Consider the following 122,037-nt stretch of genomic DNA (forward strand, 5'->3'; position numbering starts at 1 on the left):
CAACACCAGCACATCTCAAAGTGTCAACTGCCACAGTGAAGAAGGTGCATACTTGGTGCCTCGTGCTACAGCCATGGATAGCATGGACATTATGTCTGTGCTGCCTCAGCAGCTGGCAGAATGGCCAGTGGAATACAGGGGACACTTGTTGGCATTGTAGACTGTGCCCTGAAACGAAAACCAACTGCTCTGCCATAGGTGGCCATAGTTGTGGAGAATTATGTCACAGCCTCTCTGTGAGACACTGGCTCAAAACTCTGGACTCTGCACGTGTCTGCAAATTGGGGCTTAAATTACTGTGATCCCAGAACAATGGTGATTAGTAAGTCAACCCAGGAACATCAGTGTGGTCTGCAGAGGCCTGGTGTCAGAATGCATCATGGTCTCCCTATCAACAGACAAAGATGAGGCAGCAGCAGCTCTCAGCAGCATTGTCCATCAGATCTAGTTGGCGGTTTCATCTCAGATTATAGTCATCTCAGTAGACCACCTTGGTACTATTTAGCTGCAACACTGAGCTACAACTGAGATCTAAGCTGTGGAAATTAGGATATATGTGATTGTCGGACTAAACTGGTGACATTACCCTTCTGTGGGGATGACCGAATTTACCCTAGTTTCCTGAGCTCATCAGCATTCTTGGTCACTTCAGGATGTCACAACTATGCTTTTCATACAATTTTTTTTTCCACTGTCTCCATAACTGAATAGTTACTCTTGCATCTGCTCTGAGTTTTTTTGTGACATTTTGCACAGTCACTGTTAGGATGACATCCCTCTTTCACCAAGATATCATTTTGCTATGGTGCTTGCTTGAGCACTCAGCCTGTCCAGGCTATGCAACTTCTGTGTTTGCTACTATTCCATCAGCATTTCTCTTTAGTTGCCATTCTGCATGGCCATTGACCAATTCTGCTCTGCCTCTGGTGTTGCCAGGGAACAAATTTTTAATAGCCACCTGGAGTATCATTCCAGGGCACAACAAACTATCTGAGTATTACCTGATTCAATAGATAAAAAATCTACTCACCAAGCAGTGGCCGAACACACATGTAAAAGACGGTTGTAATTGCCAAGCTTTCAGAACCAGTGGGTCCTTCTTCAGGCAGAAGTGTTGAAGGGGAAGGAAGAGGGGTGAAGGAAAAGGACTGGAGAAATCTAGGAAGAGGGGTAGATTTTGGGAAAGCCACCCAGAACCACGGGTCAGGGGAGACTTACCATATGGGATGAGATAGAAAGACCTTTCCTTTCCAGGGTGTATACGTGGACAAGGAAAAAAAAAATTATCGTATTTCCCAGTTAAGAATACACTTTCTCCCAGGTGAAAACACACTTTTTCCATGTCAAGTGACAGTGTATTTTCCCTCGAAACTGCAAAACTTACCAATCCTTTGAATAATTATGGTTTTATACACAGGCATAGAATTTTCCGGAACTTTAGAAAACGAAACTCAGAGAAAAAGACATGTTTTGGAAATATCTTTAATGTGCAGCAACATGTACACTGCGTATTTTCGTATTACGAAAGTATACATTGGAATTCCACCAAACATTGCATGTTACTTTGCGAAATATTGAAATCGAGATTGCGATGTGCTTTTGTAAGCCAGTCATAGCTCATGTCATGTGATCTCGCCAGCTGATGACAGCGGATATTCAGAGCATAGGATACGTGATGTAGTCAGCCATAAGCAACATCACTGTTACCGGTAAGTAGCACAAACACACAAACAGGGAAAGTTAATAGTTTGAATTAGTATATATAGTGTTGCTACAAGAAAAGCAAGGTTTTCACATAAAATTTTGGACTCTAAGATTAATAAGCTGCAAGAGAAGCTAAGCTTTCGCATACAATTTTGATCTTTTCTACACGTGTTACATCTTCAGGGTTCAAAACTCTTCCAAATGGCTCGTCATCAAAGAGTTGAATTTTAAATGAGAGTCAAACGCTCTGTGATTTAAGAAATTCATGGTAGATTCTCACACATAGTTCAACTTAGGTAAAAGGATATCTACTTTGAAAGTAACGCTTTTCAAACTACCATTCACAATATTTTCCTGCGACTTGTTAGAAACAGGTTCGTTTTAGCAGTTGACAGAGAGCGCAGATAATAGGCAACACTGCGCTTGCGCAGCTACCACGACGTAGGAAGCCTGTATGTACATACATGTAAAACATTGAAAAATCATACATTATGTCATAACATCGGATGATATTCCAAGAGCATCAGAATTTCGTGAACCGTACTAAAATGCGCACATTTAAAGTGCATACTTAAAGTGCACATCCCCAATGAAGTAGACCTCAACCTGATATTAAGCTTTTCGGTGTGGTTTTTGGGATGTAAATTTTCCTGGAGCACCAGTACTGTATTATATCATGTTTGGTTCTTTATTATGGCATAATGCCATATGTGCTAGAAGATGAAAATATGCACCTGAAATGCAGCAAACAGTTGAAATTAGCCAGTACTGTGGAACTAACCATTTTGTTTCAAATACATTGACTGCCTCTGCGGAAAAGGTTAATAAAAGTCAAATTTCTTTAGCAAACAGACAAAAATAACTTCATTGTTCTGCAAGGTGATTAATGCTTGACTGTCAGAAAGGTGGAAATAAAAATAAAATCTGAAACTAATAACATATTTTAGCCCTCCGTAATTATGTGAATGTATTTTAATTCACTCGATAGCTCCCGGCCACAGATATACATTTTGTTTTCATTTGACATGAGAGTAAATGAAGAGGAAGCAGCAAAAATCACTAAATGTAAACATGGGTCACCTGGAGACTACCCACTATAACTCAGACCGCTCTGCGCATCAGCCCTGGATCTACGATATTTGCTAACTGGGTCAATATGAAAAAACAATCAAATTTTCAAAAATATGTTCATCTTGTAGCACACATCTTTCTGAAAAGTCTGAAACATAAAACATATGTGTTTGAGGAAATGTAAGACTTGTTATTTGGTCTTAAGTGTGCCAAAGGGCAGAGCCACACATCTTCATACAGCATTCTTCTATCTCACATCACTGTATTTCGCTCTGTGGAATTGAAATGTGTATATTTTGTAATGGATGCAATCAAACTATATTCAGGACAGTGGAAATTGAAATGTCCTGAGGTGCCTCTCCTGCTCCTAGTCAGCTGGTTTGACAGCCTGCCCATCTTAAAAAATATCTCGCAATTATTAGCGGATGGGATTATTTGTAATCGGGAGAACAAGAACTCTTCAGAAAGTTTGCACTCTTTATTGCCTATTAGCTAATAACTTGCTGTTTTGTGTGACATAAAATTAAATATAGGATACATAAAACATATAAAGACAAGAAACAACCAAGAAAGTAAACATTTCTATAATCCTTAGCTCCTAGCATTTTTTTTCCTCTCTAATCTTGCTACAGCTTTACATGGCATGCTTTCCTTTCTGTAAAAGAATCTATTACCTCATCAAAGTTCGTCAAACGTTTTGCTACATGAAAAATCGAAATGTCATTATCTAACACTGAAAAAGCTGTTAATACAAATAATACCCAAGGCTGGTGTGGTTTTCCGATCTGATTATGTCCATTTCTTCACTGTCTGCTAGATAAAACAAAATAGGCCTTTCTAATATTGCAGCAGTTTTGTAACACACACCGGAAGTCGTTCTTCCCGATCCATACACGAGTGGAACAGGAAAGGGAGGTAATGACAGCGGCACATAAAGTGCCCTCCGCCACACAGCGTTGGGTGGCTTGCGGAGTATAAATGTAGATGTAGATGAAATAAACAAGACTGTTTTGGCACAAATGGTCATTTTTATAACGCGACAGAATATAATTCATGAAGTACCAATATCAAATGCCTATAAGGCCTACTACAAGCAAAAAGCTTTATGTTAGAAAATAGTTTCACATTTCATTCTTATGCACGAGTTTCTCAAGCACTAGATCGAAAAGTAGCATTATGAAATTTTTATATAAATTTGGATTCGTCTTACTCTTCCATAATTTGTGTGATGTCTCCATTTCTTCTCCTGTCTCGTTCTAACATTACATGTTCGTACAACACATTTTCCGCATTAATTCCAGAATAGAACTTATGCAGCTGCTAGCTGAGGACTGTACAACTGGTCCTTACTAGAATAGTGATCTGGCCTAAAATTTACTGTCAAAATGCCATTTTCTTGAATACACCGGAAAGATAATACGTAATCTTTCTCACCTGTTATTCCTGTTAGTTGTTTATTTCCATTATGGTAGTCTGACTCTGTGTATTTTACTAGCAATTATAACAATGCCAATCATTTGCAAACCCAATCAACCACATAATCAGACAGCGATTGGCATTCATCCGTTCGGCTTTACTCCACTCAGCTCGTATAGCCCCATCCCCTTTTGTCTGTGGAAAGTTTATTTCGAGATGCAACGAGGATTCTCCTGACAGAGACAGCACATTCAAAAATCAACTTATGATTCATTCAGAAATCAACTTAAAAGGTGATCAAAAATGTTCAAAAACCAACAGGAATGCTTTTCAAAATCATATGAATAATCGATAGACCAACATGCACTGGATGCTAGGCGCTTTGTGAAACAAGTTTTTTTTTTTTTCCTCAAGAACATGAATTTGGTGCCCCCTTTCCCGGTAGCATCTAGCTGCTTCCTGCGACTGCTTGCACAGCCAACAGCCACATTCCTGTAGCCAGAAGCGGGAGAATCTACTACCATATTTACTCGAATCTAAGCCGCACTTTTTTCCGGTTTTTGTAATCCAAAAAACCGCTTGCGGCTTAGAATCGAGTGCAAAGCGTGCGGGAATTCTGAAAAATGTTGGTAGGTGCCGCCACAACGAACTTCTGCCGTCGAATATATGTAGCGCTACACAGGCATGGTATGTAGGCACAAAGATAAATACTGGCGCCAAAACCTCTGCGTCAGTAAATAAATTTAAAAAAAAGGTGGAAGACGAGCTTTTTTTCTCCGCCCCGAGTTTCGACCACTGCATTTTCATATATTATCCAACGAAGTAAATACAAACTCCGTATTGTTCATCTTCGAATGTTGCACAATTTCAATGTACTAAGAAAATCCGACTGGCAAGACTGTTCGGGATGTTTGTCAATATGGCCAACTCTACGTTCTGAAATTTTTCCTACCTGTGACAAGAGATGGTTGCTAATAGGAACTTTTATGAATTGTGAATCACATGCAGTATTCTCTTCACCATAAGAATAATACGAATATAAACATTTTGCCATGTTTTCTTTCGTGTTTGCTGCTATCTCATTTAAATCCTGCCTGCCTAATAAACTACGAAACTAGAGTGAGACAACAGCAAACGCGGAAGAATATATGTATCGTGTCATGTTTATATCAATATAATAGAAGGAAACATTCCACGTGGGAAAAATTATATATAAAAACAAAGATGAGGTGACTTACCGAACGAAAGCGCTGGCAGGTCGATAGACACACAAACACAAACATACACACAAAATTCAAGCTTTCGCAACAAACTGTTGCCTCATCAGGAAAGAGGGAAGGAGAGGGGAAGATGAAAGGAAGTGGGTTTTAAGGGAGAGGGTAAGGAGTCATTCCAATCTCGGGAGCGGAAAGACTTACCTTAGGGGGAAAAAAGGACAGGTATACACTCGCACACACGCACATATCCATCCACACATACAGACACAAGCAGACATATATTTTCTGCTTGTGTCTGTATGTGTGGATGGATATGTGCGTGTGTGCGAGTGTATACCTGTCCTTTTTTCCCCCTAAGGTAAGTCTTTCCGCTCCCGGGATTGGAATGACTCCTTACCCTCTCCCTTAAAACCCACTTCCTTTCGTCTTCCCCTCTCCTTCCCTCTTTCCTGATGAGGCAACAGTTTGTTGTGAAAGCTTGAATTTTGTGTGTATGTTTGTATTTGTTTGTGTGTCTATCGACCTGCCAGCGCTTTCGTTCGGTAAGTCACCTCATCTTTGTTTTGATATATAATTTTTCCCACGTGTCATGTTTATATTCGTATTAAGTGATACAGTCAGAAATGAAGCACGGCAAATGACTTGATTTTCAAACCTAATTCTAATTTCTGTGCAGAATTTGATGTACTAAAGAAGCGGCTGCAAAGAGTTTCAAACGGAGAAAAATTTTCGCCTAACTCTCGTTCAGAACATGTTCTATCATACGCAGTCTATTATTTGGTTCTTGTTGATCATTATCAAAGAAAGCAGCAGTGTAAGTAACAACAAATAGCAGTCTCTTGCCATTGTTTCACTAATGAGACGATTCCTCTCTCTTTTTTTTTATTGTTAGCGGGAGTAGCGCGCACAAAAGCAAGCCATGCCACAAGCGGCGACAGTCCGTAAACACGCACTATCAGAATGCGACAAACAATGCACGACACAGTTCAGTAATGCATTTTCAGCTTAGAGTGACGTAAACACCTATAACAAAGAAAACGGCACTTATCAGATCGAAGCAAAATTAGCAATAGATTCAAAGCAGACGAAGCACGTGAAAAAGGAAGGGTACCCGTATAAATACGGACGGAGCGTCTGACACGTAGCAACGGCTACCTGGTAAAGCTTAACTGCTAAACTTACGACTCGAACCAAACTACTGTAGCTGTATCGTCATTCATTAGACCTAAATTGTGTCTCATATTACAATGGACCAACTTTGATTCGATTTGGAGGTGCGGCCTAAAACTTTTCTCTCCCCTTGAATTTCGAGACTCAAATTTCAGGTGCGGCTTAGATTCGGGAATCTTTTTTCCTTTATTTCGAGTCTCATTTTTCAGGTGCGGCTTAGATTCGAGTGCGGCTTAGATTCGAGTAAATACGGTACTCAAATGTGACTCAACTGGACATGCACATGAGCCCACTCGTAACTGCTGAAACGAGTCTAATGTAAACGGTTGTGATTTCACACTCATCAGACGCAATTTGTTGTTATGAAGCATTACATAGTCTTCCTAAAGCCTTTGACACATTTTGCTGTTGGCAGATACTTGCATGAGCAGTGTGTGTCATTGTTGTATACAGCAAGTTTCCTTTGCAATTTAAGTTATTTTCAATTGTTTCTCTCGTTTATGTTTTATTGTTTAAGTATTATTCTGCAGTAGTGGGTTACAGTAATACCTTTAGTTAGAGTATTGGTTCTTACCAGTCAAAATTACAAAAATTTAACAGGAAAATAAAACAATGCAAAATTCCCAGGTTTTTCCCAGTTTTCTCCCAGATGAAAAAATCCACGGGTTTTTCCCAGATCTCCCGGTTGTCCCGGGTCATATACACCCTGCTTTCTTTCCCTCTCACCCATATGGTAAGTCTCCCCTGATCCGCAGTTATGGATCACATTCCCAAAATCTACTCCTTTTCCTAGACCTCTCCAGTCCTTTTCCTTCACCCCTCTTCCTTCCCCTTCAACGCTTCTGCCTGAAGAAGGAAGTACTGGTTCTGAAAGCTTGCCAGTTGTAACCATCTGTTATGTGTGTGTTCTGACATCACTTGGTGAGTAGATTTTTTTATCTATCCAGTGAAATAACTTTGTCAATAATTGACTGTTTTTGTGAGTATTACCTGAGGTAAAGCAGACAAGACAGGCATGGAAATGATAAAGGAAGGAGCATGACATGTTGCTCTTGGGACACAGTTGGGGATGGGTATAGGTACATGCTTCTAAATTTAAAAAAATAAGTTAGGTATAAAATCAAATTAACAATTGATATTCTTACAGATGGAGCACTAGATCAAATCTCCAAGGATAAGGGAAAGAAATAACTTTGGTATTTTTAAGGAATTAATATTATATTCATTGGAAATAATTTAGGGAAACTATGGGAACTGTTTTGAGACACATCAACATGGAAGTGAGTAGAAGAAACATATTAGAAGGATGTAAAAAGGACATATGTCTACACTGAGACTACAAATATAGAGCATGGAACAGGGAAAAATATGGAGCTGATGGACAAGGGAGGGAGTAGAAGGAGAAGAAAGAAAAACAGGGAGGGAAAAGAAGAATAGAAAGGAAACTGGGAAGCAGGCAGAAGTAGGTGGAGCACAGGAACTATTTTAGATTGAAACCATGAGGGACATGGGATCAAAAGCTTTATTGGCAAAGCAGATCCAGTCTGTGCAATTCAGGATTTGGCAAACATGTGCATACAGCTGACACATATTATAAGCAGCTGTTGATGTTGAACATACTCTGCTGATATCACACTCTGTAACCGTGTGGTTAAGCATGTCCTTGGCCACAGTCTGGTGGTGATCAATCATTTTTGTGGACAGTTGTACCATATTTATCAAACATAGGTGGCAGCAGTAAAGTTAATTATCGCATAGCTGCTTTCGTAAGTGGACTTTCCTTTCCTGGGACAGGATACTCCAGCAGCAGCATTGGAATATGATGTGCTGCTGGGAGCACGAAACAAATATTGCAACTGGATCTTCAACAAGACTTTTAACAGAGTAGTTTTTGTTAAAAATTAATTTGCTTTTGACTTCCAAATTCAATTGACTTACATGAATTTGAAGTAAAGCACTTTATTATGGCATTACTTGTCGAAGACTCAATACATCTGTAGGTGAACAATAATGCTTTTATTTGTTTACAAATTGTATTACTACAGTATCTTCAAAATAAAAATGATATCAGCAAACTTTTGTAAGTCTTCTTCTTTTTTAAGAAATCTGCAGTTCATAATTCACTATATTTCCAGGACTGCTGCTTTTCCCAGTTTCCCTTTATATTTTTCAAGAACTGGTTGAACTTCCTCCTCAAGAAACTCAGTAACCTGAAACAAACAAGACAGTATTGACAAAAGAAAAAGGTGTATATATTATAAATAGCATTTAAAATATGGATAACAACAGCACAAGTAGTAAGGGTGTTTTTCAATAAATGATTTGACATGGCAAGACAAACCTGACACATGACTACATCTACTATGTAAATGTTCAAATTGAAACATATGTTGTTAAAGCTGTGAGCTGTAGCATTGTGCAATATCTCTAGCAGAGCATTTCTGATCAGTATCAAACAACTGAAAGTCCAGGATGGAATAACACCAACAGATAAAAGATACACTGCTACCCACCACATAGACAATGTGTTGAGTCAGAGGCAGGCACAAGGAGAAAGACTGCTAAAATATTTAAGCTTTTGGACAAAGTCCTTCTTCCAACTAAAAAACACATACACACAAAACACACACACACACACACACACACACACACACACACACACTCACGCACACGGCCACTGTCTCCAGGCACTGAGGCATTGTAGTACATCAGCAAGGATAACATTATTTACTCCACAAACATTATATGTTTTGTTGCAAAAACTGCTTCTGCACACAACAAGGAACTAGCAATTATTTGGATGTATCACATGAGGTGTGATAAAAAAGTAACATGATTTTTTTTTAATTTTGTGGGTTTTATACTTCTTTTCAATTTCTTTTATCTTGTTGGTACACATGTTCCTGACATATGTTTCCATTTTCGGCTGTTCTGAATATGTTGTTTATTGTTTACAGTCAAAAAGCTTATAAGTGATTTTGAGTGCTCAGCGGATTTTTACCTTCAAAAAAGATGGATCAAAGAATTTGCATCAAATTTTGCTTGAAAAATGTAATAAAGTGTAGTAGTACATTTAAAATGTTGACTGTGACTTTTGGTGACTCTACTATGAGGAAGACAGAAATTTACAAGTGGAATAAACATACTGACAACAACGTGCAAGAAGTAAAGAAAATGGTTCTGGAAAGTCACCTAATCACCGTCTGAGATATTGCCAATGATGTCAGCGTATCCTTTGGCTCACACCAAGCAATTTTTCTGGATGGATTGGGAATGAAACATGTAGCAGCGAAGTTTGTTCTGAAATTGTCAAATTTTGACCAAAAACAAAGCCTCGCAAACATCACTCAGGAATTGCTGAATGAAGTCAACAACAATCCAGAACTTCTAAATAAGTTTACAACAGGTGTTCAAATATGGGTATTAAGTATGATGTCAAAATCAAGCCTAATTCTCCCAATGGAAACTGCATGAAGAGCCAAACCAAAAAAAATTGAACAGGTTCATCAAATGTATACATTCTTCTCACTGTTTACTTCAATTACAATGGGATAGTGCATCTTGAGTTCTTGCCATCTGGTCATACAGTCAACAAGTAATACTATCTGAAAGTTATGCACTATTCATGTGAAACAATCTGAAGAAAATAACCAGAATTGTTGCAAAACCACTCGTGAAAACTGCACCACGATAATGCTCCTGCTCATACCTCAATGTTTGCTCTTGATTTTTTTGGCAAAAAATAAAACTGTTACGTGTCCTCAGCCACCATATTGCTTGGACATGGCCTCCTGTGACTTCCTTCTATTCCTGAGGCTGAAAATAACCATGAAAGGTTGTCATTTTGCCACCACTGATGAGATAAGAACAGAATCGCTGAAAGAGCTGAACATCATAATGAAAAGTGAGCTCCATAAGTGCTTACAAGATTGGAAACAGTGCTGGCGCACATATTTACTATATATGACAGGGATTACATTGAAGGGGACAAAGTTGATATTGAACAAATAAAGATTCTTCGGAGGGGGGGAAAAATTTACTTTTGATCAAACCTCTTACAAACACGTCTCTTTCATTTGAGAGCCCACTGGATGTAAAAGGTGTATGAGATTCTTAGAGTCCATATACAGGAGTGTATGGAAGAAAGGAGTGTCCTTGGATTGACTAGACAATCCATTATACAGTAGTTATCACAATGAGTGGGGAAACTGGAGCCTGGAGCTTCACAACTTGTCAAAACAAAATTTATTGTGAATGAGAGTGGCCATGACAGTTCACTGCAATTTACTCCCACAAATTAGATCAGGCTGAATATCAAATAAGCACAATCAATATGTAAATTTGATTTCAAAGTACACAAAAAATTCAGATCACATGTTCTTTCATTCAATAATTTGAAACAGCTTGAGCTGTTTCATACAGTTACCTCACTGGGTTCCAATACTGCTGATTCAGAAGCCTGCACAATTTTAAAATTGCTCACACATTCAGAAAGAGACTAGATGGGAAGGTGTATAGTATCTTGCTTGCTGACAGCCATGGAAGAAAGCTGGCTGAGATTCTACAAAGTGTTAATCAAAATATCCAAGTAAGTAGTGTGGTGAAGCCAGGTGTGAAAACAAATAACATTGTAATAAACACATCTTTAGATGGCAAAATGTCACATGACAATGACTATGTTGCATGTATAGCAGGTTCAAATGATGTGGCTTGTAATGAAGCTGATTCGTGTATTGGGAGGTTTGTCTAAATTTCTGGAATGAAACAAATCAAAAAACACTATTGTTGCTACCATCCCGCACTGACACGACTTAATGTACAACTCTTGTGTAAACAAAGAGATTATAAACACAAATGCCAGGATTAAATTATTGTGTCCAAGCTATGAAAAATGTTTAATTCTAGATGTAAGCAACCTACGTAAGGGCATGCATACTAAACACGGACTGCATCTAAACTATGAGGGTAAGCGTTTTCTTTGTGAAAAAGTAAGCATATTGATCACTGAAAAGATAGAACTCAGTAGCTGAATATATAAAAATAGTTTGCTTTGGAGTGAAACTGACATTCCTTTTTTAGTGCAAATTGGCCTTCAGTGTGCACACACGAAGGCGAAAGCTTTACTGACTGCATCAAGAAAGACGAAAAATGTAAGATAATGTTTCAGAATGTTCAGTACATTACTAACAAAATAGAGCAAATTGACGAAATTCTAGGAGAATGTAAACCACACATATATATTGGGAATGAATGCAAGTCTGAAGAGGCTCGTAGTTTTAAGTTAAACAATTACAAAATTTTGAGCGCATACTACAGAAAGAATCTCCAAAATAGAAGACACTGCACGAAACTAAATTATAAGAATGAAAGTAAGATCCAAACAGTAAAGTCAGCAAACAGAACTCTCAATTGTGGAATTCCCCAAGGAAGTATACTTGGACTATTCTTGTTTATAGTATATATTAATGATATATCACAGCCACAAAACTCCAAACTAGTGAACTATGCTGATGATACATCTATTATTAGCTGGGGCTGTACAGAGCAGACAGCAGTCCAAAGCAACAAAGAGAACTTTGAAATGATCACAGAATATCTAACAGTTACACTGAATAAGGACAAGACTGTAGTAATAAAGTTCTTGCTACATTTTAATAATACTCATATACAATCACTTTCTACAGTTGAAATATCTGACAAACATCAGTTTTTAGGCATACTGATTGATGAACATCTCACTTGGAAAGAGCATATCGGCTCCACCTGTAAAAAGGTTTCTAGTAATATTTACTTACTAAAATGTCTTGCAAATATAATAGCTCCCCTTGTCCTTAAACAAGTGTATTATGGGTTAAAACACTCACATCTGCAATATGGGATTGAGGTCTGGGGTTGGGCACCCACTGTCCATATGGATCGCATTTTCAGGCTTCAAAAGAGAGCAGTTAGGATAATTGCTAATATAAGCAAATGCCAGTCCTGTAGGAACTATTTCAAAAATTATAAATTACAGACTGTGTACTCATCGTATGTATTTAAGGCCACAATGTTTGTAAAAGAGAATGAGGAAAATAGTGTAAAGCACAGTGACACCCGTAATTACAATACTTGAGCCAAAAGTGACTATCATAGGGTATGGACTGACAAGAAAGCTACAGACCACAGTCCATATGTAACTGGGAGACAATTCTATAATAAGTTGCCAAAAAATATAAAGCAACTCCAAGGCAATCTTTTCAAGAGCAAGTTGAAAAATTTGTTAATAGAAAGATGTTTATACTCATTAAAAGAATTTTGAACTGCAGTACTGTTAGTTTATTCTTTTACATACTGCAGTATATTAGTGGTGGAATTATTACAATTGGATAATTGATGTATATAATCATTATATGTATGGAGTGATATATAATGTGCTAATTTGTTTGTAACATTATTGCATGGAATGATATACAATGTGCTACTTGACGTATATATTCATTCTTGGAATGACATGATATCGATATAATTGTACAAAAAAATTATGATGTCCAAGACTGTAAAGTTAACATGGACAAACAAATATTATTATTATTATTATTATTATTTTATTATTATTATTATCTCATTAAAAGGTTAATCATAAGCCTCTGGAGCCAATCACATCATTTAAATATCCGGAACTAATACCAAACAACAATACAAAATGGGATAAATATGTATAATCAGTAGTAGGGAGATTATCAGAGACTTGTTAGGAGGGTTCTGAGAGATTACAGTGAATCTGTAAATGAAACTGCATTCAAAGCAATAATGAGATCAATCACAGAGACCTCCCCCACTGTTTGGAGTCCTTATCAAGTAGGAACAACTGGAGACATCAAACCAATTTGGCTACATGCTACTAGGGTCACAGAATGTCAATACAAACCATTACATCAGTGTTACTGAGGTGTTAAGGGAATCTGAAAAATAATCTTCAGAGAACCAGTGTTGAGAAAAAGTGTGTGACAGTTGCACTATATTGCTTTACATCTTGCATAGAGACCATGCAAATAAGATAAAGGTGGTCTGGGTTCATGTGGAAACATATAAACAGTCATTTTCCCTTGCTCACTGCATTAATGGAATAAATCACTAATATTGACATGGTATGTCCACCAGCATGCATTGTACAGCAGCTTAAGGAGCACAAATGTAAATATAAATGTCGTCACAAGGAAATTTTTCACTACTATTAACATCATACCAAACGTTTCAAAAAAATTAATAATAAACATACACAAACCAATATGTTTCAACTGCCGTGCTATTATCAAGACAAAAAAATTACAGTACAGCTTAAAGATTGGGCGTGCACATGCACAGACATAAACACACACTTGCACTAATAAGCTGTTTTAGTCTGCTATATTGTGCCAGCTCTGCAACTTGACTCAGTCTTCAGTTCTTACTCCTGTTCATGTATCTATCAATGTCTCAGCTATATGGCAAGTTGTTACTTTCACTCCTTTCATTATTAATTAACATTAATTACAATGTCATTACATGCTGGACCAATTCATAACACTATAATTTCACCAAGCCTGCACATAAATGCTTAATATCAAAGAGAAGTGTTTGTAGTTTTTATGCCAATCATGAATGTACATGATGTGCATCCTCTCCCTACATCCCTGCCATATGTAATATGGCAGAGATCCAGAAGGTAATCTCATTCTAATCAAGCGCTTGAAGGTAATCTCATTCTAATCAAGTGCTTGTGTAATAAAGTCCTATCTTGTTGGGAAATGATCATCAGTCGTACTTCCTCCTTTGTGAGTTGGTGGACATGGGCTATGATAGTTCACTTCACTGAGAAAAATTAGCCTTAGTCTCTTCATATCACAAATATATTTACTTCTGCTCTATAACATTTGATTTGGTGACTGAAGGAAGTTTTCCTGAGCCTGTCTGTACTTTTGATTCCTTTCACAAGTGCAGACGAAATAAATCTGCTTCACAATCATAAAGGCTGCTTCTGAAAAGCCTTAATTCCATGTCAGTAATAATTTAATATTGTTACAAAATGCCTGCCTTTGTATGAGATCATTAGCTGTAGTCTGCATGGAATGAATTGCAACCATTTCCATAGAACTACATCATCACTTGGCTACTCTGTGCATCCCATTATGTAATTCTAAACATATTCATCCTCTGCTGTGAAACTGGCACAACAAGCTTTCATCTGTCAAACAGTAAGAGCATGTAATCAAAATTACCATGTGCTGTTCACAAAACAGGTATTCAATACACACACTAGGCATGTCAACCAACAAGCTGTCTGTCCACATGAATGGCCATTGTCAAACTGTGGCCAAAAAACAAGTGGACCACCTTGTTGCTCAACACGCTGCCAAACATGATATCCCTCATCTCAATGACTGCTTCACAGCCTTGCCATATGGAGCCTTCCCACCAACATGAGCTTTTCTGAACTGTGCAGGTGGGAACTTTTCCTGCAATACATCCTACGTTCCCATAACCCTCCTGGCCTCAACCTTTGTTAGTCACTGTCCTCACCCATCCAGACCCCTCCCTGTTCCTATTCCAGCACTACATTTACATCTACATCTACATTTATACTCCGCAAGCCACCCAACGGTGTGCCATCATTTCACCACCACACCCAGTCTTTTAATTTCTTTATTTTTATTTCTTTTTATTTCTCTCCTTTCCGCTACATACCCCTCCCCCCTCCGCACCTTCCCTCCTGCCCTCCATCTAAACTGCAACATTTGACTGTCTGCCACTCCCACCATACTATCCTACCCCCTCCCCGCCCCAGCCTCCTCCTTACCCCCACCCAGTCGCCACTCCAATCATGCACTTGTGCTGCTGTTCGCAGTGTGGTTTCAGCTCTCAGACTGCAGACAAGTGTGCAAGTTGCAATAATGTGTGTGTGTGTGTGTGTTTGTGTGTGTGTGTGTGTGTGTGTGTGTGTGTCTACTGCTGACAAAGGCCTTAATGGCCAAAAGCTTTAATTGTGTGAATCTTTTTGTTGTACTTGTCGTGACTCAGCATCTCTGCTATGTGATGAGTAGCAACTTTCCCTCTCTGGTATTGTTACATTCCATCCTGGATTTCACATTGTTTCGTGTAGAAAAGATCATCAGAGAGGTGAAAATCCAAGTAAAGGACTAAGAAAGTTGTTCTTTCTTGTTTGCTTTTAACCACCTTACTTAAAGGTAAGAGACAAGGCAAGCTTACTTTTAACAAGAAGGGCATTTTATTACCTGCAAGCCCATTGCGGAATCATTATGTTAGTCATGAATAATAACTTTAAAAAATCACATGAATCATACATTTCTTGGCAATGAAAACAGGTTTTGAATGTGTTTCATGCAAAATACTACAGTTCAGTGTCACGCTACCAAGGTATTCTCTGTAATAATTGACCATCTGGTTCATTATAAAAGAGAAAATTACGGGAAATCTATAGAAGAGATGTGCCTCAATATTGTACTAACAAATGTAGTATCAAAATTTGATAGAGATAATTTAATTTATAATCACAACACTCTTAAAGCTACTTGTACACCTGAATGGTGTATTATGAGCATCATGTTTCAAACTTCCTGGCAGATTAAAACGGTGTGCCAGACCAAGCCTTGAACTCGAGACCTTTGCCTTTCGCGGGCAAGTGCTCTACCATCTGAGCAACCCAAGCACGACTCACGACCCATCCCCACAGCTTCAATTCTGCCAGTACCTCGTCTCCTACCATTCAAACTTCACTGAAGCTCTTCTGCAAACTTGTCTAAACACGTAATAAACATTGAATGATACATTCCCAGCCTAAAATAATGCAGGAATTACCTTAAACAAAGAAAATGGAGGAAAATATATTGTATAGTGCATCTCCGATATGTGTGGCTTTGTCTTCTTATTCTTTGAAATGATCTGTTCTGCTCTGGTGGTCACAGTATGAAACAAAACAGATGCCAAATGCATGCCAGGAACTCACAGAATCATTGCATTCCGGAGAAAAATGACGTGGTTGAGCCATGGCAAATTCAAAACAAAACCCACATGATCACACCAGCCAGGGTGGAAGGGATTATTGGTTGCAGTTCATTCTTGGTACATAAATGCCTGTAATTGATTACCCCACTGCTTCTCTATTACACTCTTCCATTTGTAAATGAACCAGCTGTGCACTCAAACAACAAAATGCTCATCTTATTCAACTGTCGTCTGACTCTCCGTTTGTTATTGCCAGTGTTATACCTGTTTCAGCTGATACTATCTCCAAAACTCTTAGTATTTTTGTCTTTGGCCATTACCTCACAATACAAGATATTAAATTCAGTCTTCCTAACTGATATGTCATTAACATGACAAATTGCATACAACTATTTTTCTTTGAAGGTCATATTCTAAAACAAGCCCCTGAAACAAGTATGTCATCTTCCTGTGAAAGAAAGGAAGACAATACTTCAAAGTTCCATCAATAACAATTTCCTGATAATATGCTCAAGTGTGCTGATGAATACAATAACAAAATGAAAAATATATGAATATTTTCAAAATAAAAAGCTGGGTTTGTAACAGATGTAAAGAACACTGTGAAGTTCTTAGAAGATATTTCATTATCTGTATACACTGAAGTTGTATCACCTTCAGTAGCATAATTGTGCTGTGACTTGCCATTCTTTATAAGCAACAATAAATAACAAGTAAATTATTGTTCTAAAATCATTTTTACTATTTCTGTGCAAGTAAATATAGAATCGAATCCATTAGAGACAAACAAGGTGTTTGGTTTACTAACAGTAAAGTAAAGCTTTATACCTGTTCTGGAGCTCTTCCAATGAATGTTGATGGATTGAGGAGATCATCCAGCTGAGACAAAATTGGAGAAAAGTATGGGTCACGACGTATTCTCTCCAGCAAATCATTGTCAAGACCCTTTTGTTTCACTTGTGCTCCAGCTTCATGCGAGAGAACACGAATTTTTTCATGGCACACCTATAAATCAAATATCCACAAATTAAATTCAGATTACTAAATGCATGGTTAAATGATGATTATGCAGCTGTGACTATCTAACACAGACTTCAGTGCACAGCAACATATACCTGAAAGAAGTATGGCTTACACATTACACAGTGCCACTACTCGCAACTCTCCCTTTCTCTAAAAAAAAACACACACACACACACACACACACACACACACACACACACAGAGAGAGAGAGAGAGAGAGAGAGAGAGAGAGAGAGAGACTGCAGATTTAAAAACATATTAAGAAGGAAGGAAGAAAGAAAGAAGACTGGAAAGTCAGTTGAAAGAGTGTATATTTAAGAGAAAAGCTTCTTGTAATAGACATTTATCTTACATATATTTAGGATTCCTAATGTCAGCTTCTCTTGTTATGCTCTCTATCCTAACCAACAAACACATGCACACAGCAAACTCACCCCTTACTCCCTACTCATGCCAAGCTTACTAAGCTATTAAAACATTCTATACACTGTTATTACAGGTTAGTTTTCTTAAGTTATTTGGATATTTCAGGGATGATATCTGCAATATCTCACAATGATACTGAATGTGTCAATCACATACACTGATCAGCCAGAACATCATGACCATTTACCTAATAGCACAGACACCAGCAGCGACATGGCACAGCATGCAAGCAATGAGGCCATGGTAGGTCACCAGAGGGAACTGGCACCACATCTGCACACACAAGTCGCCTAATTCCCGTAAATTCAAGGGAAGGGGTAATGAGCTGTGATGCCATGTTCAATTACATCCCAGATGTGTGCAATCAGGTTCATGCCTGGCGAGCTGTGGGGCGGCACATGAATTGGAACTCCACACTGTGTTCCTCAAACCACTCCACCAACTCGTGCCCTTGTGACATGGCGCAATATCTTGTTGGGAAATACCACTGCCATCAAGAAACATGATGATCATGAAGGTGTGTACGTGGTCTTCAACCAGTGTACAATATTCCTTGGCTATCATTGTGCCTTGCATGAGCTCCACTAGACCCACGGATGCCCACATGAATGTTCCCCAGAGCACAATGGAGCCACCTTCAGTTTGTCTCCATCCTGCAGTACAGTTGTCAAGAAGCTGTTCCCCTGAAAGACAATGGATTTGTGCTTTCCCATAAGCATGATGGAGAAGGTATTGGATTCGTGCTTTCCCATAAGCATGATGGAGAAGGTACCAGGATTCATTATACCATGCAATGCTCTGCCACTGCACCAACATCCAGTGCCAACATCGCATGTCCATTTCAGTCATAGTGGCCGATGTAGTGGTGTTAACATTGGCATACGCCTGGGTCGTTGGCTGCAGAGGCCCATCGTTAGGAGTGTTCAGGGCACTGCATGTTCAGACGCATTTGTATTGGCCCAGTATTAAATACTGATGTTAGTTCCACCACAGATTGCTGCCTGTCCTGTTTTATCAGTCTGCCCTGTCTACAACGTCTGACATCTGTAATGAGGGGTGGCTGCCCAACCCCACGACACCTGCATGTGGTTTCACCTTGGTTTTTCCATGGGATGAAGACACTTACCACAGTACTCCTTCAACACCCAACAAGTTGTGCAATTTTTGAAATGTTCATGCTGAGCCTCTGGGCCATCACAATCTGCCCTCAGTCAAACTCAGTTTGGTCACACGCCTTCCCCATTCTACACAGGGACAGCATGCTCACAGATACTACATGGACTCTCTGTGTGTGTGTGTGTGTGTGTGTGTGTGTGTGTGTGTGTGTGTGTGTGTGTGTCTAACAGTCATTACTTGCCAAGTGATGCTACTATTACCTGGACGGGTTTATATTGGCATTAGGTTGGTGGTGATAATTTTACTGCTGATAAGAATATACACATATGAGCCAAAACATTATGACTACCTACTGTATTTAATAGCATGTTGGTCCAGCTTTGGAGCACAACGTGAGTGATTCTGTATGGCATGGATCTGACAAGTTCTTGGTAGGTTTTTGGAGGTATGTGGGAACAAATGTTTTTGCACGGGTCACACAGTTCCTGTCATTACATACGTGGGGTTTATGGGCACAGAACTGATGCCCAATAATGTCCCAGGTCTGTCCTTCAGAATTCAGATCAGGAGAATTTGGAGGCCCACACATCACACTGAGTTAATTACAGTGCTCTGCAGACCACTCTAGAATGCTTCTGGACTTGTTACAGGGACAGTTATCCTGTTTGAAGATGTCATCACCATCAGGGAACACATCAAGCCTGAATGGATCCAGGTGATCTGCAATAATGTTCTCATAGTCCACAGCTTTTGATTACTACTACTAGTCCCATGAAAGCCTAGGTGAATGTCCCCTATAATATAACACTGCCACCACAGGCCAGCACCCATGGCACATTCATGTCTCAAGTAGCTTTTCATCTGGATGAACCTGCAGCTCTGAGCAGTAACATCCAGGAGGATGCTGTCATCATTAAAAACTGCACTTTCCTTTGCTGTTACAACCGTGCTGTACACTGCACTTTACTGCACTTTATGTTGCTGCTACACGAACTGGCAGATTATGGGAATTGTATAGTGTAGCAGTGGAGTTAGATATTAGTGTAGAGAGGGGAGGTGAGTGGTGCAGCAGTACAGGCACTCAAATGATTTTTGTGTGTGTGTGTGTGTGTGTGTGTGTGTGTGTGTGTGTGTGTGTGTGTTTATACTGCAGTTTTTGGCTTCCCACTAATTAATAAAACTGGCAATTTATTGCAATTTAGCAGCAAAATGTTTCAGGATTACCCTAGGAAAGGCTTAGTGACAATTACTGGTCTGATGAAATCTTCTCAGGCTTCCATCCGGGTAGCTGCGTCAAAAATCTGCGACATTTCGATGAGTGTCATTCTCATCATCTTCTGGTGAAGATGATGAGAATGATACTCTCCGGAAACATCGCGGATTTTCGACGCAGCTACCCAGATGGAAGCCCGAGAAGATTTCATCTGCAGTGTACACCAGGAAAGCCTACATTCACATATAATTACTGGTCTGGTTACCCAGATGTGCTCTGAATATTAGTTGAGTGAGTAACCATTTCCTGGAAGCATCCTGTGTGTGGTATGACTTTATGATGGGTGATCCATCAGTCACGCCCATGTGTAATTGCCCCAACATGTTGATCAACCCTTCAAGCTCTGTATTTATATATTTGGCAGAATGCATTATCTAGACCTTTACATATTGCTCACAGAATGGCGAAAACTTCACACCGCATTCCCAGCAATGTGTCTAATGTTAGCATCAACATATTTTGTGATCTCTCAAAGCCTTTTGATAGTGTGAATCATGAAATTCTTCTAGATAAGCTTAAGTATTGTGGTATGAGTGGGACAGTACACAAATAGGTTAATTCATACTTAACTGGGAGAATGCAGAAGGTTGAAATTAACAGTACAGATAGTCTGCAAAAACCAGCACAGTCCTCAAATTGGGGAGGTATCAAGAATGGTGTCCCACAGGGTTCAGCCTTGGGTCCCTTATTGTTCTGAATATATAGTAACGACGTGTAACTCTATATTCATGAAGATGCAAAGCTAGTTCTTTTTGCTGATGATACAAGTATAGTAATCACACCCAAGAACCAAGAATCAGCTGAGGAAATTGCAAATAAAGTCTTTCAGAAAATTATTAAGTGGTTCCCTGCAATTGGACTCTCATAGTTTATACAATTCTGTACAGTAAATGGCATAACACTATTGATAAATATAAACTATGAACAGAAGTCTGTTGCTAAGGCAGAACACTCAAAATTTCTGAGTGTGTGCATTGATGAGAAATTGAATTGGAAGAAACACATTGATGATCTGCTGAAATGGTTAGGTTCAGCTACTTATGCTAATACGGTTATTGCAAATTTTCGTGATAAACATATCAATAAATTAGCCTACTATGCCTATTTTCATTAACTGCTTTCATATGGCATCATACTTTGGGGCAATTTGCCATTAAGAGAGAAAGTATTCATTGCACAAAAGCGTGTAATCAGAATAATAGCTGGAGCCCACCCAAGACCACCTTGCAGACATTTATTTAAGGAACTTGGGATATTCACAGTACTTTCATAATACTTATATTCATTGATCATTACTCTGTGGTGGTTTCCACATTTGTCCACACTGAAAAATACCTGGTTACTAAACATTCCTTAGTGGAAGATGATGTTTGCCATAGGTGATATAGCTGGCAATACAACAGAGACTGAGATTAGGTTAATCTGCATTTGCTACACAAGTATATAGGGCCCAAAAACAGTGAATTAAAATAATGTAATGCAATTAATTAGGTTATATTGTAATGTCTCTTTACAAAATACTGACTACTATTAACAAAATGCTTAATTTTGTGTCCTTTGCATTAACAGTATGTGACAATTACTGCAAACACACACATGCTGATACATCTATGGCTGCAAATGTACTAAAATTTCTAAGTGTTAATTATATCTACAGCAGCTTTTTGTGACAAAAATAATCAACTTTTGTAGCACTTCAAAAATTTTATGAATGTTACAGCATCAGTGCTGTCATTGTGGCTGAACAACTTGTTAATTTAACAAAACTGTGTCTCTGGAACAGGGCACTAGCTCAAGATTAAGTATGATAAATTGCACAGAAAGTAATGTAGTATGACTATGTGCTATAGTGAGAAACTTGAGCTCCATGATTCTTCACATTCTTCCAATATGTATGAAATGTTTCCCAGCAAATGGCTAGACATCATGATAATATATTCCACAATAATCTTATCATTTGAACAATCTTCATACAACTAGCTTTACAATTATCCTACATTCATTGTCCCACTTACATATTACTTGATCAAGATATACTTTGGTACTCACCTGCCTATCACCGCCAGCTTTTACCATAGCCATAATGATGTTTTCTGCACACATGAAAGGGAGTTCTTGCCGAATATGCCTTTCTATAACTTTTGGATACACTACCAGGCCTTCAAAAACATTTTGCAGCGTCACCAGCACACTATCAGCAGACAGGAAGGCCTCAGCCAATGTAATTCTCCTGAAAGACATTTGATTAGCAAATGAGTGCCCACATCGAAATTTTTGAATAGCTTTTCATGGTGAACAAATTTTTATCGCCACAAAAAACAAAGCTGCTTTTCAACTCTTACATGCAACACCAAGAAACAAATAGAGACTTTCATTTCATTTGCTCAACTACAAAAAGTAAGAAAGAAAATTATTTTTATTATTTTATATAGGGACTGCTATCCCAGCCCATTGGCACCTGAAAGGAAAAAAAGGAACACCTTCTCCTCTAAATAAGGGTGAGCACACTAAGCTCATTCTAAATCTAAAAGCTGAAGCTACATGCAAAAATAAAGTTATTTCTTCACAGTTACACAAAGCTTTAGATGCGTTAACAAGATAACATGCTGTCAGAAGTTGGCAATATGACAAGGATTTCATTTCTTAAAAGCTACATTTGTTTGACTGGTATTTTCCTTTGCTGTATAAAACAGACAGTGTGCAGAAGATTTCAAATACTTGTGTGACCTACCTAATCAAGAACTAATTAATCAGTGATTCACAATGAACAGTATAATTTATCTGAAGAGTAGAATATGCCAATGCAGTTTAGTTTTTAGATATTCTTCCTACTTGAGTATTCATACATTTGATTGCCCACACTATGCAATGGGCACAAGGTTAATTGTATGTCCAAATGGTAGTGAAGCAATTTTATAAAATGGAACATCTCACTGATGACCTCTCTGTGATTTGAATCCATGGGAAGGACATCCTCTGCTCTTTTTGCCAGAACTTCAGCACCTGCCCCAAAACCCACTCACCAAGGAGTTTTCCTTCTGGGTGTAGATCTTCACCTTTCTGTGATTCCTTCAAAACAACTGTCTATATCAGACACAGCAATCACATGCAATGCCCCTCTTATAACATCTGGCACCTTTTTAATGTTAAAAAGTCACTCTTTCTGCAGCCATAAAATGCCCGAATGATACATCTGCCACTGAAAACACGTGCTATCCAAATATATCTATCAAACTGTTGGAATGTTTAAAGCTATCAGCTCAGATAATCCTTAAACCATCTCCTATGTATCATTTATGGTTATTATGCCAAAGAATCTATCACAATTGCTAAACAATCACCAATGAGTACCTCCTTCTCCCTCAGTAAAATCCACACTCAGTTAAAGTTAACCATCTACTTTGAACACTGGAAGTCAGTCTGGAGGAATGATTGGAAAGCTTTATGATAGATAAATTCTGTTAAAAAGTATGAAACAGTCAGTAAATATAATATGTCTGAATGGACATTGACTTAGAAGTGGAAATATCAATATACTCAAGAAACTTCCACATTACACACTGGCCAACAACTTTTTTAGAACTAAACGGTATGGAGGCTCATGCATATTAGTCCATTCCTCATTATACTATGAAATGAGAGATAATTTTAGCCAAAAATTAAGAAATTACTTTTGAAAGTTGTTGCACAGAACATGAAGAGTACAAAATGGTATTGTCAGTATGTATTGCAACCCTGAGTACCATGTAAGCTCTGTATTCTTAAAGACATTTGAAACTCTTTTACATAAATTAAAAACTGAAAAACTGCATAAGAATCAAATTATATGTGCTGACTTCAACGTAGATGTAAGAACTGATGTAAAATTTGCTTCACATTTAAAGAATCTGATAGCCACAAATGGTCTATATCTAATTTTTGGCCAATGCACAAGAGTTACTGCAACTACTTCAACATGTATTGATAATATTATAAGCAATCATAATTACAGCATCAAAGAAGATTGTATTTCAAAAATTAAATTCAGGCTGCACAACAAATAGATGTAGGGACTTCAGCCAAGCAAAAGTGGAGGTATTTATTAAAAACCAAGCCTCGCTGTATGGTCAGTCAGCAAACACACTTCAACAAATAAAAACTACAAGAAGGTTTCAACCAAATTCACATGCATATTCAATGAATGCTTCCCTTTTTTAACAGTATGGACTGAGTCTCATAAAAGTGGATAATGGGTAAAGAAAGAAATTAGTGTGTCTTGCATCAAAAAGAGGAAACTTGATATGGAGGCAAAAGTCAATCAAAATCCTGAATTTCTTAAATATGTTAGCACATTCAAAAAACATTTAACAAATTAGTTAAACTAGCAAATCGTACTGAAAACAATACATTCATTTCAAAAGCAAAAAACAAATCCAAAGCTATTTGGTCTGTTATAAGAAGTGAGGATGGCAGTGAAATGAGAAAAAAATGTCCCTCTAAACTAATGATAAATGGTAGGACAGAAACAGATTCCAGTGGCATTTGTGAATCCTTCAATAATTTCTTCATTAGTTGTAACAAAATTGGTTACTCCTCACCACCAAGTACAGTTCCCAGTATGGCAGAGGGAAATTGCTCGGATTTTAAGTTCTCACATGTTTCAAGATCTGAGGTCTAAAATCATAATATCTCTAAAACATTTAAACTCAGTGGGTTGGGGTGATCTTCCCATTAGAATAATATAAGGGGCTTTAAAAAGAAACAAGCTGGAGGCATAATTACAGAAACCAGTACCTGTATGTCAGAAATACTGACCCTGGCTGTTGACACAGTTGTCCCACTGTGACACAAGGCAGTGAATGGCTGTCTCTTAAAATTCCCGGGGCTGCGATATTAACAAGTTCCGCATGTACAGCTGGAAGTCGTCATCCGAGGTGAATCGTTTGCCCCTCAGAGCCTTTTTAAGGGGACCAAAACTAGCATAATCACAGGAAGAGAGATCCAGACTGTATGGACGGTGGGTGGCCCAGAACCTTCCATTTGAATTTCTGCAAGAGTGTCACGACTATGTTGGCCGTATGACGCTTTGCATTGTCGTGGAGCAGAATGACCCAAGGTTTGCAAGTAATACTGGGCATACACTGTTGTCCCATGCTGCAGGAACTGAATCAGAAGGGGGCCGATTTTAGTCCCCTTCAAAAGGCTCTGAGGGGCAAACAATTCACCTCGGACAATGACGTCCAGCCGTATGTGCAGAACTGGTTAACATCGCAGCCCCTGGAATTTTATGAGACAGCCATTCACCACCTTGTGTCACAGTGTGACAAGTGTCTGAACAACCAGGGTCAATACTTCTAACATACAGGTGCAGGTTTCTGTATTTATGCCTCTGGCTCATTTCTTTTTGAACATCCCTTGTACAATCAGTATCAATTAAAATATACTCAAGTTCTGCCAATTCATAAAAGGGACAAACAAGATGAAAAGGGAAACTATAGGCCTATCTCACTGTTACCAATTTTTTTCAAAACATATTTGAAAGAGCTGCATGTGACCAGATAGAAAATTATAATTCATCCCACAATATTATTTTATACAATCAGTATGGTTTCAGGAAAGGCTCCAGCACACCCCATGCAATAAATGAATTGGTCACAAAAGTTAGCACTTGTCTCAATAATAAAATGTATGTATCAGGCATCCTTTGCGATCCTACTAACCCTTCAACACTGCAATCATGACTGGCTTCTTCAAAAACTGACTACCTATGGTTTTCAAGGAAAATCTTGACAAACAGAAAACAAAGTGTACTTGTTAATAACACTGGCAACAAATTCCTTTCTGGCTGGAAACACATACAATTAGGTGTCCCACAAAGCTCAAGATTAGGGCCACTGCTATTTCTGTATTACATCAATGATATGCCATGCCAGGTTGAGTCAGATATCATCATCTATGCAGATGTTTCAACAGCGATAGTCTTCCGAAAAACCAATGAAGATTTAATCTGCAATCCACTGTATTGCGCAGACACTTGGGGACGTGGAGGCATGGGTAAAAAACAATAATTTGAAATTAAACTTTGCAAAAACAGAAATTGTTCATTTCACCATGAAACAATCAGTGTGATGTATAAGTGAAATAAGCTACACAGACAAAAAAAGTTTCCAATCATTTAACTAATCATTTGAATACCACAACAAAAAGTAGAATTTCATCCTACTATTCAATACCATAGGTTTCTTACAGGATTACTGCATATAGGTGAATGTTCACATTCTGCGAACTCTTGTTATTTCCATAACAAATGCAATCCTGGAACTGGAAAAGTTTTAATTAATGCTACAACTTTCACTCAATAGCTGATTTCATAACTTAGCTGAAAACAGCAAAAGGCTCAATACAGTTTCTTTGTTTGTACACATCTCTCTGTCTCTCCCTCTCTCTCTCTCTCACACACACACACACACACACACACACACACACACACACATTACAGAATTATGCATATTCCTGACAGTTAAAAATATTTCACTTCCTAACCTAAGATGCCCTCAAGGTAATGAATGTATTAAAAAAAATTCACAATGGTATCACTGAAAAAGTAGTTTTTTGTTAGATACACCAAGGCAAAACCCAGCTGAAAAATGTAGAGATAAAACTAAGAAAGTGGTTGCCCAGTAGATTGCATAAGAATTCTTTTCAGTTTACTTTACCTGTTAGCCGAGTCATCAAGTGTCCTCTCCATCCACTGGGTGGCAGCAGTTTGGAGAGTGTTATTGCACAGTGACATAAGGTGGCGAGCTATGGAGCAACTACGTTCACTACGCATCGGATTGCGTTTGTATGGCATAGCACTTGAACCAATTTGTGTCTGCTCAAAAGGCTCTTCCAGTTCTTTCATATTTGCTAACAAGCGTATGTCAGTGCAAATCTAAAAAACAAAATTATGTAAGTATCAATTAAATTTAAGTACATGTTTCTTCTTGTGGAGCTCTATCAAAAAGTCCACGACAACCATCTAATGGATAATTTTATTTTAAAAAGAAACTGTTCTTTTGCCAAGTACTTACAGTGGGTTTGTGGGTACTGTATATCATGTAGGCAAAGAGATATTTTAAAAAGTGATAGTATTCAAAAAATAATCACAATACATCTCTTATCGACTTCAGGAAAGATAATCATTTAATAATAATACTAGAGGTACTTATATGAGTACATTCCAGAATCCTACAGTCAACTGAATGTATATTTATTCCACACTTTTTGTGGGAGGTAAGTATTTCACAGTGCCAACTGACTGCTTCACAATAACAAAACTAAACTGTTTGAATTCACAGCACTGACGAATATTCTTACAGAGTGATTTATTGGAACATTCTATGAACTGAATAAGAATAAGCAAGCAAACAAACAAACAAGAAACTTAAAGCACATAGAAGAACAGATAATATTACAATGAGTCACCTTATGTACAGAGGCACCAAGGCTGCTCAGCGTTGCTACACACTCAGTGTCCACCTTCCTTGTGTATGTCTGACCACAAATTATGAATGATCTGGAGAATCCTGCCATCTCAGTTACTAGTTTGTCAAGTTCTTTGACCTTTCTGCTGTCACCTGAAATTTTGGGTAAGATTGTTTAGTCGTCATGCAAAATTACAAGCTATGAAATAAAGTTCATTTATTTATTCAATCATTCAATTGCCATGTTTTTTACACTCTACAGGAAAGGAAAACCTATAGGAATGTGGACCAAGTCAAAGTGTATATTAGTAAGGATAAGCACAGGTTTGTTTCTTTTTATTTATTTATTAGTCTCTCTTTAATCATTTGCATATAATTGATTTCATGATGAGTAATTTAAAATTACACTAATAATTAACTATTCATATGCTACTATAAACTATGAGGGTGATTCAAATGGAAGTTCAAAAAAATTTTGAAAAGTTGTGTGTTGGAGTTGGTAGGTGGCAGTAGTGTTTTTATTCAGACATGCTGAAAAATCAGTTCTGCTCTGCAATCAGGAGTAAACAATTAGTACTTCTAACTTCAGGAGTATTGCTATAGTACGACAACACCCGACCTCATACAGCCCGTGAGATAGTTGAGGCCGTTCGGAAACATAAATTTGAATGCCTGATACATACTCCTTATTCACTAGACCTCAATCCTAGTGACTTGCATCTGTCTGGTGCACTGAAAAAAGCAATGGAAGGCAGGCATTTCAGAAATGACAAAGAGGTGAAAACAACAGTGCATGACTGGCCACACAAATGACCAAAATAATGATTTCATCATGGTATCTATGCACTCCTAAAACAATGAAATAATTCACTCAACATTAGGGAGACTATATCACAAAATGACATGTAAGTTTGTTGTTCATTGTTACACTTAGAAATATTATAGCACTTTTAAGGTTTTCGTTTGAATCATCCTTGTATTTATGCTCACTCGGCTTAGCTTTCTCATAATTAGATTTCTAACAAAGTTGCTACTTTGGAAAAATAGCTGCTAGTCCGCCTCTGTTGCTGGGTGGTCAGTGTGACTGTCTTGTGGTGGACCCGCTTATGATTCCTGGTAATACCAGGGAGTTTCCCTTGGTGGTAGAACTGGTATGGAGTGTACTCAGCATCATGAGGCCAACTAAGGACCTACTTGACCAATTAGTAGCAGTTCCAAGGTCAAGAAACCCGACAACAACTGGGAGGGTAGTGTTCTGACCACAAGCACCCCATACCACATCCCATGATGCCAATGGCAGAGAATGAAATGTTGATCAGCCAGGTCTGCTTGGCTCCTTAGATCCAGGATTCAGGTCTTTACCTTTACCTTACCTTCCTTGTGTAATTATTACTAGTTGTTGTTATTTGTATGAGTAAACCACTACTTATCAACAACTAAAGATATCAAAACTACTAAAAAAAACTGTTTTGCAGCATCTGCATATCAGTGGACATGTAGAGTAGCAAGGAATAAATGAATAAACATAACCAAAATAAAGGCAGCCAAATCAAAATCTGCTGTTAATGATGATGATGATGATGATGGTGATTGGTTGGCGGGGTACTCAACTGCGCGATCATCAGTGCCCGTACAAAGTCCCAATTTTTTCACAGTCCAATTTTTTTACACAGGCCAATCAAGCCACTGTCATGAATGATGATGATGATGATGATGATGATGAAAATCTGCTGTTAGGCACTATTCCTCCAATACGTGCACTGCACTTAACATGTTGTTTTCTCAGGGTAAATTTAACTCATTTGTATTTGTTTATTAGCAGCTGCACTATTTCTTACCACAGGGAGGGAGTAATCATTCACTACACAACAAATTATTTCAGTATCCAGCCCATACTACTGCAGACATTTGTAAATCTCTTCCCACAGTTTCCCTTATATTCTTACTAAACATTATGATCACAGAATTGGTTATCATTCAATTGTGCATTATTTTTATTTTTTATATAACTCAAAAATGGTCATCATCTTTTACTGTTAATATTTGACAATAATGGCCACTGCCTGGTGACATGTGGGTCACAAGTCCGCTTCTTGTCTCCTGCAGTTATTTATCATTTAACATTTGTGATCTCCAGAATGCTCTTGGACTTCCTTATGTCTGTACTACTGTAATCTGTTAGAAAATTCTATGTGTGTAGAAATAGGAGCACACACTGCTGAGACAGGTAGTTCAGATATATCTATACTTTTTTATGAGCTCAATAAATGGAATTTCAGTTAGATCTTACTGATGATCCAGCTCTCAAAACTAGTACTCATTTCTGGATTCTATAGGACAGAGACAGAGACAGAGAAAGAAGGAGAAAGATTCAAACCAACCCAAGAAAGTCATCTCTCACTCACTGCTACTGGTTGAGAATCATGCTACACTATCATTACCAACTACCCACCAGAAGAATGTATTATACAGCTGCCAGCAGGCTCCAGGTTGACCGAGAAACAGCATAGACAAGTGAGAATGTATTATCCAGCTGCCAAATGGACCCAGATTGACAGAGAAACAGCATAGACAAGAGTGAGCCATTCCATGTCAGTTCTTCGGACTGTTCTTCAGTGGTCATATTTTCATATTTACAATGACTTTGCGATACTGAACTCTGCTATTCCCAATCAGTCAGGATTGTTTGCTTGTTCATGAATGTGTCTGTTTTCCTAATGAGGTGCAGTCTGCATATAGGTGGCTACTGTGTGTGTACCAACAGTGAGTGCATGCTCTGAGAGTGCAGTCTGTATTAGTGTACTTCTCAATCTGAAAAAAGGTACTGTGTACTCAAACACTAATTAAATTAGTAATAATATCTTTGAACAGATCACATAAGGGTATCATCAACATATTTTTAGAAAAATTAGATATGCTGTTAGATGTATTTAGAGAGACTAGAACTTTAGAACATATTAATAAGTTGAGATCTGAATGCTGATTTTGAGACAACAGCGTATAAACTTTGTGTCACAGACTGAAAAATGTACTAATACAGTTCAATTTTCATTCTATCAATAATGCGCCCACAAGGGATCGGCATGCCTTGACAATATTTTTGTCAATTTTAAAAGTACTGAAGTATCATGTGATGTGACAGTGTTTCTGTTTTCTGAACATAATTTTGTATCTTTAAATTTTATAAAATGGTTCCCTCTTGCAAAAAGTAATATAATTTGGCCTGTCCCAAAAGTTGTCATCGTCAGACTTGTCACTGATGAAAAAATTATCGGGCTTTGTAGAGCTCTTGTAGAGAGAGACTCTTTTGGCCAATGTTATGGTGACACACAATACCTTTTACATACTGATCTGTCAGGAAAAACAACATCTGATCAGTTTTTAAAGCATTTTTGGTACAATCTGATGACATCATTCCCATAAAGATATGCAATTTAATTGACAAAGGCTTCAACACCAAAATCCCAAACAAACAAAATCCATGGTATGACAGACAGCTGACAAATATGAAAACTTAAGTTATGTTCTTGCACAAAATATTTAATAGTCTGAAGACTGACTATGCCAGAGTAGCCTATGTTGCATGTAGGAAACAGTATAAAAAAGCCAATGTGGAAGCCAGAAAAGTACACAATTGCAGCAGTATTGAGAATTCCACCAGTAAGAGCATAGCTGCATGGAAACTAATAAATAGTGTTGCCAAATATGCAAGAAACAAAAAAAATTAATATCAGTTCCCAACAATACAATGATTTCTTATTAAATCAATTGAAGAAATAGGAAATACTATAATCAAACTTAATATCAGCTCATTAGAATTATTTTTAAAAACTTTTTGTAAATCATCTACAACAAATACAAGTATATTTAACTTCTCCAAGGTCTCCTCTCATTTCATTCTAAGAATAGTGAAACAGTTGAAATCAGCAGACAATGCAGATGTATACAACATATCTTGTCACATGTTAAAGAAAGTATTGTGTATCACTTAATATATTGTATAAACAAGTGTATATCTGAGGGATATTTTTCTGATGAACTTAAACAGTCTAGGGTAATTCCAGTATACAAAAAGGGAGATACAGGCTCACCCACAAGTTACAGGCAAAGTTCCATAGTTCCATCTTTCTCTGAAGCATTTGAACGTACTGTTTACCAACAGTTATATGACTAATTTAAAACTCTAGCAATAATTAGTGGATCTCAATATGGCTCTAGGAAAAATTTGTCAGCAATTACTACTATAGAATCTAAAATCAAATATGTTCTTGGAATGTTTAAGGACAAAGGCTTTGCTTAAATCAATTTAAGCAATGTGTCTGAGTTGCGAAAAAAAATGTCCAATACAGAATAAGTTAAGGTAGGTGTTCCACAGGGATCTTTTCTTGGCCCTTTCTTGTTCCTCATATGATTAACAACCAGCCATCATTTATTAAATCCAGTAAAATTCTATATGCTGATGATATCACTTTTCTACACACTAGTAATGATTTTAGTAGGCTTAAAACTTGTGTCATAACATCATATTTTTCATTTTTGCAAAGAGTAGTACCATTTGGTATTATCTTACAGGGGCACTCTAATGGTGTGCATGACATATTATTACTGCAGAAGAAAGATGTTAGGTTCTTCAGATAAGGTACACTGTAAACCTTTGTTTTGTGAATAAAAGAAATCTTGACAGTAATAAACTTTACAAACACACACACACACACACACACACACACACACACTGTTTTAATTTATACAAATAATAAGTTAGCGGAAGCACATTACAGAGAAAATATATATTGCTACAACACAAGAAGCAATACATGTATTTATACTTCATACAACTTTCAGTCAAAATCACTTAACAGCTATGAACTCATAGGGCACAAATTATTTAATAAGCTTCCACGAACTGTAAACGATTTACCAGATCAAGCATTCAAACACAGAAAGTATGACTGGTTAGTAGGCAACCCACTCTATGATGTAAAAGAATTTACCAACTGCAACATAAAACTTAATGTTAAAAACCAGCCTGTTGTTTCTTTTAAATTATCAACTGCATTGTATTATGTGTGTGGCATTGTGTAGAGTACTTAAATTGTCAGGAGCCTTTGTTCTCTGTTCGGTTCAAGAAGAATTAGGCTCTGCTGTTTTCTGTCATTTATTTGTACTTAATTGGTGTCCAACAAAACCTGTGTTGTTGAAGAAGCAAACATGCAATTACCAAATTAAAAAAGCACTGACAAAGCCCTTATAAACAGCAAACCTAGGAGAAATGAAGGAACAGAAAAGAACACTTGAGAGAAGGGGAGGGGATAGGACAGATGGGTGGGAGAGGAGCATTCTCACAATGAAGAAAGAGATCAGAAAAAAAATCATTTTCCATGGAATAACGTACCATTGAACAGCTGCAAGAAGGAAGCCTGTGTACCAGTTGTGCCTTTGACTCCACGAAAGCGAAGGTCATCTCTGGCTCGGCAAAGAGCTCGTTCATCCATTAGCAGGTCCTGCAGCCAGAGGCAAGCTCGCTTCCCCACAGTTGTTAACTGCGCAGGTCTACCAAAATTATTATTATTATTAAAGAAAATAATTTAACAGCAGCCTTCCATTATTTATGTGCATGCAATAAACAAGAACAGAATACAACAAAATCTGTGTCTGAAACTGACAATTCTTCATTTGGCAAAAGAAATGAACGGGTGAAGGAAACAGTGTTATTAACCATCTAAGTAATAAATTTATCCAGGAGGTCAAGAAGACCTAGCAAGACAGTACAAATTTACAATAAAAAATAATATAAAACATTTGTCATAAGTACTCTAATGACTCCTCCGCCCCCCCCCCCCCAAATCTGTTCAATTTGTGTAATATGTTGTATCTTTTAAATTAGATTATATCTCCAGTACTAAATGCAAGCACAAGTTAAAACTAATGATGGTCAGTTTTTGCCCAGTGATAAAAACGAAAATTTTCAGTGCAGTAAAGATTTGTTTCCCATATTCTGTATAAAATTTCAAGACATCAGCGCAGAGTGTCACACACTATGAACTAGAAGCACAAGAAAAGGCTGCGAAAAATCTTGCTTCACAAAAATAACAAGTACTCTGCTGTACCCAAAATATTTGTATTTTTGTACTCAAAGGTGTGTATGCATGTGAAACAAAATCATTCCTGGACTCAGGAGATGAAGATTTCAAGAATTTATGAGTTTTCCAATCACTTGCTAACTAGTGGCCATTCAATGAATAGATGTGAAAGCTGACACTCACTACAGTATCTCATAACAACAATATTCAGCAATAAACATTCTGCTGTAATTACTGAAGCCACCCAATTACAAATAATAAAAGAAAAAATTATTGGAACATTGCATACGTCAGAGACTGAAAAAAAAAAAAATCTATTAAGAAGTAGTTGTGCAATCACACCAAAAGTGTAGGGAAGGCAGGCAAATGTTTTTGTTGACACATTATCATTGAAAATGAAGAGAAATGTGAGTAAAATTAGCCAATTTACTAGCATATTCTTTCATACAGTCATTCATCCATTCATAGCCAAAGAGCTCCACAGGTTTAAAAAATTTATCTGTAGGAAAATAGAAAAATACACCTTTATCAACTACACAAAGTAGCAATCACAGAATGTACACTAACTGATATAAAAATGTGCATCTTCATTTGTAAGATAAACCTTTAGAACCTACCCCTTGTACAATCTCATAATGATTTCATCTGGAAAAAGTTATTTATTTTTTTACAACAATTAAACAAGACAGTTTCATGGATGATTTAAAAATACATATAATAATGGAGATTACAGGGTAAAAAGGATATTTCTTGATAAACAAGCATTCATTTCAAGGCACCATTGAGCTATGTAACACTACAGAACTGTACAGTGTTATCGTCACTTGATACTCACTGCATGTGTGTAAATCCAAGTGTAGGCATATCCTTGTATGCAGCTGCAAACTTGGACAGTTTATCAATGCAGTTAGCCAATTTAGGCAGGAGAATGTTGAAACCATCACGAATTATAATCAAGTCCTGCAGAAGTAAAATCAAGCATACATTATTTTTTTAAGCATACTACTATAACAATTTTACTGTAGTGATTAATATGTATGCAAAGTTAATGTAAATCATTAGCCCTTAACTTTTTTGTGATTTCATGGTAGAGAGTATTTAACAATGAGTACAAAATGTTATCAACAGAAACTTCAATATTGCCTGAGCAATGGTGAGTTGGTATACAGTACAGATGGAATGGTCAAGAAGAAACCCAGATTTAAATATATTTATTCTGTCATAAATTTTATTTTTGTAGGTAGATTTTCAAAGTATTATGGTCACTTATCCCGAATATTCTGAGTCAATGAGAGGACAGTGCACATCATTTTTCTCCTTCTCGTATTATTTTCATGAATATTGTTACAATTATGAAAGTTGAGTCCATTGTGATTGACAGAGTTCAGAAAATGTTGGAGATGGTTATCATCTTATTCTTGTTGTAAGGAAATTTTTTTATACTTGTTTAAAATAGTGATAATCTGAAATTTGTAAATGATGGCATATGATAGTTAATTTCCATTTACAATTGTTATTAATTTCAGCATTTCTTTAAAAAAAATTTCCCCATTTTGTACAAATGTAGTGGCTGAATAGTCAAGTTACTAAATATGGGCATAAATAAATTAAAATAGAAGACTATCAAGGAACTGTGAGGCTACATAGCAATATGCACATACACAGGTGGCAGTATTGTCACCTACGCACGATACAAAAGGGCAGTGCAAGGTTGTAGCTGTCATTCGCACTCAGATGACTCACGATAAGTGATTTTCGACATGATTATGGCCACATGAAGGAAATTAACAGACTTTCAACACAGAATGGTAGTTGGAATTAGAGGCACAGGACATTCAATTTAGGAAATCATTGGGGAATTCAATATTCCAAAATCCACAGTGTCAAGAGTGTGCCACCAATATAAATTTTCAGGTATTAGCTCTCACCATGGACAATGCAGTGGCTGACAGCTTTCACTTAATGATTGAGAACAGTGGTGTTTGCGCAGAGTTGTCTATGCTAACAGACAAGCAACACTGCATTAAATAATCACAGATATTAAAGTCAAACGTACAACAAATGTATCTTTTAGGGCAGAGTAGAAAAATTTGGCATTATTGGGCTATGTCAGCATATAACCGAAGCGAGTGCCTTTGGTAATAGCACAATAGTACCTGCAGCGCCTCTCCTGGGCTCAAGAAGGGACGTCAAACAGATGTGCAGAACTATAGACGTGTATCTCTAACGTCGATCAGTTGTAGAATTTTGGAACACGTATTATGTTCGAGTATAATGGTTTTTCTGGAGACTAGAAATCTACTCTGAAGGAATCACCATGGGTTTCAAAAAAGACAATCGTGTGAAACCCAGCTCACACTATTCGTCCACGAGACTCAGAGGGCCATAGACACGAGTTCCCAGGTAGATGCCGTATTTCTTGACTTCCGCAAGGTGTTCGATACAGTTCCCCACAGTCATTTAATGAACAAAGTAAGAGCATATGGACTATCAGACCAATTGTGTGATCGGATTGAAGAGTTCCTAGATATCAGAACACAGCATGTCATTCTCAATTGAGAGAAGTCTTCCAAAGTACGACTGATTTCAGGTGTGCCACAGGGGAGTGTCATAGAACTGTTGCTATTCACAATATATGTAAATGACCTTGTGGATAATGTTGGAAGTTCACTGAGGCTTTTTGCGGATGATGTAGTATATCGAGAGGTTGTAACAATGGAAAATTGTACTGAAATGCAGAAGGATCTGAAACGAATTGACACATGGTGCAGGGAATGGCAATTGAATCTCAATGTAGTCAAGTGTAATGTGCTGCGAATACATACAAAGAAAGATCCTTTATCATTTAGCTACAATGTAGCAGATCAGCAACTGGACGCAGTTAATTCCGTAAATTATCTGGGAGTAGGCATTAGGAGTGATTTACAATGGAATGATCATATAAAGTTGATTGCCGGTAAAGCAGATGCCAGATTGAGATTCACTGGAAGAATCCTAAGGAAATGCAATATGAAAACAAAGGAAGTACGTTACAGTACACTTGTTCGCCCACTGCTTGAATATTGCTCACCATTGTGGGATCCGTACCAAACAGGGTTGATAGAAGAGGTAGAGAAGATCCAACGGAGAGCAGCACGTTTCGTTACAGTATCATTTAGTAATCGCGAAAGCGTTACGGAGATGATAAATAAACTCCAGTAGCTCGGCATGGGCTTTTGTTGAAGTTTCGAGAACATACCTTCACTGAGGAGTCAAGCAGTATATTGCTCCCTCCTACGTATATCTCGTGAAGAGACCATGAGGATAAAATCAGAGAGATTAGAGCCCACACAGAGGCATACCAACAATCTTTCTTTCCACGAACAATACAACACTGGAATAGAAGGGAGAACCGATAGAGGTACTCAAAGTTCCCTCCGCCACACACCGCCAGGTGGCTTGCGGAGTATGGATGTAGATGTAGATGATCACATCAGTTAGACCATAGATGACTGTAAAACTGTGGCCTCGTCAGATGAGTCCCAATTTCAGTTGGGAAGAGCTGATGGTAGGGTTTGAGTGTGGCATAAAACTCATGAAGCTGTGGACCCAAGTTTTCAACAAGGCACTGTGCAAGCTGGTAGTGGCTCTATAATGGTGTAGGCTGTGTTTACATAGAATGGATTGGGTCATGTGGTCCAAGTGTACCTATAATTGACTGGAAATGGTTATATTTGATTACATGCATTCATAGACTTCATGGTCCCAAACAATGATTGAATGTTTATGGATGATAATGCACTGTGTCAGAACATTCTGTACAATTTCAGTGAGTGATTTGTCCACCCAGATTGCCAAACATGAATCCAATTGAATATTTATGGGACATAATTGAGAGGTCTTTTTGTGAACAAAATCCTGAACCAGCATCACTTTCACAATTATGGACAGCTATACAGGCAGCATGGTTCAACATTTCTGCAGGGGACTTCCAACCACTTGTTGAATCCACAGTACATCGACTTGCTGCACTATGGCACGCAAAAGGAGGTCCAGCATGATATTAGGAGTTTCCCACGACTCTTGTCACTTCAGTGTAATTCTGATTACCTCACTTAGTGCAATGAATAATGTTTACCACAATATTTTCCTGTAGATAATCATCGAATGACAATGTTTGAAATATGTTAACTAACCTTTCCAACAAAAGTCAGCAGTTTAACCTTCAGATAAAAGAGACTAAATCTAATCATTTTAGCAGCTGTACAGTATGTAGCATCAACTTTATTTCCAATCAATATGTACCACAAACAAGTAGAATTTTCTACCCCATGCTTCCATACTACAGCTGCTAATGAGTTTTGCAAAAACACCATTTCTCATTACCTCTGTTGATCTTTCTTTACTTATTTTGACAAAAGTATAATCTCCAGTTCTCTTCCAAATAAAGAATCATTTACACAGAGAGAGAAGAGTAGTGGACTCATGATTGGATCTTGTAGAACAGTTCTTGTAGACAACAGTAGCAATGGTGAAATAGAAATTGTAAATTGTACAGAGTGCTTCCACGGTCTAGTGATTCTAAGAAGTTTGCTTTGTTCTCATTTCTATTTTGATGCAGTCAATCCACCGCATTTATCTCGTTTTACCGCTTCTGTCACCATCTTCCATGTCAAAGTTCACCCATGAAGAAAGATGAATATCTACTGATAAGATGTGCTGTGTACACTCCATTTAGTGTGCACTTTCTATTATTGAGCCGATACATTCCATTCTTGTACAAGTGGCAAAATAACATAGCACTTTGAGCCTACCAGATCACTCTTACCTCTACAGAAGTAAGATGGAGAGAAATTAGCGAATAAATTCAGGATGTTTCCACAAGTTGGTGATTGAAAATTGTACCTCTCCATCTCTTTTCCTCAGCAGTCAAAATAAGGAAATAAAATTTTGTTATATGTTTAGGAAGGGAAAAAATCAACAAATTTTCAACAACGAGCACATTTGTAACAGAGCACTACTTCAGGGAGACAAGTGTTGGCTAAGGAACTAGGTTAACACACCATCCAAGCACTACCCTTAAGGTCTAGAGATGCAACATAAAATGTAAATCAAGATAATCTAGTGGAAACTTGTATCGTAACCAATGCACCATTTCACTCCAGTTCATCATTCATAGATAATACGGGTCGACAGAAGCGTCCGATCCCACGCGTCGGCTTTGACCCGTGACGTAAGGGTGTTGTCGTGTGTGACGTCATGACGGCGCGGAGTTTGGTTTGTGAGTGTGGCGTGTTTGTAGATGTCGTCGTGTTGTGCTCTCTGGTAGTATGTTCGGGGTTTTCGTTTGTGTGGTGTAATGGGCTCAGTTTGCTTTTGCTCATTATCCAGAAATGTTCGAGTGTCGGCTGTGTTTGTAGCAGAATTCGTTTCAGTGAGTTAACGATTTTGTGTGAAGGTTAATTTAGTGTTGTTCGCTGTACATCGTGTGGTAATTTTAGTAATATTAATCGGTTGTTGTTTTTGTTCAGGAACATGGCTGAAAAGGGCAAATAGCAAGCCCTAAAACAGCCCGCTCTGTCCCCTCTGGGCAGAGAATGAAAAGTGCACACACACACACACACACACACACACACACACACACACACACACACACACAAAAAGGTTCAGGAATGGATATGACGGATAAAATTAACAGTGCGTAGGTCAAGGGAAGTGTTCGATCCCTATGTATGGCTGTGTATGTTGATATTGGTATCGGGAGATGTTTTTAAGCTATATAGGCCAAGGGAAGTGTTTGATCCTAATTTATCGGATCGGGAGCTGCTGTTGAGCTATATAGGTCAAGGGAAGTGTCCGATTCCAGATTATATTGTGTTTCGTGGTATTTGGGGAGTTTTGTGACGTTGGTTTTTTTCGTCGTTTTGTGTGGTTTTGTATGGGGGTGGGTGTCTAAATTTGTTTATATTTAGTTTGTCCCCACCTAAAAAACACCCCATTTCCCGCGCTTGTCCCTTTGGTGTCATTAAGCATTTTGTGGAAAGTGTGTGTGTTTTTCGATGTATTTTCGTCCTCATAATGTGTACGTATCGACTTTATATGCGCCATATTGGAATCGTGATTTATGGTCGTTTCCGCCATATTTGTGACATCATGGGTCAAAGCAGACGGGCGGGATCCGACGCTTCCGTATTTCCGGTAATAGTGCAAGTTTGTTGTATTTGTCCAGTTGAAACCACAGCATGTAAGTTACAGTTGGTTATCAGGAGACTGGAAAAGGAAAAGGTCGTTTTAGACTGCCATCAATCAGAATTATGTGTACAGATTTTAATTTTTTATATCGTGTTTTTAACCAGGTAGAGCTCAAAATGGGGACACTGTCCCGAAGTACGATAAATCTGTTGAATTATTATACCCAATCTTTCTTGCAAAAAATTAACTTGTTTATCATATCTGAAGAATAAAATTGGTAAAATAAATGATGATTTTGAAATAAATAATCACGGAAAGGTAGATTGCTACTCACCATAAAGATGACACGCTGAGTGACATCCAGGCAAAATGAAAAAAAGACTGTTACACACAGCCAAACATTCCGCGCGCGCGAGTTGTGCCTGCTTGTGTGAATGTGCGTGTGTTTTCCTTTCTTTCCTGAAGAAGGCTTTGGCTGAAATCCAGTATATAACAGCCTTTTTATCGAGCCGTCCGCAACTCAACGTATTGTCTTATAGTGAGCAGCAATCTATCCTTTTCATAATTGTTGATATTCCAACCTGGACTTTCCATTGTTTAATTTCAAATTGAAGCAGATTAACTTCAGGTTCCAAAAGGCACTGCCCTCCACAGATATACAAAGCACGTTTGCCCAACAAGAGTGAACAGACATCAGACAAAGCACTTCCAGATTCCTATTTCCAAGTTTGTGTACCACTCCTCTGAATGTGACAGTACTTCATGTTACTATTGTTACTGTCACTGACATCCAGCACTGTTGCCTACCTGATTTTCAGACAGGTTCTCAGGAATTGTCTTCAGGTGCCTAAAATATTCATTGTTCATGTCAAGGAATGGAGAAATGTCTTGTGCATCAGACCTGAAGATAGCGGGGCAGGCATTAAATAAACAATGACTGTGGCAATTACAGAAATCAGGAGAAACCAGAAACTTGCTGGACTAAAAGAAAATATGTAGTGTATGGAGAAGAACAATGTTGATCCAGGCACTTAAAAAAATCTCTTTTAATAATACATCAGGATAGAAAGTAAATAATTGGAAGGAACTCCATCCTGAATATTTACAATCTTTATTTTTGTTTTCAGTTCAGCAGGCCACAGAAAAATTTCTTTTTCTTTCAGGCATATTCATGCAAATACTTACATAGAACAGCATTTTCACAGCTGTATTCACGCTAATAACAAGGACGTGATGTCACTATTAGTAAAACAAACAACACTATTCGTAGAGCCATGAAAGGATTGTTTGTGGAATGCCAGGTATTTATTAATGATGTGTCACTCAGTTTGATGTGTTTATATTGACAAAAGGTATTTATGCAAATGTGTTGTGGCGAGAGTGAAGTTTAATGGAAACTGTGCAATGATCTGCTTTTTTCTCCTGGTTTAGAGTGGGATTATTTGTTTTGGTCAGCAGAATAATGAACACTTTTGTTAATGAAAACATTTTAGGCAACACTATACTGTAGACACTGATACAAAATTTTGGAGACGGCCCTTTTCTGTCTCAGCAAAACGGTGGTATTGTCCACAAGGCCCGTTAAACTGTGTTGTGGTTCAGTAAAGGATTGTCCAAACCCACTGAACGTTTCTCCTATGAAGTAGAAAATTACCTGTGTGCCATATCAGTTTCCCCCAAAACACGGAAATAGTATTCACTGTGTTTCAAGCAAGTGAAAACAATTTCTAACTCCAATAAGCTAGAACTTAATACTAAACATTCCCTGACGAACAAACACTGTAGTATTAACAGAGGAGGTCGTACATGGTATTATTTTCATCGACGTTATCTTTGTAAGAAATCGACGTTATCTCTGGAAGAAATAGTTACTTAGGAGTAATATTCATCTTTCATGAGGGGTAGACAAAGCTTTAATTATCAACGTAGAAAAGTAAATTAACACAATTAATTTTTTGTTTGAGTCATGTACATGACTGTACACACTGAAATCCCATCCCCACAGTAACCAGCCACGTTCGTACAGTAGCCAAATGAAAATGGCGCAGGCCATTGATAAGGAGTAGTACCGTGCAGTTTGCAGTTGTAGCGGATATGCTGATGCTGTGTTACGCTAGTCCAGATAGCTGAAGAATTCATCTAGATAGGCCTGACAACAGGAACATTCCACTTCAAACGACAACGATTTTCGCATGATACTACTCTTTGTCAAGGGGCTGTGTCAATCCGATTTGGCCACTCTAGCGACGTGATTCTGTGCTATAGGGCGGGGATTTCGATGTGTACCAGGACAGCAAACATGTACATGCAATCAAACAAAAAAATAATTACGTAACATTTTTTAGGGTGACTTTTAAAACTTTACGGCTACCCCTCGTAGAGACACTTTCTCAGCAACAGGCAAAGGCGTTGAGAAGGATGAGACCGACCGTGTTATCACCCACGTAGCAGGAGGTGGCGCCCAGGTGTATAATGGGCGCCGCCAGAGGGCACTGCTTGGCTAGCACGTGCACGTGCGCCATGACGTCATGGCGCGTCAGCTTCTCCTCGGCAGCGGCTGCCGCCAGGTCCACCTGGTACACGTGCGCCTCCAACTCGGCCAACTGCTCCTCCGTCACCGGCAGCCCCAGCGCCTGCAACAATGCAACGTTCTCACACACCACTGGTCCACTTCCTCATGTTTCTGGACAAGCTATCTCACCTCCAAATAGATGCTACGAATTCATCTAAATGCACGGCATAGCAATAACAAAGGAGTTTCCCCCGCCCTACACGTACACAGACGGATCAGAGCACCAGGACTGGGCCTGGGACAAGATCGATGATTGGGCCCCTTCTTCAAATACAGCAACCCAATTTTGTTGTTATTTTAAACAAGGTTTGATATGATTAAAAAATAATGTAAGTCGGGGATGTTGGAAATGCACAAAAAATACTCATTAGAGCGAAATAGAATAAACACAATTTCTTATTAAACACTAAGCATATGTTCACAAATGCAATCGGTACTAATACGTTCCAAAAGTCTCGGGTTCTATTGGTCACAGTGATAAGGGGTCAACTGTTCTGGTTGGCCTCGGTCTAGCGACCATTTGTATGCCTATCGGAAGAATAGGCATTTTGTGGCTAACCAGTACAGGGTCAAAATTTAAGCGTTACATACTTCCTCCAGCGAGAGAAATTAAGAAAATAGGTTGGCTCTTTTGCATTAGGTGGACCTTACGTAGCTTATATAATCATCATTTGTTAATGGATGATTTCTGAGGAAACTGCGATGTTTGGATACGAAAAGTACCAGTTGTGGAGATGGCCACTTTTATTAATTTCTACTTATAGCAAATCGTTGAAAATTTTACCATACTTCCTCATGATGACATTTTTGGAAACTTACGAAATTTTTTTCGATATCGGTATCCGTTACCAGGATCCAGATATTCAAATTTGCCTTAATTATCTAGTAAAATATGCATTTAATATCCGGTCTGAGGCGACGTTGTGGACACATGATAAGAATTCTAGTGTCACCGCAAGCGTTCTGAGGTCACCAAACTTTTTCTTCAGCATTTTTCTCCAATAAAACTTTATGACGCACTGTCTCTGTATAATTGCCACTTCACGCTGAAACAAATATGCCCAAAGTGGTACTTAAGCAACAAAAAAGTGAGCTAAAAGGTATCTTAACAGGCCTAAAAAAATCTCCAATTTTCTGAGCTGAATCTCTTAAGACCAAGCCTCGTTGACCAAGAAATTATGTCACATCAAGTCTATGCGTAGCGTCTTTGACTAGTCATCGAAACGTCCTCGGTCCCAGGTTCGAACCGCGACACTGCTTAAATTCTGAATAAAAATCACAAGTGATGGCGGCCGAATATGTCCGGCATAAGAAATCACCCTCATTCTGTCAACGACCTTGTCAAAGAGGGCGGAGGAGCGGACAGAGGTAAGGTGCACTCTCTTGTCTTTGGGATGGTAAATTGCCCCTAAAACGCGGAATATTCAGCAATGATCAACGAAACGAGGATGCAGAAGGCCACGGAAACCTCGGAAGGAAAGACAATGTGTATCCACAGAACAAATGGCCTGTATCTGAAAAAGTGTCCTGACGGTCTCTCCATTGGCAAAAGATCCCAGTCTAACTAGATGTAGTGGGGGCAAGTGATGTGAAATGGAAAGAAGGTAAGGATTTCTGGTCAGATTAGTATAGGGTAATATCAACAGCAGCAGAAGATTGTATAACATGAGTAGGATTCGCTATGAATAGGAAGGTAGGGCAGAGAGTGAATTACTGTGAACAGTTCAGTGATACGGTTGTCACCATCAGAATCGACAGCAAACCAACACTAAAACAATAGCTCAGGTATACATGCCGACGTCTAAGCAGAAGATGAAGAGATACAGAAAGTATATGAGAATACCGAACGGGTAATTCAGCTCGTAAAAAGAGAGGAAAATCTAATAGTCATGGAGGATTGGAACGCGGTTGTAGGAGGAGTAGTACAAGAAAGGTTTACGGGAGAGTGTGGGTCTGGTACTAGGAATGAAAGAGGAGAAAGACTAATTGAGTTTTGCCATAAATTTCAGCTAGTTATAGCGAATACTTTGTTCGAGAACCACAAAAAGAGGAGTTGTACTTGGAAAAGGCCGGGTGGTACAGGAAGAGTCCAGTTAGATTTCATCATCGTCAGGCAGAGAATCCGAAATCAGATATTGGATTGTAAAGCATACCCAAGAGCAGATATAACTCAGGTCATAACTTAGTAATGATAAAGAATACGCTGAAGTTTAACAGACTAGTTTTGAAGAATAAAAGCGCAAATGATTGAGATACGGAAATTCTAAGGAATCAAGAGAGAAGCTGAAGTTCTCTGAGGCTATGGATACTGCGATAAGGAGCAGCTCAGCACGCAGTTCAGTTAAAGAGGAATAGACGCCTCTAAAAAGGGCCATCACAGGGGTAGAAAAGAGAACATAGGTACAAGGAAGGTAACTGCGAAGAAACCATGAATAACAGAAGAAATTCTTCAGCTAATCGACGAAAAAAGGAAGTACAAAAATGGCCAGAGAAATTCTGGAATACAGAAATACTAGTCCCTTTGGAATGAAATAAACAGGAAATGCAGGGAAGCTAAGGCGAAGTGGTCGTATGAAAAATGTGAAGAAATTGAAAACAGAAATTATTGTCGGAAGGACTGACTCAGCATACAGAAAAGTCAAAACAACCTTGGTGAAATTGAAAGCAAGAGTGGTAACGTTAAGAGTGGAATGGGAATGCCACTGTTAAATGTAGGGAGAACGTGGATAGGTGGAAAGAGTTCATTGAAGGCCTCTATGAGGTGGAGGACTCGTCTGATGTGATAGAAGAAGAAACGGGAGTTAGCAGGGATGAGATAGGGGATCCAGAATCAGAATTTGAAAGAGCTTTGGACAACTTAACATCAAATACGGCAGAAGAGATAGATAACATTCCATCTGAATTTCTAAAATCATTGGGGGAAGTGGCAACAAAACGACTACTCACGTTGGTGTGTACAATATACGAGACTGGTGGAATACCATCAGACTTTCAGAAAAACGCCATCCACACAATTCCGTAGACACCGAGAAGCCGACCAGTGCGAGAATTATCGCACAATCAGGTTAACAACTCACACATGTAAGTCAGGATCAATTAGATGACGATCAGTTTGGTTTTAGGAAAAGTAAAGACATCAGAGAGGCTGTTCTGACGTTGCGGTTGATAATGGAAGCAAGACTGAAGAAAAATAAAGACACGTTCGTAGGATTTGTCAACCTGGTAAAAGCGTTCGGTAGTGCCAAATGGTGCACGATGTTCGAAATTCTGAGAAAAATAGGGGTAAGCTACAGGGAAAGACGGATAATAAGAACCGAGAGGGAATAATAAGAATGGAAGACGAAGAACGAAGAGCTGCTGCTGTTCAATCTGTACATCGAAGAATCAGTGGTGGAAATAAAAGAAAGGTTCAAGAGTGGAATTACAATTCAGGGTGAAAGGATATCAATGATAAGATTCGCTGGTGACATTGCTATCCTCAGTGAAAATGAAAAAGAATTACAGGGGCTGTCGAACGGAATGAACAGCCTAATGAGTACATAATATGGACTGAGAGTAAACCGAAGGAAGACGAAAGTAATGAGAAGTGAAAGAAATGAGAACAGCGTGTAACAACGATAGAACTGGGGATCAAGGAGTGGATAAAGTTAAGGAATTCTGTACCTAGGCAACAAAATAGCCCATGGTGGAAGGAGCAAGGCGACCATAAAAAGTAGAGTATCAGTGGCAAAAAGGTAAAAATGGCATTCCTGGCCAAGAGCAGTCTACAAGTATCAAACATAGGACTTAATTTGAGGACGAAATTTCGGAGAATGTAGGTTTTGAGCACAGCATTGTATGGTAGTGAGTCACAGACCATGTAAAAAGTGGAAGAGAAGAGAATCGAAGCATTTCTGATGTGGTGCTACAGAAGAATGCTGAAAATTCGGTAGACTGATAAGGTAAAGAAATGAGGATGTTCTGCGCAGAAACGAGAGGAAAGGAGTATACGGAAAACGTTGACAAGAAGAAGGGACAGGGTGACAGGACCTATGTTAAGAAATCAGGGAATAATTTGCTTTGGTACTAGGGTGGAGCTACAGAGAGTAAAAACCGTAGAGGAAGACAGAGATTAGAATACATTCAGCGCACATGAAAATGTTGGCACAGAAGAGGAATTCGTGGCGGACCACATGAAATCAGCCTAATGGAAACAAAAACCACGTGAGAGTACCCATATAAGCTGGTATTCTACGGACGAACAAAATAAGATTAACTCTTTACTTCTGGCCAACGTACATCTTTCAAGTCATTTGCTTTCTTCATTTTTATGATTCTTCCAGGACAACCAACTGTACATCAATAGGAACGTTTTACCTTGTGTTTACTCTTGAACAAAAATAATTTCTGTATACTAGTTTTTCGCGTAAGATCAGAATCAGAAGCTCGTTATTTCTTAAACCTCATACCTCATAGTTGTTGTCGAGTACATTTGTTAGGGAAATGTTTTGGGAGGATTTCCAACAACATTTAAAGGAAGCACATTTTCTAACTCATTACAAGGTGGTTTTCGTGCACTATGTCTAGAGACAGCATTAGGCATTCAAGATTAAACACGAAATAGAACTGTATGCAGCTGGCCTGTATGACTCTTAAAACTGAAGTGGAAACGATGATTCAAAAATGGTTCAAATGGCTCCAAGCTCTATGGGACTTAACATCTGAGGTCATCAGTCCCCTAGACTTAGAACTACGTAAACCTAACTAACCTAAGGACATCACACACATCCATGCCCGAGGCAGCATTCGAATCTGCGAGCGTAGCAGCAGCGCGGTTCCGGACTGAAGCGCCTATAACCGCTCCGTCACAACGGCCGGCTGGGAACGAAGACTGGTTACGCTGGTGCTGGGTGTAATGTTCTATCATTTATAATTTGATACAAAAATTAATTCTGGAAAAGCAGTATGATTTTTGCCAACTTAGCAAGCTGAGGGATTCGAACCCTTGACAAAAACTCGGGCCCCCATGAAGCTTGAGCACCGAAGATTCCGCCCCCGCCCCCATAGTCGGATCTGTATACAGATGGCGGTAGTATGGTGCATTGACGGAGCTGTCATTTGTACTCAGGTAATTCAAGTGAAAAAGTTTTCGACGTGATTATGGCCGCACGACGGGAATTAACAGACTTTGAACGTAGAACAGCAGTTGGAACTAGACACATGGGACATGTTGTTGTTGTTGTGGTCTTCAGTCCTGAGACTGGTTTGATGCAGCTCTCCATGCTACTCTATCCTGTGCAAGCTTCTTCATCTCCCAGTACCTACTGCAACCTACATCCTTCTGAATCTGCTTAGTGTATTGATCTCTTGGTCTCCCTCTACGATTTTTACCCTCCACGCTGCCCTCCAATGCTAAATTTGTGATCCCTTGATGCCTCAAAACATGTCCTACCAACCGATCCCTTGTTCTAGTCAAGTTGTGCCACAAACTTCTCTTCTCCCCAATCCTATTCAATACCTCCTCATTAGTTACGTGATCTACCCACCTTATCTTCAGCATTCTTCTGTAGCACCACATTTCGAAAGCTTCTATTCTCTTCTTGTCCAAACTGGTTATCGTCCATGTTTCACTTCCATACATGGCTACACTCCATACAAATACTTTCAGAAACGACTTCCTGACACTTAAATCTATACTCTACGTTAACAAATCTCTCTTCTTCAGAAACGATTTCCTTGCCATTGCCAGTCTACATTTTATATCCTCTCTACTTCGACCATCATCAGTTATTATACTCCCTAAATAGCAAAACTCCTTTACTACTTTAAGTGTCTCATTTCCTAATGTAATCCCCTCAGCATCACCCGATTTAATTTGACTACATTCCATTATCCTCGTTTTGCTTTTGTTGATGTTCATCTTATATCCTCCTTTCAAGACACTGTCCATTCCGTTCAACTGCTCTTCCAAGTCCTTTGCTGTCTCTGACAGAATTACAATGTCATCGGCGAACCTCAAAGTTTTTACTTCTTCTCCATGAATTTTAATACCTACTCCGAATTTTTCTTTTGTTTCCTTTACTGCTTGCTCAATATACAGATTGAATAACATCGGGGAGAGGCTACAACCCTGTCTCACTCCTTTCCCAACCACTGCTTCCCTTTCATGCCCCTCGACTCTTATAACTGCCATCTGGTTTCTGTACAAATTGTAAATAGCCTTTCGCTCCCTGTATTTTACCCCTACCACCTTCAGAATTTGAAAGAGAGTATTCCAGTTAACGTTGTCAAAAGCTTTCTCTAAGTCTACAAATGCTAGAAACGTAGGTTTGCCTTTTCTTAATCTTTCTTCTAAGATAAGTCGTAAGGTTAGTATTGCCTCACGTGTTCCAACATTTCTACGGAATCCAAACTGATCCCCCCCCGAGGTCCGCTTCTACCAGTTTTTCCATTCGTCTGTAAAGAATTCGCGTTAGTATTTTGCAGCTGTGACTTATTAAACTGATAGTTCGGTAATTTTCACATCTGTCAACACCTGCTTTCTTTGGGATTGGAATTATTATATTCTTCTTGAAGTCTGTGGGTATTTCGCCTGCCTCATACATCTTGCTCACCAGATGGTAGAGTTTTGTCAGGACTGGCTCTCCCAAGGCCATCAGTAGTTCTAATGGAATGTTGTCTACTCCCGGGGCCTTGTTTCGACTCAGGTCTTTCAGTGCTCTGTCAAACTCTTCACGCAGTATCGTATCTCCCATTTCATCTTCATCTACATCCTCTTCCATTTCCATAATATTGTCCTCAAGTACATCGCCCCTGTATAAACCCTCTATATACTCCTTCGACCTTTCTGCCTTCCCTTCTTTGCTTAGAACTGGGTTGTCATCTGAGCTCTTGATATTCATACAGGTGGTTCTCTTTTCTCCAAAGGTCTCTTTAATTTTCCTGTAGGCAGTATCTATGTTACCCCTAGTGAGATAAGCCTCCACATCCTTACATTTGTCCTCTAGCCATGCCTGATTAGCCATTTTGCACTTCCTGTCGATCTCATTTTTGAGACGTTTGTATTCCTTTTTGCCTGCTTCATTTACTGCATTTTTATATTTTCTCCTTTCATCAATTAAATTCAATATTTCTTCTGTTACCCAAGGATTTCTATTAGCCCTCGTCTTTTTACCTACTTGATCCTCTGCTGCCTTCACTACTTCATCCCTCAGAGCTACCCATTCTTCTTCTACTGTATTTCTTTCCCCCATTCCTGTCAATTGTTCCCTTATGCTCTCCCTGAAACTCTGTACAACCTCTGGTTCTTTCAGTTTATCCAGGTCCCATCTCCTTAAATTCCCACCTTTTTGCGGTTTCTTCAATTTTAATCTGCAGTTCATAACCAATAGATTGTGGTCAGAGTCCACATCTGCCCCTGGAAATGTCTTACAATTTAAAACTTCGTTCCTAAATCTCTGTCTTACCATTATGTAATCTATCTGATACCTTTTAGTATCTCCAGGATTCTTCCAGGTATACAACCTTCTTTCATGATTCTTGAACCAAGTGTTAGCTATGATTAAGTTATGCTCTGCACAAAATTCTACCAGGCGGCTTCCTCTTTCATTTCTTAGCCCCAATCCATATTCACCTACTATGTTTCCTTCTCTCCCTTTTCCTACTGACGAATTACAGTCACCCATGACTATTAAATTTTCGTCTCCCTTCACTACCTGAATAATTTCTTTTATCTCGTCATACATTTCATCAATTTCTTCATCATCTGCAGAGCTAGTTGGCATATAAACTTGTACTACTGTAGTAGGCATGGGCTTTGTGTCTATCTTGGCCACAATAATGCGTTCACTATGCTGTTTGTAGTAGCTAACCCGCACTCCTATTTTTTTATTCATTATTAAACCTACTCCTGCATTACCCCTATTTGATTTTGTATTTATAACCCTGACCAAAAGTCTTGTTCCTCCTGCCACCGAACTTCACTATTTCCCACTATATCTAACTTTAACCTATCCATTTCCCTTTTTAAATTTTCTAACCTACCTGCCCTGCATGGGACATTCCATTTAGGAAATCGTTAAGGAATTCCAATATTCCGAGATCCACAGCGTCAAGAGTGTACCGAGAACAACACATTTTAGGCAACAATGCGTGAAATAACCGCAGAAATCAATGTGGGACGTACAATGAACGTATCGCTTAGGATAGTGAGGAGAAATTTGGTGTTAACGGGCTGTGGCAGCAGACGACCGACGCGCGCACCTTTGATAACAGCACGACATCGCCTGCAGCAGCTCTCCTGGCCTTGTCATCACATCGGTTGGACCCTACACGACTGCAAAACTGTGGTCTGGTCTGCCGAGTCCCTTATTTCAGTTGGTAAGATCTGATGGCAGGGTTCGAGTGTGGCGCAGACCCTAGAAGCCATGGATCTAAGTTGTCAAGGCACTGCGCAAGTTGGTGGTGTCTCCATAACGTTGTGGGCTGTGTTTACATGGAATGGACTAGGTCCTCTAGTGCAACTGAACCGACCACTGACTGGAAATGGTTATGTTCGGCTACTTGAAGACCATCTGCAGCCATTCATGGACTTAATGTTGCTCAATACAACGATATCAAGTCACCATTAGCACTGTAGGACATTTCTATTCGCCAACAGGGTGCGAGAAGAATGACTGCTTCAATTCCATTGTGTGCACTGTAAGCTAGTGCAATGTTGTGTTCGCAGTTTCTGAGGGAGCGATGCGTAGTGCAGTTCAAGCCAATTTCTAGTTTCTTCACTTAACACTGCTTTGGAGACTTTGTAAACACGCATTCGCAGAATAACTGGCGTCTACTTCAAGCGTCAACAAATTCTGGTTTGACAACATTTCCTCCATGCTCTCCCGTGGCAAACAAATCTGTGACTATTCGTGCTGCTCTTGTTTGTATACGCTTAATGTCCTATTTAAGCGGTATCTGGTATGGGTTGCACACACTTGACCAATATTTTTCCACGGTGATGACCTACAAAAACTGGGAAACGGGTGTCCAGTGATACCAAATGAATCAGTTTGGAGCTAATGGGATACTGATGGGTTGCTCGCCATGAAATCTGACACGTGGATTGCCATTGGCAGTTGCAGGCGAGGGCATTGCGCTAAGTGTCTGCGGTAAGATGAGTTAACGCGGACGTAATTAGGCCAGCCTTAGCATCGGCGTGATAACTGGCTGGCTCCGCCGGCCTCACCAGCAGTTTCCTTCGCGAATGCTGACGCCTGCGTCTTTAGCGCCCGTTTCTCATATTACGACTTTCTAAGGGGGTCATAAATACAGCTTGTGTGATCTGGTGGAACACTCAGCGAACCCCTGAAAGGGAAGGTTTAGGCAATTACTTTTAATGTCACAGCCTGCGTGCACAAAAGGACACAATATAAATGCAAAGTTCTGATGTGTAATGAGTCGATGACAAATGGACCTTCGGTTTCATTCGCTGGATCATTATTTCTCTCGGCAGCACGAAAGAAAAGACTTTCCAGTGAACTCACATATCACCTGAGTATACTGCCTATTACAATTACGTAGATTTATACTGCAGTTCACTCCTGACGTGCTCCTCAATTGAGTGGAATCCTCCTGAAAACGCCGGACCGCAACGGAGTTTAATTATTGTGCAATAATTTAATTTCTATATTTTATTTCCATTTGCTACCTCAGAAAACATCCGTCCCAATTATTTTTAACTGAGCTTGTAGCCTAAGAAACAGTAATTAAATTATAAGGATGACAGGCGAAAGAGGCAGCTTAGTATTGTCGAGGCGAAATCTTCGTGTGTGTGTGTGTGTGTGTGTGTGTGTGTGTGTGTGTGTGTGTGTGTGGGAGGGTGGGTGAGGGGTGGGGTTGGAGAGGACGGAAGGTGGTTTCTCACCCCTTTGACCGAGCGAGGTGGCGCAGTGGTTAGACACTGGACTCGCATTCGGGAGGACGACGGTTCAATCCCGCGTCCGGCCATCCTCATTTAGGTTTTCCGTGATTTCCCTAAATCACTCCAGGCAAATGCCGGGATGGTTCCTCTGAAAGGGCACGGCCGACTTCCTTCGCCATCCTTCCCTAATCCGATGAGACCGATGACCACGCTGTCTGGTCTCCTTCCCCAAAACAACCAACCAACCAACCCCTTTGATGTAACTAAACCATAATTAATTAGGTAGATGACACATAACAAACCATATCTTTGCAAATAGATGGTTGAAACTGTTACCATAGAAAATGAGAACTGCTTGTTGTCGTTTCCAAAAGTTTATAATATCAAACTTGCAATCAGTCGAATATTCTCAATCCATGACAGATCATGGGAAAAGTGCATAATGGTTCCTTTTGCGTCGTCTGTTCAAAATGGCTCTGACAAGGGAACCTCCCCATCGCACCCCCCTCAGATTTAGTTATAAGTTGGCACAGTGGATAGGCCTTGAAAAACTGATGGGGAGGTTTCCTTGTGAGCACTATGGGACTTAACTGCTGTGGTCATCAGTCCCCTAGAACTTAGAACTACTTAAACCTAACTAACCTAAGGACACATCCATGCCCGAGGCAGTATTCGAACCTGCGATCGTTGCGGTCGCACGGTTCCGGACTGTAGCGCCTAGAACCGCATGGCCACTCCGGCCGGCTGCGTCGTCTGTACTGATGGTATATAACTGATGCAGTGAGCGATGAGATGCCAAACTTCAGACTACATTCGAACCATCTCTACTCGTCAAAAATATCTCGGGGCGATTTGCGCCGTCGTCTTTCTGTAGACAAGTCAACACGAGCCGAATGAAAGGCCCCTAGACGAATCGGTTCCTGAAAGGTAGGGGATTAAATGAAAACGATTGCGTGTGACATCAAACCTCTCTCTTATGAGTAAGACATATTGTGATGACTCTGAGACAAGCAAACAAGTTTCAACAATAGCTGTAAATAACAGTAAAACATCTGTTTGACTGAATACAGGTTTTAAAAAAAAAGTATTTCGTATTTTAAGAGATTGTAGTACTGACCAAAACAAGGCGAAAATGTCGAGTGAATATGAGCTCTAAAATGAATGCTTTACGAGCTATGAAGCTTTGTTCAGTACACGACAGCAGTTACATAGTAGTGAAGATGAACAAGTGCTCATAGCTCTAAAGGTCCGCATATTGTAGGATATGTTTACTGGACATTTGTTTCTTGTTTTGATCCATGCTACCACCCCTCAAAACATATACTATGTAGGTAAGCCGAGTGTTTTCACCGAAGGAGAATGGCACAGAGCACATACACACAAATCCGTTTTCTGTCGCAACGTCACTTTCGTGGATCACCGGACAAAGCACACCAAATCGCAAAGTAGCTTCCTTCATTTCTTTGATATTTTCCAAGCCATCGACATTGTGTGAAAATAGTGTTACTATAGCAAACGTGCCGCACGCCCGGAAACATTGGACCTTACTACCGTATGAACGAAACGCTGAAATACATTAGATGTAATCACAGTTGCGAATATCGACAGCCATCGGCTGCATAATGGGATGACGACAATGAAAATTTGTGCCGGACCGGTACTCGAACTCGGATTTCCCGCTTATCGCGAGTGGCAGCCTTGCCATTAGACTATCCGACCAAGCTTCGTGGCCACAACTAACCTTCCGTATGTCCTCAATCATGCGTCTAGAACGTGCACTCGTACGTCCCTTTGTATCTTCCCGTACAGGAGAGACATTTTAACTAAAAGCCGCTTGCCCGGTGCGGCGGATACATACGATATGGGAATAAACATAATGAATGTATGAGTACAGACTGTAGGCTCATAGTTGACGACATGGAAGTTTGGGTCTCGCAGTGAAGCATGCTCGGATAGTACAACAAGGCGACTGCTCGCGATACGGGTGAAATCCAGCCTCGAGTCCTGGTCCTGCACGAATTTTTAATGTCGTAATTCCATTGTACAACTGATTATTGACCATACTCGCAATTACATATACACTTCGTGCATTTCATAACAGCTGTAGTCGCCATATTGCCTGTCCCTTCGAGCATGCATGCGTGCATGAGCATAGGAACACTGCGTCGTACTCCTGAACGACATAGGAAATGCAATATCGTAAAAAGGTGAAAAGTAATTCTTTAAATTTCCTTTGCTTTTCAACTTTTGCCGTCCGTACTTGATTTTGGACACCATAATAAATCAACTCTACATTATCTGTGCTGCTCCGTGCAAGCATCTGCGTCGGACTTGTAAAAACCGCAGATACATAAGGCACTGTTGCATCAAGTGCATCAAACGAACGACGTGGCGTCGGCCGGGTGGACGAGCGGTTCTAGGCACTACAGTCTGGAACCGCGAGACCGCTACGGTCGCAGGTTCGAATCCTGCCTCGGCATGGATGTGTGTGATGTCCTTAGGTTAGTTAGGTTTAAGTAGTTCTAAGTTCTAGGGGACTGATGACCTCAGCAGGTAAGTCTCATGGTGCTCAGAGCCATTTGAACCATTTTGAACGACGTGGCCCCCACTGGTAGTTCTTCCGCAGCAAATAAACATCCCAACATCGACGTAAGTCACTTTTGAAGCGCACGGATGAGCGCCGTCGAGGGTAATCAATATGAAACAGCTTCCCATACTATTTATTACCTGTAGGAGGCTACGGCTGTACATGGGATAGTGGCCGTCTTGAACGTAGAGATAGTTAAAACACTAGGGAAAGGAGCAAAAAACGACATATAGACGTATGCCTGGAAAAGCGTTCTAATGGAGTTACACACACTAGAAGGTGGAGATCAAAGATTTTGACAGTGACACCGGTATTAGCACTAGGCAGGCGTCGCGCCAGCATGGAGTAAGCCAGATGACCTTGTGGAACATTCTCCACGACGACTGCCACTATCCTTACCCCTTATAATGCGTGTCGCCCTTATTACCTATGCATCTCTCTCCGTGGTGGTCGTTTTGTCGCTGGTTCGTCCAAGGGTCACCACGGTGCTGGGATTTTGGTCATCCATCCTACTTGCAAGTGAGACTACCTTTACAGAGGGCAATATCGTCAACTTTCACAATACCCGCCAGTGAGAAACGGCAAATCTCCGTGATATATGGTGGCAACAAACCATCAGAGCCGGTTTAGCCTCAATTTGTGGACGGGGATTATTGGCGACCTCCTCGTGTGACCAGTCATCCTCCCACGCCGCCTCACAAGCGAGTCATATCTGCACTTCCTGCGGGTGGCCGTGCCTCCTCTGCCAGAAGGTGTGCCTTTGCTGACACGAAGGGTAACGCGGCTGCCACACGGTGGTACTACAGCTCACTGCCCTGTTGAGTTTGGAGCTAGAAAACTAGTACACACACAACATGCTCACTTGCCTTGTGCGCTTTTATGTGTGCTTTCATCATTGAAACCTACACTGTCAAAGATCTATCTCCACATTCGAGTAAGTGTACCTCCCTTGGAACGCATTTCAGGCCGTATGACGTCTTTTTCTCCTTCCCCTCTCAGGGATCGCTTACCTACAGTCTGTCACCACTAAGCAAAATCGGCCTGTAGTTCCATACACATGCCTTCGACTTTATCGCTACGTTCGCCCAACATATTCCTTTGCACGAATCTCATGATACCCGCTCACAGTCCAGCAGTGCCTGGTAATGACATGCACTATAGGACTCCGGTGATCGTCCATCTGTCAGTGTTACATTTGTCTTAAGAATTACAATGCAGGAAAACTACTCTCAGATTTTCGTTAGTAAAATGAGCATATTATACGTAGGTTTTAATTTTCTTAAATTGAAGTGTGTGATGGAAAGATATTAATTTTCTAGTAATAAATTTTCAAAAGGGTAGCTGCAATCACGTCTTCGTTCTGGTCGAAACAGTCATATTTTGCAGAAATACAATTATTGTAATAAATTCCATTTGTATTTTTGCTGCTGGAGCCCCCTACCCTTTTACTTGTTAATAGTTGCAAATTCCAACTCAGCTGCAATTATTTTATTATAAACATAATCAACAACGATTAACGCCCACTGTGTGGTTAACAGAATTCATCACTGCAAACTTCGTTACGTATGATGGAACTGGTGCACGGTTGTGGTGGTTTGGGGCCGTGCATTTCCGTACACCAGACACGAGGATCCATTCGCTGTACTATGTGGTGGTACTTGTCGCATCCTCTCCATGAAACGATCTAAGACGTTCACATATGCGTCTGCAGTCAATGTCACGTCTTAAGGCAGGTACTCCTTGTGAATGATTCCCTTCCCATAAAAGAAGGTAATTAGCGGTGTCCTGATGTACAGCTTCTTGCACCTACACATTTTTGGATTCCAGTGCTTCGCCTCTTCTATTCTGTATCGTACGTCAGGTACCACGACTAGTCTCCTGTAACGATCGGTTCAGGAAAGGTGGCATTACTACCCACCATGTCGATAAGATCCCTGCACGCCTCCATCCTACCCTGTTCCTGTTTCCAGTCTTGTCGTGATGTACTACCCCTGAACATCGTTTGCTCTTGCAATTTTTCGGTTACAGCTGTATAAGCACTCTTGTACGACACTCCCACGTGCTCCTCTAACATTGGAACCTTCCATAAACGACCTGTTGCACATCTTTCACGCTGTCTCGAGCATCATGGAAGCGCATGTATACACACTTTTTAGAAACAAGGTTTTCCATACTTCTTGTGCAGCATTTCGTAACATTCTTCAGCCATTGTCACAAGTATGAAGTCAAAATTCACGTTCGTGCGGCGAATACGATGCATGTCTGGTGGTCGTGTGGACCCCTACATTTTCTGAATAAAAATAGTTATTTGAAACCTTAAAGGTTTTCGGAACGGATCCTCTATTTGTCTGTGGAGCCTTGCTGACACATTGGCGAGTCTCTTGTTGTTTGCTCTGTCGGTGATTCCTTTAGAAGAAGGACTCGGCCGACTTCCTTCCCCATCCTTCCCTAATCCGACGAGACCGATGACCTCGCTGTTTGGTCTCTTCCCCCCCAAATCAACCCAACCCAGCTCCTTTAGAAGACTTGCTGTAAATAGGCCAGTACCTCCATCGATTCTCCCGTTGCGAAGTGTTTTCCATCTTGACGACGGACGTGAAATTCCCCTTAGTAACTTATTATAACGTCACTGAATCCATTCCACTCCATATTATCCTTAACAGCATAGCGGTACACCATCGTTCGACAACGCGCACACACAAACTTCACGTCTGGTCACCCATAATGCTTCGAGAATGAGAAATAACTGACAAAGGGCCAATAGCACCAAGTGAAACACACGGCTGCAATTCATTCCCCACGTTTTTGATGACAGGTTACACATGGCAGAATATATTTTCAGGTTGAGAATACCATATCGAAATATTGTATAATGGCATAAATGCTCTCTAACTTTTACCTATATGGCAGTCTTTTTCCACCAACACAGTACCTCATAACCAGAAGAAACAATAATATTTATCGGTGCCTAATAGAGTGCACGGTTATCGTAAACGGCAGACACAGCTTCGAAAGTAATAAAAATGGATTCAGTCAGGTTATAGTAAGTTATTAGGGGACATTTCACGTCCGTCCTCAAGATGAAAAACACCTCTCAATGGGAGCATCGAGGGAGGTACTGACCTATTTACAGCAAGTCTTCTAAAGGCGATGGGTTGGGTTGATTTGGGGGGGAAGAGACCAAACACCGAGGTCATCGGTCTCATCGGATTAGGGAAGGATGGGGAAAGAAGTCGGCCGAGCCCTTCTTCTAAAGGAATCACCGACAGACCAAACAACAAGAGACTCGCCAATGTGTCAGCAAGGCTCCACAGACAAATAGAGGATCCGTTCCGAAAATCTTCAAGATTTCAAATAACTATTTTTATTTTGATAATGTAGGGGTTCACACGACCACCAAAGATGCATCGTATTCGCTGCAGGAGTACGTCAATACGACACTGACAGGTCTCGCACAACAGTGTGGAGCTCTTTAGCTTTCTAGGCTGTCTCCAGATGTAAATATTGTTCCTCTGTCTAAGAGCTTTGGTCACACATAAAGAAAACAGCACTGTACTACCACCTGTCATATGAAATCAAATACGCTATAAATATTTCCTCTAAAACGGTTTTCAGCTTTACAGCAAAGGACTTGGAAGAGCAGTTGAACGGAATGGACATTGTCTTGAAAGGAGGATATAAGAAGAACATCAACAAAAGCAAAACGAGGATAATGGAATGTAGTCGAATTAAGTCGGCTGATGCTGAGGGAATTAGATTAGGAAGTGAGACACTTAAAGTAGTAAAGGAGTTTTGCTATTTGGGGAGCAAAATAACTGATGATGGTCGTAGTAGAGAAGATACAAAATGTAGACTGGCAATGGCAAGGAAAGCGGTTTTGAAGAAGAGAAATTTGTTAACATCGAGTATAGATTTAAGTGTCAGAAAGTCGTTTCTGAAAGTATTTGTATGGAGTGTAGCCATGTATGGAAGTGAAACATGGACGATAAATAGTTTGGACAGGAAGAGAATAGAAGCTTTCGAAATGTGGTGCTACAGAAGAATGCTGAAGATTAGATGGGTAGACCACATAACTAATGAGGAGATATTGAATAGAATTAGGAGAAGAGGAGTTTGTGGCACAACTTGAAGAGAAGAAGGGACCAGTTAGTAGGACATGTTCTGAGGCATCAAGGGATCAGAAATTTAGCATTGGAGGGCAGCGTGGAGGGTAAAAATCGTAGAGGGAGACCAAGAGATGAATACACTAAGCAGATTCAGAAGGATGTAGGTTGCAGTAGGTACTGGGAGATGAAGAAACTTGCACAGGATAGGGTAGCATGGAGAGCTGCATCAAACCAGTCTCAGGACTGAAGACCACAACAACATCAACAACAACACGTTCATATAGGCCCTACATGTGTTCTATTATTAACTACCGGTACGCACCTTTTATTAGGTTATAATCTTGAATTTTTTTATCCCTTGTAATCCAGCAAAGTACTTCCTCAGTCCAGCCCTTTTGCCTGGCTACATGTCCCGACCATTTCCATTTCATTTTCATTTGGTCATAATTATGTCTTGTGATGTACTTTGTCATAATCAGGAACTTTGTGTGTTTTCTTTAATAAGATTTTTTTTTAGCAGAGATCCAGACTTCCAAACATTTTTTCACGCAGTGACGTACTCTCGCACGCGTGCAAAATCTCTCTCGCCTGAGTACACATTTCCACTAGCACGCTACACTGTCTGAGCGGTAAGAAGGGAAACTGCGAGCGCACCACTTCAAACACAGTGAAGTCGCGCAAGGAACACTAAACGTAAAACGCCACACACCGTTTGGTGGCTAGCGGAGTATATATGTAGATGTAGATGCACTGTAATTCCGTCGTCCGCCTGTTCCTAGCCTCCGATCAAACGTGGGCGATGACACAAAATGTTGCGAGATGTCCATTACTTGTTTTCAGACGGCAGGCGCAGATGTGACAGGATTACGATGTGCTTGGTGCACCTTCTCCCCAAGGCTGGCCACACGTGGTCGACTGCAACCTCGACGACGAGTATGTCTGCCCTCAAGCGTCCATGCAATCCAAGATCAGGCCGCTGCCATATTAGAATGCCCCAATCCAGCATTGAGCCACTGTTGTTGTTGTTGTTGTGGTCTTCAGTCCTGAGACTGGTTTGATGCAGCTCTCCATGCTACTCTATCCTGTGCAAGCTTTTTCATCTCCCAGTACCTACTGCAACCTACATTGAGCCACTATCGCATTCGAATGTCCCACAAATCTGGATATTGCACGACTTGACCAGCTGGCCACATCGAGACCCACAATTAGGCCCATCCCAAACTCCTTCAGTTCCTTATAACGGCCTCACACGAATATGCAGCATCATCATGTCCTTGGAAGTAATCACTCAATATAGCTGAGGACTTCTTACATACCCTACCACACCTGGTAACAACTCTAAAGGAGGACAACAGTGGTGTACTCTGCTGGGCTTCAAATGGCTCTGAGCACTATGGGACTTAACTGCTGAGGTCATCAGTCCCCTAGAACTTGCGACCGTAGCGGTCGCGCGGTTCCAGACTGTAGCGACTAGAACCGCTTGGCCACTCATACCGGCCTCTGCTGGGCATTCTACGTGACACAGAGAACTGCAACTCTGATCATTTACATAACAGTCGATGATTTGTACTTGTTCTGACATGCGACCATATCCTTTGGGTGCTTCATTTTTTTGGCAGGCAGTGTATCTGTGTTTGATACAATACAACGGCAGAAAGGCAATAGAAGTCCGCTGTCAAGAGGGAGAAGTGATGTTTTGGCTCTGTCACGACCTCATTATCGAGATAAAATACTGCAAAGACACCACTATAGAAGTGATGTGTCGTTTCAATTGTTGTGGGAGACTGCGAAGTTCAGCGAACTGTTGGGATGGACCGCTATCGCGGTGCGGTGTCATTGCCAACAAGCGCTCTCCCTGGCAGCCCAGTGGGCATGTCGCAGTGTGGCAGCCCAGATATGGCGGCGCTGTGATCCGCGGCGTCACAGAGGGAGCTCCCGACAGGTGTGTCGGCGTTATCGGGTGGCACGAGTTATCTACCGGCCAGGCCATAGCTGCAGCCACGCCAGGACCCGCCATTGTCGGCTGAGACGTGACGCGCGCGGCACCACCATGTCCGCAAAGATCCTCAGCATCGCCTCCATCTTCATCAAGCTGCTCAAGCTGGTGAGTACCCACACGGCGCCCGGCCCCCCTCTGCACGCGTGGCGCCACAAGCAGCTGTACCAGCAGCCTAAAACCGTGCGCACTTTCATCACACAGTGACACATTTCTCGAAACGCTCAATGGAGGCGTTACTGGATTTCTGACTCACTCTCAGGTAGTTCGTCCGCCACGAACAAGGAAAGGGATCTTACAAGCACTAATGAACATTCCGTGACATTTACTGTCATCGCTGGCTGAAAAATACGGAGGTTGTGGAAGAGTGAACTGTTCTTTCTTGCCGTACTTTGTGGTCTAGCAGCGGCCTCTCATCCTCCAATTACCGAGAGATTTTCAGTGTGGTGTTCCAATGATACTGGTAGAGTACATGCTATTTCAGTGTAAACGCTGTCGTTGTGGAACTTCTTTACTTCGGTTTAAACACGCGTGAAGACTTACTTTTTTTTCTTTTTGAAACGCGCAACTTAAGGTTTCTTATGAGCTTACAATGTAATTATAAACAAACAATATTTTAACTTCAAGTTCAGAAATTCCAACTCACTCTCCAATTGGGATATGGTTAAAGAATTCCATTTGTGGTGCCCGTCACATTCCCTGTATGGACGTCGACCAGCCAGTTACGAGCATTTAAAACTGTAACTCATAAGAAGCAGGCCACAATGCAATGCGCACTGTTGGCTGGCTCTTCAATCACAAAAATTAGAAACGATATCCCCCCCATTCGCTAAAAAGTTAACTTACCTGTGCGGTGTATTATACTTATTGAGCTTACACGTATCTGTTTACTGCAGATGACTTATGCGATCGTGTTAATAAGAGAAGCGAAGCGTTGAAATCCTTTCTTGGTGTGTGAGTGAAATCTAGACGCTGTTTATCCTAAAGTTTAAATAAAGTAGCGGGATGAATCAGTTCTTCCTCGTATCACGTTATTACACATGTCAGCTTGTAATAACAGATACTTATATGAGAATAAAGAATAGGAATGTCACCAAAAACTAACTTACGTACGGTATTTACTAAGCGTCAGCACGCGTGTAGTATAGTAAATTTCATACTACTCCCGCAGATCTCAACCATTCACATTACAATACGGATTTAAGTTATCTGTGGTATGACTGTGTAGTGGAAGACGCAGAACTTGAAACTCCTAAAATGTGAAGCTGGTCTGTCAACTGAATTAATACCTATTCTGCTTTATTCCAAAGTGCGACTTCATAAATACGTTTTTGACAGACACATACAGGCAAGTGTTTGCTCAGAAAATTATCGCCAGGAGTCATGACAGCATAAGTGAGACCTTTGAGAATGAATATAAATATACAGCATTATAGGAAGACTAAACCTAAATCTTCCATAATTCCAAAGTCATGAGCCAAACATGCAGAACGGTCTTTCCCAGGGTAGTGCATTGATTTCAATAGTTTTTATTTAGTGAGACCAAAGCGAAGCTATTCATAGATTAGTTTTTTACACATATGGGTAAATGTGAACGCACAACATGTGTTACACAAAATAATCTGATTCCCTCAGTCATTGTTAGCAAGCTGGGTAACACTTGCTCCTGAGTATTAAGCAATGTTTGCAGTTGGACTGGTTACTCTTGCGAAACAAAACACAAGGCATTAAACTAAATGCTGAAAATGTAGACAGACACAAAGGTACCTGGAGGGTGCCTCAGAACCCCGTAGTACGCCCAATGATGTTTCCGCGCTACATTAAGGAGTCAGTATATCACATTTACAGGCTGCCATAGACCCTTTGCAATTGAAGCAGTTCCCTGTGACAAAACCAAACATCATGAAAATTGGACTCTTACACGTATATGGCTGCAGGAGGTTCTGGAGCGCATATCTCGGAAACGGGTTTCGAAAAACAAATCAGATAATATGTTTAGTAAATTTTAGTTTCCCGGTGATTTCCGGTAACAATATTAAGACACCGACCCAATCCATGACGACAGAAAGAAAATACTTCACACAGCTGTGGATAGGAAATAGACTCGTGTTCGGCAGGTGCGAGGTTCCTATCCATCGACACGATGGGGTAAATATTTCTTAACCTGTATTCTTGTCTGCCATTCTAGTTTCAGCGATCCGGGATATCTCAGTGTAACAGACCAGTAATTAACCAGCACAGTCCTGGAAGCGATCAGAGCTGCAGGACAGCAGGTGACTCGCGTCACGATATCGCACAACGACGCTACAGATAAGAGCAGGAGGGAAGCCTGTCATGACTCATTCATACATCTGCCCTGTTTTTCTAAGATCGTTGGTAAACGTTTCGCTGCGACTAATCTCAGTCTGTTTTTTTTTAAATTTTTTTATATTGTTATAAATGACCTGTCGTCGTCGTCGTCATCGTCTTCCTTTCAAGGATAAGGATATTGGCTGTTCTGAAGTCACAAAAAAATCATAACCATTTTTTTTCCGAGGTCTTACAGTATCTCTTTTTCCCATTCGGCTTGTAGTTCAAGATCTTCTGGGAAATTCTACGACCTGTCCTTTTCATGCATATTTTCTCCAATTTTCACGATACTTCTGACATTTTTCATTCATATTGAAGATATTTAATTCTTTTCTAGTATCTTTATTACTAATCGTATCTCTTCTGCTGTAAATTGTAAATGTATTAGCCATCGTGTAAACTATTATTTTTATTTTTATATCATAACCTTTAGATAGTTCTTAGGTCCGGCAAGAAGAATATTTTGTGATTCAAATGTAGTGTTCTGTACCCTGCTATCAATTTAGATACGAGTGTTGCCCAGTAAGTACTGCACCGCATTTTTTCTTCAACAATTCTTCACTGAACGTAATGAGAATTACACACACGAAAGAATGGTAATCTCCATCCTGTTCTATGGCCTTCCTCCAGCGCGAAACAAGGGCGTGTATGCACTGTCGGTACCAATCCTTGCCCTGGTGGCGGAGCCAGTGCTTTGCTGTGTGAATCACTTCCTCATCTTCTTCTTCATCTTCACGCGATCAGGCCCAGAGGACCGCGCGCCACCACAGTTAGAGCTCTCCATCCGTCTCTGTCTTCTGCTATCTGTCTCCAGTTTTCCGTGACTCCCAGCTGCAACAGGTCTTCTCTCACTCCATCGATCCACCTCTTTCTAGGTCTTCCCACTGGTCTGCTGCCTGACGGGATCCAGTCCATTGTGATTTTGGGCCATCTTGTTGCCTCCATTCTAACAACATGTCCAGCCCATTGCAGTCTTTTGCTTCTCATCACTCCCAAGATGTTAGGCTCCTTGTACAGCTCTTCTAATTCAGTGTTATGGCGTCTTCTCCATTCTCCAGTAGTCTGATCTCTGACTGGTCCAAATATTTTCCTGAGGACTTTCCTTTCAAATGTTAGCAGTCGCTTAAGGTATTGTTTTCGAGTGCTCCAGGTTTGAGAACCATAAAGTACTACTGGCATTATTAATGTCTTATACAACTGTAGCTTTAGTTGTTGCGGGACACTTCTACATTTTAATATAGGGTCTAGAGAGTGATAGTATCTGTTTCCCGCCTGCAGTCGTGCTTTTATCTCTGCTTCAGTTGATGTTACTTCTGTAAAAAATGATCCAAGGTATTTGAACTCTTTCACATGTTTATACCTGGTGTTGTTCACAATTAAATCTTTAGAGTTCTGGATCTTTCTTCCTATGGTCATATACTCTGTCTTTTCAGAGCTAATTTGTAGACCGATCCTAGCTGCCAATAACTCCAAGGTCTGGATACTTCTCTTCAGATCTTCTTGTGGAATGTCGTCTGCATGGGCCAGATATGTAATGTGTTCATTACCAATTTGAATGCCCTTGATGTTTTCTTTGTTGAAATCCCGCATTACCTTCTCAAGTGCCAGGTTGAAGAGGACAGGTGATAGCCCATCTCCTTGGCGTAATCCTGTTACAACTTGGAAGCTTTCTGTCATTTGATTGCCTACCTTAACCTTAAGTTTTGTGTCATTTAGGCATACCTCTACCAGTTTGACCAACTTCTTAGGTATACCAAACTCTGTCATAGTTCTAATCAGGCTAGGTCTATGTATACTGTCGTAAGCCTTCTTGAAGTCTACAAACAGGAGATGAATCACTTCCTCATAGTCCTCAAAATGTCTTCCACGAACGGCATCCTTTAATGGCCCTAACAACTGGAAGTCCGAGGGGGCTAGGTCAGGGCTGTAGGGTTGATGGGGTAGCACTGTCCAACCCTGTTTTGCGATGTGTCCAGCAGTCCTCAGACTTGTTTGGGGCCGAGAGTTATCGTGTTGCAGGAAAACATCTCCTGGGTTACTGTAGCGCCGAAGTCGCCGGAAGCGCGTGTTGAGTTTTGTTAATGTGTTGGCATATGCTTCTGAATTAATGGTACTACCTAATGGCATCACATCATTGAGAATCACACCTTCACAGTCCCAGAACAATGTGATCATGATCTTACTCGCGCAAGCAGTTAGTTGAATTTTTTTCTTGTGTGGGGAGTGGCGCCATTCCATCGACTGTCGTTTTGTTCGGGCTTAAAACGGTGAACCACACAAAGTTATAAAATACCGTCGTATCGTCTTCTAGATGCCTATTATCGGTCAGGTTGTGTCTCACTTTGATATCTAGGAACAAAAAGCACAAAAAGTCCTGTATTTCCGAAAATCTACTTTTCTAATCAGTATAAGATGGACAGAATACGTAAATAACTAATCAAAACAAGCGTACATTTTTAATTCAGTATTTATTTTTAGAAAATGAAAAATAGGTAAAATGCACGAAACGTTTCAGTCAGATGTAATCATGTACTACAGTCACACATTTTTCACTTCCTGTAATAAATATCTATAGGGCATAGCTGAGAATTAAGTAGTATGACAGTGTAAATAACTGATAGGTTTTATTCATAGCACAAAAATAGTGAGTGAAGCTTTGAAATACAATCTAAAACAAGAGATCAACCACTGATTCGTACTGACATGTTCTCTACAACTTAACGCTTTACTAGAATGAGCACAAGAAGAGTACAGCGCAAAAACACTTCTATATTAATACGTTACTATCACGGAATCCAATACCAGTTGCAGGGTGCCAATGTAACACGTTAGAGGGGCAACGAAATTTTCATTTTCAATACTTCACATTATTATTGAGCGAATTTAAAAATTTTAAATTTTGTCAAAACTACTCATTAAGAAGTATAATCTTATGCTACAAGTTTAACACAATAAGATGAGTATTATAGTTAGAAATTGTGTGTTAGTCTTGAGGCAGCGCGCACGTTATTCATACAGCATTTGAGAATTAGAGCACCTAGCGACTTCCAATAAACCCAACACATGATTTCAAACTCTACGAAGCTTTTCGGTGCTAACCCCCCCCCCCCCCCAACATTTTTAGTACTCATGCAGTAGTACTTCAGCATCAGACATGAAGTTTTAATTTATTACTTCTTTACTGCTAACTCAATTCGCAACTCACTTTGCGACACACTTTGTAAATCGTTTCTGTCTACATATATCGATGAACACACCCGAAGAATTATAGTATCATTGTACGAAGCATAGTCCAGGATATATGACGTCATTAACATCAAGATGCGTGAAGAACTTGCTCTTGTTTAAAACAGAACGCAAATTGTCCACACTATATTCATCTAACGTTTCATAATGAGAGAATTTAGCGACTTCCAACAAACTTTAAATGTAATTTTAAACCTATTCTAAACTTTTTTCTCGCTCAACGTCAAATATTTGACACATTCTCTCATTTGCAAAGTAATCACACGTGTAAAGCTGTTCTATGTATTGGAGTTCGATTATTTAAGGAATCCGAATTTACTGGTTCTTACTCAATGTGGTTTGGTTTGCATCCAATGCGTCACTAACGGAAGACTGCAACGAAGACATTCTGTGTACGATAATCCCTTCGTCAGTGCCGGCACCTCCACCAGCATATTACTATCAGAATAGTGCTCTTGGTCCGGTGGTAACGCCACCCACAACTCTCTTCCTCGTTAATATCTCCAGCTTGAAAAGAAATATATCTGCGTGTGTCTATTTGCCAGTAGCGACCATTTTAGTTTCAGTCTAAGAATTAAACTTTCCGTAATACAAAACAACAACATCTTTCATATGTAGATGTAGCCACCGTAACTTTGGATTTTACTTCTTTTATGTCCTATTACTGGATTGTGCGCTGGAATGAATAACAGTCGCTACGCTCACATATTAGCTTGAATTTCTCTAATTCTGGAATTTTTATAATTAAGGCTATCTGCGAAAGAAGGTTATATACATGGAAGAACCCTGGAGATACTAAAAGATTTCAGAAAGATTATATAATGGTAAGACAGAGATTTAGGAACCACATTTTAAATTGTAAGACATTTCCAGGGGCAGATGTGGACTCTGACCACAATCTATTGGTTATGAACTGTAGACTAAAACTGAAGAAACTGCAAAAAGGTGGGAATTTAAGGAGATGCGACCTGGATAAACTGAAAGAACCAGAGGTTGTACAGAGTTTCAGGGATAGGATAAGGGAACAACTGTCAGGAATGGGGGAAAGAAATACAGTAGAAGAAGAATGGGTAGCTTTGAGGAATGAAATAGTGAAGGCAGCAGAGGATCAAGTAGGTAAAAAGACGAGGGCTAGTAGAAATCATTGGGTAACAGAAGAGATACTGAATTTAACTGATGAAAGGAGAAAATACAAAAATGCAGTAAGTGAAGACGGCAAAAAGGAATACAAACGTCTCAAAAATGAGATCGACAGGAGGTGAAAAATGGCTAAGGAGGGATGGCTAGAGGATGTAGAGGCTTATCTCACGAGGGGTAAGATAGATACTGCCTTCAGTAAAATTGAAGAGACCTTTGGAGAAAAGAGAACCACTTGCATGAATATCAAGAGCTCAAATGGAAACCCAGTCCTAAGCAAAGAAGGGAAAGCAGAAAGGTGGAAGGAGTATATGGAGGGTCTATACAGGGGCGATGTTGTTGAGGACAATATTATGGAAATGGAAGAGGAGGTAGATGAAGATGAAATGGGAGAGATGATACTGCGTGAAGAGTTTGACAGAGCACTGAAAGACCTGAGTCGAAACAAGGCCCCGGGAGTAGACAACATTCCATTAGAACTACAGACAGCCTTGGGAGAGCCAGGCCTAACAAAACTCTACCATCTGGTGAGCAGGATGTATGAGACAGGCGAAATACTCTCAGACTTCAAGAAGAATATAATAATTCCAATCCCAAAGAAAGCAGGTGTTGACAGATGTGAACATTACCGGACTATCAGTTTAATAAGTGACAGTTGCAAAATACTAACGCGAATTCTTTACAAACGAATGGAAAAACTGGTAGAAGCTGACCTTGGGGAAGATCAGTTTGGATTCCGTAGATATGTTGGAACACTTGAGGCAATACTGACCCTACGACTAATCTTAGAAGAAAGATTAAGGAAAGGCAAACCTACGTTTCCAGCATTTGTAGACTTAGAGAAAGCTTTTGACAATGTTGACCGGAATTCTCTCTTTCAAATTCTGAAGGTGGCAGGCGTAAAATACAGGGAGCGAAAGGCTATTTACAATTTGTACAGAAAGCAGATGGCAGTTATAAGAGTCGAGGGACATGAAAGGGAAGCAGTGGCTGGGAAGGGAGTGAGACAGGATTGTTGCCTATCACCGATGTTATTCGGTCTGTATATTGGCCATCAGTAAAGGAGAAAAAAGAAAAATTTGGTGAAGGAATTAAATCCATGGAGACGAAATAAAAACTTTGAGTTTTTCCGATGACATTGTAATTCTGTCAGAGACAGCAAACGCCTTGGAAGAGCAGCTGAACGGAATGGACAGTGTCTCGAAAGAAGGGTATAAGACGAACATCAACAAAAGCAAAACGAGGACAATGGAATGTAGTCGAATTAAATCGGGTGATGTTGTGGGAATTATATTAGGAAGTGAGACACTTAAAGTAGTACAGGAGTTTTGCTATCTGGGTAGCAAAATAACTGATGATGGTCGAAGTAGAGAGGATATAAAATGTAGACTGGCAATGGCAAGGAAAGCGTTTCTGAAGAAGAGAAATTTGTTAACATCGAGTATTAATTTAAGTGTCAGAAAGTCGTTTCTGAAAGTATTTGTATGGAGTGTAGCCATGTATGGAAGTGAAACATGGACGATAAATAGTTTAGACAAGAAGAGAATAGAAGCTTTCGAAATGTGGTGCTACAGAAGAATGCTGAGGTTAGATGGGTAGATCACATAACTAATGAGGAGGTATTGAATATAATTGGGGAGGAGATTGTGGCACAACTTGACTAGAAGAAGGGATCGGTTGGTAGGACATGTTCTGAGGCGTCAAGGGATCACCAATTTGGTACTGGAGGGCAGCGTGGAGGGTAAAAATCGTAGAGGGAGACCAAGAGATGAATACACTAAGCAGATTCAGAAGGATGTAGGTTGCAGTAGGTACTGGGAGATGAAGAAGGTTGCACAGGATAGAGTAGCATGGAGATCTGCAGCAAACCAGTCTCATTACTGAAGACCACAACAACGTAAAGCATTGTGAGATCTCAGTAGCTCTTCTTCTGGAATTTCTACATCATTTCTGACACAACGTTGTGCTTACTGAACAATCCCGTTATGTACATAGCTCTTCTTCCAATCTCACCTTCCCCCCTCCCCCCTCCTCCTCCCTATCTCTCTCTCTCTCTCTCTCTCTCTCTCTCTCTCTCTAACCCATTTCCCATTAATTTAACTTTACAAAAGGGAAACTGACTTTCATTAATTAGAACAGGCACCGTGAGATGCAATTATCTTCTCTCGAAGATCTGCCGGTATTCTAACATCAGTGTCGCTATGTATCTGACCGGCCTTCACTTCGGTATTTTCTTTGGGCATCGTCCCCGGCTAGTGAGTTTGTTCGCCACTTTAGTTAATAGTCTTAAAGGTGTTAGCAACTGAAATACTCAATTATTTACAACAAGCGGAAGTCGCCAACGTAACAGTGGTATGAATGGTGAACTAATTGCTAGGCAGAGTATAGAGGCATCTTTAGGAAGACAACTAATGAGGACATCTCTAAGTAGCACATGTAGGCAGAGTTACTGTGAAGTTTGCTGATTGTTTCCCTATTGGAAACAGAATAGTTTAGGTGTATCACAATTCACAATAGTCACATGAATTTGACACATTGTTATCACGTCTATTACTAAAGCTGTCGAATCTCATCTTTGATGTAATGTTTATTTAGCTTGTCAGTGACAGTACAGAATAACAGTGAATGTAGACAACCCACTACTAAAACATTTTCCCCTTTGCTTTTTATTTGTGTGCCTAAACTATCACATCGATACCATTTCTTCTTCGGGGTAAGTTAATATTGCCCCACCCATATATCACTGCAAGCGAGTTTTGCACTGCCTGATCCGTTCTTTTCTTAAAAAAACTGATGTACAAGCAGCAATTTTGAATCTTCTATTGTAATTCAGTTAGAGAAAGTGAGCTGCAGTGGCTGAAACATTTCAAACAAAATTTTCCAGCATAATTATTGGCGAAAAACGTATAATGCGTAAACCAACTTTGGGGTTCAAATATTACCCAGAGGAAGATCATTGTACCCTTCTTTCCAAAAAATATAGAATGATGTTGACAAGAAACAGAGTTCATTTTTAATAACAATCTCAGACGCGACAGTATCTTCGTAGATTGCCCGACTGTATACTGTTTCTTGACAGAAAGCGCAGTTCAGCAGTTTTAGTTATTGGTAAAATATTAGGAACACCCTGTGTATTCTGTAGGCTGTACGGAGCAGAGTGCTTCGCACCGTTTTCATCTGTTCCGTTTCTCTCTACATTCGAATGTGGACTGAAGGGGCAAAAATATCTGGCTGTATTCCTCTGGACGCGTCATTCTCTCTCTTGCCTCTTCATATACTTCTACATCCCCAATCTGTTGTACATTAGCCGGCCGAAGTGGCCGTGCGGTTAAAGGCGCTGCAGTCTGGAACCGCAAGACCGCTACGGTCGCAGGATCGAATCCTGCCTCGGGCATGGATGTTTGTGATGTCCTTAGGTTAGTTAGGTTTAACTAGTTCTAAGTTCTAGGGGACTAATGACCTCAGCAGTTGAGTCCCATAGTGCTCAGAGCCATTTGGTTGTACATTATATGTCAAGGGGACTTTGCACCACAACTGGCTACTCTTAATCCTATTCCATTCGTATAAGAAACGAGAGATAATTATTCTTTATACCTCTACGCATGCCCCAATCTCTCCTCCATTTCTGTTATGGACTCTGGACTAGATGCTGGCACACGCTGGGCAGCTGAATTGTTGCGTAACCTCCTTCAAATACAGGACCTCCAAATTTGCCGAACAGGGTTTCGCTAGACCAGCGCTTTATTTCTTCAAACGATTCTCATTTAATCTCCGAAGCATCTGTGTTACATCTGCGTACATGCTATACAGAAAAGTTGGAAGCCTGACAATAAGCCGACGTCTTCTGTCAGTGTCACAGGTTGATGATCCTAAGCAATGCAGCCGTACTGTAAAGTGCGTCGTACTTAGTCGTTATCGAATGTCCTTTGAATCTCGTGAAAGAACAGAGGAGTTTATTGAGGTACACGCCCGTACATTCGGCATTAAAAGAAACGGTAAGATGACACGGTAAAGCATAGAGATCTAATACGAAAACTACTGTTTGTATTAAATTTGGAGACGACAATTGGCGTAAGCTGACAAAGACATATAAGCCTCTTAGAGCCCAAGTGGCTTATCTCACATATTACTTGTTTTGAGATATTTAATGCTTTACTAGTACTGTTATACAAAATTGAACAGTACTTTTTGTATTACGTTCGAATGATATGTTTTTTAATATATAACTCAGATTAGCAATTTCTAGGAATTAGTGATACAAACAGATAAAGGATTTTGGCTCTGAGCACTATGGGACTTAACATCTTAGGTCATCAGTCACCTAGAACTTAGAACTACTTAAACCTAACTAACCTAAGGACATCACACACATCCATGCCCGAGGCAGGATTCGAACCTGTGACCGTAGCAGTCCCGCGGTTCCGGACTGTAGCGCCTAGAACCGCACGGCCATTGCGGCCGACTGGTAAAGGATTTTATTTACTATGAAAATGTACATATAAGTCAACAACATTGTACAGGGCTATTACAAATGATTGAAGCGATTTCATAAATTCACTGTAGCTCCATTCATTGACATATGGTCACGACACACTACAGATACTTAGAAAAACTCATAAAGTTTTGTTCGGCTGAAGCCGCACTTCAGGTTTCTGCCGCCAGAGCGCTCGAGAGCGCAGTGAGACAAAATGGTGACAGGATCCGAGAAAGCGTATGTCGTGCTTGAAATGCACTCACATCAGTCAGTAATAACAGTGCAACGACACTTCAGGACGAGGTTCAACAAAGATCCACCAACTGCTAACTCCATTCGGCGATGGTATGCGCAGTTTAAAGCTTCTGGATGCCTCTGTAAGGGGAAATCAACGGGTCGGCCTGCAGTGAGCGAAGAAACGGTTGAACGCGTGCGGGCAAGTTTCACGCGTAGCCCGCGGAAGTCGACGGATAAAGCAACCAGGGAGCTAAACGTACCACAGCCGACGGCTTGGAAAATCTTACGGAAAAGGCTAAAGCAGAAGCCTTACCGTTTACAATTGCTACAAGCCCTGACACCCGATGACAAAGTCAAACGCTTTGAATTTTCGGCGCGGTTGCAACAGCTCATGGAAGAGGATGCGTTCAGTGCGAAACTCGTTTTCAGTGATGAAGCAACATTGTTTCTTAATGGTGAAGCGAACCGACACAATGTGCGAATCTGGGCGGTAGAGAATCCTCACGCATTCGTTCAGCAAATTCGCTATTCACCAAAAGTTAACGTGTTTTGTGCAATCTCACGGTTTAAAGTTTACGGCCGCTTTTTCTTCTGTGAAAAAAACGTTACAGGACACGTGTATCTGGACATGCTGGAAAATTGGCTCATGCCACAACTGGAGACCGACAGCGCCGACTTCATCTTTCAACAGGATGGTGCTCCACCGCACTTCCATCATGATGTTCGGCATTTCTTAAACAGGAGATTGGAAAACCGATGGATCGGCGTGGTGGAGATCATGATCAGCAATTCATGTCATGGCCTCCACGCTCTCCCGACTTAACCCCATGCGATTTCTTTCTGTGGGGTTATGTGAGAGATTCAGTGTTTAAACCTCCTCTACCAAGAAACGTGCCAGAACTGCGAGCTCGCATCAACGATGCTTTCGAACTCATTGATGGGGACATGCTGCGCCGAGTGTGGGAGGAACTTGATTATCGGCTTGATGTCTGCCGAATCACTAAAGGAGCACATGTCGAACATTTGTGAATGCCCAAAAAATTTTTTGAGTTTTTGTATGTGTGTGCAAAGCATTGTGAAAATATCTCAAATAATAAAGTTATTGTAGAGCTGTGAAATCGCTTCAATCATTGGTAATAACCCTGTATTTATATTATTTTACTTAATCTTTGTTACTCGTCGCCAATACTACCATTTGTCTTCAGCATTGATAGAAGAACGAAGACGTTGAAACAAGTCGTGATGAACAGACCGAATAAAGAGGAAACGTTCTTTCCTATCTTTCTTCTCCTCTTTTGTAAAAGCTCGGTTCCTACGTACAGCTTTCCCTGATGCATGTCAGTCAGGTCCAGCTTTCGAAATTCCATGTCCGTTGAAGCTGTTTCCTTGAAAAAGACTGTGAATGGATCGCTTTTATTGCATCGAATCCACTGCATCTTCAGCCATGACACAGCATATTTTCCAGTCTCGGTCGTTTCTTTTGTGAGTGACTTCAGCAAGAAGTCATTGTTTGTCATTACAGTGACATGAAACGGATTTTCATTTCCCTGCCTTGGCGGTAATATTGTACTAATCAATGGGAGAAAATATTTCTTGTGTCTTGCTGCGGTTTTCTAGTGAGGCAAAACCATCGTCATTGGGGAAATAGGAATCGCGACTTCTCAGGAATTTTTGGTAACGACTTGAGTGTCAGTCGGAACTAGTTTCATTAGCGTCAGGACTATTATCCATTTCCTGCTCTGTCCTGTTGAACTAACACTGTACATTACATCATGTTCTGTGGACAGCGCTGTCGCTTCAGTGTGTTTGGCCGAAAGGGGACCAGTTTCCAGGGAACCTCGAGATCCAGTCACTGCATCACAGCAGTTCATGAATCCTAATTTTGATGACGGTTTGTGGCAGTTCAAATTGTAAATATACAAACCAACATTTTTAATAAGCAACTTGTCGGTCTAGGGACTTTTCCAAATCAAAAGAAAAGGCATAGTAGGACCTACCATAAGCTAATTATTCATTGTCCACTTGAATGGACTCCTGAGCTTTTACAGCCTTACGGAAGCGCTATTCGTGGTCTTGTTGAAGCTGTGCAGTCTCTTGTTTATCTGCTAAGTGCTTGAGTTTAGTATGAAATGAATCACATTATACACAAGTAGTCCTCGTGATGAGCACGGAAATGCAGGTTGAACTCGTCATTAAAAGTTCCACTATAAATGATTTCTGCAACTGCCTCTTTTCCTTGACATTCACCACGTTCCTTGTATAAATTATAGAGCAGTCGAACATTCATTTTTTCTGTTAAATATCTTCTGCTCGCAATGTGGCATGTTTTATAGTGGGAATGAAGCTACGTGATGACAAACAACCAATATTTCTTGTTCTGGAGTTTTGTTATCAGGAACTTCCTTGCCTCATTTATCTTCACCTGGAGGCTCTGTAAGTTGTACCTTCTTTATGGCCTGGGTAAATTTACCACCAGAAAATCTAGAATGTATGCAAGATGTATTTTGTGTACACTGTTCCACTTCTTCCACCAATGCTCAGATGGAAAATATTGGTTTTTTTTTTTTTTTAAGATAACACGAAAACAAAAAAACCTGATCACCACTGGATGACTCCGAAAGTGATGGAAAATACTCATCGTTAGATCTAGTTTCATCCCAAACAACTGGTTCCCCGATTATGTCTTCACCATTATAACTCAGCATGAATCACACAGAACACAATTTAGTTTACCGCAAAGCACGTACAGGGGATGGACAAAAATATGGGAACAGTGCGGGAAATGCATGCTTGAATAATTATGCAAATGCTAGCCAAGCCTGCACGTTGCACCTACTGTATTTTACTTTTAACGCCACCTGCGCAATGTCCTCAATACATTGTAAGGGTCAGCCACAGTCAGAACAGTGTTCTGTGTAGTTGTGAGTGCATCATGTCCGAGCTCAGGGAATTCGAACGTGCGTCTGAGCGTGCGTCTGAGCGTTGGCCAGTCAGATGGCACAACGCCACCTACGGCACAAGCACGCCGTCTCCCTTCAGTACAGAGTTTTGAGACGCCATATTGGCATTCATTTCAAGCCTAACTGTATATATGTCGTTTCTGAGCACCAGCAAATTGAGAATCACTGGAAAATCCGTTGTTAACTGTGTTATTTGTTCCAATAAAATAATGAGAAACATCATATTCGTGGCAAAAGAATTATTGTAACTTCCTTATTATGAAAGTAGATTACTGTGAAGGCAGCGACACACTGAAGATCCACCCAAAAAGGCATTGTTCTTGGTACAACTTGTTATAATTAAATTTCAATTAGTAGCACATATACGATTAAGGTTTTTAGTAAGGGGTAACATAATATGATTAGATGTAAGAGCTGTATTGTTGGTTCAGCGTAATGAGTAGTGTCACTGTCCCGTATTGAGTTCGCATTTTGATGCTTCCATTTTTTTTTCTTAACATTCCCGTTTTTATTAGGTTCTGATAGTTTATTATTAGTTTAATATAAGTATGTACTATAATATTTGGTGTTATGTAAACCTTTTTGAGAGGTGACTTAGTTCGATTGGCTTAATGTACAGGATAGCCTGCGCTACTTGTTTAAAGATATTTTGCTCCTTTTTCTTTTACGCTTCGTAATTCACATGTTGCAAAGATTCTGCTGCTTGGTACGAACAGTGATCAAGTAAGACTGACTTGGGGTTTCATTAAAATGTGGGAATGATGAAATAATATTTATCTTATGCGGAGAAGTATTCCAAATTTTTACCGCTATTTGTAATGGAACTTTTATAAGCCTGTGTCCTTATTGATTGGACATGGTACTTTCCTTTTCGTGGACGATGGAGGAAACGTGCGTTTTGATAGAGCTAACGTGGGAATTTTACGCGCGCCCATTGAGCAAACAGTGTGATTTACGAACTAGAAACATCCCTCAACTGCCGCAGGAGTGCGTCGCGATCGCTTATACCACGTTGGGGCCCACGTACCGCATGCACAAGTCGCATCGTTCCTGAGCGTTCAGCAGCACGTAGAACTTGGAACGCTCAACGTTAACGTTCGACAGCACGGTCTGTGTGCGACGGCTTTAGGTGATCGCGAAGGCCGCTCATTGCAGCCGATAGTGACGAAACCTAAGACGACGACAGCTGCAAAAGTCACTGCAGAACTGAATGTCGCACTAGCGAATCCTGTCAGCACCAAAACATCACGAAGGGAGCTCTGTATGCAGTGAATTGCAGGACGAACTGGAATTACAAAACTGAAAACGTAGTGCAGAAGCCATAAAACCAAGGCTATGGAGCAATGAAAGGATGAGTCTTGTTTCACACTGTTTCCAAGTTCTGTCCAAGTTTACGTCCCAAAAGCGAAATATGGCGGGTGCTCATTGATGATTTGGGCAGCCACATCGTGGTATTCCATGAGCCCATGGTTATTCTGTACGGTCGCTTTACTTGGCTGATCACGTCCATCCCATGTTACAATGCTTGTTCCCCAACGCTGATGCTGTTTACCAAGACGACAGGGCCCCTATTCGCAAAGCTCGCACCATCTAGGACTGGTTTTGTGAAAACAAGGATGAACCGTCGCATCTCCCCTGACCTCCGCAGTCACCACACACAAATATTATTCAGTCTTTTGAACAGAAGACTGCATGGTCGCTGTCCGCTTCCAGCATCGTTCCCTTAAGTTGCTCCAGTTTTGTGGGAAGAACGGTGTAAGATTCCCTTGATAACAGACAGGATCTGTATTTCTCCATTCCGAGACGACTGGAAGACGTTTTGAATGCCAACGGTTTTCCTACACCGTTTTAGGCACGGTAATGTGTTGCGTTTCTGGTCTTTCCATCTTTTGTCAACCTCCTGTATCGCTACAGATACCTCTAGAATTACTGCTTCGGTGTACCATGTAAACTATCTCAATGTCTTAGCCTATGGAATAGCTTTATGTTGGAGTGGCTTTCGCATTGCAGTCCGGCCATCCCGATTTAGGTTTTTCCCATGTCCTCTCTTTTGTGACGGCTGCCAAACCCAAGGTCCTCGACGGTACTTTTGCTGCTGCCACCACAAATTGTATAAAGCGTGGTTAGTGACCAGGACGTAGCTATGTCTGTTGGCCGAAAAATAATTAATGACAAGAATTGCGCCAGCTAGAATGAAGAGATAACTTATCTTTATTTCTGACGAAACGTGCACCAGCAATACAAGTCCAAGTACTATCCAAGACTAATCTGTGTTCTGAGCCTAGTCGAATACAATAGCAAATACCACACTGCAATGGCTCCGCTATAAACTCCACGAAAGGCTAGCAATACACAATCGACAGTAGACTGTCCGTCTCGGGGCCAGCGGCTCCTCCTTATATGCAAAAGGCAGAGGGCGCTGCGGACCCGAACTCAGCCATGGCGCGACCTCTTCCGTCGGCGGTAACGTCCTGAGACGCCGAGGGCCGCGACAGGAACTGTGGCCAGCGATGACACGGTCAGGGCGCGCATGCGCGAGTTGGTTGGTTGGTTGGTTGGGTCCATGGATACAACACTCTCTAATTCCATGAAGCTAATTTCTAGAATGGTTGCCGAGAAAAGGGAATGGCTGGTTTTTTTCCCCTCCTCCCCGGAGGTTGCCGAGCAGATCTGGGAGAAGTTTTTCCGGAGGCGGAGCTTTCCCGCCACTTCCATTGGCGCCCCGAGTTGCTCCGATTGAACAGGGAGCGAGGGAATTCCAAACAGCCGGCAGTATGGTACTTCAAATCCCACATACAGGGTAAGGCATCTATTTCCTTTTATATGCTTTTTGATATGCTGAAGATATTGACCAGCTATTTTCGCTTTGACAGACAGACACGGTGGCTCCATAAAAAGACGAACACACTGTTATCACAACCATATCGGCCTCTGAGATCAAGATATGGAATTCGCTTGAAACTATGTAGATTGTGGATTACAGAATTGTAGTTCTACCTGGGTTCAACGACTATTTAAGCATTCTCTGTAAGTTCCATTAATAAAAATCACTTCAGACTTCAAAAAACACAAATTAATAACGCTACGGTAGTGTATACGAGGGGCGTTCAATAAGTACTGCAACACATTTCTTCTCGGCCAGTTACGATTGAAAAAATTCGGAATTTGTTGTGGGGCATCATGGAATATTTCTGCTTCAGTCCCTGTAGTTTCATGAAGCTCCGATAGGTGGCGGTACTATGCATAGCCTTCAAAATGGATTCTACAACGGAGCTACGTTCCAAGCAGAGAGTTGTCATTCACGGAAAAGAAGAGCGTCGCTGGTATTCATAGATGCTTGGAGAATGTCTACGGAGATCTGGCACAATCATTCGATGGGCCAGGCGTCTGTCATCATCGCAAGAAGGTCGCGCAAACCTGTCGGATCTGCATGCACCGGCCGGCCGCACACAGCTGTGACTGCTGCAGTGTTTTGAAAGTGCAGACACGGTCATTCGAAATGATCAATGGATTAGAATCAAACAACTCGCTAATCAACTGGACGTCTCTATTGGTAGTGGTGACATACTCATCAACTAGTTGGGGTACTGAAACTGTGCGATCACTGGGTTCCTCGTCGCCTAACAGAATATCTGTGCGGAATTGCTTGTGTGTTACGAGGCTGATTATGACAATTCTTTGTCGAACATCTTCCATAGGTGATGAAACATTGGTCCATCATTTCGACCCGGAAACAAAATTGCAATCTTTGGATTGGAACCATATCACCTCTCCTCCGCAGAAAAAGTTCAAAGCTGCACCATCATCTGATGACAGTCATGGCGACGCTCTTCTAGAGCTCTAAAGCGTTATTCTTTTTGATGTCCTCCCTTATGGTGCAACAATCAACGCGGAAGTGTGCTGTGCTACCCTCAGGAAATTGAAGAAACGACTTCAGCGTGTTCGTCGACACGAAGATGCAAACGAACTTCTCCATGACAACACAAGACCTCATATAAGCCTGCCCACCTGAGAGGAGCTCACAAAACTTCACCAAACAATTCTTTCTCACCCACCCCACAGCTCGGATCCTGCTCCTTCCGACTTGTATCTGTTTCGCTCAACGAAGAATGCACTCCGACGGAAGCAGTATGTGGACGATGGAGAGGTTATTGATGCAGCAAAATTTGGGACCGACGTCCACCAGAAGTGTGGTACCATACGGGCATACAAGCTCCCCCAATAAGGAGGCGTAAGGCCGTCGCACTGAACAGACATTATGATGAAAAATAGGATTTTGTAGACAAAAGAGTGGGTATGAAATGGTGTATAGGAATCTTGAATAAAAGCAACCAGCTTTCAAAAAAAAATATGTTGCATTACTCATTCAACGCCCCTCTTACATCACGAGTAGCATAGGTTACACGAACTTATACATGCCCGTACACCTGATCTATGCAGACTTTGATTCCACTGTGTTTCATTCAAATCCACAGAAGGGCAATACACAGTTAACCGCGTCTCTCCTGTCTCGGGGGAGCGTTTTAATATTAAAAGAAGTACAAAATTCTGGGTGCAGTACAACCCACTATACGAACGTAGGGAAAACCTAATGTTAAATACATTTCTATGGCATTATTTCTTACAAACTTTGGAGGAGGAGGAGGATGAGGAGGAGGAGGAGAAGGAGCCCGCCGCTGTGGCCGAGCGGTTCTAGGCGATTCAGTCCGCAACCGCGCTGCTGTTACGGTCGCAGGTTCGAATCCTGCCTCGGGCATGAATGTGTGTGATGTCCTTAGGTTAGTTAGGTTTAAGTAGTTCTAAGTTCTAGGGGACTGATGACCGCAGATGTTAAGTCCCATAGTCCTCAGAGCCATTTGAACCATTTTGGAGGAGGAGGAGGAGCAGGAGGAGGAGAGCAGTGTCTAATATCCCGTCGACAACGAGGTTATTGGAGACGGGGCACAAGCTCGGATTACAAAAGGTTGGGGGAAAAAAAATCGGCCGTACCCTTCGAAGGGAACCATCCCGGCATCTGCCTGAAGCGATTTAAGGAAATCACCGAAAACCTAAATCAGGATGGCCGGACGGGGGTTTGAACCCAAAGACTTTCTAATTTATTATGTCGATGAATTACGTACACACTCACAGACATTATATAGGATGATTTTGCTAAATGGGGGCAAACAGCAGGAAACAATCCCTGAGAGGATAAGTAGCAAAAACGGTCAAGGTCACGTATAACAGGAAATGTTCCAAGGGACGTGCACCCACTTCAGTGGAGATAAAAAATCTTTGACAGAGCAAGTTTCAATAATTGAAAGCACACATGAGAACACACCAGGCAAGTGGGAATATTCTATTTGGACTAGTGGTGTGGTGGCAGCGAAACATAAGCACCGGTTCAGCCTCAATCTGTAGTCAAAGTCGTTGTCGATTCCGCCGCACGCAAATGGAGAACTGAGCTGGAGCACCACCACGTAGAAGCCACCAGAGGCAAGTCTTCCAGTAGGGAGACCGGGTCGCCTGTGAGGCGTTGTGAGAGGACGACAACTCCCTCGAGGCAGTCGCCAATAATCCCCACCCACACACTGAGGCCGAACCGGCGCTGATGGTTCGCTGCCACTGTTTGACCAGACAGAACTACAATCGTCCTGCCACAACTGTGGGTTCTTTGAGTACTCAGGGAGATGGGTCATTTTTAACCATAATGTATGAAATATTAGTTCACTTTATGTCATGAATTAATAAAAATATTTACTTACTTGAGGCAGTTCTTTGCCGTAGAATATGTACAGCTGTCACTGACTGTGAAAGCATCACTTGATGCTCAAAATCGCAAACTGTTCTCTTGAGGTACAATGTGCGACATTTACTACAGTACAGTTCATCAGAAACTTCAACCGCTCGTTGGTCCTACACAGGATGTTCACCGTCGTAGCTGCCATTGCGAACTAGGGGACTGAGCTCCTTGCATGCTCAACACTATATTGACCTCAGCGTGAGGGCTTTGCTGTTGCTGAGAGTTATGCGTGGTCTTCAGGGATGCCTGCCATACGTCGTTGCGTATTGCAGCGAGCCCTCGCTAGTGGCTGTGGTATCGATTCCCATTGCCGACTTTGGTGCAGCACCGCGATCTCTGTATGATACCACAGCTACCGTGCAACTACATCACTATACACCGATTAAAATTACTTCATAGTTGACAGTTCACGTGTTAGAGTTGGTTTGTTCCCGTCAGTGTTCAACATCACGCCCGAACCGCTCCTGATTGTCAAACTGCCACAACAGTTGGTCAGTTCACTTCCTATTTCTTGTCCGGCATTCTTTCTTATTGTGTTTGGATCCAGAACCATGGGTCTGGGACTTTTATTTCGTACTTTTGATACATACTATAACCACATCAAAAGCAATACAGTCATACATAAGAAAGCTAATGAAATTCACAAGTTTCAAACACAGCGCTAACGAATCACTACTGCAAGCTTTCGCACAAGACGCAATTGAGTGTCACATATATCACAGTGGTACGCTTACATCAGACAAGCTTCGCATGACAATGTGTGAAGCCCAATTTTTAATGGCTGCAATTCATCGTTGCGACTGGCTCAACATAGTCATAAATGTAACTCTAATTCAGTGTTGTGGCACAGCGCAGTGGTTAGCTTGACGTGTACAGGGTCTTTCGTTCAAATCTAGTCATATATAACAATTTTTTATATATCTAATTAAAAGATTTCATTATTGCTTTTATTCAGTTAATTAGTTTAAATGTATTTTTTTATTTCTAGTTCTTTGCAGCGTCATTTTTATCATCGTATTGTCTTTTTCATTTGATCTTATTTTTCTTCCTATCACTCTTTTATCGTTTGGAATCTGGCTGTGTCGCCTACACAATCTGCAACTACGTGCCAACGAGGACTGCTCATCAGTTAGTAACGCGGCAGCTCATGTAGCCAGTGTGAAGACAGTGTCAAGTAAACATTCCTTCACCAGGGAAGACGAATGGAATATTCCAGAATTTGAAACACGAACAGCTGTTAGCATGAGTCTCTTAGAAATAGATACCTTAGGGGTTGCGAAGCAACTCAAATCGCTTGATACGGGCAAGTCTTCAGGTCCAGATTGTATACCGATTAGATTCCTTTCAGATTACGCTGATACAATAGCTCCCTACTTAGCAATCATATACAACCGCTCGCTCACCGATAGATCTGTACCTACAGATTGGAAAATTGCGCAGGTCGCACCAGTGTTTAAGAAGGGTAGTAGGAGTAATCCATCGAACTACAGACCTATACCATTGACGTCGGTTTGCAGTAGGGTTTTGGAGCATATACTGCATTCAAACATTATGAATCACCTCGAAGGGAACGATCTATTGATACGTAATCAGCATGGTTTCAGAAAACATCGTTCTTGTGCAACGTAGCTATCTCTTTATTCGCACGAAGTAATGGCCGCTATCGACAGGGGATCTCAAGTTGATTCCGTATTTCTGAATTTCCGGAAAGCTTTTGACACCGTTCCTCACAAGCGACTTCTAATCAAGCTGCGGGCCTACGGGGTATCGTCTCAGTTGTGCGACTGGATTCGTGATTTCCTGTCAGGAAGGTCGCAGTTCGTAGTAATAGACCGCAAATCATCGAGTAAAACTGAAGTGATATCAGGTGTTCCCCAGGGAAGCGTCCTGGGACCTCTTCTGTTCCTGATCTATATAAATGACCTGGGTGACAATCTGAGCAGTTCTCTCAGGTTGTTCGCAGATGATGCTGTAATTTACCGTCTAGTAAGGTCATCCGAAGACCAATATCAGTTGCAAAGCGATTTAGAAAAGATTGCAGTATGGTGTGGCAGGTGGCAGTTGACGCTAAATAACGGAAAGTGTGAGGTGATCCACATGAGTTCCAAAAGAAATCCGTTGGAACTCGATTACTCGATAAATAGTACAATTCTCAAGGCTGTCAATTCAACTAAGCACCTGGGTGTAAAAATTACGAACAGCTTCAGTTGGAAAGACCACATAGGCAATATTGTGGGGAAGGCGAGCCAAAGGTTGCGTTTCATTGGCAGGACACTCAGAAGATGCAACAAGTCCACTAAAGAGACAGCTTTCACTACACTCGTTCGTCCTCTGTTAGAATATTGCTGCGCAGTGTGGGATCCTTACCAGGTGGGATTGACGGAGGACATCGAAAGGGTGCAAAAAAGGGCGGCTCGTTTTGTATTATCACGTGATAGGGGAGAGAGTGTAGCAGATATGATACGCGAGTTGGAACGGAAGTCATTAAAGCAAAGACGTTTTTCGTCGCGGCGAGATCTATTTACGAAATTTCAGTCACCAACTTTCACTTCCGAATGCGAAAATATTTTGTTGAGCCCAACCTACATAGGTAGGAATGATCATCGAAATAAAATAAGAGAAATCAGAGCTCGAAAAGAAAGGTTTAGGTGTTCGTTTTTCCCGCGCGCTGTTCGGGAGTGGAATGGTAGAGAGATAGTATGATTGTGGTTCGATGAACCCTCTGCCAAGCACTTAAATGTGAATTGCAGAGTAATTATATAAATGTAGATGTAGACGTAGGAATTACAGCTTGCTTTTAGTGTTGAAACCGAATTTTTTTTCTGTCTTGAGTTTGCTCGTAGAGGTCTAGCTTTAATCGGCATGAACAAAGCGATCGTGATTTTAGTTCTGTCGCAGGTTGCTGACCGCCTTTTCCTGGGATACTTTGCACATCACGAAGTTCTGGTTAGATTAGCACATGAGTTTACATTCAGAGCTACAAAACGCGTCGTCTGTCGCTGTTCAGTAACTGGTCATTTACAATCACCTTTCAATGGCGCATCTCGCATTCCCGATATACTTCCCATCGGCTGTTACTAAAGCCGTCGGGTCACGGACCGTGCATCCGAACGTTGAGCGTTCAGCGTGCCGAATTTCTGACGTCGTAGCGTGGAATAGCACGTTCGGGAGTCTTTCCGAACGTGCAGAGCAATATCTGGCAAGTCAGATATTCTAAGCGTGAGTCTGAGCGTTGACCAATGAGATGGCAAAACGCCACCTACGTCACACGCACGCCGTCTCCCTTCAGTACAGAGTTGTGAGGCGCCATATTGGCATTCATTTCAAGCCTATGTGTATACAGGGTGTTACAAAAAGGTACGGCCAAACTTTCGGGAAACATTCCTCACACACAAAGAAAGAAAATATGTTATGTGAGCATGTGTCCGGAAACGCTTAATTTCCATGTTAGGGCTCATTTTAGTTTCGTCAGTATGTACTGTACTTCCTCGATTCACCACCATGATTTCATACGGGATACTCTACCTGTGCTGCTAGAACATGTGCCTTTACAAGTACGACACAACATGTGGTTCATGCACGATGGAGCTCCTGCACATTTCAGTCGAAGTGTTCGTACGCTTCTCAACAACAGATTCGGTGACCGATGATTGGTAGAGGCGGACCAATTCCATGGTCTCCACGCTCTCCTGACCTCAACCCTCTTGACTTTCATTTATGGCGGCATTTGAAAGCTCTTGTCTTCGCAACCCCGGTACCAAATGTAGAGACTCTTCGTGCTCGTATTGTGGACGGCTGTGATACAATACGCCATTCTCCAGGGCTGCATCAGCGCATCAGGGATTCCATGCGACGGAGGGTGGATGCATGCATCCTCGCTAACGGAGGACATTTTGAACATTTCCTGTAACAAAGTGTTTGAAGTCACGCTGGTACGTTCTGTTGCTGTGTGTTTCCATTCCATGATTAATGTGATTTGAAGAGAAGTAATAAAATGAGCTCTAACATGGAAAGTAAGCGATTTCGGACACATGTCCACATAACATATTTTCTTTCTTTGTGTGTGAGGAATGTTTCCTGAAAGTTTGGCCGTACCTTTTTGTAACACCCTGTATATGCCGTTTCTGAGCACCAGCAAATTGAGAATCACTGCAAAACCCGTAGTTACGTGTGTGATTCGTTCCAATAAAATAATGAGAAACATCATTCATATTCGTGGCAAAAGAATTATTGTAACTTGAGTATTATGAGAGTAGGCTATTTGAAGGCAGCGTCACACTGAAGATCCACCCAAAACGCATGGTTCTTGCTACAATTTGCTATGATTAAATTTGAATCAGTAACATATCTACGATTAAGGTTTTCAGCAAGGGGTAACATAATATGATTAGATGCAGAAGAACTGATGCCGGTTTGGCGTAATGAGTAGTGTCACTGACTTGAATAGAATTGTGTGTTGGGGTCGTGGTTCGCGTCTTGATATTTACAAATTTTTTTCCTAACATTCGCGTTTTTATTAGGTTTTGATACTTTAGTATAGTTTAATATAAGTATATACTACAATATTTGATGTTATGTAAATATGGGTTCACCTTTTTTTAAGGGGTGACTTTGTTCGATTGGTTTACAGCTACAGGACAGCTTGCGCTACTTGTATAAAGATATTTTGCTCCTTTTTCTTTTACGCTTTGCCGGCCGAAGTGGCCGTGGTTCTAGGCGCTACAGTCTGGAGCCGAGCGACCGCTACGGTCGCACGTTCGAATCCTGCCTCGGGCATGGATGTGTGTGATGTCCTTAGGTTAGTTAGGTTTAATTAGTTCTGTTCTAGGCAACTGATGACCTCAGAAGTTAAGTCGCATAGTGCTCAGAGCCATTTCTTACTCTTCATAATTAACATGTTGCAAATATTCTGCTGTAGGTAGGAACAGTGACCAAGTAAGACTGACCTTAGGGTTGTACTAAAATGTGGAAATGATGAAATAATGTTTATCTTACGCAGAGAAGTATTCCAAATTTGTACCGCACTATTGTAATAGCACTTTTATAAGCCTGTGTCCTTATTGATTGGACATGGTACTTTCCTTCTCGTGGACGATGGAGGAAACGTGCGTTTTAATACAGCTAACATGGGAATTTTACGCGCGCCCGTTGAGTAGACAGTGTGATTTACGAACTAGAAACATCCCTCAACTGCCACTGGAGTGCTTTGCGATCGCGTATACCACGTTGGGGCCCACGTACCGTATGCACAAGTCGCATCGTTCCTGAGCGTTCAGCAGCACGTAGAACTTGGAACGCTCAACGTTGATGTTCGTCAGCACGGCCCGCGTAACACTGCTCTGCGTTGCACATTAACAGCATTTGTGAAGTGACCCGCCGTGTTTGCGTGTCACCTGTAACCGAGCGGTAGTCGGCAGCCGATGTGGCAACACTGTAGCGGCAAGTGACAGATGTCAACTATCAAGTAATTTTCATCGGATTATAGTACACACAGAACATTCACAATTGCCTGGTGTGCTATCGTGTGTGCTTCCAATCACTGAAACCTATACTGTCAAAGATCTTCTATATCCACCTCCAAGTGAGTGTACCTTTCTAGAACTGCATTTCCAGCCATGTGTCTGTATAACCGTTTTTGCTCCTCATCCTCTCAGGCATCGTTTTCTACAGTCTGTCCCAATTTAACAAAATGACACCGATAAACCAAAACATTACGACCGCCTGCTTAAATCTCGTTAGTCCACCTTTGGTTTCCAGAGATACGCGACACCGTGTGCCTGTGCACAGCTGACGTAATTCTCGAACATTTCCGTCCAGTGCTTAGTGGGCGCAGAGCAGTGATCAGATAGAATCCCAAATGTGTTCCACCGGTTTCGTATGAGGAAATTTGGTGGCCAGTACTTCAACGTGAGTACACTATCATACTCCTCACACCACTGTAACACGATTGTCACCTTGTGACACGGATAGTTATCCTCTTGGAATGTGCCATAGCCGTTGTGGAAGACATCGAGCATGAAGGGATGTACGTAGTACGCAATACTGTTCACGTAGTGCACAGCTGTTATGGAGCCTTCCATTACTATCAAAGGTCCCACTGAACCCAGAGTGGAAGTCCCTCATCGTATTACACTGCCCCACCGGCGTGCGTCCGTGACGCGGTGCACGTTTCGAGCATCCGTTCGCCTACATGACGGTGAATCCGAACGCGACTCTCTATAAACGCTAATTCATCCGACCAGGCGACACGTTTCCATTGATCCAGGTTCCAGTCTGAAAGAACTCGTGTCCAGAGCGATCGTCACTACGACGTCGCTGGAAATTCACAAGATTTTCATATTCTCTCGCACACTACGCATAACTATTAGTCCTACAGAAAAAAATTAACAGGACGTTTTTCTAGAAAATTTATCATAGTTAAATTTTGTACCGGTTTACGTTTCAGCTCGAAGCCTTAGTTCTAGAGTTATTCGAGAAAAACGTACAAAAGTGACCTTCAAACGCACCCACACTCAGCTCCCACCATTCAGGATTTCTAGTGTGTTATTCATGGCGCTCCCTCCTCCCACCACTGTATCAGAATTTGCGATTGCACGAATTATTCCCCACATTCGTCCATTCCTGGTCTTCACTGACTGGCCCTATTATGCCACCGCCTTATTCCAGCACTTTCAAATTGTAAAATTGACCTCTGTGTACATTTTACCTAACAATTTTGTGACTAAGAATCTACTGTGCTTCTAACTACGAAACTACTTTGCTTGTAAAGGTTGAGTTTGGATCGAATTATCAACATAATTAGTTTTAGCGTAACGCTTCCAAAAATCGTTTTTCTTTCAGTGTCCTCACCCGCACGTTTAAATTAATAATATTGGCAAAATAACCGACTATGCTGCTGGTGTAACAGCCCAATCCATAGAACTAAAAAAAAATCGAATGTCGGGAATCTTTCGTGTAGTCGGAAATTTTTGGACAATGGTAGGAGAGTATACTAGAAATTCTGACTCGTGACAGATGACTGCGGGGGTGGAAGTGCCTTTGCAGGTCATTTCTGTAAGTTTTCCTCGAGTAAATCGAAAATTGTGGCCTCCAGTAGAAACGTATCCCAGTACAAAATTTAATTACATTTCGTAGAAAAAGAAACTGTTCATTTTTGCTGCAGGACTAGTAGTTTGTGCGTAACGAGTGAGAGAATACGAAAATCTCATGCGCAGTTTCTGAAGGTCAGATATAACATTTCAGGTTGCATAAAACGACGTCGGTAGGGGCAGCTGAATCGCCCTGTACAAAACGAATTCTACAAGTCGGTAAGGTTTTGAGAGTTTATGTATATATTTCGGCACATTTATACACCCTGACACGTATAAATAACAAAGAAGTGCGCGAAATATATAGTTAACTAAAAATCGTTCGCTTTAAATGTTTGCTGGATGCTTTGCTCATCGATCTCAGTTCATCAAAAACGATCAGTTTATGATTTGTACCTCAAAAGAGTAACAATGTTATTAAAAATATTTTACTGAATTTGAAGCGTTTATAGTTTTCCACAATTTTGGCAGTCAGGCATGTTAAGATCCTTTTTAGTCCATTTTCTGTCATTCCATTACCACTTTAGCCATATCTGTATAGGCGCGAAGCGACCATTACACAGAGACAGAGCGTCATAAATTTTTATTGGTGAAAAAATTTGACTAAAAACATAGTTTTGTGACCTCAGAACCCTTGTGACGACCCTAGAACCCTAGCCATATGTCCACAATATACTGTAGAATACCTACGGAATGCCCGTTTTTCTGATAGGTACGCAAATTTGGCTAGGACTACCCAAAAAACTTGATTCTTTACCTCTGTGACCAATAGAACCCCAGATATGACCTCCCAGAAAAAACGCATGTTCACACTCGGTTATTTTAACATCCTGGCATCGTGTACTGTCGTACAAGGACCGATTTTCATACAATGCACGTATGCAAGTAGAATCCGTGAATTTATATAAATTTTAGCGTACCTGCTCCTCTGTATGAGATGTTAAGTACAGTGTGTTAAAAAAGCGTCACCTACCCCTACAGGAGGTGGCATTGATGAAAACCAGAAGAAAAGTTTCTATAATGAAATGCATGGAAACCAATACTAGTTGAGACATGGGTCGTTTTACTTGTGACGAGTAATGTGTAGTATTCTGTGCTGTAGGCTGTCACAAGAGATCGTGTTGTAAATTACCACAGTATGCGCATGTGTGCAGATGAAAATCTCACGAAATCATGGCGATGTGACATGACAACCTCATCAGCATCAATGTATGAGCAGGGACTGTCGGTGACAGGCACATAGGGCCATACACTTTACCGATGAAGTACCGGAGCTATTGGGAAAGGTTACCCTTGCAGGAAGAGAATAACTTTAGGTTTATACACGACGGAACATCACCCCACATTCTACGGATCGTGCCATAGTACCTCATCGGAACATTTCATGGGCGATGGACTGCTCGAGGACGTCAGGTAGCATGGTCTCCACGTTACCAGACCTGAATCCGATGGAGTTCTACCTCTGAGATCATCTGAAGCCATTGGTGTATGCCCAACATAGAGACAATGTGTAAACGTTACAGCAGCGTGTGACCAATTCATGTGACGCAGTCAGAATGGAGCAAGATGTATTTGAAAGTATGCGTGATTCACCGGGAAGAAGGGTCGAAGGATGTGTCAAGGATGCGTGGTAATCACATGCAGCACTGCTTTCGTAACAGACACTACTACTACGTAACAGAGGGATGGGAATGAGAGGGCACATTGGCCTCTATCTCAACAGGCACTGATTTACAAACGTCATTATAGGAACTCTACTTGTACCTTTGACCAATACTGCCTCCTGTAGAAACATATGACACTTTTTTTTAAAGTTATATGTATTAGAACAGACAGCGTCAATGTGCGCTCATCGTTTTTCGTCAAAGGACGGCCTCATCTGTTTCCTCGCCGCCTCCTTTTGAAAGCACTGTAAGTAACCGGAGGGAGAGCACTAGCCGTAAGCTCCAAAATACTCGCCGTTTAACCGGATCCGCTGATCAAGTCTGCGAGTTAGTGTTACCACTTTGTCAACAACATTTTTGTTTCTCGTCTTCCTTCCTTTGGTCTTTAACGCTACGCACCCACACCTCCTTAATGTTATCTTCATCTTACGACAGAAAACGATTGCGCCTAAGCCATAAAACGAGTGAGTGTCGCGCCAGTGACTCACCAATGAACAGACTAAGGAAGATACGTCATTCGTGCGTATGACTCAAAAGATGGTTGCAACACGCATGTGTTACAACTGCAATAACAGACCAGTCAGTCCTGAGTGATGATCTGTTTCAGAATACACTAACCGATGTAAACGATATGTGATTAGCATGACAATACTTTACGCAAAGTCAACTGCAAATAAGCAGATACAGGCGCACAGGTTGCTGCCGTGTTCCTTCCGTGATCCTCACTGCTACCTAATGAACAGAATACGAGGGTACGGATGGTAGAGCTGTGTGACTGCACTGAAGAGTTTCTGGCAAACAGAACACAGCATTTCATTCTCAATGGAGAGAAATCTTCAGACGTAAAAGTATGGTACGGGAACTGAGATGGCAGTCATTAAAGTAATAGCGTTTCTCGCTGCGCCAGGACCTTCTCATGAAATTTCAATCATTAATTTTTTCCTCAGAAGGTAAAAATATTTTGTTGGCGCCCAAGTACAAAGGGTGAAACGATCATCGTAACAAAACATAAAAAAATCAGAGCTCGCACGGAAAGAGTTAAGTGTTCGCCTCTCCCGCGCGCTGTTCGATAATGGAACGGTAGATAAGTAACTTAAAGGTGATTCGATGAACACTCTGCCAGGCATTTAATTGTGAACTGCAGCGTAGTCACGTAGACGTAGAAACGTCATTGGAGTGTTACAGTACCACTGATTTTCACAATATATGAAAATGAGCTAGAGGATCATGTCGGAAGTTCCATTAGGCCTTTCGTGGATGATGCTGTTGTATACACAGAAGACGCAACACAGGAAAACTATAGCGAAATGCAAGAATATCTGTAGAGGATCGACGTTTGGAGCAGTGATCGGCAGTTGAGTCTGAACATAAACAAATCTAACATACTGTGTACAAATAGGCACAAAGGCCCATTATTCTACCATTACTCGATTGCAGAACGATCGCTGGAAGCAGTCACCTCCATGAAACGTACAGGTTTATGTCTGCAGTACAGTTTGAAGTGGAACGACTACGTAATGAAGACGCCAGACTGAGAAATTCATTGGAAGAATCACACGAAAATGTAGTCCATCAACTAAGTAGGTACACTATGTGATCAAAAGTATCCTGAAACCACAAAAATATACGTTTCTCATATTAGGTGCATTGAGCTGCCAACTACTGCCAGGTACTCCATATCAACGACCTCACTAGTCGTTACACATCGTGAGCGAGCAGAACTCACAGACTTCGAACGTGGTCAGGTGATTGGGTGTCACTTGTGTCATACGTCTGTACGAGAGATTTAGACACTCCTAAAGATCCCTAGGTCCACTGTTTCCGATGTGACTGTGAAGTGGAAACGTGAAGGTGGCGATTCGATGGCAAGGTGTGGGTATGGCGAATGCCCGGTGAAAGTCATCTGCCAAAGTGTGTAGTGTCACAGTAAAACTCGGAGGCGGTGATGTTAGCGTGTGGTAGTGTTTTTCATGGAGGGGGTTTCCACCCCTTATTGTTTTGCGTAGCATTATCACAGCACAGCCCTACATTAATGTTTTAAGCACCTTCTTGCTTCCCACTGTTGAAGAGCAATTCGGGGATGGCGATTGCATCTTTCAACACGATAATGCACGGTCTGTGGCGGAGTGGTTACACGATAATAATATACATGTAATGGACTGGCCCGCACAGAGCCCTGACCTGAATCCTATAGAACATCCTTGGGATGTTTTGGAATGCCGACTTCGTGTCAGGCCCCACCGACCGACATCATTACCTCTCCTCTGTGCAGCACTCCGTGAAGAATGGGCTGCCATTCCCCAAGAAACCTTCCAGCCCCTGATTGAACGTATGCCTGCCGAGAGTGGAAGCTGTCATCAAGCCTAAGGGTGGACCAACACCACATTGAATTCCAGCATTACCGATGGAAGGCGCCACGAACTTTTAATTCATTTTTCAGCCACGTCTCTAGATACTTTTGATCACATAGTCTAGCTTATAAAGCATTCGTTCGACCAATACTTAAATACTGCTCGTCCGTCTGCGATCCGTACCAGTAGGACCGATAGAGATGAGCAGTGCGTTTCGCTACTGGTTCATTTAGTAAGGAACACGAAAGCGTCACGGAGATGTTCAGCCAGCTCCAGAGGCAGACGCTGCGAGAGGGCGCTGTGGATCACGGTGTGCTTTAGTTTTAAAATTATGAGACCGCACATTCCTAGGAGAGTCAATCAATATACTGCTTCCTCCCACATATACACTGAAGTGCCAACAAAGAAACTGGTATAGATATGCGTACTCAAATACAGAGGTATGTAAACAGGCTGAATATGGTGCTGTGGTCGGCAGTGCCTATATGAGACAAGTGTCTGGCGCGGTTGCTAGATCGGTTACTGCTATTACAATTGCAGATTATCAAGATTTAAGTGAGTTTGACGAGGCGTTATAGTCGGCGCACGAGCGATGGGACACAGCATCTCCGAGGTAGCGATGAATTGGAGATTTTCCAGTACGACCATTTCACGAGTGTACCGTGAATATCGGGAACCCGGTAAAATATCAAATCTCCGACATCGCTGCGGCCGGAAGAAGATCCTGCAAGAAAGGGACCAACGACGACTGAAGAGAATAGTCAAACGCGACAAAAGTGCAACCCTTTCGCAGAGCACTGCAGATTTCAATGCTGGGCCGTAAGCAAATGCCAGCGTGCGAATCGTTCAACGAAACATTGTTGATATGGACTTCCGGATCCGAAGGCCCACTCGTGTACCTTTGATGACTGCACGACACAAAGCTTTACGCCACGCCTGGCTCCTTCAACACCGACATTGGGTGGTTCATGAATGGAAACATGTTACCTGGTCGGACGAGTCTCGTTTCATATTGTATCGAGCGCATGGACGTGTACGGGTATGGAGACAACCCCATGAACCCGTGCACCCTGCATTTCAGCAGGGCACTGTTCAAGATGGTGGGGACTCTGTAATGGTGTGGGGCGTGTGCAGTTGGAATGATATGGGACCCCTGATACGTCTAGATACGACTCTGACAGGCGACACGTACGTAAGCATCCTGTCTGAACACCTGCATCTACTCATGTCTATTGTACATTCCGACGGACTTGGGGAATTCCAGCAGGATAATGCGACAGCCGACAAGTCCAGAATTGCTACGGATTGGCTCCAGGAACATTCTTCTTAGTTTAAACACTTCCGCTGGTCACCAAGCTCCCCCGACGTAAACATTATTGAGCATATTTGGCATCCCTTGCAACGTGCTGTTCAGAAGAGATCTCCATCCCCTGGTACTGTTACGGTTTTATGGACAACCTTGCAGAATTCAAGATGTCAGTTCCCTCCAGGACTACTTTAGACGTTAGTCGAGTGCAGGTCACGTCTTGTTGCGGCCCTTCTGCATGCTCGCAGAGGTCCAACACGCTATTAGGCCGGTGTACCTTTTTTTTTTTTTTTGCTGTTCAGTGTATCTCTCGAAAACACCATGAAGATATAATTAGAGGGATTCGAGTCCATTCGGAGGCTTATCAAGACATTCTCCCTGTCAACCATTCGCGACTGGAACAGCAAAGGGTAGAAGTGACAGTGGTGCACGAAGCACCCTACGCACTGTAATGTATCTTACGGTGTATACACGTTAACTAAACACGCGACTTCTTCGAACTACTCCATATGGATAGTCTGTTTACAATTAAGGCAAACACCTTATACTAACAAAACAGTCCATACGAAACACCTTTAAACGCATTTACACAGATTTAGACCACTCCAACTGGCAGAATTTTCTCCTTTTTTCCTCAATAAATTGTTATCCTAGATAACGTGGGCGACAGAACATTGTTTTGGTCTCATTTATTTCCTTCTTTGCGAAATTTTCCGCATACGCTGGCGAGATGCTCCATAAGTTAATGTCATCATAGAGATAACGCTAAACAGAAGTAAAATTGTACAAGTAAACGGAACTGAAAGCCCAGTTATAAATTAGCTCTGATTGTACACCAATCTGTTTGAGACAAACACATCGGTCTCGCAATCAGAAATCATGCTTAACATTCCACATACTATAAACTATCCATCATCTCTCCTTATTTTACTTCATCACAAGAGTCTGCTACTTTTAACAGTCGGATGTAATCCCTAGTCTCTCTCTCTCTCTCTCTCTCTCTCTCTCGTTGGTACTCAGTCCAGTGCTTTCGAGACTCCATCCCGTGAGTTAACATATGCAGAGTCTCAGTTGCAGCAAGTAATATTTTAATAGCGCAGGTTTATTTTGAGAATTAAATACACAAATAACTGCAAATGTATTTACCTTTCCCAAAATACTCAATTTCAACGCATCTTCCAACGACTTTCGTTACTTAACAGTCACCAGAAAAGCCTCTGCTTCACTAAGAATTCTCTGTTGTTCGACCGACCATATTTCGTGGTTTCCTCTGCCTCAAACCCCTTAAGTGTTGCATAAAACACAGAGTTCAGTTAATGATATTCGCTTTTAGTTGCTGAAGCTATGATCAGCTCGTTTCCTCCCATTAGATGTACGTTGTTCACTATTTTCAGTTCAAGTGGCCATTTCTTGATAACTTCTTTTTGCCCTTGCGAAAATTACTTCGCGCTCCCGATACGATACTGATCTTCGAACCAATTGTTCTTGATGTTCTGACTATGGAGCCACTGAACAGCAGAACTGCATGCTCATGTGGTTAGCGCAACACGCTCCCAGCCGTTAACGCGGTCTTTCGAAACGTGATCCGCTGTTTCTTCTTCAGTAAGTCCTCAGTTGCCATTACAAAGCTGCGTGGACCCCTTAACATCTCTCCCCGAAGGAACAGCAGCAGATCGAACGTGTGTCCTCCATGTGGCAGCCAGATAACTACGACTGCAGCTCAGCCACAGGGGTGGAGATTTATTTCATTATTCTTCATTTGTTATTGCTAGTATTGAGTTATAAAAAATGGACTACGTGGGCAGGTGTCGGACCACATATGGAAAATTCCGCTCTTCCAATTACTGTTAGTATTATTATTATTCTTTCTTTTCTCAGACGTTATGTCTGGTCAAAAATGGAAAGTGACGCGGACCTTGATCAAGCGTGACTTCCTTTTAATTGTACGGTATATGTTACATTGCATTTAGGAACTTTCGGGTAATTGAATATGTATCAATAATTACAGATTTCTGTAGTTGTATATATATGTTTGGATGTAGCTGTATTGCGTTGATGTACTGGTGGATATTGTGTGGTATGACTCCTGTAGTTGATAGTATAATTGGTACAATGTCAACTTTATCCTGATGCCACATGTCCTTGACTTCCTCAGCCAGTTGGATGTATTTTTCAATTTTTTCTCCTGTTTTCTTCTGTATATTTGTTGTATTGGGTATGGATATTTCGATTAGTTGTGTTAATTTCTTCTTTTTATTGGTGAGTATGATGTCAGGTTTGTTATGTGGTGTTGTTTTATCTGTTATAATGGTTCTGTTCCAGTATAATTTGTATTCATCATTCTCCAGTACATTTTGTGGTGCATACTTGTATGTGGGAACGTGTTGTTTTATATTAGTTTATGTTGTATGGCAAGTTGTTGATGTATTATTTTTGCTACATTGTCATGTCTTCTGGTGTATTCTGTATTTGCTAGTATTGTACATCCGCTTGTGATGTGATCTACTGTTTCTATTTGTTGTTTGCAAAGTCTGCATTTATCTCTTGTGGTATTGGGATCTTTAATAATATGCTTGCTGTAATATCTGGTGTTTATTGTTTGATCCTGTATTGCAATCATGAATCCTTCTGTCTCACTGTATATATTGCCTTTTCTTAGCCATGTGTTGGATGCGTCTTGATCGATCTGTGGCTGTGATAGATGATACGGGTGCTTGCCATGTAGTGTTTTCTTTTACGGATTTGCTTTCTTTGTATCTGTTGATGTTATGTGATCTAAAGGGTTGTAGAAGTGGTTATGAAATTGCAGTGGTGTAGCCGATGTATTCATATGAGTGATTGCTTTGCGTATTTTGCTAGTTTCTGCTCGTTCTATAAAGAATTTTCTTCGATTATCTACCTATCCATAATGTAGGTTTTTTTATGTCAATAAATCCCCTTCCTCCATCCTTTCTGCTTAATGTGAATCTTTCTGTTGCTGAATGTATGTGATGTATTCTATATTTGTGGCATTGTGATCGTGTAAGTGTATTGAGTGCTTCTAGGTCTGTGTTACTCCATTTCACTACTCCAAATGAGTAGGTCAATATTGGTATAGCACAAGTATTTATAGCTTTTGTCTTATTTCTTGCTGTCAATTCTGTTTTCAGTATTTTTGTTAGTCTTTGTCTATATTTTTCTTTTAGTTCTTCTTTAATATTATTATTATTATTATTATTATTATTATTATTATTGCTATTTTTATTTCACGGTCTGACCAAAAAGGTGAAGCACCCGAAAAGGGAAGAGGAAACAAATTGAAACTTCATGCCTTGAGAGGGTGTGTGATGGTACATCGGTGATTACAGAATCCAGTCAGCTCACAAAGAACTTGGCAGTATGAACCCACTTACCAGCATGACGTTGTGCGCATTGTGATCTTGATGCATGCACCGATTCGGTTGCGAAGGATGTCGTAAAGCTGTTGCATCCTCTCATGAGGAAAGCTGCCCCACAACTGTCGTAACTGGTTCTTCATGACCTGGATACTGGTACCAGGACTGGGATGACGTCCAAGCTGATCCCACAATGTTCAATCAGGGAGAAATATGGGGATATTGCTGGTCGAGGGAGTACCTCAGCTTGACGCAGACAGTTCATAGAGATACGTGCCACGCGTGGACCAGCAATAGCCTGTTGAAAAATGGAAACACGACACTGTCACTTACGCAAAAGAGATACCACACGAGGGCTCAGGACTTCCGTGACGTACTGTTGGGCCGTCGCAGTTCCCTCAATCATCATTGGCGGTGACCTGAAGTCAAAGCCAATGGTTTGCCACACCATGAGCCAGGAGTAACATCGCAATGCCGTTCCAAAACACTACAAGAATGGGATATCTCCCCAGATAGACGCAATACTAACCAACGATGATCATACCAGGATAATGGAGAATTGCGGTTCATGGTTGAACATCATGCGATGCTATCGAACGGCAGTCCATGCTTCCTGGTGACGGTGTCACTCCAAACGCAATCGTTTCTGTTGTGGTGTTAACAGTAGGCTACGCATGGGACTGTAATTCCCTATTCCGGCTCCTGCTGCTACTCTCCGATCAATGAAGCGGGATGACGTAGAATGATGCAGGGAATCCATTACATGTTCTCGGATGGCAGGCACAGGTGTGAAAGGCTTGCGATACGCATGGTGCATAATAGGGCTTTCCTCTGTTGAGGTGGTCAGAACAGCTCGACTGGGACACAGACGACAAGTATGCCAGCCCTCACGTCCCCATGCAGTCCAACAACGGGCCACTGCCATATTCGAATACCCCACGAATATAGGTACTGCACGATTCGAACAGCTGGCAAAATGGAGACTCACAAATGAGGCCTTTTGAAACTCTTGTCACGTGTTGATTACGCTATCTCACAGCAGGACATTGCATCTCCGTGCCCTTTAGAGAGATCACTCAACATCTGACGCTGTTCACCTATATACCTTACAAGGCCTGGTGAAAGAAACTAAACATGAACTATGCCAATACACTCTGGTGGCCGTTCCACCTCTCATAGAAAATTGCAGCTCTAACCATTTACATACCAGCCGATGGGGTGTACGTGTGCCAAGTTATATTGGCATCCGACCGTGTCTTCTGTGTGCTTCACATTTTTTTAAATTATGCAATGTATTTTGTCACGTATCGCTTCAATAACGTCTGATAATAATTGCTGTATGTTAGAAACGGCTTGTTGTAATGTGGTTTAGGTTCCACCTTAAACTGTTAGTCCCCCTATAACTGGCTGAGAAGACATTGCAAAGATGGGAAGAAGACAAGTCCATAATGCGTTCAGTAGGGCTGTAGTATGTAGTAATGCACTGCTATGTTCACACCAACCTTCCTGTTGGCAAAGGCTTTAGTTAGAGAGAGACAGGGACTAGCAATAAATGGTTGAGGATATATTGCGACAGTCACCGCTGCAAACTGTAGCTGTTGGGATGGTGGAAGAAAGGAACCTTAGTGGTAGGGACTTGAGTGCATAAGACAAACCGTTGATGATGCGGGGTACAGCAGTTACGCTGAAGTCAAGATACGTCACGCAACCGGAGGAACTGTAGGAGTGCACCAAACCGACTGTTCACCTCAAACGAGACGCACATTACGCCCGAACACAACCAGCTGTTAACTGTAATCTCACAACAAGAGAACCTGCCGAGTAGAAAGAGTGTACAATGACCTTGCAGCAGTCAACGTAGATACGCGACGTGCCCCGAGTCCAATAATGACGTATAGTTTCACCAGGAACATTTACAGAGACAAAAATAATGCTATATTGGTTCTGCCTCAAAAATGGAAGTCTTCGAGCGCAAGTCGATATTGTCCAGCCGGACGAGTGTAATCTAATCTCACTGATAAGGGTTATCGTCCACCGATTATCGCGGTATTTAGTACGAAGCAGACCCTGACGCGTCGATGGAAAAGCACCTCTGCTCGACTTGAACATGCCAAGCGTTTTCTTTTTTACAGGCCGGCATAGCATTTTGAAGATCTACCTTCACAGGTATAGAAGAACAATGAAGAAATGTACTTACATGATACGTTAAATTACTAATTGACACAACGCAACATTAGTGAATTAATGAGGAAGACAGGTGACGCAATGCATATATCCAACTTCACAGTTCAAACTTTCTCTTTAAGATGAATGCATTACATTAGTAAGTGGACTAGAAGCTTCCGGTTTCAGTAGAATACAAGGATATTTGATGATAAATACAAGAATATACTCCGTTTCATTACATAAAATAAATCCAAGAACTCCCATACTGTAGGTAAAATCATCTGCGTTATTACGCCGCGTAGTATCCCGCGACGTTTCGATTCTTCTGGTAAGATCTTCCTCAGAAGTCTTCTGATTTGTTTATTTATCGTATGACAACAGGAAAAAATACGAGGCAACTACTTCCTATAAATACAAGTATATATTTCTCAGCAGATGCAAGTTCACAATGAATTCATCGCCTAAGTCCGGATATGAAATCCAATCAGAAGCTTCTGCAGACCAATTGTGGAGGTCCGTCATTGTCCTTTTAAATCCTCCGAGGGAACATTCAACTGTTATACGATGAATAGTTTGCCGCTGTTCGCCGCAGTCACAGTGAGGAGAGGCTTGCAGCTCCACTGGTGCAGGAGTGCTCCACATCTGTCCCGTTAATTCTGATCTGACGCAGTACACACTACGTGCTGTAGGTGTAACCGAAAAACTGCTGGTCGCTCCCAAGGAGTTTTGATTAGTTGGTGATGCAGCAAGGAAGTTTGCTCCTGTCACTGAGTGTTCCAGGCATGCTGCACGCTTAAATGATTGCTCTGCAAACTGACTGATGTGTCCAACCATGATTTTCTAGACCTTAATCGCTGGGATTTTTTCTTTTTGTCCACACGTTTAGCAATGAATGTGATCTTCTTATGGATGCTTGTGGAATATTTCTAAGTATCGGTGGCCAGTGCTTGTTTCTGGGGCGAATGCACTTGTGATGAGGCGCATAGCTTGACTGAGCCGTGTGTCAATTGGATTGTATTGTTTGGGGGAGGAGACCAGACAGCGACGTCATCGGTCTCATCGGATTAGGGAGGGACGGGGAAGGAAGTCGGACGTGACCTTTCAGAGGAACCATTCCGGCATTTGCCTGGAGCGATTTAGGGAAATCACAGAAAACCTAAATCACGATGGCCGGACGCGGGATTGAACCGTCGTCCTCCCGAATGCGAGGCCAGTGTGCTAGCCACTGCGTCACCTCGCTCGGTGTGTGTCAATTATTTTAGTGTGAGCACTGTTTATCCAAGTGGAATAGCAGTATTCTGCGACTGAACATGAAAGAGTTAGAGCCGATGATCTTAGAACTGTTGCAGTGGGACCCCAGGCTGTTCCTATTAAATTATGGAGTATATTTTTCCTACGTTTGATTCTAGCTGCCACATAACAGAGTTGAGTTTTGTACATCAGTGATCTGTCTAGCGTCACACCTACGAATTTTGGAGTGTTGCAATAAATGAGAGTCTGATCTCTGTTTCTATTGTTAGGTTTGTAGTTTGCTTGTTTATTCCGTAAGTGGAAAGTTGATACAGTGGTCTTCTGAGGATTCGATCACAGTATTTTACGTATTTATCCAAATTTTCAGGTCAGGTATTAGTATTGCGTTAGTTTCCCTACAGCTTGGCTCCTGAGCAATTACGGCAATGTTATCAGTGTAAATAAAATTTCCTGGACTTTTTTCCTAAAGGATAGTGTGTAAACAGATTAAAAAGGAGCGGGGCCAAAGCAGAATCTTGTGGGTTACCCATCATTTATATTGTGAACGTTGCTTTTGGAGTTCTCCGATGTTTCCGAGTGACTGAACATTGGCGAAAACTAGTTACAAAATGTTTCCCGGGGCTTTTCTGCGTTCTCGTTGGTGATTCGTTGATGGTGTGAATGTACAGATAACATATTGCAAAGAGAAGTGTAAAGTCAACAAAATGTTGTGGTTGCTGTGCCACACAGGTGGTTTTCCGACAGTTTTCAGGCTGAAAGTTCCTCTGCTTTTCAAGTTTCCTGGTAGACTAAAACTCTAGGGTGGACCGGGACTCGAACACGGAACGCCGTCTTTCACGGGAAATGCTCTTAACGAGTGAGCTATTCATTACTCGCCCTCACACCTTTACTTCGGGTAGTATCTTCCCTCAAACTCCCCAAGCTTTCCACAAGCCCTCCTGCATACTGTGCTAGACTAGAACTCCCGGAAGAAAGGATATTGCAGAGAAATGGCTTAGCCGTAGCCTACTGTTACTATTTCTACAACGAATCATTCACTCTGCAGAGGCGAGTAAGCAGTTTATGAAACTTCCTGGCATATTAAAAGTGTATGCCGGAACATTGCCTTTCACGCGAGTTGCCCTTATCTGCTAAACCATCAACGCACGACTCACGACCCGCTCTCACCGCTTCACTTCGGCCAGTAACTCTCTTCTACTTTCCACAGAGCAGTGATAGTGGAAGGTAGGGTTCCTGGTTCTAATCCCGGTCTGTCAAACAGTTTAAATGTGCGAGGATGTGTCCTGATATTTGTTTATATTCCTTGCGAGTCGTAGCAGGATAGTTCAAGTGGCTCTGAGCACTATGGGACTTAACATCTCAGGTCATCAGTCCCCCGAACTTAGAACTACTTAAACCTAACTAACCCAAGGACATCACACACATCCATGCCCGAGGCAGGATTCGAACCTGCGACCGTAGCTGTCGCGCGGTTCCAGACTGTAGCGCCAAGAACCGCTCCGCCACATCGGCCGGTCGTGGCAGGGTAGTTACTTAATCGTTAGCAAGATTGTACGAAGCGGGAAACGTAAGGCCGTCAATTATATTGAAATTACACTCATTCTTAGACATTTCAACTGCCTCCTGGACTTTCTTTATGCATGTATTACATTCTTTGGCTAATACTATCATGTTATTAACACCTATATCCTGACCATAGTACCCTTGATGTACCGTTACAGGAGACTTCATTCTATATTCTAAATATGTTTGCTGTTTACGTTCTTTAACGTGTTCTATTAAGGCCGCGTCAGTTTCACTTATGTATTAGGATGGTGCATTAAGTTCGAGGATTTTTACCTTAAGCTTAATAAACACAACAGATACACGTAACAGAGACTTCAGTCGAGGATTTGTACCTTAAGTTTAATAAACACAACAATACACACAACAGAGACTTTAGTCATCAATAATATATTCTCCTCCAATATTTACAACAGTGGGCCAACGCTGGGGTAACTTTTCGATTCCGCTACTGTGAAAGCCACGTGGTGAAGGTTAACAACTCGTTGAGCCATGTTCGCAGTGTATTTTCATCTGGAAAGGAAGTTCCTTGAAAGTTGTTGGATAGGAAGCGGAAAATGTGAAAGTCCGACGGCGCAAGATCACGTGAATAAGGTGGGTGCAGAATGACTTCATATCCCAACAACTGTATAGCGTTTTTCGCGAAGCTAGCAAAATGCCGGTGGGTCATATCGTGGAGTAGCATCACTACACGCTGGCTTCCTGGTCGTTATTCTTGGGTTGCGTCTGCAAGACGTCGCAGTTGTTGGCAATAAATGTCAGCAGTGATGGTCGCACCTCGGGGAAGCAATTCGTAGTACCCTACGCCGTCGCTTTTCCACCAGGTCTTTGTACGAGGAGTTACTGCTTTGATTGGGCTCAACCATTCTTTTCTTTTCCTTATGTTACCATAACGACAGCATTTCTCATCACCAGTAACGATGCAGAATAGGAATAGTCGGTGTTATTCACGAGCCAATTGATGACGAGCAAGCAGAGATGCACATATTGGCCACCTGCTGATTTTTGTAATTTTGGCTTCGAGCACGCGGTACCCATACATTCCATCTTTAAGCCATCCCCAATGCATGAAAATGTACGATGATGGAATGACTACAGTTCATCACACTTGATAGTTCCAGAGTACAATGACGTGGATCATTGTGGATTAACGCATTTCAGCGATCTGTATCAGGCCCCGAACATATTCCTGAACATGGAGCGTCACTAATATCAAGACCATTCTCTTTAAAACGAGAAAACAATTTCCTTGCCGTGCTCTGTCTGATGGCATTATTTCCATAGGCGGAACAAATATTTCTGGCTGCCTCCGCTGCTCTCACCCCTCTACTGAACTCAAACAGAAGAATAGGTCAGAAACGTTCCAATTTCTCCACTTGGCACTCCATTTTCTAGCGTCCACAGCTCGATTCACTATCTCCAAATGACAAAATCTGAACTGAAATAGCAACTTCATTGATTGGCGACTCCGTGGAGTGCTGTGTGCACAACGACCATATATGTTAAATTAAAAGGAAGGTCAGCGTTAGCCGTAATATTGATGGTTTATTGATAGCAAAATCGATTTTCAATTACATAGTTTCAGTTTCAGTTATTGTGATCGCTTCTCAGTTTTGTTTACTGATAGCTTGATACCATTGTCTATGAGTTTAATTTGTACACCACAGCACTGAAGATGATCACCATGTGATTGAAAATCGATTTTGCTATCAATAAACCATCAATATTACTGCCAACGCTGACCTCCTTTTAATTTTAATGAAATAGTAACACTGAACTACAAATAAAAAATAATAATTGAGAAATAAACCCATTGCAACCGGAATACCATCGTACAAAACAAAAGCCCTACGAACTTATTCATCAACCTAATATAAGGGGCAATAAAACGAAAACGGGACAGACGGAAAAAAATAAGTAAACTGGTTATTGTTTCAAAAGTAATCTCCATAAGTGCTAATACATTTATCCCACTGCGAGACAAAACGTTCAGTGACTTCATAAAAAAATATTGGAGATCACCTAGAGAACCATCATTGCGCCCAGGAGAGCACCTATTCATCCGAAGCAAATGCACGGCCACGAATGTCATTCTTCAGAGATACAAAAATATGTAAATCACATGGGGAGATATCGGGACTGTAAGGAGAATGTGGAAGGGAGTCGCAGCTAAACTTCTGCAGCGTAGTCGAAACAACCTTGGCAACATGTGGGCAGGTCCACATTTTCCTATGAAGGCACTGGCCGTCTTGGTTGGTTGGTAGCTTGGTTGATATGGTGGGTGGGAAGCTAACAGCGAGGTCATCAGTCCCATTTAGGAAAGATGGGGAAGTAAGTCGGCCATGCCCTTTCAAAGGAAGCATTTGCCTGAAGCGATTTAGGGAAATCAGAAAAAACCTAAATCAGGATGGCCGGACGCAGGTTGGAACCGTCCTCCTCCAGAAGAGTCCAGTATGCTAACCACTGCACCACCTCACTCGGTGGCCGTGTTGTCTCACAGTGGGATAAATGTATAAGAGCTACGGCGATTACTTTTGAAGTAATAAACAGTTAGGGTTTCCGTACCTCAATCGGTAACACCGGAACGCTTATACGATCACATTGCTGCCTGTCTGTGTCTGTCCGTCCGACTGTTCTTAACCCTTTTTGTCAGGAAAGGGTCGAGGTATGGAGTTCAAATTTATGTCACATACTCAGGTGTACGGACCCCTGCGAAGAATTTTAGCTTCTAAGTCAATGGAAGCAAAGACGCGGCCATATATCTCACATATTTTGATACCTGCAAACTCACTCACCAAAACCCATGGATGAACTACTTACACACATGTCGAGTCTGGTGGGCTAGCTGTAAAGCACGTTACTGGATGCCCAGAGGTCGCAGAATCAAATCTCGATGGGACCACAAAGTTTTGAGTCTCCGTTGTAACGTACCGTTCATCTCTCAAGGAATGTGAGCCGTCGCCAGAAACAACACGTGGTTCGGGCTGCACGTTAAATCGTAGGTCCCGTTTAAATAAGTTGGATAGGTCAAGGCCACGCAAGTCGCCGGAGTACCTGCCATAGGTGGCACGAAGGCTTCGTCTTCTATGTACCCCCACAGAAAGAAGTCGCAAGTTGTGTGGTCTGGTGACATGAGAGACCAAAAGCAATGATCAAGATGTTGTTGCCCACCTCCTCCAACACAACGTTGTGGGATAGTGTTAAGATAACGCCGCACGTCAGGGTGAAAGTGAGGAAGGGCACCGTCATACATGAAAATGAAATCATTGGAATCTTCGTGGAGTTGAGGAAACAATCAGTTTTGCAGCATGTCCACGTATGACATTCCTGTCACAGTTTCCCCTGCAAAAAAGAAAGATCCACAAACTCTGTTAACAGAAATGGCACAAAACACATTTAGTTACGGTGAGTCACTTTCATGTTCGACGACGACGCTAGGATTCTGTGACCTCCAAATTGTTACATTACGGTGGTTTATTTTTTACCCTATAGAAGAAACGTCGATTCGCCAGAAAAGATGAATCGTTCGGAAAAAGTGTCCTCTGCCATATCCTGGAAAAGTGAAATGCAAAATTTCCATCTTCTGTTACGGTCGCCGGGACCAAGTTGCTGCAGTAACTGCAATTCGTACGGCTTCACAAGCAGGAGTCGATTCAGAACACGCTGCACCGTTGTTTGAGGAAGTTGAAGTTCCTGGTCTGCCGTCTTGTGGACTTCCGAGGACTCCATGTGAACGCTTTTCGGATGCGGTCAACATTTTCATCAGAAGCGCGTTGCCGACTAGTGCTCTTCCCTTTGCACATGCAACCAACTTCCAAGAATTTTGTATGCTAGTAATAAATCTGCTTGTGCAGATGCGGCTTCTCAACAAACGGTGGAGTGCACTTTGCATTTGAACAATGGACTGGCTTCGCACGCATTCCAACACACGAAATGATTTCTCTTGTGGTGTAGTCGCCGTGTCGCTACAAACATATAAGAGTGCTGCTGTGTCAAAACTTTTAACCTTTCTCTATCCAGTGACATGCGCAGTGTGTTTGTGTTTTTTACAGTTTGTCTGTAATAAACAAGTGAAATCTTATCTTTCTTTTTTAATCACCCGGTACTACACGCGCTCCAGGAGAAGTCACAGGCTCTTGTAGGCTTGTCAGCTGGTGCCGATGCTACAACATTGGTCCACCTACAACCAATCAACGAGAGGGCTAACGTGTGCTGCTGGGACTTCCTGCACCTGTTGAGCATGGTTGGTTGGTTGGTTTGGGGAAGGAGACCAGACAGCGTGGTCATCGGTCTCATCGGATTAGGGAAGGATGGGGAAGGAAGTCGGCCGTGCCCTTTCAGAGGAACCATCCCGGCATTTGCCTGGAGTGATTTAGGAAAATCACGGAAAACCTAAATCAGGATGGCCGGACCCGGGATTGAACCGTCGTCCTTCCGAATGCGAGTCCAGTGTCTAACCACTGCGCCACCTCGCTCGGTGTTGAGCATGCACCAGGGCGTTTGGCTCTTAGCGCGCCCCTCGAACAGCGTACAACTCGCGACGCGACTGTAGTAACAACACAACTGGTCACTTCATGGACTGCCGTGGTGGGGAGGCGATCAAGCGTATCCCTTGTAGATCCGGAAGAGCCTCACAGTTTAACGAGAGGGTCTTTTTTTACTGATGGAAAGAAAATGAAATGAAAATGCACTATACTATGTTAAAATTCAAGTGCTAAGCGATACGCGTTTCGTAAAATACATTTCAAACATGTAGCTTTGTGTGCCTGTTTGGTGAGCTTTGGCAACTGCCGGCAGGTGCTGAACTTCATCGCGCTGCTGCTGTACCGGCTGGGCTACGATGGCATGTTCCTGGGAGTCGGCGGCACGTGGAACATCAACGAGAACAAAGACCCCAGCGCCGAGGTGTTCGCCTCCGGCATCATGGTGGGCTACCTCGTCTACACGTGCATCTCGCTCGTCGGCATGTGCCTCCACCAGCCCAAGACCATCACGGTACGCAAAGGCTTAAGTCACAGTATTTTTGAGTAATCGCTGCAAATGCAAAAACTTCGTTGTGCACCTCTCTCTCTTCACCAATCTTGACGCGACGCACCACGACTAACTCTGCTCTGCTAATCTCTTGATCTCAGAGTATTGCACCCGATGTTCTCGAATATATGGCAGTCTTTGTCTTTCCCTGCACATTTTGTCCTCTACGCCCCTTTCTGTTACTATGGAACTTATTCCCTGATGTACTAACACCCTAACTCTTCTTGTGGACAGAGTTTTCGATACATTACCTTCTTCGTCGATTCTACGAAGCGCCGCCTCGTTTCTTATCAGTCCGTTTCATTTTCAACATTCTTCTATAGCGTCATATCTCAAATGCTTGGATTCTCTTCTTTTCCGGTATTCCCAGTATCCCTCATTTTCAACATTCTTCTACAACACCACATCTCAAACGCTTCGATTTTCTTCTTTCACTACTATACAACGTTGAATTCCAAACAAACATTCTCGGAAATTTTTTCCTCAGATTAAGACCGATGTTTGACACCAGTAGACTTCCATTGTCTGTGTCAGACTGCCTTGTCCTCGTTGCTTCCTCCGTCACGTGTTATTTTGCTTCAAAGCCAGCAGGTGTCCGTAACTTCGTCTACTTCGTGGTCACCAATTTGGAGGTTAAGTTTATTCCTAATCTCATTTTTGTTACCGTTCATTACTTTCATCTTTCTTCAGTCTCTCCGAAATCCATATTCTGTACCTGTTAGACTGTTCATTCCATTCAAGAGGTGTCTTAACTCTTTCTCAAATTCACTGAGGCCACCAATGTCATCACCGAATCTTATCATTCATATGCTTTCATCCTAATTTTTAATCCCCCTTCTGAACTTTTCTCTTATTTTGTCACTGTTTCTTTGATGTACATGTGGAAGAGCAGGGGAGAAAGATTGCATCCCTGCCTGATCTCCTTTTGAATCCAAACATTTGTGTCTTGGTTTATCATTCTCATCGTTCCCTTTTGGTTATTACACATACTGCATATTATCCGTCTTTCTTTACAGCTTATAGCAAATTTTGTGACAAATTCAAACATTTTGCACCCTTTTATGTCACGGGAGGCTTTTGCTAAGTCGACATATCCTATGATGGATTTGTCCTCAGGGGACACAACAACTGCGCTGTAAACTAGATAGACGGCATTAAGATTGCATCAAAACAGTCTAATCTTTTTCACTGACAGACAGAGACGTGTAATTACAGTCTTACATCACTGATGTCAATTTACTGTAGAATAATGGAAACTTTTTATGCTCATGTCGATTGCGAAAAAATCACTATAGTGTGAAAATCAGCTCGTTCTGTTCGCCTATAAGCTTAGAAGTCACCCACGTTAATGCCGTGTTCATTGACTTCGGTAGACGTTCGACACAGTTCTGGCCTGTTGCCTAACGAACAAAGTACGAGCTCAATGAGTATCTGATCAGCGTTTGACACGATTCAGGACTTAAGAGCTCATATACACTTTAAAAAAAGGAGGCACCATGAAAGGATAATCTGAATAGGGCGGAAATCAGTAGGTGTGATGTACATAGACAGACAAACAAATGATGAAAATGATGAAAATGTCAGAAAAACTGTATGATATGTTCAAGGGAAAGGGCTTCACAAGTTAAGCAAGTCAATACCGTATTGGTCCTCCATTATGCAGGCAGGTATTCGGCTTGGACTGATTGACAGAGTTGTTGAATGTCCTCCTGAGAGACAGCGTGCCTAATTCTGTCCAATTGGCCCGTTACACGGCCAAAAAGCCGAGGATGCCTTACCACGAATGGCAACAATACGAAATTTAGAATATCGTCGACGTACTGCTGTGCCACGGATGACAACCAAATGGATCTTACTGTGAAGTGAAATGGCACCCCAGATCATCACTCTTGGTTGTCGAGTCAAATGGTGGGCAAAGTCATATTGATATGGCAGCGCTGTCCAGAACGTCTCCAACCAAGTCTTCTCTGATCCTCGAGGCTCAGTTCGGAGCGGGACTGACCATAGAAGACAATTCCACTCCAGTCAATGAGATTCCAGGCTACAGACGTATCTCCAGACGCCCTGGACGGTGTTGCGATACCGACCTGACCGTCGTCCGCCATATCAAGAGTGATGGTCTGGGATGAAACGTCATTTCATAGCAGGACCCCTTAGGTTGCCATCCACGGCACCCTTACACCACAGCGGTATGCGCGCAATCTTCTATGCCTCGTTTTGTTGCCCTTTATGGCAACCCATCCTGGGGTTACATTTCGACAACAAAATGCCCGTGCGCACACGGCGAGAGTTTCTACTGTTTATCATCGTGCCTGCCAAATCTTAGCTTGGCCAGCACGGTCGCCGAATCTCTCCCCAATTGAGAACGTTTCGAGTATTGTGGGCAGGGTCCTCCAACCATGTCGGGATGTTTGCGATCTACGCGTGCCAACTGGACTGTAAAGGCCACAATATCTCTCAGGGGGACATCCAACTACTCTATCAACCAAAGCCAAGCCGAATAACTGCTTTCATAAGGGCCAGACGTGAAAGAACGCGTTACTGATTTGCTCAATTTGTGAAGCTTTACCTCTTGAATAAATTTGCCAGCTTCTCTGAAATCGTTATCATTTGTTTGTCGGAGCATGTACTTTTTTTTAAGGGGTATAATGCCCGTACGTCGTTCTTTAACAGTAGCTTCGGGGATACCCAGAAGAATGTTACAGGTCTTTTACTATTAACGATATATACCTATAAACTGGTTTGATGAACAACTTCGAGAAATTGCGGAATTGCTCGCCAATGGCGCTGTTACGTATAGGAAAGTCGCAACGGAAGAAAATCGTATATAATCCAGGGAGACCTGTAGAGGATCAACTCTCAAGCCAGGGACGGTCAGTTTGCCACCATCATAAATAAATACAATGTAAGCCACAAAAAGCGAACAGATACATTATTGTTCGATTACATGATTAATGAGATCACTACAAACAGTAAAAAAATGTAGACATTCGGGAGTATACGTCCGGATCAAACAAGAGTGGAACAACCAACTAAACAAGTTGTAGGAAATGCAGATGCCACACAGAAATTCTCTGGAAGGATGTTACGGCAATGGAGTTCATCCTTGAAAGCCGCAGCTTACAAAATCCACTACTGACCGATTCTTAAGTGTTGCTCCATAATATGAGCGCTTTACCGGGAAGTATTAATAGAGGAGAAGGTGCAAAGGCGAGCAGGAATTTTTTCACAGGTTCTTTTAGTAAGCGTGATAACATAACGAAGATGTTCATCATACTCCAGTGGCTACAAGACAGACGTTGTGCGTCAGAGATGATGACATTGCGAGGTTCGAAGAAGAGTATCGAAATGTATTACCTCGTCCAACATGTACCTGGTGAAATGCAGAAAATCAGAGAAATTGGAGTTCATACCAAGGTTTACGACAGTCGTTCTTCCCGAACATTACTCGAAAATGGCAAATAACGGTGGTACCCGAAATAGCCTGTGCTACACCACGTAAGGTGGCTTCCAGTATCTAAATCTAGATGAAAGAGTATACATAAAAATTTATACATCTGCAGTATTTACTTAAACTTTGCACGGCTGCCAGAATTCCGTCAATCAGCCTGCCACATCAAGGTAAGACATTTCTCCCTTTCCAGTCTGAATTACGGCCTTGCCGCAGTGGTAACACCTGTTCCCGTCAAATCACCGAAGTTAGGCAATGTCGGGCTGGGATGGGTGACCATCTGGTCTGCCGAGCGCTGTTGTTAAGCGGGTTGCACTCAGCCCTTGTGAGGCAAACTAAGGAGCTACTTGATTGAGAAGTAGCGGCTCCGGTCTCGTAAACTGACTTACGGCCAGGAGAGCGGTGTGCTGGCCACATGCCTCTCCACATCCGCATCCAGTGACGTCTGCGGGCTCAGGATGACACGGCGGCCGGTCGGTACCGTAGGGCCTTCATGGCCTTTTCTGGCGGAGTTTATTTGTGTGAATTACGAGTCAAAACAAAACACCTGATGAAGACTTAAAGTTAAGGCGTCGAAATATCCTGTTGTGAAGACGTGGACCACCGGCGGAACACCCGATCTCAACGACATGGCAACGAATCGCCGGGAAAGACTAAGATATTACAAAATCATCTGTGACCTTAAGTATCATAACTGTAACAGCCTTAGGACAAATCTTAAAGAACGAACTTGACTAATGTGCATGTGAATAGATGCTAAGCGAAAGAAAAGAATGAAACTCGTTTTGAACGATGAAGATGATGCTCTACAACGTACAAAAAAATTCTGAAATTTTCAACTGTATGAAGAACCAGGCCATTGATGCACCCATTAATCAGCAATAGCTTCTCCATATAATTGCACATCTCTTTTTTCCATTCAAACAGGCGCACTAAATGGACTACGACTACTTGTTCAAACTGTACATTGGGCATGGAGTTATCTCATTGTGAAACTGCATCTAATAGTTGGCTGGAAGTGAGCCTCGTGTAAGGAAGACAAACGTATATGAGTATGTGTTGGGATTCGACAGCCGCAGTATCGTGGCTTATCGAGACAGCTGTTTATTGCCCAATGATATTGCTACTCAGGTTGGTCCAGATACCACGACAGTCACCCGAAAATGGAATCGATGGGTTCAGATGCGCCACATTCGACGTCATGAAGCATTTTAACGGTCCCACGCGACTAGCGCCCAACGGGACACACACACTGTTGACTCGACTGCCCGAGATAGAACAGGTACGTGACATGTGACGATGTCTGAAACACCATGAACTGTCAGAACAGCGCCTTTTCAGACAAATCCTGGTTCTACATACAGTGTTACGATGTACATATCCCTGCATGGAGAACAAATATCTCCATATTGTATTCTTTATCACCATGTAGATGCAGTACCTGATGTCATGGTACAGGTGCCATTCAGTAGACAACACATTCACCTGGTTCACATACTTGGTAGTTTGGAGAACAGGAATTACGTTTCTGATGTGTTAACGTCAATGGGTGTGGGCTGTCTTCGAAATCTCTGTGATATTATATTTCAATAAGATAGTGCAAGACCGCAATTCGCCCATGCTGTTCTGACCTACCTCAATACAGAGGGTATCCGACTGTTACCTTCCCAGAACGTTTTCTGGACCTCTCATTCACTGAAAACAACTTCTCCTGTGTTTACCAAGAGACTGGTTTGCCACCACTCGCCAATTCGCTGATGAACTCTGGCAAAGAGTTGAATCAGCATGGAATGACGTAGCCATAGCCGGCCAGTGTGGCCAAGCGGTTCTAGGCGCTTCAGTCCGGAACCGCGCGACCGCTACGGTCGCAGGTTCAAATCCTGCCTCGGGCATGGATGTGTGTGATGTCCTTAGGTTAGTTAGGTTTAAGTAGTTCTAAGTTCTAGGGGACTGATGACCTCAGATGTTAAGTCCCATAGTGCTCAGAGCCATTTGAACCATTTTTTGACGTAGCCATATCTGTCATCCAAGTTTAGTCTGACTCAATGACTATCTGACAGTCATTGTTGTCTACAAATTTAGCCATGCATTCATCCTACTATACAGCGTTATTCGTATGTCTGGGGTTTCAGAAGATGACTGTGCAAAAACGACAAGACATACAGAAAACACACACTTCAGTGACAGGGGCATCTCTCAAAGTTTTTAACTTTCATTACAGGTGCTCAATATGGTAACTGTTTGAGATGCAGCAAATGTCGACACACATGTGGAATTCATTCACATGATTGTGTGGGACAGTACAACAGCCTGCTTTGCAGATCTGTTCATTGGGTTGTAATACAGAGCATGTTTTCTGACACACCAGCCCCACACAGCACTTATTACGAAACAAAACTTGGAGAGATGCTCTATGGACTGACATCTGCCATTTTTCTGCGTATCTTGTAATTTCTGTACAGTCAGCTTATAAAACCCTACAGATACTTTTGAATAACCCTGTAGTTTCTATGCAGAATAAGTAAATGTATTTGCTATCCGTCCTTACATTGTAATTTTAATGGTCAGCAGCGTATACACACATAGTGATTCAGCTGCCCCCACGCCTGGGTTATATGCAACTTGCAGCACATTATAATACCACATGCAAGATTTACATTTCTTTCACTTGCTGTACACAGTGCTACGGAAAAAAAGAACAGGACTATTTTTTAGGAAATTTAATGTAGTTAAATTTTGTACTGGGGTGCGTATTCACTAGAGGCCGTAGTTTCAGAATTATTCAGGAAAAACGTACAAAAGTGAACTTCAAATACTTTTTTTTCAATAACTTGAACATCATGATCTCCAGCGAAGTTATCCCAGTACAAGGTTTAAATACATTAAATTTTCCACAAAAAAACATGGACCTTTTTTCTGTAGCAAAAATAATTTGCACATAGCGAGGGAGTGTGTATGAAAAACTCACATGTAGTTTTTGAAGGCGTTGCGGGTTGCATAAAAGCGACCGTTAGGGGCAGCTGACTCAGCTTGTACAATGCTCGAGCAGTTGAGGCGCTAAGCCGTGCTTGTGTCTGTTCCGGCAGGACGTGATTATGAACTTCATCGGGCTTTTCGTGTGGATGGCGGTGGGCGCGATCGCGATCCACTACTGGATGGGCTACCAGAGCGAGTACAAGTACATCCACATGAGCACCGAGAAGCAGAAGGGGCTGGCGGTGGGCGCGCTCTGCGTGCTCTCGGGCACCGCCTACCTGCTCGACACCGTCGTCTCCTTCCTCTCCTACGCCGCCGCCAAGAACAAGTACTGAGCCTGCCTGCCCACTTTCTCACAGCCTCACCACCATCACTGCTGAGTTCGTCGTGGGAGTTAATAAGCTCTCGGGGTTCTTCTGCGAGCTCGGGTGTTACAATAAAGTGAAATATCCTGTGATCATCGCTCACGCGACTGACTCTCGTTTGCCATCTTGGCTGGCAAGCACAGTTCGTATGGTTTACAATAAGAACTCAGAGAATTCAATCGCTCATCTCTTCAAGACAGAAGTAACTTATACAAGCCATTTCATCTTCCACAAAAGCGCAATTTCAATTTTTTTTAGCATTACTGATACCTGCTTCTTTGTGTCATCTTTACGTAGAAATTTAACTGTTATTTAGATACAGTATGTGTAAAGTAAAATACCAGAATATTTTATAAATAAAGTGATATACCTTCAAAATTTTAATTACTTGCTGGCCATCCTTATCCGCAATAAGGTGTGTCGATAGATACCGAAGATTACTCTACTATTTGTGTTGGACAATTTTTTGCAGCCTTTATCCTGTCTTGTAGGAATCGGTCATTTCCGTGGTAGCCAGTGAAAGCTACCCCAAAATATCTCTGGCATTATTTCCACCTCGACCCTCCTTCACACGGATTTTCGGGATTCATTTGAAAAAAAGTTGATCATAGTCGTCCTAGACAGATAGTCGTGAAGGATGGGAAAAGAAATTAATCACACGTATAATCACCAAACGTGACTCATCTTCACGTAGTGTGTCTGCATTGCTCCCCAGTTTGTTCCACGAATTTTTCTAATCAAGCTGTTTCCGATACGGCTTATACAAATGTTCAGCAACAACTTTCATGTGTGTGTGTTTTACTTTGGCAGGCAGTTTTTCTACGCACAGGACCGGCGACGGCGTGCTGAGTGGGTCGTCTTCAATAGAGAGGCCCATTCTGAATGTGCACCTAAGGAACTGTGACAGGCGCCATTCTCCAAGTTACCGAGTTCTCTAATAGACTATTAACCGTAGCTCAGTAGTGCGCGACTGTTTTTTGATCTACAACTATTACAATGTGACGAGGGTAATGAAAATCGACCATCTTACAGTCGTATTCTTGCGCTCCGCTGCAGAACGTTGGGTACGAGGTCTCGTACAATATAATCAAAACTGATGCTGCAAATTTGTTCTGTTACGTGTGTTCCCGTTCAAAGTAGAGCACATTCGAGTCCAAGTAACCCTGCATTTGTTCCTTTCCCCGCTCAAAACAAGGTCAGTGATTATGTCAAGCGTAGTGAGTGAAGAGCCATCAGCCTATGTGAAAATTCGACAGTAAGAACTAGCATATCTCGGACAGCACAGACACAATGTGTGGGAATAATGTTACATTATGCTTCTGCGGAACCAGTGGATGCAAGGAGGTTGTACGGACTGACGGCCTGGTAGCGTACTTAGTAGTTTGGCCGTGGTACGAGATGATTACTGTTTTGTTGTAATGGCTTTAACTGACACAGCTACTTCGACGGTGATGTTCGAATTGTAGCACTACAGCTGGTGGACTGGTAAACACATGTCAGGCACATCGTCCTGGATGGCAGCAATGGAAGTTATCCCAGCAGAGACAAAAGACAGGTCGAACCAACTGCAGTTGTCCACCGTGTGTGTGTGTGTCTGTGTGTGTGTGTGTGTGTGTGTGTGTGTGTGTGTGTGTAAAATCACGCTGCATCTGGATAGTTTATCTATATCTAACGACATGCTTTAATGTCGTCTGAAACTAATAGATCAGCTGTCCGTATAGTTTAGTCCAATGGCCCCAAAAATAAAACGCAAAATACAACGCAACAGTAGCATCAGTTTGTACAGTTAAACAATTACACTACTGCCGTGAATGAGCACTTCATCCAGACATTTCAAACCAATAGTTATGACGAAATCCTGTTTACGAACTACAGCAAACAAGAACACAAAAGACCACATTCTAACTCTTCTAACAGCGTAGAATGTAAACTTGCGGCACTTGGAGGAAATGAAAATACCAGGAGGGACCATAATTTGCAGATACAAATTGATCCTTCAGTAAGTATAATGCAAAAAGATAATGACTGGTAAACAAAAAAGGAAAGGTGTAATTGCATATGAGCAGCTGATTATCGCAAGCTCCATCCTCAAAAACAACACAAACCTTTGAAGTCTTTCTGCCAAGCTTTAATAAAAGATAAGACGTCTACCTGTAACTGTTGTTGGATAACAATTAAAAAATATACAATACAGTAAGAATATCTAAGCCGAGGAGTGAGAATAGGGTACCGCACATGTGGCCAACATGAAACAGAAATAGTCACATGATGCTAGTATAACACAGTTTGTACATTTTGCTCGAAGATCTAAACTTTCTTATTCCACGTGACCACTTTCTTTTTACATATTTAGTTATTACTGATAGAAACAGTGCTGAACTGTTGCTGCAACAAATAAAATTCGTAATTCATCAAGGCGGGAAAAGTTACTTTCTATAGGTAGGTAAATCCCACAAAACTCTGTAATCACACTAATAAGAGACGTTTTATGTGGTTATTCATAGCGAGGCACAGTGAAATTAAGGCCCTTATATCTGATGTCGGTCTCTTGTAGAATTTTGGAAAGTGTTTTACAATTGCGTACTATGACTTTGAGGAGACCGAAAATCTCCTCTGTGGGAATCATTACGGGTTCCGAAAACAACGATCGTATGAAATCCAACTCGCTCCGTTCGTACACGAGACCCAGAAAGTAGTCAGTAACGGCGCCCACGAGGTTGTCGTTTTCCTTCATTTCTGAAAGGCATCCGATACAGTTCCCCACTGCCACCCAGTGAACAAAACACGAGCGTGCAGAATATCAGACCAGCGATGTGACTGGATTGAAGAGTTTTAGCAAACAGAATAAAGCATGTCATTCTCAAGGGAGGGAGGAGTTGAGACGTAAAAATAACTTCGGGCGTACGCAAAGGCAGTGTTATAGGACCATTACTTTTCACAACATACGAATATATATAAATGGTTTAGTAGATAATGTCGAAAGTTCCTTGAGACTTCCCGCGCATGATGCTGTCGTATACAAAAAAGTAGCAACACTAGAACACTGTAGCGAAATGCAGCAAGACCAGAAGAGGGTTTATCCTTGGTGCATGGAGTGGCCATTGGCGCTTAACGTACACAAAGGTAACGTACTGCGAGTACATAAACAAAAAGACCCGTTGTTGTACGATCACACCATTGCAGAACAATCACTAGAAGCAGGTATTTCAATAAAGTAACTATGAGTATGCGTACGACTACAAAGAATTAACCGCGAGTAACACAGATGTCAGACCGAAATTTTTCGAAAGAATCCTCTGGAAATGTAGTCCACCCACAATGAAGGTAGCTTCAAACCCTTGTTCGATCAGTACTTGCACGGTGCTCGTGAGTTTGGAATCTGTGCTTTTATAGGACTGATAGAGGAAATACAGAAGATCCAAAGCAGAGCAGAGGTTTCATTACAGGTTCATTTACTGAGCGCGAAATCGTCTCGGAGACGCTCAGCCAACTCCAGCAGCAAACGCTACATGAGAGACGCTCTGCATCACCGTATGGCCTACTGCTAAAATTCCGAGAGCCTACGTTCCTAGAAGCGTCAACCAATATATTGCGCGCTCATATGTATATCTCGCGAAAAGTACATGAAGGTAAAATTAGAGAGATTCGAGTTCACGTGAAGGCCTACCAGCAATTGTTCTTCCCGCGAACCATTCGCAACTAAAACAGGAAAACAGGGCAATGACAGCCGAACACAAGGTGCGCTCCGTCACACACCGAAAGGTCGTTTTCAGAGTATAAATGTAAATGTAGCACACATTTACGAGGTAGGTGCTAGGCAAATTCTGCAGTGCGCCACCAGTCAATCTGCTGAATGTATACATATTTCGAGCAATTTTCACCTGCAGATAACATTATATCTGACAATCCCAGTCATAAGTCCAGATTATACAGATCTCCACAACATTGTTCTTGTTTTAAAGCAGTCACAATACTAAACTATCGATGGTTTCCCTAAAGATGTAGGAAGATTAAAAGTATGTAAACAAATAGCAAGTAAGAAACGTAAGAATTTGCTCGGCGTCGTAATTCCAAATTCGATGATTTTCGCCTAACTTTCACTTTGGCGTAGTAGGAAGCAATTTTACAATGCCACCGCAGAATACTTTATAAAAATAAAGCCGCGCCAATACGATGAAGCGTAGCACAAAACCTACAAACAGCGATGGCGATCCCTTCTTTTTCTGTAACGAAATATTATCGACACTTGACCTGTAAGACTTGTCGCAAACAAGCTAAACACCCTTGCATTTATCTCTGAAAAGCTTTAAGCCAAAGTCATTGCAGAAGACGGATGCAAATTACTAAGATGCATTTGAAAGGCATACACAAAATACACGATAGTTTTGAGGGATGTAATGATGTTAAAAATGTGCAGGTCGGTTACGGGAAAATCGTGTGCCTCATCATAATCACGTGACTATTGGAGTTGTAAGTTAACTACAAAAATTTGCGTTCTGCGCATCTGAATGCCCATTCCATAGACATACCTACTCTTTGAGTACGTATAATAATCGATGCTACAAAACAGTTGTGAGAGTAACCATGTTGGTGAATTAAATCGAAGATCCGCAGTGTTCGAATACGTGTGTTGACATCACTCTTCTGTCCTTTTGACAATCAACAAATTATGTAATCTCACACGTAAGCCAGGAGGTTGCGAATTCTACGTGCAGTTAATCTTAATTCACTGAACAGCAGCGTGCTGGTTTTCAAAAAAATGTAAAATAAAAACGCTATGCTCTTAACTAAGCCCATCACAGAAGGTAATTTCACTGAGGTTTATGATGAAGAACAAACAACACCAATCCCAGATGTCGATAAATTAATTTTAATATGATAAAATATTTAAGACATACTAATTATCTCTGTTGCATGGTTATTTTGAGGCAGTTATTGTCTTCGCCACGTTAGTGGTGCTTAAATATGGCAATGGTAACTCGAAAGCACCATGCCTACTGACATTTCTTTGTGAGTACTCAGCTTATGATGAGCGTCCAAACATCGAAATATTTCTGAAGGCAAAATCGGTCACGTTTAGTATGAAATCAATGGCTAGAAAACACAATATATTTCAACAGCTTACAGGCAAGGTTTCGTTGCTTCATAGCTGAAGCTTTATATACAGAAGTTAGTTATTCATCAACGTGAGACTTGAAGTACACGAAGCTACGCGCATGATTGGCTCGAACAAGAGGTGAACGAGTAAGCTTTTGTCGACCGTGTCAGTCTAGCGTTGTATTGTCGTTAGGGATAATGGGTTGCCCAAGAGGTCGGCTACCACGTACTTTTTATTACAGCAATGTTATCTAGGTTCAAAGACGACAGCTGTTGTACTTCGAGCTCTCGTCTTCTTGCAGTCTGCAGGAGACCGTTAAAGATAAGACAATTACAAATGAAGCCTAATAATATTTCCGCTGGCCAACATGTCTTCTTGTTACCGTGTTTCATACTTCCCTGGAGCCTTCGTTTTTCTCTTAGACATTCTATCGTTCTAAGGCAGTGTTTCCACCGGGGTAATTAAACCCTAAGGCGTAAAATGAAATTTTCACAGGAGTAAAAACAAAAACATTAGACTCTGTTTCAGTCACTAAACTAAAGCATTTTTCAAGGTCGTGCTATTATCATTATTTTGTAAGATTGTAATATGGATTACATTAGTTGCCATTTTTTTCAAATACGACTAACATGTGTACTAGCATTAACGCGTGACACACAGTGTGATAGAATTACACCTTATGAAATGAATGTATGAAGATCTTGTTCCTCACATAATCCATCAACTAGACACATACTTAATGTTTTGTACCGTGCATCTATGGCAGTAAAATTGAGACATACACACTAAATATCCTTAAATATTTCATGTAAATGTCTTCTCCGAGATGCAGATAGTTCCCTCAAAGAACCAGAAATTTATTCAGTATCCACTTCGCATTAGATACACGAACTAATCGTCAGCACAACATAACAATAACTATGTCATGGCTATTTCATTGCTGTAGGGCCTACACAGTATTATATTATTATTGTTATCATCATTATTAGTGGTAGTAGTCATAGTAAAAGCACTGGCTGCCTGAAGTCTTCTAGTTTCGCAGCCCAGAAGCAAGGAGTGCAGGAATCTAAAGATAAACGAACAGTAATTATACTACGCACTTTATAACTTAGGTGATGTTAAACGAAAGTGGAGAGTGTAGGTGAAGCAAGTGTCACTAGGGAGTGGAGTGTTGCAAAGGAAGCATGTTTCGTAACACGTGTCTACTCTCACTGCACACAGTTTTCTTCTCTGACGTGCCACAGTTACGCTCACGATGCACTGAGAGTTGATTCATTATTCTGTAAAAGTAAGCCTTACAGTAGTAAGCAGTATCAATGGTCTCATTGACTCATTAGTTGGTGGATTAATAAAACACATATAAAAAGTAAACACCATTTGCCTTTCGTCATTTAAAAATAAAAGTTTTCAAAGGAATTCTTTTTCATTCGACAGTTTAGGAGGCACTAATGTTAATAATGTCAGAGGGGGGTTATTAGCCAATATCTGATTGTTCTTAGGGATAATGGCCTCAGAGAATTTGGGAAACACTGTTCTAAGAGGACTTTTATTACACCCGCAGACATGAGGCAGATTCAACAATCTGCTTTGTTGAATAAACTTAAAATATCAATATATAAGAATCTGTGCAGACAATTACAGCTACGCAATGCTAGTTTCATGCAACAGTTAACTGCACTGCAGCTGGTCTTCGACTTTTTAAGGCAGCCGCGCTATTTCGGGAATTACCTTAATGAACATTCTGTCTCTTCAATGAGAGTACATCCCACAAAAACGAAATCGAAATCTGCTTCCACTACTCAATATGAGCGTGATGTCGGCGTTATTACTTCGACGTGTTACCGCAACGTCACACATGGTGGGTCCGTCTGCAGCCAGAGGTAAGCACACGTCACTCCACAGAGACCAACGTGAAATCTAGTCCTTCAATCAAAGTTGAAATGAAGTGACTGTCCCGTATACCTCCGCATGCACTCCAGTACAGATGATCTCGTTTACATCATCACTAGGTCAAAATACGGCGTAAGACGAAAATCTGCCCCACTGTCTGAAATACACGTTCCTCAAATTTACGAGAGCCATACTGTGAGCCATGAGCAACCCACTGTTAAAAACCCAATTCCAAAAATGTAACGAAAACGATTGGAGGATCGTAATCTACAACTTTACACCACATTTTGCCATATTACGAGGTCATTAAGGTCTTACTCGTGACCACAGGTAGTACTTCGAAAATGGCCGATATCAATGTTTCGTTTCGACGGCGTGCAATAATTGAATTCCTTCTAAACGGTGGAAAACGGCCAGCTGAAATTCACCTCCGACTTCAACGTGCCTATGGAGATGTCTGCATCGATGCCAACAGTACTACGAGATGTGTGAAACATTTCAAAGATGGATACACAAGGCATCCATGATAAGCCTCGTAGTAGTCGCCATCCAACTGAGTCCACAGAACGCTACAAGGAAAGATTTCTTGAACCTGAAAGACAACCATTAATGGTGCCTGCTATATCCAGGCACTTTCTAAGCTCCGTCATGCACTGTGCGATAAACGCCATGGGAAAGAGATCATCCTGCAACTGTGAAGAAGTTCAGGATATTTTGGTGGGTAACTCTGCCACATCACCCTCCCTGTAGTTCCGACTTGCCGCCCTTCGACTAGCATCTTCTCGGTTCTGTTAAAGAAGAGATGCGACGCCAGGACTAGAAGGCCATGGAGGACGTTTGGTAAGCACTGCGTCAGTGTCGGTGGGCAAAATGTGTGCAAAGGCACTGAGACTATGTTAAAAAGTGACAGAAAGTATGTAGATTAAAATAATGTACTCCTTTTGTCTAAAAAATTAAAATTAAAAATTTTAAAAATTGTTGCCCATTACTTTTAGTATGGCCAACGTACGTCAATCTTTCTGTACGAGGCCGGTCGCTTTT

The 122,037-nt window shown here is 41.4% G+C and overlaps 2 protein-coding genes across 2 annotated transcripts; one reads left to right on the top strand and one right to left on the bottom strand.

Annotated features, from left to right (window-relative positions):
• Window positions 1-8,575: 8,575 nt before the first annotated feature.
• Window positions 8,576-61,258, bottom strand: LOC124594276 (adenylosuccinate lyase). The gene is made up of 9 exons (XM_047132641.1): window positions 61,082-61,258; window positions 42,523-42,726; window positions 34,758-34,882; window positions 33,235-33,392; window positions 27,844-27,995; window positions 27,093-27,310; window positions 22,447-22,627; window positions 17,388-17,564; window positions 8,576-8,788 (listed from the first exon to the last, which is right to left on the bottom strand). Exons 1-9 carry the CDS (start codon window positions 61,256-61,258, stop codon window positions 8,702-8,704), a joined length of 1,479 nt encoding a protein of 492 aa, XP_046988597.1. The 3' UTR covers window positions 8,576-8,701.
• A 7-nt stretch (window positions 61,259-61,265) lies between these two features.
• LOC124596483 (protein snakeskin-like) lies at window positions 61,266-114,380 on the top strand. The gene is made up of 3 exons (XM_047135628.1): window positions 61,266-61,345; window positions 106,983-107,180; window positions 113,754-114,380. The coding sequence occupies exons 1-3, from the start codon at window positions 61,292-61,294 to the stop codon at window positions 113,976-113,978; spliced, it is 477 nt and encodes a 158-aa protein (XP_046991584.1). The 5' UTR covers window positions 61,266-61,291; the 3' UTR covers window positions 113,979-114,380.
• Window positions 114,381-122,037: the final 7,657 nt, after the last annotated feature.

Source organism: Schistocerca americana, chromosome 2 (assembly GCF_021461395.2).
Source record: "Schistocerca americana isolate TAMUIC-IGC-003095 chromosome 2, iqSchAmer2.1, whole genome shotgun sequence".
Taxonomy (NCBI): Eukaryota; Metazoa; Arthropoda; class Insecta; order Orthoptera; family Acrididae; genus Schistocerca; species Schistocerca americana.

What these genes read in the sequence shown, in the direction of transcription:
- LOC124594276 (XM_047132641.1), bottom strand. Translation starts at nt 61,258, where the DNA reads ATGGCGGGTCCTGGCGTGGCTGCAGCTATGGCCTGGCCGGTAGATAAC. An exon ending in GCCAGGGAGAGCGCTTGTTG is followed by an intron (nt 42,727 to 61,081) that starts GCAATGACACCG and finishes GCATTGTTGCAG; the next exon opens with GCGCTGGGGCTGCCGGTGAC. An exon ending in AAGCTGGCGGTGATAGGCAG is followed by an intron (nt 17,565 to 22,446) that starts GTGAGTACCAAA and finishes TTTGATTTATAG; the next exon opens with GTGTGCCATGAAAAAATTCG.
- LOC124596483 (XM_047135628.1), top strand. Translation starts at nt 61,292, where the DNA reads ATGTCCGCAAAGATCCTCAGCATCGCCTCCATCTTCATCAAGCTGCTC. An exon ending in TCATCAAGCTGCTCAAGCTG is followed by an intron (nt 61,346 to 106,982) that starts GTGAGTACCCAC and finishes AACTGCCGGCAG; the next exon opens with GTGCTGAACTTCATCGCGCT. An exon ending in ACCAGCCCAAGACCATCACG is followed by an intron (nt 107,181 to 113,753) that starts GTACGCAAAGGC and finishes CTGTTCCGGCAG; the next exon opens with GACGTGATTATGAACTTCAT.